Source organism: Prinia subflava, chromosome 10, assembly GCF_021018805.1.
Source record: "Prinia subflava isolate CZ2003 ecotype Zambia chromosome 10, Cam_Psub_1.2, whole genome shotgun sequence".
NCBI classification, from domain to species: domain Eukaryota; kingdom Metazoa; phylum Chordata; class Aves; order Passeriformes; family Cisticolidae; genus Prinia; species Prinia subflava.
In genome coordinates, this window is record NC_086256.1 from 10,995,012 (window position 1) to 11,128,149 (window position 133,138).

Sequence of the window (133,138 nt, forward strand, 5' to 3'; positions counted from 1 at the left end):
GATAAATTACAACGCTGGCATAGGACCAAAGCTTATTAACCAGCCATGCATGAAATTAAGTTGGAAATGAGAAGATGAGTCCTAACAATTAGATCAGTGAGTTCTGAAAACGCCTTCCGACCAGACGAGCCAAGTCCCGGCCACTTTTTAGGATGCAGATTGGCATGGCTGAGAAGGCGCTACAGGATGGAAACTCTGGAAACTGCAGGCGGTCAGAGTCTCTGGGTTCTGTCCAGTGTCTCCAGCTCTCCGCGTCCTTTCCCAGCCATGTCCCACCTTCCCCTCACACCGCCCACCTCCCACAGCCCGGCCGCAGCCCCGGCCCCTCAAGCCCCGCCGCGGTGGGCGTGGCCACAGAACGGGCGGGACGCGGCGGACGCTTCGATTGGTCCCGGCTCCTCTGAGGGCGGAGCTCTGCACTTTCTGCCAATCGGCAGCGACAAAGGGGCGGGGCTTCCCCCTTTAATGGCTGGGGGGGCCGTGGCGGCGATAGAACGGGGTGCGGCTGGCGGTGAGTGCGGGTGGCCGTGGGGTGGAGGGTGCGGGGCCCGTTCTTGCCTGGCAGGGGTGAGCTGGGGATGTCTGATTTGTCCCAGTTGTCCTTTGGGATATTTTTTTGGGGGGGGGGGGGGGCGGGGCGGGGGTTTGGGTGGAGGTGTCCGAGCTCAGCGGTGGGTCGAGGCTGGTCGTTGGGGTGTGCTGAGGGGGCTTCGGAAGCTGCAGAGGGTTGCGGAGCAGGAGAGTGCTGGAGTGGCCTTACCAGGGTTCAGCTACTTTGGGGGGGTTAAGCTTTGCTGCCAGGAATGGTGGGTCCTGCCCCGGGGAAGCCATGTGCTGGCTTGGCACCTGTTAACTAGCCTGCTGGAGGAGGCTCATGTATGTATATGTATGTCCATGTTCACCTGGGATGCTCATGGTCATGGGAGGAGGTGTGTGGTGTCTCCTCATCACAGGGGCGGAGGGGCGCGTCTGGGCAGGCCGTGGCCTGATGGGTGGGATGAGTGTTGTGACACTGTGACGTGCCCTTGGCGGGTGATCACGCTGGGTGCGGCTGTAGAGGCTGTCACCCCCCCCGGAAAGGGGGGCACCCGCAGTACCGTGTGGCAAGTCCGCCGGTGTGCAAACCTGCCCGTGTCAGACGGAGAAGCATAAGTGGAGTCCAAGTTGAGTTGCTGAAGTGCTTTTTGGTAGGGTGTTTTTCCCCTCAAAAGCAGCAGAGTCTTGACTGTGTGAGGAACTGCAATGCTTCTTGGTTCACAGACTGATGCCGCTGCTCTAGCGCACCCATGGTGCCAGGGAAGGGTGCAATTCCCTGCCCGCAGTCGGCTGCTCTCCTTGGGGCAGAGCCGGCCCCTCTGTGTGAGGCGGAGATGCTTTCCCGGCCGGCCGGGGGAAAGGACTGTCCTTCCACGCTGTGTGCCGTGGCACAAGCACCGGCCTCCGCCCCGGCAGGTCTGTGCCGGAGGCCGCGCTGGGTCCGGCCGTGAGGGAGCTGCCTCCCCAGTGCTGGCCGGTGGCCCGAGCCCAGGGTACGCCTGCTTCCCGGCTCAGGGACCGCTGGCTGTGCAGCCTCAGGAACGAGATCGGCATCGCCCCGTTGGCGTTTTGGCGGGACTGTCCTAGCTGCACAGGCAGCGGAGTAGCCCCGCGCGCTCGCTGAAAGGTGCCTGAACCCCCACACATCGTGGCGGCGGCGCGGGGCCTCTCTGGGCCCGCTGCGGCCCTTCCCAGCCGCGCAGGCCCCGCTGGGCCGCGGCCCCGCTTCCGGGCCCGATCGCGCCACACCCGAGCCGGGCCGGGAACCGCCCGGGCGCGGCGGGGGGAGGGACTCGGCGCTCCCTGCGGCGGGGCCGGGGCCTTTGCCAGAGGCACTCGCAGGGGTGGCAGCAAGGCTGAGCGGGCGCTGCCCGGCTCCTGCCGTGGGCACCGGGCTGAGAGCTGATGGTGCGCCGAGCAGCCAAGGGCTGTGGTCTCCTGGGGCTCCTCTGTAGCGGGGAGCGAGCAGCCCCCGGCGGCCGGCGAGCTTTCTTTTACCCAGCTCTCGGCATCAATGTAACCATTCAGAGGGCTCTTCCCTCCTCCTCCTCCGGACAGGGTGGCAGTACCAGGCCTCCCCCGCTGCTGCGACACAATGTCAGCTTTGAGTGGCGGCTCGTGTAGGTGCTTGGCCTCCTGCTGGCCCTCGCTCCGGAACGCGGTGGCAGGAGGAGGAGGTCACTGTCACCCCCCTGGTGGCAGCAGTTGCCTGGCCTCGGGCTCAGCTGGTACTGGTGTGGTCGTTCATAGGGGTCTGCGCTTCCTAGACCGCTGCAGGCTCCGTAACAACTGGCAGTAGAGGGCTTGGTCTGTAGATCTCTACGTGGGGCAGTTCCTCTGTTATAACGAAGGGAAAGCTACTTATTTTTTACGTTGTAACAGACTAAATGAGGCAGCATAAGTAGGCATTGCAACAAGAGGCAAAGCTTTGGGGGTGGCAGGCAGTGCCTGGGCTGCTGCCTGCAAAGGGGCTGTCAGGGTCTTTCCCTGTGACTGATCACGTTGGTTCTGAAGTGATAAAGGCAGGGAGGGAGAAGTGGAGTGAATACCCCTTCCTATGCTCAGTGGGCAGCATGGGATAACACTGTGTGCTTTACCTGCTAGTGCATTCCTCAGAGCATCTCTTCTCCTCTTGGAGATCAGGATTGCCTGTGCAGCAATGCATCCATCCTGCTATGCTGTCCCAAATTGACCACCTTCTCTTCTACCAGAATGCAGCCAGGGCAGATTCCTTGCTGGATGGAGCTGACCTTCCCACCAGACCTGCTGGGCAGCTTCTTAAGGATAGTTTAGAGTCAAACAGTTGGCTGAGCCCTTGGGGCTTGACTGAGACTGCTGTGCCTTATCTCTTTCCTAGGAAGCCCCTTAGCTTATGGGTGTGAGCTGCTGCTAACAGCCTGTTCCTATGAGAAACAGCAAGATGCCAGCTGTTGCAGCATCTACTTGCTGCATCTTGCTGCAGGGATGAAGCTGTGCCACCCACACAGCCTGGGCCTCTGTGCTCCTGCCTCGTATTGTATTCTTATTTTTGTTTCCTGAAGGTTTGTTGGTGGGGGGATTATATGGTCCTTCAGGGAAGAAGTGTAATATGAGAAAAAGTACTGCTAAAACTGAGACTTAGGAGTAAAAGCTCACTCTGACATAGAGGTCTCATACCATATGTTAGAGATAAAAATAAGGGAGGTTATTGAAGTTGCATAGTGTCTCCTTTCTCTCCTGATGGAGAAAAGCTTTGCATCCTGAGGACCCTCTGAACCTGGTGTCAGAAGCAGGTGCTTGGCTGGGCGCTGTCCTCAAATCTTACAGGTTAATGCTTTCTCCTTTTCTGCTGGGGGTTACAGCACAGTGAACACTCAGCCTGAGATGCTTACAAAAGACGCTGGGAGGGGTGCCTGTGATAGCCCAAGAGATGCTCTGTGCTTTTGTATTGGAGTTCTGGTAGTGTGTGCCCTAGTGGCTGTCAGATGGTGGGAGTGCTTGGGCTGGAAAGTCTGGTTCTTGCCAGTCAAACAGGTGAGGCAGCTTGGGCTCTCATAGGGAGGAGACGGTCCCCAGGAGCCAGGACTCTTCCCTGCAGGAGTTGTGGGGCTGCTGTTGCTCAGAGATGACAAGTTGCAGCTGCCACAGCCTATTCCCCACCACCAGGCTGTTGTCTGCATTTTGAGCCTTTAGTGGCTTGAGGATAGAGGAGGTGGTAACTGAGTCTGATGTTTCTTGATTTCCCTTAGTGTGTCATAGGGTTGATTCTCCCCTCTGGGATGGATCAGGGTGGTGAGCTGTCACTGGCAGCAAGTTCTCCAGCTTTGTTGCAAGAAGTGCTCTTACCCTGTGGATAAGACCAGCTAGCTTGCTCTCATGGTTTAAGATTTGCTTTGTACACACACAGATTTTATAACTCGTGCTGCTTCTACTTAACCCTAAGAGGCTTTCCCTGTCTGTACAGCAGTAGAAGCAAATGTGCTGACTTTGAGTGGTCAGTCTACACCTGTGTTGAGATAACCAGGCTTCATACTTCACTTTCTTTGTGCTTGACTGTGGTAACCATTAAGCCTCAGGCTTGTTGGGTTCTAGGTGCATATACTGTGCTACCTGGAGTATAACATCTTCATACTGTCAGAGAACATCATGCTCTCTTGTTAGAAGATGGTGTGACTGCACTGCTTTCCTGGTGTGCAGGGTACAGGACCCAAAGCTGATGTCATGGTAAGTTCCAGGCAGTGTCCCCTTGTCTCATTGAGAAGTGGCTCTGGGTTCACACCTGGGCTTCTCGAATAGTCCAAATAAAGCTGTTGGAAGGAATTTGAGTCTTCTCTTTCTGTGTTTTGCTTTGTAGATTTAAATGCCCATCTTATCTTGATGTGCCTGTCTAATTAATGCACAGGCCTGAATGAGGCAGAGCATAGTAATCATTACTGTGTCATGATTACAGCCAGGGCTGTGAGAACAGAGATGAAGCCTTGTATTGAGGCATTTGCATAGTGATTAAAACCAGAGATGAATGCTGTGGTACAGCCTGTCCCACCTCCAGATAGGGGTACTCTGTTTCTTTGCTAGGTGGCTTTACAAGGCTTGACCTGATTTTGGATGCAGATGATGGAAGCTGGCCTTGCTTAATGTAGCCCTGCCTGCCTTCCTGTCACCTGCCTAGTCCTGTCTGTCCTGAGTGTGCTCTGTGCACTCTGGGGGGCTGCTGGGTGCCTTCAGAGAGGGAGCTCAGTCATCTCTACCTTCCCCTTTCACCTGGTGCTGTATGAGAGAGTGACGCAGATCAGTATGGTTAGCTCAGAAAGGAAATACCTTATTTTCCACTTTTGTTTGTATCTCATTGTTTCTTTTCTTTCTTCACTTCTTTACTCCTTTGTTTCTTGCTATGTCAGATTTTCTGCCTAATGTTGCCTTTTCTGTTTTTTTCTCTGACTGCTGTCAGCTCTCTGAATATGCAGCCACCGACTTTGAGCGTGATAAAGAATAAACCTACTCTTAACAGCTTGGGGAGGTGCTGCCCCTGAAAAAATTAAGCTGTGCATATTAAACTTCTTACTGCAAGATATGCTGTTGTGGAATCTTGAAGTCTGATTATCTGCCTTGATTTTTGTACAATGTTACCAGTACCCTATTGCAATGTGTTCCTCCTTTCCCTGAAAGTTTGTGAGGTGCCACACTGGCTGTCAGTCAGAGCTTTCCTGCTAATCTGGGAGTCTCCTCTTGCTTTCCCGGATTCCAGGGAGTATGGGAAGGGGAGAGCTTAATCTGTTTCTAGGATGCTGTCCAAAGGCCTCAGGGTTTTACAGCCACTTCGTGAGAGAGTGGTAGGGTATTAACACACACTTGGTGAAGATGAGGAAACTGCTCAGCTTCAGGCAGGACACTTCCTGCCCGTTGGATCCAGTGTGCCAGGAGCAGCCTCCAGCTGGTGTGATTCCTGCACCGGTTGCAATGGTGGCTCTTGCAAGAGCTGTTACATATCACGACTTGGAGAGTTTGCATCCCTTATGTGAACATACACATCCTGTACTGACTTTGGGATGTGTTGATGTAGAACCTACGGTATCAGGTTGTTGGCCATGTCCTTTGACACTCAGCATGAAGTAGGTGAGCTAGAGGAAGTGACCAATGGATAGGATTCAAATAGGAAAATTTATCTGGTGGTGCTAGCACAAAGTTTCCATGCAGTCTTTGTAGTTATGTTGTGGGCTGAGTTCTGGGACTGGTTGTTCTCAAACTCCAATCAGAGTTTGCCCCAATCCTCAGAGCTGAGGTGCCAGGCTAGCAGAGCTGCTTTACTGCTCTGCTCTAATCTGTTGGTTTGGCTTTCCATACTGAAAACATAGAAGCTCTGTTTGTCCTGCCAGACTTGTCTTCTGTGGCTGGTGAGCTGGTGACAGGCATGTCTTTAGACTCACTTCTTTTGAGAAAAAATATGACTTTAGAAGCATATGAACAATGCTATCTTGAGTCTTCAGTGAATGGCTGAAGTTATTAGCAGGAATGCAAGTGTACTTGAATACAGTTCTCCTGGTGAGTGGCCTCTGCTGCATGTGTTTCAGCTGATGTTAGGAGATGCTGTGTGTGAAATAGGTGTCTTTTGCCTGGTTACAAGCCCCTCTCCCTTTCACTGGGCACAGAGCAGCAGACAGAGAGATCCAAATTCAGTTTTCACTGTACACCTCAGTCTTAGAGTGAGCCCACTGTGGAGTTGATAAAAAACAGGGCTTTGTAGTTTATGGCTGGCTGGGCTCCTTCTCCCTCTTGTCTTGCTCTGACTGCCTTGCTGCCTGTGTGTTGTTTGGGGCAGATAAAGTTTCATGTTCCTCATCTTGCTGGATTCACTTGTGCTTCATAAGCTCAGGAAAGGTTCTGCAGCTGTCTGTCAGCTCTCGGTGGTGAGGTTTTGCAGTGCCAGCCATGTGTGTGCACTACACACCCCTATCTGTGCCTGGCCTGGGGCTGCCAGAGCCTGGCTTGATCAGTTCCACTCTTCTGCAGGGAAACACAGTCCATGGGCACATGAGGCTGTGTGCAGGCCTTGCTGGACCCAACAGTGGCTTTCTGAACTACAGGCAACTGGGCTGGTGCTATGGTGGGGAGCTGGGGGAGGAAGATGCCTCTTCCTGAGTGGTGGTGGAGCTCACAGCAGCAACAAGCCTTGGTGTCAGCTTGTAGGTCAGGGATGCGAATCAGTTTCACATCTGGCCAGCTGATTGTCTCCTGAGGGCTGCTGCTCCCTGGGAAGCCCCACAGGGGCCAGGCCTGCTTTAGCCAGTTCAGCAAGGGCCCTGTGCCAACTCTTCCTGGAGTGTCAGCTCTGTGGCCACCTACCAGATGGTTTTGGTGCTGCTTTTAATTAAACTAGTGGGGAGATGAGGGTGTTTGCTTTTGCGCTTATTACAGGACTGATTTCTGACCTGAATGCTGAGGAGTAGGAATGTTCAATGTCCGGGGCAGTCTGTTGCTTGCAGAGAGTTGTTGTGTGGGGAGATGTGTGCCCTGCAGAGCTGTTAACAAAGCTAACTGGTCTCTCTCTGTGTCGTGGTTCTGACAGTGCTGTGGTCTGACTGGGGCTGGTCATAAAAGGCCTTGCTGTTGTTGCTGAAGTTGCACTGATTAGCTGTACAGCTTGCTGGAAATATGCAGTATACACATTGCTTGGTGTAAGCAAGTATTTAATCCTTGATGTTGGTTAGTGGAGCAGATTGTGGCCTGATACTCTAGTTTGCAAATAGTGGGAGCTTTTTCTCTGACATGGGGAAGTGACTCGCTGTTGCTGAGGGATAGAAGATGTGTTGCAAGGTTTTGCTGTATCATGCAGGGTGTGTTTGGGCCCCTAGGGTTCCTGCTCATTTGGGATGCTTGGACCTATTTGCTTGATTTCTCTTCAGCTGCTCAAGGCTCAGCTTTGGGTTCCTCATCTCCCAGCTCCTTTCCTAAGAAGGTCAGGATTTAGGAGGAGTCAGAGGAAAGCAAGTGTCTTCTATGTGCAGAGTGGACTGATCCAACCACTGTGCTGTGAGGACCTGCAGTGTGTGATATACAGTGCAGCATAGAGTCCAGTAAGAGCAGATGCCTGTCTGAATGGTGAACCCCTCTCAAAGTGCAGAGGAGTGTTGTGCAGAGGAGATGACAGAGGAGAGTTCAGGTTCCTGGACAGTTGGTACTCTGTGCTGGGAAACCCCTGCCTGCAGCAGAAGGGCTGGCATGGAGCAGTCATGGTTTAGGCAGGCCAGTGCGCTTCACACCCCCTGCCTAGTGAAGGTAACTCTTGGGCCTGCCCTGTGGCTCCTACTTTGCTGCTCAAGTGTCAACACCCCAAGGCCAGTGGCTGCCCCTCGAGGGATGGAGGAGGGCAAGACATAGCTGCATCTGCCCACTGAGCAAGGCATACTTTGGCCACTTTGATGCAGAGTGATGTTGCATTCCAGCATGGATGGATGACAGGTCTTGCCAAGACCTGAAGGCCTCAGGGGTTTCCCTGGAGACATGGTGGTTCTGTTAGCTTAATTTAGCAGGATGTTGTTCTGCCTAGAGAAACTGAGGAAAATTTAGAAGTCCTTTCCATAAGGGCCTGTAGCATAATTCTACTATTTCAATCCTGAGAGAAGTCTTGGTGCTTGCCTGGAGCCTGTGTTCAGGACAAGACCAATGCCTCCCAACTTCCTGTGGCATGTGTGGCTGTAGGAGAGTTGGAGGTGCTTCACAAAATAGCAAGAGGGTAAGAGGGACTTGTTGCTGTTCACTCTGATGGAGACTTCTGTGCTAGTCCTAGGCTGAAGTTGGCTTCTCTCACTGCTTGGGGGAATAGTTGTCATGGATCCAGAATTGTTTTGAGCTATGGTCCTAGTTGGCCAGTGGTACTGGGGGCTTTGGCCCAGGTCAGTGAAGTGATCTGTAGTGCCTGAGCAGAAGTGTTTTGCTGCAGTGTGAGATGTAGCTTTGAGCTCAAGGAGAGCTGACACTCTCTTCTCATCCTAGCCTGACTAAAACAGGCAAGTACTTGACAGGATTTTTGTCTCTGCCCTGGACCTGTAGTAAGGCTGACTCATTCACCTTGATAAGATAAACACAGACCTTGAATAGTCAGGTGCCTCTGCTGGGAACTGACTCTTGAGGGCTCCTCAATCTAGCAAATAAAGGTGTAGCTGGATATAGTGGTTGAAAGCTGAAACTAGACTGACAAGTTTGGAGCTCACTCTTAGCCATTAAGGCAACATAAAGCTCAGCAGCTTTCTAGGCTTGTACTTACTGTATTTCCCACAGCTGAGCCTTGAGTGTCTCTTAAGGGTGCAATAGTTTGTGCTATACTTTTAGCCAGCCTTTGCTGCGTGTGGAGAGTTGATTATCTTGGCAGTGCCCTTAAATACAAAGGCAGAACCTTAAATACTGCTTGCATCACGGTGAGTATTTCTTGCTATTAAACCTTTTGAACAACCTTGTGTTGGAAGAGTGAATGTCTGTTTTGCTGCTGAGGTGCCCCTGATGTGTGTGGGGGATCAGTCCCATGTGGGCTTTGCCCTGTTGCTGTATCTCCAAGATAGCACAAGGAACCACCCTCTGTTCTTTCTGAAGCACAGCAAAACTTGGGCTCTGCCCTTGGGCTGCATGGCTGCTCTGGAGCCTTGCTTGGTAGAATGGGTATTTTGGAGAATTGAGGTAAAGCAGGAGACCTCTTCCTGCCTGCTGCCCTTGCAGAGAGGTTAGGTGGCACTCCCCAGTCTGGAGGAATGCAGACGGTATGACTGGGAAGGCACAGAGCCAGCACTGCTGCTGCACCAAACTGATTTGCAGGGAATGATGAGCCAGAATAGCGTGTGCCAGGCTCCCCTGAAGATTACTGCCGGCAAAGCCTGCCATGGAGGTGCCTGGTAACTCTGCACAGGAAATGTCTGCTGCCCTCCTGCCTACAGCAAAGATGACATTGAGTTCTTCCTCTTACTGTGAAACTGAAGCAGTGCTAGTGTTGGCTGGTGAAGGCTTGAAGTGGTAGTGGCTGCTGAGTACTCAGGGACCTTACTGAGAAGAAGGGTGCTCTGGCTTCAGCCTCCTGGCTGCTGGTCTGGAAGAGGCCATGTGCTTCCTGGTGGTGGCAGCAATATACCTCCTGGGGAGACTGGCTGGGGACCCATTTCCCCAGGCCATGCGTGGGCAGTGACTCCTGTGCACCTTCTTGGAGAGAAGGAGTAGGTGGAGTGTCTGGTAGCAGCTGTGGGGAATGCCTCCCTCGCAGATGGATGAGTAAGGTGAGGCTGGGCCTATGCTCTGCCTCCCTTCCTGCTGCTCTGGTGTCCTGTGGGCTGGGGAGAGGTTGGGGAGCACAAGGGGATGGGTGAGAGTGTTTCAAACTTGCCTGCAGCAGTAAAAGCCTGGGTCCTTCCTGCTTTTCTGGAGAGCATTTGCCTGGATCACTTTCTGGTGTGTGTTCATACTGAGGCTGAGCAAGTGTGGGGAGTGGCAGTCCTTCTCTCTGCAGCCTTACATCGTATGGCTTTCTCTTGCCTGGAAGGGGAGTGGAAATGCCATTGCCAAGCAGGATGCACCTGGTCTCTGAGGTTCTAGGTTATGTGGTAGTAGTTTCTTGTCTGGATGGTTTTGTGCAAGGATGTGAAACCAGGAACTTTGACACCAGAAACTGATGTTTGCTTCTGAACCTATGGATTTCCTTCCTCATGTAATGGGCCTGCCAGTGATGGTGTGCCACTTCTGTGGTGGGAATCAGTTGGCAGGAGCCCAAAGCTGATCATAAAGGCACTACAGTGTGGGCCAGCCCTACATCTCCGCACCAGGGTCAGACAGAGCAGTGGGCTGAGTAGGTATGGCTGCCAATGCCAGTGGCCATGTCATGGTGCTTGTGGATGATAATGCCTGAGCTTGTACACCACGAGCAAGATTAAGGGGCTGGAGATAGAGTGCTCAGGTTGGAAGCTTTCCTAGCTAGTTTGAAACGTGGATTCTTGCCTAGGAAGGACTGCTGGCATTGGATAATGGTGTTCCCAGCAGAGCTGGGGAAACAGGACCAGGCTCTGTGAGACGTGAGGAGGCCTGTGGCTCAGCTGGAAAGTGGATGCTGGTGTGTGATCAGCTGAAAGCAACACTGGCCAGATACATGACTGTTTCTCTGAAACTGGGCTTGGAGTTTGCTGACCTGCAGGGCTATGCTGTGTAGGCTGCCCTCCCGGGAAAACATACTTGATCTTCCCTGCCTCTTTCCACAGAGATACTGCCACCACCATGGAGAGGATTGTGACCATGTATCAGGACTTCATGAAGAAAGCAGGTGAGTGTTTGGCTCTGCCCAGCTATCAGACAGGTAACACTATGTGCTGTACTGCCAGAGGCACTGGGGGGTAGTCTGTCATCCCTGAGTATAACTGCATCCTGTCTTTGCCCTTACACAGATACAGTCCTATGTGCTGTGTGTTATGAAGCTGTCTTGCCTCAGTGCCTGTGTAAATTGTTTTGGGGCACTTGTGCTCTCCTGGGCAGAAGATCTCCAGGCTGCCCTACAGCATGGCTTCAGGCTAAACTGTGCTGAGTCTGGCTGACTTCACCAGACTCTGCTCCCAGACTGCTTCCCTACTTGCACTCGTGTCCTAGAACAGGATTGCCGTGCCCTTGGCTCCGCTGTGGCAGTAGCCCTGCTGGCAGCAGGCTGGGGTGAGGATGCTAACTGCTCTGCACTGTGGCTCTTTCTGCAGACCCCCGCATCGCTGATTATCCACTGATGCAGTCCCCATTCCTTGTGATGGGCATCCTTCTGGGATATGTCTACTTTGTCCTATCCTTGGGTCCCCGACTAATGGCCAACAGGAAGCCTTTAAACCTGAAGAAGTTCATGGTGCTATACAACTTCTTTCTGGTGGGACTCTCCCTTTACATAGTCTATGAGGTGAGTTGTTGGCAGCTTGGTTGAGCATGTATAAAGCAGCGTGTGCAGGCTGTGTGGGTGATAGGGAGCCCTTTTCCTGGCTGTTCCCTGCCCTTCTGTGCAGAGCTTGAGGTGCAGTGGGTGTGTGTTAGGCCTCACCATGATGATGCTCTTGTTGCAGTTCCTGATGGCAGGGTGGCTTACTGGGTACACCTGGCGATGTGACCCTGTGGACTTCTCACAAGACCCCAAGGCCCTCAGGGTGAGTTCTCATCCCTTTCCTGACAAGTGGGGATGGCCTTTAGTACTTCCTTTTGGACAGCAGTGTCACAGCTCCTGCCTTTCCTCAGGCAGAGGATGTGCAGTCTCTGGGCCTTGGTTTCATGCCAGGGTAACTGTATGAAGCCCTTCACTCACTGGGCATGTTCAGGCTGAGGCAGATCTCAGTTGTTAACCTGTTAACCTGTTCTTTTACAGATGGTCAGTGTTGCTTGGCTCTTTGTTTTCTCCAAGTTCATTGAACTGACAGACACGGTGAGTGACTGAGAAGGGCTTGTTGCCACTTGCTGGGCAGGGAGTTGAGGCCCAGTGTATTTGGGGTGGCTGCTTTTGCAGCCCTTTCAGTCTGACCTGGTAGTGCTTCTGTCTGGCATCACTGCCACTGTAGAATATTAATGCTGAGGCCACTCTTCACATGCCTCAGCTCTGGAAGCTGTGGGGTGACCTAATGGGTGATGACAATGAGTGTGGAGGAAGGGAGGGGGATGTATCACTGAGATCAGACACTGAATTAGTGGCCTAGTCTGCTCTAGCTGCTCTCAGGGCTGCAGGTCCTTGATGTTGTTGGGCTTTCACTGCAGGTGATCTTTGTCCTGAGGAAGAAGAATGAACAGGTCACATTCCTGCACCTTTTCCACCACTCTGTTCTGCCATGGAGCTGGTGGTGGGGAGCAAAGTTTGGTCCAGGTAAGATGGCAACTGGGTGCATTGATTGGGTAGGGTTACCCCAGCGTGCTGAGAAGGGGCTTTTGGCCCTGCTGTGCTCTTAGCAGCTCTGTGTAGTGCTGATTGCTGTGGAGTATTGACTTGCACTAAGGAAAATCTGTCTTAACAGGGGGAATGGGCTCATTCCATGCCATGATCAATTCCATGGTGCATGTTGTCATGTATTTCTACTATGGGCTCTCAGCAGCAGGACCTGCCTTTCAGAAGTATCTGTGGTGGAAGAAGCACATCACAGCCATTCAGCTGGTGAGTCTGTGCAGTGAAGCAGAGAATGTACTTGATGTGAATGACAGACCAGCACTTGTACCTTTGGAAGGTGCAGCCAGCAGCAGTAGTAGTCTCCTCTGTGGCCTATTGCTCTGAGGTTTTTTAGTAGCTCTGCCCCACTGTGGGCCTCTGATAGCCCTACTAGCCTGGTTGGGGTGTGGGTGCTGTTCAGCTACGGGGCTGCAGCCATGTTGGGAGGGTGAGAGGCATGTGCTGCTCTGAGACTTGTGCCTGCCTCTTCCAGCTGCTGCTGACTGCCTCACTGTAAAGATCTCTGCATTAGACTGGGGGAGTCTAGGTGTTGCCTTTAAAAATAAGGTCTCTAGTAGGTTCCCTGACCCTGCTCCCAAGAATAACTTGTTCTTATTCTGCCTTGCTCCCAGGCACAGTTTGTGATTGTCTCCATCCACATCTCCCAGTATTACTTCATGCCTGACTGCCAATACCAGTTCCCCATCTTCATTCACCTTATCTGGATTTATGGGACCATCTTCTTCATCCTCTTCTCCAACTTTTGGTACCAGTCCTACACTAAGGGCAAACGGTTGCCCAGGGTGGCTCAACAAGCAGCCCAGCACAACGGTAGCAGCATCCATGAAAATGGCACTGTCACCAATGGCAAGGTCAAAGCCAACTAGAGGGTAAAGTGCTCCCAGAGCCAATGAGAGCCCCGGGGCAGAGGCAGCTGGGACCTGTCTCTCTGCTCCTGGGTGCCACTAGCCAAGTCAAGTGCCTACAGACTGTTGTACCCCTGTGCCCAGTCCTGCTGTCCCCTGTCTGCATGCTCAGCCCCTCTGCTCTGAGCAGCCATGGGCCACTTCTCCTCCTGGGAGGGCTTGTGCTGTTTCTCAGTATTGCTGAGCAGAGAGGCAGCTGCCTGCATCACAGCTGTGGGGCTGCAGTCCCATTCCAGTATTTCCAAAGGAACTTTCCCCAAAGTGCCTACATCTGGCTCTTCTGCCTAGGGGCCATTTCCTTCTGAGTAGGACCAAAAGAAGAGACCGCTTCCTGTCCTGGTGCCCTCTCCTCTTCCCTGTCTCACAAGAGCTTGTGTGGATGAGCAGATTCGTCCCTGGCTGCTTGTTACTGCCAGCTCATGTGTGAGTGCTCCTGCTCTACGATGCCTTGTGCCACTTTGTTCCATGCCACAGTGCTGCATGTCCCTTCTGGTCCCTGTGTGCCCAGCTTGGGAGTCCTGCCCTGGCATATCTGTGCCCAGGTGTCTGTGGAGAACATAGGGGCAGTATTTATGGGACTTAAGGGCCCAGACCTGCCCAGTACAGAACACATGCCCTGTGCCTAATACATAGCAGGGGCTGTGACAGCCTGAATGGCTTCCCCCACATGATAAGCCCAGGTTGCCTTGCCGTTCTTATGCCTGGGCTGGGTGCTCAGTGTGTGCTTAAGCCACACTTACATGATCCTCTATGGCAGCTGGTGGCTTGCTCCAGTGTGGGGTAGACCAAGCTCAGCCTTGTCTTGGACCACTTCCATTCCTGTAAATTCAAGACTTGAGCCATAAGTGCCCCTAAAATCAGCTCCTGGGCTCTCCTGCTTGGGACCAGCCCTGCTCTGGCCTAGCCTGAGCACAGTAAAGGGTGGTTTTAGTGTGCTCGGCTGTGGTGCAAGAGCGAGCACCTCTTGCCTCTTTGGATCTGACTGGGCCTGTGTGAAGATGTGCTCTGCCCTTCAGCAGGGTAGTGCAGCAGCTCTCCTGGCCTGGTGCCTGTCACCTGCTCTGGCTGTAACCAAAACATGCTGATGGCCTTGAGGATGAGGTGAAGGAGCCAGGCCCTGTCAGATTGGGCTGCTCTTCTATCACAAATAAACAAACAGAAGGAGAAATGGCTCTGTTCTCTTGTTTTCCTCTTGTTTACTTGGCTCAATGAGAGCAAAAGCTGTTGCAGGTGCTTAGTCCTACCCAGGGTGGTTGGAGGCAGGGCTGGGAGAAGCAGCTGGCATAGCAGGTTTGTGCTGGGGGGAGAGGGTGATAGTTGTGTGCTGATGAAGCAGATGGCAGATTGTTTCCGAGTGTTTTGGTAGAGCAGTGCTCAGGGCTGGATATGTGTCAAGGCTTCTGTTGGGAAAGTGACTCCACCCTGTCAAAAAATGGCTGGGGTGGAGTGTGGGTGTGGGCTGGGCCCTGGGCCACCTGCCCAGGAAGAACTGCTGCTTTTCAGAAATCATGGGGATTTGAGGTGTGGCAGAGCAGGGAATAGAGACTTTGGAAACTTGAGTGCTTGGGAAACAGCAGTTTATTGCTTACTGCATCTGCCAAAGCAAAAACTGCTGCCATCTGTAAATGCCCCTGTGGCATGGATCTGTGCAGAATGTAGCTCAGCTTGGCCAGAGAAAGGTTGATGTTGCTGCCTTGCTTTTGCTGCAGACGTGAATCTTGGCCTGGCTAGCTCTGTTACCTTTCCAACTGTCTCGTTCTGGTATCCCTTCAGTGCTGTTGGGGTGCAGGGCTGCCTTCCCCATCATCCCATGACTGGGGCCCTCTTATGCAGAGGCCAGCCTGGGTGCTGACTCAAGCCTGGGCAGCTTGTGGCTGGGAGGAATGTGTTAGAGCAGCACCCTCCAGATGCTGAGTTTCACTGTAGGTTTGGTTGTGGGGTGGGAGGGCTTTGCTGGATGTCCAGCCAAAGCCCTGGAGCAGAGCTTGGTGTGGGAGAGAGCTCTGCTGATTTGACCTGGGCTGTTGGACACCTCAAGGCCATGCTCTGAAATGCTTTGTCAGAAAGCACATTTAAGGGCCCTGAACTGGTGTGACTAACATGCCTAAATCACACACGGACAGCACCCTCTCCTACAGCACTCAATGTCCTTGTATGCAACAAGTCACAAAGTGGGAGCTGGCTGCTGCACTGTGCAGTGTTCTCCCCATTGTTGATGCCTCTTTGGGAGTCAAGACTTGGATGAGAATTGTTCTGATGTGTGCTGAAGAGGTGTGTAATGTTAGTTCAGTGCTCAGAAGTCATCACTTCAGGAGCTGTAGGTGATAGTCTAGCTGACATGGACCTTTTCCTGTCAAACCTCTTTCTCCCCTCCAGCCGGCTCTTGGTAAAGACATGACTGTCTTTGCTCTTGCCCAAAATAGTAACAATGCTTTAAACTACTTATGCTTGGTATTTTAGAATGGGCTGTTCCCTGCATGTGCTCTGCTTTCCCTTCCTCCAATTGTTCCTCTTAGCTGTGCTCTTCTATGGGCTGGCCATGGCACTTGGTAATTAATATGCTGTCATGCTGTGAACTGAATTCACACCTTATAGGGCTGTGTTTACTGGGTCTGCTGGATCAATGCCCACTTCCTTCCTCTGCTCCTCCTCACTCCAGGACTGTAAGGGACCAGTCTGGGGCCAAAGACCCTGCAATAGCATTACCCTCTAGTAATGCTCAGAGGACCTTCAAGGGCTGTGTAATGCACAGCATCTAGGGGTAGGGTATGTGCTAAGGAGAAAGAGCCTATCAGAGAAAGCTGAGCTGCTTTTACCTAGGAGTGAAAAAATTACAGCTTTCAGGCATATAAAGCCTTTGTTCCAGGTCAGGCACCAGACCTGAACCAGCTGTGGGCCTACAGGGCAAGTCTGTGCTAACACCAAAGAGCAGGGGTGTGGGGCAGGGCTCCTACAACAGCAGCACAGCTCTGGGAAAGAGCCTAACCTTGCATCTGGGTTCCTGCCTCCTTCCCCGTTGGAGACAGCTGCTGTCCTGGGATTTGTGTCTGAAGAGGGAGAGCTCCTTCCTTGGACCTCCAGTGATCTTTCCCAAGTGGCCAAATGGGGATGCACCAGCAGTGCTGCTGGGGAGGTGCTGGGCTCAGCTGCTGTTTTTTGAGACTGTGTCCCCCCATAGCAGCTGTGTGTGTAGAGGGGGTGCTCTGGTGGGTGTGGTTACACCCTCACTGGCTTTGGCAGAGCATGAGTTGGAACCTTTGAAGGCTCCAGCTGGTGTAAAGCTCAGGAAGCAGAGCTGGTGCTAGGTACAGTGTGGTACTGTGCTGAGGGGAAGGTGAAAACAGTTAATAATCCACCCTTAGCTAATCACTAAGGGTTGATGGGAGGCACAGGCTTGGGGGAGCTGCTTTTCACAGGCCAAGGTGCTTATCAGCTGTGCAGTGAGTGTCCCCAGCAGTCCCTGGCAATGCTGGTGCAGCTGAAGGACAGGCTTGATGGCTCTGGTGGTGCAGCCCCACAACCTCAGACACTGTGGCTCCACCATGAGCATGCATGGCTGAGCTGGCTGTTGCCCAGATAAGGGCTCAAATATATTTCCTGCAACTTGCTCCAGCACAATTTAGCCTGGAAAAAAGGCATTTTTCCAAGTGCAGGGAAGTCAAGCTCTAACAAATAATAGCTGAGCCCTAGTGCCTGCTCCCATGCCTAAAGCCTCAGCAAGGGACCAGGGCTTCCTGTCAGCAGGAGGGGAAGACAGATCAGAGTTGTTGGAAGAATATGTGACTGATGGCTGAGCACAAGGTTGGTGGTGCTTTGTGTGGCTCTTGCATGACATCCAGGCTGGCTGTGGTAGTGTAAACGAACCTTTTGTTTTGTATCGGGCTTTATGCCAGTGCCAACCCGGTTCTGGCCTTTGGGGTGATCACAGCTGTTGCTGTATGTTTCCCCCCTCCTTTTTTTTTTCCACTAGCAATTCAGTCTGTGAAAGTAGCTATTCTGCTCCACCACCATAAGCAGGCAGTGAAGAGTGCCTGTAGCTGACAAGACAAACTGAGCATTGCCTGCAGAGCCACAGTAAGGCCCCAATGGTTGTAAGACAGGACACAACAGAAACTGAGGCCCCACAGCCATGCTGTGCTTTCAGTTTGGCCTGTGGTGAAGCTGCTGTGCTTGTAGTCAGCATCTAGATGGGGCAGGTGATGGTGCCATATCTATCTTAGCCAGGACACAAACAGAAATACAGCCCTTGCACAGCATCCTTCTGCTAGGCTCAGCACCCTGAAGAACTAAGGCTCCAGCCCTTGCCCAGGTCCCCAGCCCCAGGGAGAAGGACTTGGGTCTGGGAGCCATGGCTTTTTCTTCCACCAGACTCTCTTAAGAAAAGGTAAAGTTAAGCAGTTTATTAACATTTAAAATACTGTACAGTGTGTAAACAAAATATCCCCTCCCCACAACAACCCAGTGCTCTCAGCGGATGCTCTGGTGAATGATACTGCTTTTGGCACTGTTTGCCTTCTCTCTCTCCTTCTTCTTTATGGGGTCCAACTCAAAACAGCGCCAGAGCCGCAGTGTTTCATCAGCAGCTGCTGAGGCCACTGTTGTACCATCAGGGCTCATGGTCAGGTTCAAGATTCTGGCCGTATGACCTGAGAAGGAGGAATGTGCAGTGATGCTCATTTATTTCTGTATGCTCCCATGAGCCCTGCCAGTTTGCATAGCTGTCCCCCATCACCACTGGCTGTGGTAGCACGATTTCAGACCTGCAGCATACACATGAGGCAATGGTATTTCTTCCACAGCCCATGGGCATACCTTACTCCTAGCAGCATGCCCCTGGATACCATCCTGTATCAGTGATACTGCAGGCCCAAACTAAGGGGTGCAGCTGCCTTCAACCTCTAACAGCTCTCCCTCGCCCAGGCCTTGTCCACCTACCTTGCAGCTCTGCAACCTTGGTCATTGTTGGATACTTCCATATGACCAGCTGATTCTGTGCAAAGCCATGGCCTGAAATGAACTCCTTGTAGTTTGTTGACCACAGGATCGAACAGACCTGAGAAGAGGCAGTAACACAGGTAAGACAAGCTGCTTGTGCTGATGCTCACCCCTCAGAGGTGGGCATGGTCCCCTCCTTTCCCATGCCTCTGGGCCTGAGGAGCCAGCAGCTCTGTGTAGGTGTGCTGCCAGAAGGTGTTTGTCTCCAAGCTGATGTTCATCTTACCTGGGAGTGGGCATCAACAGTACTGAGGCAGGTGCCAGAACACACATTCCAGATGCGGATATGTCTGTCACTAGTGCCACCTCCAGTGGCTAGAACATTCATCTGCCATGGGCACCATGCCACAGCCTGAGAGAGAAGAGTTCGTTTTAAGACATGCAAGAGGCAACCCGCTCTCAGCCAGTGCCGCACATCTGCCTTGCACACAGACATCGGCCCGTGGCAGCCCTGTGCTCACCTTGACAGCACCCTGGTGCTGAGTAAAGGTCTGTACAGGAGCAAAGTCTCCACCCCCACCTTGGGTGCACGGCCAGACGTTCACCAGGTTGTCATTGCCACCACTGGCCAGGTAGCGGCCATCTAGAGACCATTTGAGTCCACACACCTCCTGTGTGTGGCCAGCAAGGGTAGCCACGTGATGCTCAGCCACTCGGACATCATGGTGATGGATGTGGCCAGTCCGTGCCCCGCTGCAAAGAGAAGGGAAGGCTTTGCAGGGTCAGGCTGACACATTTTCACCCCAATCTATTTCTGCTGTTGCAAGATTGCTGTACCTGCCACTGGGTTTCAACCAGTGTTACCAGCAACACTGGTCTGTTGGTGTGAGTGAAACACCCATACAAGCTCTTTACAACTTCAGCACAAAGTGCAATACAGAAGAGAGGCCTTCTCCTCACAGTCCCAACAGATAAGGCTGAGTAAGAATCCCCAGCCAGGACAGACATTGTCTCTGCCATCCCTAACCCACATCACACGTAGATTGAGGGATAGGAATTTGCAACAACTGTAAAGTGCCCACAACTCACTGCTTTACCTGGAGAGGATGTAGCTGTTCCAGCTGAGGGTTCCCACACGGGCACAATGGCTGGTCATGTTTCGGAGACGTTTCTGCTGCTGAATGTCCCATAGCTACACAGACAAAGCAAAAAGCTCTCCAGAGGAAACCCAGTCCTGTTGCTATGCTCTAGAAACCTCACTGCACAGGCTCTGGCATTCAACCTTCTCAGTATGGGAACAGAGAAAATTTTTATCTCATGACTATAGCACAGAAGGTAACACTACTTATCAGAAAACCCCCAAACCAAACCCTGCCTTGCATGCTGCACTTGGCTGGGGCAATTCCACCCCACATAAGGGAAGACAAGCCAGGTGCATGGCATCCCTCTTCTGCCAGCCAAACTTTTGTCCCCAGGCCCCACAGTTCTGTCAATCCCTAGAAAACACCTCTAGTTTTACTCCTGCATTCACCTGGACTTCAGCGCTACTTGTGCCAACAGCAAGGTAGTTTCCTTCTTTAATCCATGACACAGAGGAAATGTAGACATCTGGATGCTCCATTTGCAGCAGCTGGATAATCTCCCCAGAAGTGTTATTCCACAGATAAACAGTGTTGTCCAGAGCCACTGCCAGGAAGTTCTGGGAGCTCCAGTCTATGAGATTCAGATCTACAATTTGAAAGAGCAATATAGGTTACACCATGCTTACCTAGAGAGCCCTGCCCTTCACCCGTGCTGATGCAGCAGGTATGTGTGTGCACATGTGCACGCACACACATACAAGTGAGGGACAGCCTTCTGGGTGTCCCTGTGCCCAGCTGGTGGGGTCAGGTACCCTGCTCCAAGTCACCTACACAGTGCCCTAGATCACTGTTCCTATAGGGCTACACAGGGACGCTCTAGAATTGGTCTGTGCTAGCTAGACCAGAAGTGGTCTGTGCATAAAATAATACAAACTGCCCAGTTACACTGTCCTAGGAACACCAGTCCAGTGCAGAATGTTCTGGATGCCCACCACCCAATCCTGCAGCCCACTTACAGTAGTCGTTGCGGATCTCTGGTGCATCCAAGATCCGGTCTGGCATCGAGGGAATGTATCTGCTATTTTTCCTGCTGGATCCAGGTGTCATTTTCTGACTGTAGAGCACTTTCAGGTTATTCTGATAGCCTGTGTGCAGAGGAACAGGTTTGTTAACCTGAGTTAGTTTCCTCCCAGCTGAGTGCTGCTCACCCAACTAGGAATCCTTTGGAGTGAATGTAAAGTCCTAAGAGATACACTCTGAGTTTATCTCTGCACAAGTGTGCAGAGTGCTAACATCACTGGCAGTATGAACTGCTGAACCAGGGTGAGCTACAACGTCCTCATTCATGGAAACAAATTTAACAAACACTTGGGGGTTTGTATCCCATTATGCTTAGTTACAGTTAAGCTACAAAGTGTACAGCAGGGAGTTTGATGCTCTCACAGACCTCATGAAGGTTTGCGACCTGCAGTACAGGTGAGCAACTGGCAGTCATAGCAACTTTCCTAAATAAATTCACTGTAATTGTTATGCCCTCCCTCAACCTCAGGAACCCTAAGAAAGGAGACTCCAATGTGTATAGCTCTCAGAAACCAGTTGATTTCTCCTGTGACCACACACAGAGCCTCTGTGTTGCTGTTCCCCTGACCAGCTCTCCCCTGCTCACACAGACCCTGTATCATACCTTCTGGAGCGTTCTGTGGTTTTCCACTGAGGCGGAGGATCTTGGCCTCTTCTACATCAAAACCATTCAGATTCACTGCCCAGGCCTTCTGTTGCTCCTATGGAGACAAATAACCTTCAGTGCAATGCATTTAAAACAACTCCCACACTGCAGTTAAAACAGACACCTAAGTCCCCTTCTCTTAGAATCAGGAGGTGTTCAACTGTGCTGCAAGGGTCAGCCACAGACACACAGGTCAAAGCAGTTTTTCCTCAGACTTTCACACCTTGTCCTGCTCACATTTTCATACAATGGCAAATTCAGTGTCATTGCCAGTAGGAAAAGCCACAGCCACAAGCGACCAAATGCTTCATAAACAGATTTCAGAACACAGTGTAAAACATTCCAGAAGTGTTCTCTGTGTAGACATTGTCCTAGAATAGCTACTACCAGAAGTTTCACTTTGCATAGGCTCACAGCTTTGTGTTTTTGTTGCCTGCTGTATTTTAAAGCCTTGTTAGTCAAAAGCTAAATTTTGCTATCAGAAGCAGCATAGGCTAGAGTGTGTGGCAGTCTCTACAGCTTCAATCTCATCCTAGGCTCCTGAAGCCTAGAGTTGCAAGTAGTGGTGGCTGGGGCTTGTCAGTCCCATGTGCCCACTTAACAGAACCTGTTGTTTGCTTCACTGTAAAGGGGCAGGAAGGTTAGGTGTTTGGTAGTGTTTGTTGAAGTAATTGTAACTTAGCAACATGCTCACCTTCTTGGTAGGAGATTCCTCAGCAGAATCATTCTCTTTGGTTAGGAGGAAATTTGCCATCTCCATCTGCATAGTGCTGCGGTTGGGAATGTAGCGATCCCCCCCAGCCTTTGTGGGGGTGCTCTGAATTTTGGATCCCGATTTACCTGCATTCACATATGAAAATATTGTCTGACAGCTATTTAACAGCCTGTATTAGAGCTCTCACTCTAAGAGAGCAAACCCAGCACTCTTCCACATCATACCCACCAGACAAGTTCTAGACAAGCAGGACTCTGAGATCTCATGCCACCCAGTTACAACTAACATATTTTTCCCTCTGCCGCCAAGCTCTGGTTAGGGACTGTCAGGAGACAACTCCTTGGGTCTAATGCAACAATTTCGGTGTCCACAGACGAGGGAAGGATACAAAAACACTGTTACAGGATGTAAAGCTGTCAGCTGACAGTCCCGCCCACTCTTGTCCAGATACAGCTGTGCCAGCAAGGCTCAGCTGGGGGATCAGCAGTTCGCCAGCCCTAGTGCTCAGAGCTCTGCCCCTCATGCTGGGAAGGAGGTGGGTGATTGCCAGCACAGCCCACCTCTTCCTGCCTGACCAGCAAGGCGGTGGGGCAGCGTGGCAGGGAGCCCAGAGCCTCATGGCTACAGACAAGCAGCCTGGGCGAGGCTCCTGCACTCAACCTCTGCCGCTGGTGGCCGGCGCTCACCGGGTGTCTTGGACGGCGTCTTGCTGGAGCTGTGGGAGCGATTGACCGGCTTCATGGGCGACACGCCCACGGGGCTGGGCCCGGGGCCGCTCTCCTTGGCCTTGCGCTGCCATCGCGCAGGCGGCGCGTTCGGGATCGGCGTGTCCAGCTTCAACAGCCCGTGCAGGTCCGCCTCGAACAGGAACTGCGCCATGGTCCTGCGGGCGGGCCGTGTCAGCCGGGCCCACCGGCCGGGCTGCAGCCCACCCCGACGAGCCCCGCCGGCCTCCCCACCACGGGAACTTCCCAGGCCTCCGGCCGCTCCGCGGGCTCCTCCCCATCACCGGACACCCCCCACTCTCCCCAACCGCTCCTCGGGACACTTTCCATCAGCCGACATGCCCTCCCTCCGCTCCTCGGGGCTCCGCTCTACCAGCCGACACCCCATCCAGCCGCTCTTCGGGGCTCTCTCCACTAAGGGTCACACTCCCTTCCCCTCGTCCGCTTCACCACGGCCTCCCCGTCCGAGACTGCGCCTTAAAGCTGCTTCTTCGGCAGCCCCGGCCCTGTCGCACGCTCACCTCCGCCGCGCCGCCGCCGCTCGCCCGCCCCGCCTGCGCCGCAGCATTTTAAACGGCGCGCGGACAGCGCCGCGGTTGGCCGCTTCAAACCCAACGGCTCGCGCTGCCCGGCGACGGCCGCGCGACGCAACGCGATTGGCTGGGCCGCGGGGCGGGGACCTCCGCGCGTGCGGTTAGGGGGCGGGGCAGGGGGCGGGCCGGTCCCGATGGGGCGGGGCGATCCGGACCGGGGGCGGGGCGGCGAATGAGGGACCAGGCGGGTGCTTGAGTGGGGACAAGCGTTTATGGCGGGGTGGGGGCGGTCGTGGCTGCCCGCGGCTCCCAGCCGCTCATGAGCAGGTAGGACTGGTTGGCGATGTCGGTGCTGGACAGGCGGCCCCCAGCGTGCTCCGGCGGCGGGCCCGCCTCACGCCGTGGGCCGGGCAGCACCTCCAGCAGACAGGGCACGACGGCCTCTTCTGGCGGCAGCTTGTCGAAGGCGCTGGCCTGGGGGGACACGGAGCGAATGCGGTAGGGGTTGCCCTTTGAGCTGCCTCCGGCGGGAGCTGAGCCGCCCTGCCGCAGCCCCTCACCTGGCCGTGCTTGCTGCTCTCCTGGAGGAAGCTGCCCAGAGCACGATGCAGGTCAGGAAGGGGCGGCCAGAGTTTCTGCTTCACGTTGCTGGGTACGGGGGAAGGAGCATCAAAGGTACCCTCAGACTTGGGGTGCCCTGATGCCCCGTGCAAGGTGCTCAGGCTTGGTGCTGGACCCCCCAGCCTGTCCTTGGCACAGCTCTTTACCTGTAGAGGGAGGGGAAGGTGCACCGCAGCCCCAGGAGCACTGCTGAGAAGAGCAGCGGTACCACCGTGACACTGGGGATGAGCCAGCCTGCATCGGAGGAGGAACGCTGGAACTGTAGCCCTTCCCAGACCCACCACCTGTAAACCCTTCTCAGCGCTGTCACCCTCTGCCCGGGGCTCCCCACCCCATTTCCCGCACTCTCCATCTCCTGCGGTCAGCCGTGAGGCTCCTCTGGTCGCAGCGTCCAGCCCTGCCTTGTCCCTTACCTGCATCAGCCATGGCATCAACCACAACAGGTTTGGACCAGGCGCTCCAGCTGCCCTGGTACCACGGCCCGCTGGGCTGGGCCCGCACCTGGGCATGGTAGCGGCTGCCTGGCCGCAGGTCCAGCACTTCTTTCCTAGCTGCTCGTGGAACCTGCAGGACCTGCGGGGCAGAGCCGAGCTGGAGGCATGGCTGCTGCGGGGCGGCCAAGGCAGCAAGGGGCGGGTCCCGCTCCGCCTGACCCCGTGCCTGCCGTGTGTCAGCAGCGGAGGTAGGCAGGGCTGCTCGGGGTATCCTGGTCAGGCCTTACCTTCCAGTCACGGCTGTTCTCCGTGGCATAGCGGACCTGGTAGTCCAGCTGCTCTGCCAGCAGCTCCAGGGGCGGCAGCCACTGCAGGCTCAGCCGGCCCTGCGACACTGTCGCCTGCACAAGCTGTGGGGCGTCTGTGAGCACTGTTGGTGTTGGGGACAGGCATGTGTCGCTCTTGTGAAACGGGACATGGGACACTGTGTCCCCTGTGAGCCAGGCAGGGGCAGTGGTGACACTGGGACTCACCAGCCTGGTGCAGCCAAAAGGGTTCCTTGAAGTAGCTGAGTGTGGGCATTGTGTGGGTCCGGGTGACATTCACCAGGACAGAGATGGCACTGCCAGCCTTGGGCTGGAAGGTGCAGGCATGGGTGCTCTGTGCCCCCCTGCTCACCTCCTCGCACTGTTGCCATGCATCTTCCCTGTGGTAGGAGTGGGCAGCCAGTCAGTCCCACCAAAGCATACCCACCCAGCATTCCTCCTGCACTTGCCCAGGAAAGCTACTGCTCCTTGTAGCTGGAGGTGCAATGTGGCCAGGAGAGGTGGTGAGGAGGTATGAGATTGGTGGTGGTAGAACAGGCACAGGCAAGGGGCCCAGTGTGGGATACTGGACACAGCAGGACCAGTGGTCCCTGGGATGTGTCTGCCTGCATGCCATATGCCTGCCATGCCCCTTACCCTGTTCCAGGCCTGCTTGGAGGTGGCCGGTAGAAGAGCTGGTGGGAGCTGTGGGGCTCTGCAGGGTCCCAGCTCCACTCGCAGCGCACGTGCCGCAGGTCAGGGGTACTGCAGCACAGCCCGATGTCTCCTGGGCGGGCGAGAGCCAGGGCAGGGAGGGGGCTGCTTCCCCTTGGCCCCCCAAAACTTAAATGTTGCACCTCACCTACAACAGGACCCCCACCCCCTGAAGCCCCAGGCGTGGGTGCCTCCCTGCTGTTCCTGCCAGCACCTCTGCAGAGGGGGTGGCTGCTCACCGGAGGAGTGGGGTGTCTCTGCAGCCACTGCCTGTGACCAGGGTCCCCAGACACCGTCCATGGAGGTACCATCAGGCTTGCTGCGCACCTGGATATGGTACCTCACCCCTGGCTGCAGGTCCTGGAGCACCACCCAGGTGTTGGCCTGGACCAGCCTCTGCAGGAGAGGGGCCAAGCTGAGGAGCAACTGCAGGCCCCAAACCCCCCTGCCCACCCCTGAGCCCTCTGTGTACCTGCCCCACTCCTGGGGATGCTGCCCCGGCCCTGGGTGTGTGGGTGCTGGCAGTTGACTGGAAGGAGGGGTCTCCAGGGTGCTGCCCACTGGGATTCGATGTGGTGCTGTAGGGCGTCCCTGGGGAGCTGGCAGGGCAGCACCACACCTCGTAGAGGAAGAAGTTCAGGAAATCGGTGAGTGGTGGCTGCCACGACACGCAGAGCTGCCCCACAGCCCCAGCCCAGCGGGCCGTGATGTTCACTGGGGGAGCAATGAGACCTGCAGAGAACATGCCAGGGTGTTTGCCCTCCTGCAGCTGCCCCGGTCTGGGCAGTACCTGGTCCTGCTGGGGGACACATGCAAGTCCTCCCCCAAGACTGCCTCTGTGCCCAGCATGGCACAGCGTGCCCTGAGCATGCAGGGCTCAGCGTGTTGCCAGCCCCAGTGGCAGGCTGAAGGTCAGGGGACCCAGACCTGGGGACTGTCCAGTTGTCACAGGTATTGCCCAGTCAGAGGACTCACCCACTGCATCCACGCTGAGCTCCCGCGAGTACTTCGTGTGGTTTGTGGCATTCAGGACGCGGAGGTGGAGCTCGGTGAAGAGCCGCACGTCCTGGCTGGGGAAGACGCAGACGTGTCGCTTCCCGCCAGCCCCATGGTGCCATGTGGAGACCATGCACTCTGTGGGCACATCGCTGAGGAATGGAGAGCAGGGTCTTGCAGCACCTTACACCTCCTGCTGGGCCAAGCTTGAGGAGAGGGAATGTGGGGCACAGCACCAAGACCTCGGTGTCACCAGCTCCTTTCCTGTGCCACCATCCACTGCAGGGCACCCTCCCCATGGGACTGAGGGACAGCCAAGGCCCTAGCCCTGATGCAGGGTGTGGAACTGTGCAGTGGCTGCTGTGTAGCTTCTGTGGACTCTCCATCTCTCCTTGCAGCTTGGAGCCACTGGGATGGCCCAATTGCTGTTACACCCTGACCCTGCTACTCTCTGTGCAGCAAGGAGGAGGCTGGGCTGTGTCCCCATCATCTCCTACCTGCTGTACCAGTAGTAGAAGTGGCACATCCCAGTTGTTGTCTCCTCCTCGTCCCAGAAGCAGGTGAGGTCCTCGAAGGAGCGGGAGAAACAGAGGATGGCCTTGGACACGCCTGCTAGCAGTGCAGCGTCTGGGAGGAGTGTGGGCATGAAGGAGCCCTTGGGCACAAACCCATCTCCATCTCACCTGCTTCACCTGCCCCGTGCCTGCTGGCACATGGGGCAGCCTGAGCATGGCTGTGACACAGGTGCTCTCCACCAGCTTGGCACACTGGGAGGGTCACAGCACCCATGCTGGCTGCTGGTTTACACTGGGGTCCTGGCTGGTGCAGGGCTCCCCCACCCTGGCCCCACCATGCCCCTCTCCTGAGTATGCGAGGTCCCTGAGGACAAACAAACATCCCAAAATAGCCCTGCGGTCAGAGGGGAGCTCAGGGCCCAGCGATCAGGGGGAAGCACCCCTGCCCTGCTCATGCAGGAAGGTGTGCGGAAGTGAGATAAGGAGGAGCAGCACCCCCGAGAAAGGGAAAAGGCCTGGGGGCTGGTGTGGGGGCATGTGGTCCTGGGCAGGGAGGGATGCCCAAACCCCTGCCCAGGGACTGCCCGGGGGGCATGTGGGTTTCTTTGTCCCCCTCAGTAAGCCATGCTCCCTGTCGCTACACAGACAAACTGGAGCATCACACCCTGCAGGATCTCCATCTGAAGCACCAGTAGCTCTGCTGACATATGGATGCCTGCCCCTGTTGTCGTGGAAGAGGGGACAGTCCCCACATGCAGATGTGTGATGCACAGGGGTGATCTTGCTGTACCAAGCATTGCTTCTGCAGTCCGTTCTCCCCCACTCCCTCTGTCCTGAGACCTGCTCCAGCCCTCTTCCTCCTCCTCTTCCTACTGGCATTTGCTGCCTTTCCCTGGGGTTGCCCCCACCTTTGGGACTCCACAAGCCCACTGCCAATGTCTGCTGCATTTGCTGAGTGTATCCATTCTCTGCTACACATCCACCGCACTGCCAGTTGAGCCCACCCTGGGCAAAGAATAAGTCACAGTTCTCAAATGTTCTCGCCACCTTCTTGGTGTCCTTCTGCTCACCCTTTCCCTTCTCTTGCCCTGACCGTGCCCAGCCCTGTTCCTCATTTCCCAGCCCTGTGTTGCCTTCTTCTCCATGCCCATTGTTCCATCTCCGCCGTAGCCCCCATACCTGTTCTTCTCTTTTTGCCCCAATTACCCCACCCCAGAGCTCCTGCTGGCTCCATGACCTCACCCAGCTCCCCGCACCAGGAGATGAAGTGGCCAGGTCCCAGCAGCTTGGTGGCACAGGGACCCATGGCATCAGTGGGGAGCCACCCTGGTCCTGTGGGCTATCAGAGCATCTTTGCTGAGCACAGCCCATTTCTTAGGAAGGGCTGCCCAGCTCTGCAATCCAAATCAGCCATGCTTGGGCAGTGCTGCCAAAGCCAGCGAAGGGCTCAAGGCACAACGATTTTGCAGAGGCTGTGGGTAGAGAGGATGAATCCAACCCTGACCCTTGTCCCACTGCCTCTATGGGGGTGACTCAGAATGTGCTCCCAAGTCTGTCCTGGCCAGAGACCTGGGGTGGGGCTGGAGAGACAAGCAGGTGATCAACAGGGTTTTATTTAGTTAATGCTTTTTATGGTGTTACAGAAAGTTCTGAAGGGGCTAAAGGGGCACTCAAAGAATGCCTCTGGAGAAGCCTGAAATGAGACAAAATTGAGGAGTGGCTCTGGCAGATGCAGTGAGCCAGACTGGGGCCAGCTCTCCACTAAGACGAGAGTGTCCAGTGGGACAGAAAAATCATGGCAAGGCTGGGGCAGGAGCACTAGGGTTAGCCTGGAAGTGCCACTGCATTGCCTGTGGTGCAGAGCTGTGCCATCACATGTTGACTTGAATCTTGCTCAAACCCTCATCATGTCATAACTCTGAGAACTTCTGATGAATGTAGAAGCCCCTCTGCTACCTAAGCAGGACTGGGAGCACCAGGCTGCCATACCCAGGGGCAACCCATGGGCAGCCAAACTCTGCTTGCAGAGAGCATGGATATTCCTTTACTCCAGGCATCTCAGGGTGTCCCACAGGTGAGAAGGGGCATTCCATTGCTCACCTTGAACACCCCCTGCACACCCTCCTGGAATGCCCCCTTCCCAATCCTGTAGATTTTGGCTGCTCTGAGGTGCCCGCTGCCCACACCTGGCATTCTAGCTTCCCTCTGGCCCATCCTTTGGGGGAGAAAATAGCCCCAAGGACCTACCTTGGGATGTCACTGGCTCAGGGGCTGACGGTGGGCTGCAGAGGCTGAGCAGGACGGCAGGGAGCAGTGAGAGCTGCCAGCCCTGGCATAGGCAGGCTGCCATCCTGCAACCTGCGTGCCGGAGCCACATGTGCTGCACTTGGCCCTTCCCAGTGTCCTGGGAGCTGCTGCAGCTCCTCTGGGCGATCCCTTTATCTGGGAAGTGGTGGCTGTGCGGCTCAGGAAGCCTGGCTGGGGGCTCCCCCCGCCCCATCACCAGCACTTCCCTGTGCCTGAAACCACAATGCCACAGTCCCTCTGCCGCCGGCCGCAGTGCCAAGAGAGACTGCTCCTATCAGATAGGCGGCATGTCCTGCCCGTGTGGCTACTGGCATGCTGGGAGGACGGGGTAGGAAGAAAACAACCCCCGAGAAACTAGGGAGGCCCTGTGTGGGGCAGGGCAGGCTGTTGGGGCTGCTGCCGCATGGGAGCAGGGGATATGGCACAGCTCATCTGCCTCCCTTGTGTCCTGTGTCACCCAGCACTGGTGTACTCCAGGTCTGCTCTGCCAGTGGCACCGTCTCCATGGCTGTGCCAGGAACAGAGCTGCAGGCACAGGGGCAGAGCCCACAGAGGTGTCAGCGGTGCAGGAGCAGGGCCACCACAGTGAGGTCACATGTGGTGAGCCACAGTCATGCCCAACCTTGTGCCAGTCCACTACTTCTGGTGGCTGCAGGGTTTCCCACCCTGCCAGAGCACAGCACCACTGCACAGCCCGGAGGGCACCAGACAGGGCACAGGGAGCCACTTGCACGTGTGTCCCCTGTGCACCAAGGCCAGGTTTGCTTCTTCAAGCCCAGCAGCTGAGGACAGCACCAGAGGCACTGAGGGGAGATAGGAGCAGCCAGCCCCAACTTGCCACAGACAAATCTTGTCTGGTGACACTGCCCCAGACACTGTTGCCAGCTGGGAGCAGAGGGGATGTAGAGGCAATGGCACATGTCAGGCCGTTTGTGAGGGCCAGTGTCCTTCACTGATTCACTGGGGACCTCAGGGATGGGGCAGAGAGGCTGCTCACTAACAGCTGCAGTTGATGCCAAAGAGCACTGGAAGCCAGAATGGAAAATCAGAATGGTATTGACAGGGTTCAGAGACCTTCTGGGGATAAGAGACTCTTGCTCAGGAGGACACTGCAAATGCCCCTGTCTCCAGCAGGGATACAGGCTCTGCAGGAGCCACTCTTGCTTCTCATGGGACCGCAGAAGATGGAGGGACAGACAGTTGGATGGCATGTCCAGGGCTGAGCAAGCTGAAGCCAGCAGAGGCGAAGCCCAACCACTCTCGGTAACAAACAGCAGTGAGGCACTGAAGCCTGGGACAGCAGCTCCTCCAGGAGGGTGCAGCACAGAGTCCAGGTGACCCTCGAGGGATGGGCATGTGAGGATCACCCCAGCAGCACATGTTTGAGCAGGCTGGTCAAACAGCGATCACTTTGCCAGATGTGGGAAGTTACCTGATGGCTCAGCACAGTGCTGGGAGGTGCCAGCTGGCCAGGGTGGGAAGGGTGTGGAGTTGCACAGCTCCACAGGAGCCAGCTGGAGGAGCAGGGCCATCCCTTTAAAGAGCAACCAGCTGAGGGGAAGCTGCAGGAGCAATTTTTAAGCACTTAAGAGGCAGTTGTGCAAAGGAAGGACATAGTCTGTTCTCCATATCCCTTTGGGAACAAGACCAAGCCTTAAATTGTGTGTGTGGGAAAAGATCCCAGTTGGATCCTAAGAAAACCCATCTCCATGGTGTGATGAGACCTGGGACTAGTCTGGGAATGCTGGGACATTGAGAACCTCAATGGGAGCAGGATTCTGAGGAGTGCCCACCACAGCAGCAGGTCACTGGAACCCCACATCTTGTTCCCCAGTGCTGTCAGCAGGGCAGAGCTGGGTCCCCAGCAACACTCCTCTGGACGTGGCTGTTGCATGACCTTTATTGTCCATAGGGTAGAGCTGACACCTCCGAAGGGCCACTGCAGAGCTGGAGGCTGTGCACAGCCAACACTGTCCCTTTGCACCTGCCAGGGTGGCCCCATCCCATGCCAGCAGTGCTGCTCACAACCCCTGGCACCACTTCAGGCCCAGAGCATGCTGAGAGCTGCAGGGCAGGCAGCTGCTGTGTTGCTGCTCCCTCCTCTCGCCCCAAAGCTTGAGCATTTGTGTCCGTGGGCTTAGGCAGTATCCTGGCTCCTGAGGGAGGCCCTCTCCTGCCTGCTCTGCTGCCAGCACCCTGCTGCAGCTTGTCCTTGGGGGCCATCCCAGCGTGTCCCCAGCAGTGTGGGGCTGTCAGTGGCTGGCGCCATGCCAGGGAGAGGATGGCACAGTCCTGCTGCAGGGAAGGTGCTCTTGGGAAGGGGCACTGCTGCTTGGCTGCGTGGCCCTGGAGCAGGACGAGCAGCCCTTGTCCCCACAGCACTGTTCCAGCAGGCTGGGGCCAGCGCTGCCCTCTGAGTGCCCTCACGCCTCCTCGGCGGTGGCGTCAATCCCCGCGTAGGTGAAGTTCTCGAACAGGGCCATGTTCACGTAGGCCTGTGGGGGAACCCCCGTTAGGAGCTGGTTGTGAGCATGTCCACATCTACCTCCGCCCCCACCAGCATGCCCGTGGGCTCTGCGCCCTGTTGTCTCCCCGCACCCAAAAAGTGATGGTGGGGTTAACCCCCCCACATGTTTCTGCTGCTAGCTGTCCGCTCCTCGAGCCCAAGGGATGCTCCAGCATGGGGAAAAGCCCCGTGCCCCCTGGGCATCCCTCCCACTGAGCCGCTGCCACTCACCTTCCTGGCCTCCAGCATGCGGATGAGCTGCATGGAGATCTGCGCGAAGGGAGGGCGCTCGTAGGGGCGGTCGCGCCAGCACTGCCGCATCAGCTCGTACCTGGGGGCGGAGAGTCGTGGGCGGCTCAGTGCGCACAGGAGGAGAGGGGACAGAAAAGTTCTTGTGGGAGACGGGGGGAGCAGGCAGGAGAATAAAGCCCAGGAAAGGTGTTTGGGTGTGGGACCCCAACCTATCCCATCCCTCAGCCACAATGCAGAGGCAACCAGGCAGAAGCTACTGCAAGTTGGTGCAAGCCGTGTGGGGCGGTGGGGTTACGTGGGTGCCACCATCAGCCAGGGCTCTGTCACTTACACCTCATCATCACAGTTGCGTGGCTTCTCCATGCGGTACCCCTGGGGCAGCTTCTCGTAGAGCTCGGCACACGTCATCCCGCAGTACGGTGTCCCCCCTACAGCCAGAGACACACAGGGGCTGAGGAGGTGACAGTGCCTAGGGTGTTCCCCCCAGAGATCCGGGATAACCAGACCTACAGGGACCTGCATGAAGGCAGGGGACAGTCAAGAGCCTTACCCAAGCTGACAATCTCCCAGAGCAGGACACCGAATGACCACCTGAAAGGGGAGGAGCCAAGGCTGTGACACAGTGCCCAGCTGTGCCCTGCTGGTGGGCCCAGGGTGGAACAGCAGCCAGGGCTTGGGCTGAGCCAGCAGCTCCTCAGGGAGGTGCACCAGCATCACCTCCTGCCCTTGCAGCATCCAGAGCATTAGCATTGCTTCCCTGACTGTGCCAGAGAGGGGTGGAGGCGGCCACAGCCATGCCCCAGCCTGGTGCCCCCCCTGCAGCACTTACACATCGCTCTTGGTGGTGTACACGCTGTAGTTGAGGGACTCAATGGCCATCCAGCGAACTGGCAAACGGCCCTGGGGAAGAGAGAGAGCCACCATCAGGGCCAGGGGGTGACCCCTGGGAAAATAGCTGTGATCCAGCCAGTCCTGGCATGGTGGGTTGGTCACACTGATGGTGGGTATCCTGACCACCGCACTGGTGCAGGCCCCATGGAGATGTTTCACTCCTGGCTCACCATTGTCTTCTTCACATAAACCTCTTCCCCTCTGGAAAGGCCAAAATCAGCAATTTTGGAGGCCAGGTTTTCTCCCACCAGAATGTTTCTTGCTGCCAGGTCCCTGTGAATGAACTGAAGGGCAGGAGCAGTTAGCAGGACCTACGTGCTCCCTCCTGAGATCCCCAAGGACATCATGCCTCGATGGGGAACCCCCAGGCCACAGGTAAAGGGTGATCTGAGGGGCTTCTGGGACATACCTGCTTCTCACTCAGGTACTGCATCCCCTTGGCCACGTCTGAAGCAAACTGGAGGAGCTGCTGGGATGTGAGGGTGGAGGCAGTGCCGTGCTCCTTGGCAAAGGCCGGGTCTGTCTCCAAGACTCGGCTTTTGCGGAGGAAGTCGAGGAGGTTTCCATATGGAGCATACTCAATGGCAATGTACAGGTAGCCTGGGAGACAGGAGGAGGTTGGGCTACTGGGGCTCTCCCCAGCAAAAAGGAATAGATAGCTGGGCAGAGGTTGTGGGGCAAGGGTAGAATGGGACAGCCCTCACCTTTGTTCTCACAGGCACCCAGCAAGTTGATAATGTTGGGGTGATGGCCCAGTTTGCACAGCACCTCCAGCTCCCCAGCAAAGTCCCGATGGTCATTCTCTGAAGCAAACTCTGGAGGCAAAGAAGGGATGAACGCCACAGGCCTACAACAGTGGCCTTTCCTCTGCTTCTCTGCAAATGACTCCTGATGCTCCCCAGCACAAGCATGGCCCAGGACACAGCTGCAGCACTCAGCCCACCCTGCCTGCCTCCCTCAGCACTCACCTTTCAGCATCTTGATGGCTGCATTCATTTTCAGGCCGTCCTTTTTGATCATGGCCCTGATTACCTGCCCGAAGTTGCCCTCCCCAATCATGTCCTCAAACTTGATGTCTTCCCACTCCAGGATGGGGTAGCTGAGGGGCTCAGGCTGCGGCTTGGGCCGGCGTGTCAGGGTCAGGGTCCCTGAGTTGAACTGTAGGATGGTCTCTTCCCCCTGGCAGATGGAAATGTGTGAGGTTAGAGGCACCAGGCACCTCTCTGCCCATGCGGCAGTCCCAGCAGGACAGGAGTCATGGGCAAGGGTGGGCTCCGCACCCTCTCCGTGTGGAAGTGAGGTCTGGCTGCATCCGGACTGGAGGCTATGGAACGTGACCTGGATCGGGCTGGGACGTGGGGAGCAGGGGACACGGTCCTGGCGGGGCAGGCGGCACTCACCGAGCCAGACTGGTACGTAAAGGTGCGGCGCCGGTGGAAAAAATTCTTCTTGATGAGGAAAAGTGCCAGGAGAGCAAAGAGGATGGTGAAGCAAGTGACGGACACAGAGCCAACAATGGCCAAGAGCAGCTGCTGGTCTGTTCCTGCCTGCTCAGTGCTCTGGCTGCCCAGGCTGGGCGGCACGCTCAGCGCTCCTGCCAAAAGGAGGGACGGACGGTTGTGGTCCACGGTTGAGCCTGCCTAGCCTGCACTAGTGGCCAACTACCATGAGAGCAGCCCTCTCCCAGCACCCAGGCCCCCAATGAAGATACCATAACCACATCCTGAGCTCCGGTGCCACAGTGGCACAGAGGGAAAAGTGCCACAGCCCAGCTCCTGACACTGAACCTCTTGTTTCTGGACCTCCAACCAGCTTTGGGTCAAGGCATGACCTTCTCCCATGCTGGCTCTGCTCTGCTCCCCTAGCCCCTTGATTCCCATCCTCCTCTGCCCCAGACAGGTGCCATACTGTCATCATGCCACTTCTACCCCTGTAGGATTAGGAGGAACAGGTTTTCTTAAGACACCGAGAGTTCTGGTCTTGGGCTGCTGCTTCAGAGCCACACTCAGAGGTTACACAAGCACCCCAATCATTTTTTCCTGATCCAGAATCTGAGCCCAAGCTGGAGCAGAGCTGTGAGGCCCCTGCCTGCTGGGACACCCCTCTCACCATCCCCAAGGGTCTTGGCTTTCACGGGCTGGCTCCATTCCCCTGGAACATGGGAGTTGGCACGGACACGAAACTGGTAGCTGGTGCTGGCATTGAGGCCCCCCACGACCTTGGTGGTCTCGGCGCCGCTGTCGGTGTCAATCCACTGGGGTTCACTGGTGCCCCCCACCTGCTGCAGCTCCACGATGTACTTGGTGATGCCCCCGTTGGGGTACTCGGGCTCCTGCCAGGACAGCCTGACAGCAGTGTCAGACACGGGCTCGGCCGAGAGCAGCTGTGGGGAGGAGGGCCCTGGGACCAAGAGAGGAGAGTGTCAGTCCCAGCCCAGCTCCTCGTGCTGCAGGGGCTCAGTGCTGCTGTTAGCACTGGACCCTGTGGATGGCAATGGCAACCAGAGCCAGGTCAGCTTTGAGGGACCTTCAGGGACCCCTGGCCCCTGCTCGGAGGAGGTGCTCTCCATGTACCACAGTGAAGCAGGACTGTACCCCCAAATGTTCCAGCCATACAGACCATCTGAGGTCTAGATGCCTGTGTATTGACTAGCTCTGGTGATATTTTATTTCTTCAGGCCTCTCTCATATACTGTGCTCCCACCATCTCCTCTGAGCTCTCTCCTGCCTGCACATATCCCTAACCCCAAATCACACAAAGCTCTTACAAGCAGAGAGCAGAGGAAACCTCTCATCCCTCAAGCCTGATGCCTACCAGTCCTCTCAATCTGTACTGTACAGTGCCAAGCTTCCCCAAAGGCCTCGTGCCTTTCCCCTTGGTTGCCAGAAAGCTTGGTCAGGCTGGTGTTCCACCTCCTCATGGTCTTTCACCTACTTCAGGGGCTGCATGTGTGTGTGTGCCCACAGGTGGGACTGCAAGGCTCCCCAGGCTCTAGTGATCATGCAGCAAAATTACCTGGCAGGAGGGTTAAAGCAAACCAAAGGGAAATATTTTTTTCATGCATAGTATAATTATATCAAAGGACTGGTTGCTACAGGGTATTGCAAAGGCTGCAAGAATAGACAAGACCATCAGGGTTTGGGCAAGGGTGCAGATAACAGATCTGTTTGTGAGCATCACTCATCATGGCCCAAATGTCACGTTCAGCTTAGGATGTTTCTCAGCTCCTTGGTGCTGGAGGCTGCAGGGTCTAGTGAGGAAAGGAGGGCCCATTTTCCCCAAACAGCTGTCCATATTCTGTCAGAGATGGGATAAGGAGCAGCCAGACCTGGGGATGGTTGCTGTTACAATTATAATTGATTTATCATTGTAATTCCCTGTTATAGTTCCCTGCATTCTGGTGGACCCACCTTTGCTGTTGATCATGACCTTATAGGGGTCAGAGGGCGGCCCCAGGCTGGTGCAGTGGTACACCAGCACCTCCAGCCTGTACTCCTTGTTAAACTCCAAGTCCCCGATGCGGGCAGAGAGCACAGAGATGGATGTGATGTTTTTCTCAGAGACCAGCCGCCTTGCAGAGTCAAAGAGGTGGACAATGAACCCCTGTGCTGGCTCATGGTTGCTTGGTAACTTCCAGTTGACATGAAGCATGTTCTTCTCTTCTATGGACCAGCCTTCGATCACAGGCTTGACTGTGGGCTCTGCAAACAGAAAGGCAGCAAAACCTCACAGCACATCAGCTGTGAGACTTTGCAGGCTCTGTGCAGGGTCAGGGAGATGGGGGCTCACCCAGGCAGTCAGTCACCATGATGGCTTCGGGACCCTTGCTGCCCTCGCCACCAGCCCCTGGCCGGCTCAGCTGTGCCTTGACAATGTAGGCGGTCACTGGCCGGAGGTTCATGAGGGTGATGTTCTCGCTGTTGTCGACTGTTGGCCAAAAGGACAGGTCAAAACCATTCCCACCATCCACACTGTGCCCTGCCACCAGCATCCTCCTCAGCATCACCATGGGGGCCTGGAACGGAGACATCTGCGCACCCCAGACCTCACCCTCCCACACAGGGCCTATCTGTGTCTCCCAGCCCTGCAGACACATACCCACAATGGATGACCATGCTGAATTGTCATCCTTGGGCTTGTAGAAGAGCTTGATGGAGGTGATGGGTCCATCACCAGAGAAGCTGTCCACAGGTGACACCACGAGCTGGCGACTCTGCTTGGCCAACAGCCGGGGGGCGCTCAAGGGCACTGGTGGCACTTGGGAAAAAGGGAATGACACTGGTGGGGCTGGGAGCAACAAGGAGGAGAGCAGGTGGATACATCTGCTACCTTTAGGCTCCTTCCAGCTCTGTCAGGAAAGTCTTTTAGATTCACTCAAACCTGTCTGCTGGCACTGCAGCCCATGATGGGAGATACCCAGCCTGGTGCAGGGATGGTATTGACACACCATGCTGGCAGCCTCCTCCAGCAGCCCTGGCTTGTCCTGCTCATGCCACCACACTTTCCTCACCTCGGATATTGACCTTGACTTTCCGGCTGTCCTGGCCGCCGGTCGTGGAGACCCGGCACTCCCAGAGCCCCGTGTCCGCCTTTGTCAGGTGCCGCGCCTCAAACTCACAAGTGATCTGCTTCGGCTCGATGATGGTTTTGATGACCTGCAGCACAGAGGGTGCTGTCAGCCCCTCCACTCAGCCCCTGCCTCAGTCCCCCATCAATCTGAAGCTGCCCAGCAGCCCCAGACACTCTTGAGGGAGCTGTCAACATGGGGATGGTGGTGGGGCAAGGGCACGGGGCAGTACCTTGAGCACAGTGCCGTCCGCCTTGCGCAGCTCCACGCTGTCCCTGGTGGGCAGTGGGTTGCCAATGGCCACGCAGCTGATGATGGGCTCTGAGCCCAGGTTGAACTCCAGCTCTGAGGCCAGTTGGATGATCTGGGGGAACCGGTCTGGTACACAGAAATCAACATTAGAGCTGGCCCTGCTCCTGCCCAGGCACAAGAAAGCCTGGCACCTTTTCTTGGACCCAGATGCGGCCACACTGTGGTGCCAAGGGAAAGGCGATGGATGCTGTGGTCCAGCCCTGATCCCCACACCACATGCTGGGCTCAGCAACACTCTCAGCACAGATAATGCTGGGATGGCAGACCAGATGCTGCCCTTGTAATGTCCTGGTTTCCACAGGAAACTTGAAGGCTATTTCTGCAGGCAAAGGGTCCTGCTGAACCAGCTGGCAAGACCAATAACCAGTGGCCCTCCCAGTCACTGGTGAGGAAGGAGCCAGTGCCTGCTTGAGGGTAGGGGATGGAAACCTGCCACAGCCCTGTGCCAGTCTCACCTGACTTCTCACAGTGCTGCCCATGCCAGCCTGCGGGGCAGACACAGCCACTGAAGCGGTTACAGCTGCCTCCGTTTTGGCAGGTGCACTCCAGGGCACAGTCAGGGCCGTAGAATCCTGAGGGACAGGCTGTGGGAAGAGGAGAGCTCACTGCTACCCCTGGCCATGTCACAGGACCGCAAAGACAGCAAGCAGCTGATGCAGGCAGCACACTGCTCAGCCTGTGCTGACCCTCAGATGCAGACAGGTTTGCAGAGGTGCTGCTGGAGAGCAGCCAGGCCCTGGAGGAAGCCCAGGCTGGGTGGGAGAGCTGATGGACACCCACGTCCCTGTACCTTGGTCGCAGCGGGAGCCACTCCAGCCCGAGGCGCAGGAGCAGCCGTAGGGGTCGAGCAGGCAGAAGCTCAGCCCCTGGCACCCCTGGGCTCTCTGGCACGTCTCCTGGCAGTTGCGGCCAAACTGGCCTTCCTGGCAGGCTGGAAAAAGAAGCACGGTTTGCCCTCACCCACCAGTCATCCATGCAGTTACTGCTTGTGCATGGCACAGAACTGGCTCGGTGCCCCAAGCCCTGTATCACCCACCACCTCAAGGAGACGTGGGACCCATGGAGATGGTCCAGCCCTGGCCCAGAAACAGAGGGCACTGAAGATGGGGTAGTGCTGGGGATGAACATGGCATTTCTAGACACAGTGGTCACCTCTAGGGGTGCAAGAGAGCCCCCACATATGCCCTGGGCACAGCACCCAGTGCTGGGCAGGTGGAACTCACCTCTCTCACAGCGGGTGCCCATGAAGCCTGGAGGGCAGATGCATTCACCGACGTGCTCGTGGCAGATGCCGCCGTTCAGACAGTCGGGACAGTCCTTCTCACAGGATGGTCCCCATTTCTTCGCAGGGCAGGCTGCAGAGAGAGCAGAGGCAGCCAGAGTGCCACCTGCCACAGGGCAGGGCAGGCTGTCCCCAGTGCCCAAGCGGCCAGGGCCCTGCTCACCTCTCACGATGAGGCGGTAGAAGGCACTCCACAGAGGGCTGTCCCCCATGAACGTGGCACTGTAGACACCGTTTTCGCTGACACTGACGTTGGGGAGTGTCAGGACGACGTGGTCATCCTGCACCTCCCCTCGGTCTGTGGTCTGGTAGTAGGTGCCTGCAAGGGGACAGAGGATTATCTGTGACCTCCTGTGCCCCCAGGGCCAGCACCAGGCACCAGCTGGGAGCAGCTCCAGCCCTGTGTCTGCTCTTGGAACCACTTGCCATTTCTTTTCCACATAACATCTGTCTGCTTCCTCTTGAGGATCCTGGCAGAGAAGGTGGCTGATTCAGCAACATTCACAGACTGCGTGGCCTTCACCGGGAAGAGGTGGGCTGCAGAGGAGGAGGAGGCACAGGTTGCAGTCACCTCAGAGAGCACTCACACCCGAGGGCAGTGCTGACACCCTCAGCCCTGTCATACCAGGACACACCCTGGCACAGCTCAGCACCCACCACATGCTTCTGCTGGAATGTCAATACACATCTCCCTGTTCTCTCCATGTTGGAGACCTCCCAAGTCTCTGCATGGACAGGGCTCCCTTCCTGGCCCCTTCAGGCAGACACCAAGGAATGGGATTTGGCACCCGGCCCTCTGACCAGCCCACCATCTGCACAGGGTGCTGGTGGCAGCAGTCTGGGGAGGTGACATCTGGAACAAGTGTGCCTGGTGCACCCTGCCTTCTGGTGAGGTGTGGAGTGCTGCAGGCAGGGAAAGCAAGGCAGGTGAGAGGAGTTAAGTGTGCGGGAGGCTGCACTCCAGCCCCCAGGACTGGCAGCCCATCATGGCTGTTTTCCTGATTCCCCAGGTGCTGGGGCATGCAGCAGCAATGAACTCCCAGAGTATCAATGTGAGTCAGCCAGACCCCAGCCTGAGCACAAACAGGGCTATAAATACCTTAAGGCCTGGGAAACCAAGCCCTGGGCGTGCCAGGACAGACACAAAGGAGGACACAGGCGGCTGCTGGCTTCTGGAGCCTGGCAGTACTCCAGGCTGCACACACTAAAAGGAGCCACGCCAGACTGGAGCTAAAACATATCCAGTGCTGTGTCCTGCGCCTCTGAGGCCAAGGACCAGGAGGAAGCAGCACATGCTGCAGACGCCCAGGGAAGGGCACCGCAGGTCACACTTTGCAGTAATTTCCCAGAATTGCCTCCCCACCTATCCCTCTAGTTGGGATCTTTCTTCCATGGACTTTGAAGCCCCCAGCGGTGGGCTCACAGACTCGGCCCTCACTCCCTGGAACGAAAGGCGACAGTTCCCTGGGGACCCCCAAACACAACGTGTTCATCTGCACACACAGATTTACCTGTCACTCCATCACCGCAGCCCTCCCCAACTGCACCTCTCCCCTGTCTGTCACTCCATGGTCCATCATCTCCCCAGGCAGTCTGGGGACAGCAGCCAGCATGGTTACCTGTTCAGCTCTTTGCACCCACAGTTGATGACACAGGTCCATGCAAAGACCTCGTGCCATGCCAGTGGGAACTCCCTCATATGACAAAGACAGCTCCTATTCCTACTTTCCCTTCTTTTAGTCAGTTATTTACCCATGCAAAGACCTCTCCTGACACCTCTGGTGCAAAGTTTCTCTCAAAGAACCTTTGAAAGAGAATTTTCTTTGTTTTCTCCAGGAATCTGAGCAGACAGTATCAATTTGGTCTTCCTCAGCATCCTCACTGCTGCTGCCCCAGAGACCCTACCACAGCAAACTCAGCTGCCTCTTTCTCAGGGTCCACATAACCACATATTCTGCTCTTTATTACAGTTTCTGCTAATTTGCCAGGTTCTGAGTTGAGTTTTCAGGCCTGTAACTCCCTACCCAGAAGTTTCCAGACTTGGAAAGTCTGGTTTCCCAAGGGCAGCAACACAGCCTTGCCCACTGCACGCCCAGCCTGGTGGTATTGTGCTGCTCTGTTCCGCTATTTATCGCCTGTCTCCTGCTATCAACAATGGCATTTTAGACAGGTGCCCCAGCATATTTTCCCAATTTTTCTGTTGTGCACACGGATACAAAGATTTAAAAAATGTTGGTTTTCTGTAGTTGTCTTCCTGCTCTGGAAAGTGTAAAAGATAGATTATCGACAGATTTAAACACTTCTGGAATGGCTTCTCAGGATCTCTTTGGTTTCCTTTACTTTGTTTTTTTAGCAATGGTTCCAAAATTTATCAAACTTCCTAAGTTCTTCTCCATGCATGACCTTTTGGGAGCTGCCAGTTTTCCTCTAACAGCATTCCCCACCCACTGTTTCATCTCTCTGGCCTGCTTTGGTGTGCTCTCAGGCTAAACAGGAGAGATGACACACAACAAGCCCCTTCAGTGGGTTCTATAATCAGCCCTCCTGCAAACATGTAAATATTTTGCTTATTAATTCCTTTCTTTTTTAAATTTCTCTTCTAAAGAGAGCAATAGCAATTTCTTTGAAACTTGTGAAAGAGACACCTTTTTGTAACTCCCACAGGGGCTTGAACCCAGGCACTAACCAGCTCCTCCAAAGCACTATTTTGGCCTGGCTAAGTGGACCCAGGAGTGGGGGCTGAGAATACCCCACCATGGGAAACACTGTCCCAAGGATGGAGCCCCAGAGCCATCACCTCCATCCATGATTTATAAACAAGGACATCTGAGGGTGCAGAAATCCCTCTGTGCTCCTCACCCCATGCTGCTGGTTATGTCTCCCACACTGTCTCCATTCACCTGTGCTCCATTCCTCAGTGCTGCTCTGCTTGCTCAGACCATCCAGCTCCATTCCCAACAGGACCACTACCATTTTTCAACTTGAGCCTCTTTACAAGGACAAAAGAGCCTTGTAAAGGCTCTTTTGAGCCCTGCTCCCTTGGGGATGCTTGGGCCCCACCAGCAGCCTCTGTGCCCCAGCTTGGAGATACTCAATCTCCTTGCTGAAGCTGTGTCTTAACAGAGGCAGGGAAACTTGTATCCCCTCCTCTTATTCTCAGCAAAAGCTCAACTGTTCTAGCTAGAATTTCTAAAAAAGAGCTAGAAAGCATCCTGAGGCAAACATCAAAGAAAATATCAGTCCTAATAATTTTGCAAAGTCTCAAGCACAGAGAGGGGAGGTCAGAGGGGCAGTGTGGGAGAGTGCTGCCCCGGGTGGTATCCCTGCTGTTGGTCAGCCCAGGGAGGCTCTTTCAATTCTTACGGCCCAAAACAGGAGTGGGAGATGAGCCTAGCACTGCTCTTCGCTACAGTGCAGTCTGGCTGTGCCTCTCAGCAAGCCCCACTGCCTGAGCAGCGACGTGCTGCCCTGGGATGGTGTTTGTCCAGCACCTGGGGAGGTTGCCAAAGATCTGCTCCAGCACTATCTCCTCCCCTTGAGCCTGTGGTGGGGGTATGGGCTGGCACATCTCTGAAGGGCTGACCCCTGCTCTGGTTAATGATTTCCAGACCCCACAACCTCCTCCAAGGGCACTCAGCTTCCTCTTGGACCTTGCCCTTCTCCCAGGCACCATTACAAATCCTGACGGCTCCTCCATGGGGCTCGGCCATGCTCCTCTAGCTGAACATCCCCTCCATCTCCCCTCCATCCCCACCCCACTGGTGGTGGTGGACCCCAAACCTAGCTTATGGGTCACCACTGCCCCCCCACAACGCTGGCTCCTGCTGGGATTGTGAAGCACAGGGCAGGCAGGTCCCCTGTGTACCTGACTGGCAGGCGGGGGCCTCCTGCCGCCCCAAAAGCCACTCACCGTTGTGGCTGTTGTGCACGTAGACCACCTGGGCCTGCTCGGTCGGGGTGCGCCCCAGGCAGTAGAGGATCCCCACCAGGTCAGCCTTGGAGAAGCCCCTGGCCTGGACTTGGTTGCTGTGGTTGCGGTAGTTTTGGAAGCCCATTTTGGGGTGCGTCATCACGATCTTGTTCTCCCGCTCGATCTGCAGGTAGCTCACGTCGTGCTCCCCCACGACACAGGAGAGGAAGAAGTCGGAGTGGGACAGGCTCTGCACGTTGGCAATCAGGGTGATGTCCAGGATGGCCCCTGGGGTGAGGGAGCACAACGGTGTGTGACAGCTGGGCAAGAGCATGGCCACACCATGCCTCAGGGCCAAATCCTGTCACCCAGATCTCTCCCCCTTTCCAGGATATTTTTGCCACCCCCAGCCCAGAAGGCACAGCTAGGGCAAAGCAAGGTGGGTTGCAGACACATTGGGATGACACAGTGCATTTCTGCTCTCCTTTTGGAGACCCCAGCTGGATCAGCTCCCTGACACGAGCCAAGCATGCATCAGAACGGGGGTCTTGGTGTGCCTCTCCTCCCATGTTGGAGAGAGGCAGCCAGGCACCTCTGAGGGCTCCAAATGGCTGAACACAAAGGAATATTTCCTCCCTCCCAACCCTGCTCAGATGGCGCCACTGAGCTTCCACAGCTGCCTCGTCCCACTATGCCACCCCGTGGCAGGGGCTGCTCACTTGGGGCAGGGGAAATGGGGCAATTTACCTGCGAGATGTGGGAAGAGAAGCAGAAGATAAATCTGGAGTCCCATGTCCTTGGAGCTTGTTCCGAATCTGGCAGAGGTCAGAAAATCCCCAGCATTTCCTGGCTAGGGGGGTCAGAGCTGGAGGCTGTGGCTGCCTAGGAGCTCCATGTGAGGGGCAGCTCAGGACCGCTGCTCCCTGCCCGTGCCTCCCATCTCTTCTCCATGCTGTTGCTTGACTTCCAGGGCAGCTGGGACCACCTCCTGTGGTGCATAGCCTGGGCACGGACAGAGAGATGCCCCCGTTTCTGCTGGCTCTGTGACCAGCCAGCTGCTCAAGAGCAGGGCTTGCTGGCCAAGGGGCCACTGGGGTCCTCTGCCTGGTGGCAGCTCTTCCAGGGAAAGGCACCCGCCCACCCCTCCAGGGCTAGGACTGCATGCTCAGGGTTCCCTGAGCCATGCTGAGCCCCTAGCCCAGGCAGGAGGTGTCCCAACCCTGCTTTTTCTCCAAGGTTCAGAGTGCCTCATGCCCCAGCCCGGCCGGGTGGCAGCATCCCCATCCCCTCGGTGCAGCCCCGTGGCTGATGGCTGTGGGAAGGGCTCTCTGGAGCAGGGAAAGGAAAGGGGCCAAGGGGCCGTGGCTGGCGGCGGCGGCGGAGTCAAATCCTGTTTCCCATGCGGCGTTTCCTGCTCTCCACCCATTGTTTGGAGACGGCCCTGACTCCAGGAGCCGTGGGGAGCAGCCCTGCTCAGGCTGTCCCCCGGGGAGCGGCGTGCGGCGAGGCCAAGGCTGCGCACTCCTCGCGACACCTCGGCCTCCCGCTGCCACGAGCCGGTGGTGGGCATGGCCCACCTGAGCTCCGTGCTGGCCACGGCCTGGCTCATCCCTCAGTGGCCCATCGTGGGGACACTGTCCAGGCTGAAAGGGGCTCAGTGGGAGCACAGGCACAGCGCCAATGAGCTGCCCAGCTCACATGGGAGGCGGCCACTGCCCAAGGAGAAAACCCTCTGTGTTGTGGTAAACATGTCTGGGGGGAAGTGGAAGCAGGAGAAAGCCTGGCTTTCCCTGAGCACTTTCCCATGCACAGTGCTGGCATAGGCACAGCATGGTGTGGCCTTGCTCCAACCCAGCCCCAGAGGGTCTCACACACAGCATTCCAGGGAGGCTGTGCCAGCCACCAGCAGGCTCCAGGCTCTCTGCCGGGCAAACAAAAAGCGTTTCCCAGGAAATCACCATAAGCTTCACGCACCAAACCTCACACTTCTTCACAAATCAAACTGTTCCCATGTGAAAGCCAGGGCTGCCAGGGAATGAGTCTCATGTTTTGATGTGTCCTGAGCCCATGCTGTATCCGGCCAAAAATCTAAAGCACACATGGAGAGGAAAGGGAAATCCATTCATCGCTTCCGACTATTTACAGAGTGCTCTGGGGCCGCGCGGTGCCCATGGCATGCTGAGGGAGGGATGGCAGTGAGCAGGGGCTCCCACAGTGCAGCTGCCTGGCCACTCCACAGCAGGAGGGGTGGAGAGGATCTGAAAAAGGTGGACACCAGGTGCAGCTGCCCTCATTTGCCTGGGAAATGAAGCTGGCTGTAGAGGCCACTCAGGCTCAGAACTGTGTGCTTACATGTGCAACTCATTCTGTGCTTCCCTGGCAGCTGTGGGGGAGCGCATCACACAGAGCCCAAGTTACAGTGCACTCTGAAATGTCCTCTTTCAGGAGGATCTGTTTGAGGATGGGATTATTTACACTGAATTTTTGCATAATGGGAAACATATGGGGTCATTCTCTGCCCCAGGTCATACCCAGGAGATCTCAGGGATCCATTGAGGAATCTGACCCAACGTGATTTGTTTGCTTGTGTTTTTTTCTAGGAGTACCTGGATAAGAGCTGTGCTGTCCATCTGTGCAGATTCCTTTGGCTGGAGGTAGAGTAGGAAACCTTTCTGGGGAGTTTTGTGGGGATGCCCAGCTAGGACCTTACAGCTCCAGTTATCTGTCTCCAGAGGAGGCACCAGAGAGACAGGCACAGCTGAGCACAGCCAAAGCAGCTATCCACACTTGCTCTCCTGTAACATGGAAAGCTCCAGTTGGCCAATCCTCAGTACACTCCAAGCACCTGAATATCTGTTGATTTCATGGACCTCAGCTTTTTTTGCTGAATCACAACAGATTAAAAAAAAAACCAACAAAAAAACAAAGACTGACAAAAATACCACTTTTTGTTATCATTTGCACATTCTAATGCACTGCACCATATGCCAGAAACCATAATGCACAGATACATTTCCTGATAGGAAGTGCAACCGCCCTACAGACCCTCCAATGGACTGGGCTGCCTCAGCAACACTTTCTAGCCCTGCTTCCCTGGATGCTTGTTTTGTTCCATGTGCTCAGCGGGTCCTGGGGAGGCAAAGCTGGGCTAAGGACTGCTCCCACCAGGCACAGAACATCCTGGAAGTGGGGTAGTTGAGCATCCCCAGCTCGCCTGGCAGCTGGGAAGCGGGCGCTGCCTGCTGGGTTGGCATCCAGCACATGCCCACAGGGTGAAGGACAGGCTGCAGGGAAGCGCTTTCCCTGAGGAAAGGGTGGGACGTGCGGCTGCGGAGGAGCCCTTTGGCAGCTGGGGGAAGAGCGGCCGCCCTGTCCCAGTTGCCGACAGCTCAAAGTGCTCTTGCTGGCAATCTGCTTCCTGTTGTTTGAGCAGGCGTGGGACCAGGGAATGGGGAACAGGGAAGAGAGCTTGGGGCTGCCTCTTGCTGCAGAGGCAAAGCCAGGAGCAGGTGTAGCCAGCACTTTCCCTGCCTGGCCTGTGGCTCTGTCAGCCTTGCCCCCTTCACCTGCCCCATTACCTCTGGGCACAGGAGCAGATCTGATTTGCCAGCAAACACCCATGAGATGCTGCTTTGACATGATTTCTCAGACTTTCACTGACCCCAGCAGGACTGGCAGGGAAAACTACTAATAAGTGGTAGGTCTGCAGGGTGCCAAAGGTGGTGGGGCACTCCCATCCTCTGGGACCCTCACGGACAGGTGCTGCTCACTGAGCTGCTGCTGCTGGGCCCAGAGACCTGCCAGTTTGCTGCATGCTTTAAACACCTTTTTGCTGGAATCCCAGCAAGACTAATTTCCCTGTAGGACACTTTCCTGCTGCCTCAGCCCCAGCTTCCCCGGCCGGGGCTGGCTGTGTGCCCCTGGTGGACCAACACGTGGACCAGGCTCATGCTGCTCTCCTCCAGCACAGTGTCTCAGGGCAGGTGCCACAGAGGTGCCCCTCGTCCCTCTGGAGGCCCCCCAGCACCTCCGGGTGTCCTGCTGCCACTCCGGCAGCCCCACGCCAGCCCATAGTGCAGCCCTGGTCACCGATCGCGGGCGGCACACGGGTGGGAGGTGATGGGCGCGGCTGTTAATGTGTAACTGGCACCGCCACCTTTCACCAGCCCGGGAGCAGCGGGGCCGGGGCTGCAGCCGGGCCGCGTCCCGGGCGCTGCTCGCTGCCGGCCGGCGTGTGGGGCTCGGTGGCGGCCCTGAGCCGTGCGGCCACACCTCGCCGGCACGGCCGGCTCTGCCGGCTTCCCGGCTTTCCCCGAGACTCGTTTTTCTGGCCGGAAGTTTCCTGGAGCCAAATGGCTCCTACCTGCCTGCTCTGCTGGGTGTGGAGCCTCCTGCTCTGCTCGGTGGTGACGGGACACCCCTGCAGCCTTGACCACCAGGTAGGGGGGCCGTGGGGCCGCGGCGGAGCTGGGGGCGGGCAGGGCCCCGCTCCTGGGCCTGGCACCGCAGCGGGGGCGCCACGGGGCGGCAGGGCCTGGCAGGCAGCTCCTGCTCTGCACGGCTCACGAGAAGGGCAGCGATGGAAACCCGGGGGAGCCAGCGGAGTTAGCTGGGAGATGTGCTGTGCCAGAGGCCACCAGCCACAGGGGTGGTTTGCTCACGCCCAAAGCCTGGCTGTCCTGCTCCCAGCCTTGCGCTGAACATGTCATGTTGCCCAGCCTGTTCAGCAGAGCGTGGCCTGGCAAAGCATTGTCTGATCCATGGCAGCTCTGACTGTGGAGGTCTCTTGGCTGCAGATGTAACGCAGCTGCCCGTAAGGGGTGCACGGCAAGCAGCCATGAGACACATCCCTGAGGAGGTCCCAAGCCCTCACTCCCTTTCCCGGTGCATAGTGATGCAGTGACTGGAGCCAGGGTGATGGCAGGCATGGGGCCAGGATCCCTGAGCACCCGGCAAGGTGCAGGAAACACAACAACCCACTGGGACAAGCACTGCAGCCAGCAGCTTGGCAGCATCAGGCAGGAGCTGAGAGAATGAAGGAAAGTGGCTGTCATGGGCCACTGACCTTTCCACTGAGCTCTCAGTTATTCCATGCAAAGGTTTGCACTGTTTTCCAAAGACTCCCTGAACCCAGCTGTGTTGGAGCTAGAAACAGGACCCATGTGGTGCCCCTATGGCTTGGCTCAGTTATAACCCAGCCCTCAGCACCCCAGTTTAAGGGCATATCTGTTCCTCTACCAAGCAGGAGCAGCAGGATCTAGTACGAGATTTAGGTGGACAGGAAGATGAAAAGAGAGGTGAAAGAAATGGAAAGCCCAGCTAGCTGGAATGTAGCCAGACGTGGAAACCCAGGACTATGGACTTAAAAGCACAGCATCTCTGCTTGCAAGGTCCAAACAGCACTTAGCGGGAGCTTGTGCCTGCCTAATCAAACTTAAATTGCTGACCTGCTCTCTGGCAGCTTCAGATTAGACATTTGACCCCCTCCCACTAAAAGTCCAGGCAAGAGTAACCCATGCTGGGGACTGCTCCCCAAAACTGTCTGAGCTGGGGCACCCTATTTTACTGGTAAAAAAAATTAAAATCCATCTGTGTGGGTTGACTAATCCTTCCATCCTGCTCTGCTGGTCTTTTGGGACAGTGAATGGTCCTTGGTCTGTTTTATTTCCTGATACTGACATAGCCAGCCAGCAGTAGGCCACAGCTACTCAGTGTATCTTTGAGAACATGGGAGAGATGGAAGCATTGGTGCATTGTCCTGCACAGGCCCCAGGGAGCTGCTCCTGGCATGGGTGACTGGTACAGGTGCCCACAGCTCTGCAGCCTGGTCAGCTTCCTGCCTGCCCTTGCAACAGGCAAGGCTTGCCTGCTTCCCTCTCCAGCTGGGAGGATGCCCCTGTGTCACACAAGAGCTCCCAGGGGGCTGGAGGTGGGGATCCAGGGGAGGAAAAGGAAGGCCCTCTGCAAACTGACCCTGTATGACAACTGCCCTTTACGGAAGGATGGAGGTGACAACCTGCTGTCTTTGAATTCATCCATTTGGGTTTTTCCCCCAGCCCTGCATGCTCCTCCTTTACTGTTTCAGTCAGCTGCTCTCAGTCCTGTGCTGTCCTGCTCACCTTTCTCCATTTATCCAGGCCCGCTCCAATCTGGCAGCTCATGTGTCTTTTAAACGTGTGTGTGTCTTCACTTTTCTAAACTCTGTGAGTGTAATTAAGACATTTGAACCCTTGGGGAGTCTCTGTAAAGACACTCCCCGTCATGGATAGTCCATCTCAGACAGTAGCTCTTTTCCCAGGGATGGGCTGACTGCAGTGGGAAGAGCCTTCAGCATGCTCCGAGTTCCCTTCCAAGAAACATCACCAGTTTGGATCTCTCCTTCAACTCCTTGGTCATGCCCCACCACAGGACTCTTTTGAAGCATTTCCCTTCCCTGCATTCTCTCAACCTCTCCAGCAATGCCAAGCTCACGCTGAGCCCAGCAGTCTTCTCCAACCTCGGGGCGCTGCGTCTGCTGGACCTGAGCAGCTGCGGCATCACCCACATCCACACGGACACTTTCAATGGCCTGGGAAACTTGCACACACTGCTTCTAAGAAACAACAGCTTGCGAGAGCTTGATGTCCCTTTCCTTTTGCCACTGAAGGCTCTTTTCCACCTGGACCTGCAGCACAATGCGCTGGTCTCTGTGGACCCTTGGAGCCTGCAGCTGATGGAGACAGTCCCATGGGTCCGTCTGGAAGGGAACCCCTGGGTCTGCGACTGCAGCGCGCACCCTCTGCAGCAGTGGCTGCAGCGCAGGCCAGGTGAGCACGGGGGATGGGTGGCAGGGGATGTGTCGGGCAGGCAGAACCCTGAGCACAGGAGTCTTGCTTGATCCATTTGCTTGACCCCTGGGCAAGGTCTGAGATGGCGCTCTGTCCTACCCTGCTGAGGAACAGCAAACCAAAAGGTGATGTGTTTGTTCCTTGCTTGCAGTTACGCAGGACACCATGGATTTCTAAGAGTGTCAGCAGGATGACATGACTACTCTTCTGGGAAGTGGGTTGCACATACACTTTGGCCTCTAAATCCATCTTTATGTGTCTTTGTGGAGTGACCACATTTTCATTGTTGAGGCCTTGGCAGCTTCCTCTCTGGAGCCAGGTCAGGCTCCAACCATCTGAGCTCAGCTCTGAGTAAGAGCAGTGGGTTTCTGTGGGTACCCATGAATTTGTCTGTATTCAGTTTAAAGGAGCTGCTAATCAGAGTCACAGAGTTCCTTTGTCAGGGGATTTTCCCTTTAGTTGTTCCCTACAAAATGCTGAGGGTCAGCGAGTCTGTAAGGCAGAGCCATGAGCACCTTGCAACACATCGCATCAACCCAGGAGCAAGCAGGAATCATCTTTACTAAACGGGAGAGGGGATGGGCGCAGACCCCCATCCCACCTCAGCCCATTTGTCTCCCAGCTGTGCAGGTGACCTGCGTGTCGCCCCCAGGCCTGAGGGGCCAGGACATCGCAGCTCTGGATTCTCAGGACCTGGGCTGCCAGGTTAAGCAGCGGTTTGCTCGTGCGCTCAACACAACACAGCAGATCACAGTGACTGAGAACAACAGTAAGTTGTGCAGATTTACAGGTGTCTGTAGGGTCTGGCACCTTCCTGTCCTCTGTCATACTGGATGGGGCTGCAGGTGGAGACCCCCTGCTCTGCCCCACAGTCCCAGAGGCTGGGGCTGCTCGGCCAGGCTGGTGCAGTGACTCGCTGGGAGGGTGACCAACACCTGGAGGTGTTTGCTGGCTTTGTGACTGGAAAGTTCACAGGTGCCACGAAGCCACATGGAGCACAGACCCGCAGTGATGGGCAGCAGTACCAGCCAGCTGTCAGGCAGTTTTGCCCCCAGTGTTCACACTCCCTTGGCAGCTGGGTCTTGGTGAAGAGCATCTGTATGGCTCCTAATGAACGCGATCTAGTGCTGGCTGCACACTGCAGGCAGTCACAGGGCTGGAGAATGGGGAGCGCTGGGTGTGCCTCAGGCTGACCATGTGCCTTTCCTGTGTCACAGCCACTGCACTGCCTGCCGGGAAGGGGGGAAGGAGCTGGCCATACCTGGTGGGATTCATTGTGTCAGCGATTGGCATCTCCATCCTGATCGCACTGGCTGCCAAGTGCAAGCTTGCCCACAAGAACTTTGCCAGCTACCGCCACCGGCCACTGCCCGAAATCAGCTCCATCGGAGGCAGCCCCATGGAGGACAGCAGCAGCTGGGACAGGGGCTCCTGTGGGAGCCATTCCATAGCTGATGCTGCCGATCTGCAAGCTGAGGATGATGATGGCTTCATTGAGGACAACTACATCCAGCCCAGTGAGCAGCTGCCAACAAAAGAGGAGCGGGAGTTGCATCGCTCCATCTGAGCTTACAGGCTTACAACTCAGCCTCCACTGCTGTGGCCTCTAGCTCTCTCCCTAGCTCCACTCCTTTCCCACCTGCCCTCGGCTTTGGGCCCCACATGTTTGGGGCAGGAGGAAAGGAGAGGAGGGGAGAGAGGGATGAGCTAGGAATGGTGATGGAGCTGCAGGCAGCCAGTCCCAGAGTGTCCCAGCATGACACCAGTAGGCTGCACTGTCACAGGGACACCAAACCAGCTGCTGCTTTGCAAGCCTTGCTCGGATGCTAGGGCTGAAGGAGGTGGTGCCTATCGTGCTCAGGAAGCTGGGTGCAGTGGGAAGAGGAGCCTGCCCTGGTGCTGCCATGGGGTCTTGGACACTGGCCCCACTGCCCAATGGTGCCAGACCCAGCCCTGCTCTGTCCCTGAATGCATTGTCACTCTGAGGTATGATTAAAACATGATTTGGCCCTGCCTCTGCCTGCAGTGGTTTGTTGGGATCTCCCAGTGGCAGTGCCAGGAGATCCCCAGCCCCACAGCTGGGGTGTGGCTTTTTTTTGCATGTTCTTTCAAGGACCATAAATACATTTCTCTAAGTGTGGCAATGAGAGACCACATCTGTGGCACAATGAATGCTCTTGTCCAAACAAATATTTCACCTGCAGGCAACCTTGGTGCATCATCACAGGGTTTTTGTGCATGTCTCTCTAGCCATGGCCCTTCTTTCTTTTCTCTCTTTCCTCTCCAGGAAGACAAGCTAAAAGACACCTTTCTCCTGTGAGCTCTGCAGAGCTGAGCAGACTCATCAGTGCTGCCAGTTTCAGTTCCAGGCACATGCGCTGGGGCAAGATGACCCTCTTCTCCAGTACCCATTACAGTTCCACATGTCTCTTTAACTGTGGAGTTGTACAAATGTGATAATTTTTACATTCCTGTCATCTCTGTGGTACAATGAACAGCACATGAGACACAGGTAACTGCAAGTTATTTCTGTTGGAGTCGGTCATGCCTTCGTGGGTTATGCTGGAGTTAAAAACAGGGAGAAGCAGTGACATTCACCTTTAGTAAGTGATTCATAAGGCTGGTATCAACCAGTTGGGAAGATTTCCCAGGGTACAGCCCAGTTATTACCATCCCTGATAGCTCAGGAGTCTCTCTGTCATGCTCCAGAGCATGAGGTATCAACACAGGACAGGATTTCTCAAAGGCTCTGCCACACAGCTAATTACCCCACCTTCTTCAAATCTGTTTCACTGCTAACTGCCATTCTATTTCTTCACTCATTAAAACATTTACAGTGTATAAAAAAATACACCTCAGAGAATGTAAACCAAAGGGGAAAAATGAGTCCAGCATTGGATGGATGATACAGGCTAGAGGGCAAATGTCCCACCTGAAGCCATGACCAGGAGGAAAACCTGCTGGCTTCTTTCAGTGGTCAGCCAGCTTTTGCTCTTAAATGCCATATTTCTGAAGTGAGCTTTACTTTTTCAGTTACTGTCTCATCATTTGCCTTCTGGGCTCATCAGCTACCCATGAAAATACATGATATACTGTATTTTTGGAAATTTCTAATATCTTTTGGGTAAGAGATATAAATCTGAGGGCTGGGAAAAAGCATTTCAGTTATCTTTAGAAGGATTTTTTCTGGGCTTTTCAACATGCTTTTCATTCACATGAATTCATGCTAGATGCAGTCTTTTCTTCTTAGTCTCGGTGATGTTTTAAAAGAAGTTGAGAATACAAGTGCCCAGGCTTATTTGTTCAGGATCTTACTCACCAGTCCCCCAGCACTTAGTGGTTGGATGACTTATCTACTTTGACCCTGCTGATAGGCCTACCCATTTATTTCTTAGCCAAGCAGACATGGCAGGTTTTCTTGTGTGTATGCATGTCTGTGTGTGTGTGTGCATTTTCTGTCCCCTCTCAGGCAGCTGCACTACAAGTGGGCAGGAACCTGGCAACTTATATTTGGGGGGGAAATAAATCTGGCATGCAGAGCTGGGACTGCAAGGGATCAGAGCATGAAAAGGAGGATCCTTCTGCAGGGGTCCACCCAGGAAGCTGCTGTGAGGGCTGGCTGAGGCTGGCCTGGAGCAGGAGCAGGTATGCAGGCAGACTGGTTCCAGGCTCGTGTCAGGCAGTGGCTGCTGCTGCGAGGCTCAGCCCTGCCACAGGGTAAAACAGCTTCTCTGTAAACAAACTAGCACTGACATATCCAGGAGGCTTTGTGTGCGCCGTGTGAGCATCTTTCAGCAGCATGGCCAGGTCTCAGGTTCACAGAGCAGTGGTAAGGGGATCTGGATATGTCTGGGTTATTAAGCAGAGGGGGATTAACATGCATCTGGAAGTTGGAGTTGTGTATTAGGAAAGAAGTACATGCATTTCTGGGGCTGTGGTGGCATTGCCACACTAGCTGGTGATCCAAAACCACAGCCACATGAGGGATCCTGGGCTTTTGTGATTACAGCCCTGGGCTGAGGCCAGCCCTGAAAAGCCCTGACACCTCCTGCTCTGCAGAGAGGCCTGTGCTCAAGTATCAGCCTTCAACATAATCAACTTCTCTAACACTTTATTATGTATGTCCACACACAACACAGGAACTAAGAAACAAACCAGCGCCTGTGTTGCAGAGGGGAGTCAGTGACTGGGCAGCACAGGCTGTCCCTCTGGGCAGCTGGACACCCAACCACCACCTTCAGGTACAGCCTGTTCTCAGCCATTGTCTCCTTGGGTTGCTGTCCTGACCCAGTCAATCACCCTGTTCTGGCACAATTCACAGGCACTTGGGGCACATTTTGAAGGGGCTGTGGAGGGGCCAGGATTCACATTGACGTGCAGGCAGCACGGAGCTGCGCGCTGGGCACAATCTCACCTCTGCACAGAAATGCCCAGATGTGCAAAACAGCTGGTGTGCAGGCAGCTGTGGCCTGCCAGCACGTGCGGGCTGGTGGAGCTGGCAGTCACTGCTGGAACACTGGTGCTGGCAGAGGCGGTGCAGCCTGGCACAACTGCACATGCACTGACACAGACATGCAGAGCAGCAGCAATGGTGATGGTGCAAAACCATTCAGCTCTGGCCTGTCCCCTCCTGTGTAGACACAGGGGTTCCTGGTGGACCTGAGGCCAAACAACCCAGAGGGGCAGAAAAGCTTGGCTTTGAAGAGATTTAGCACAGGAGGATCTGAGCTCACCACCACCTTCTGAGCTCTTGGGCAGATTAAGGGAGGAGATGCAGAGAGAAGAGGAAACAGCAGTTTAATAAAATCTACAGATGATGTGAAAGTGGCAGAGGAAAATATAGAAATAACAGAGAGAGAAAACCCCAAATGAGGTACCTGTACATTGGAGAAAATAATCCAAGGCTTCAGGCAAAGGAAAGTCAGCAGAAGCAGGGCAAGAGCAGGGGGATATAGATGTGGTCTCATGAGATCTCACTGAATTGGGGATGGTTGGTCTGGAGCTGTGAAGGGGTGAAGCCCTCACTGCCCAGGTGATGGTGAACTCTGGCACTGCCTTCTGACACTGACATGGACAGTTATTTATGCTGTTAGCAAGGGAATCAGTTACCATCCTCTTCCAAAGGAATTTGCTACCAGGTACCAAAAAACAATATCTCAGTCTCATTCCATTGCAGAGGAAACTTGGCAAATAATGAGCAAAACCATCATCTGGGGCAGAGCAACTCAGGTGAAAGAAAAGATGGGAGCAGACAAGAAGATGAAGAATCACAGAATAGTCTGAACTGGAAGGAGCCCAGAAGGATCATGGAGTCCAACTTGTAAGGGAATGGCCCACATGTAGATCAAACCTGTGACCTTGGTATTATTAGCACCATGCTCTGAACAACTGGCTAAGAGGAAGAGAAGGTCGTGCAGAAGCATCTTCAGCAGGAGCTTGGGATCTGTGTCTATGGAAAGGGCAGTTGAAAGGGTTAGTGGGTCTATGAGGGAAATGAGAATTTTGACAGGTAAATTAGACTTAAGTCACAGGAAAAGTTCCTGGAGTGAATTGTTAATTTGCCTCTGGGAGAGACACCTTGGTGATAAAACAAGACACCTTGTAGAGATAAAACACCAAAAGAGCTCCAGGGACAGCCCAAGTGACAGTAGAAGAACTTTTCTGCCCTGCAGCAGCTGCAGCACTTGGGAGACAGAAACAGCATGGGAACAAGCAGGGACTGGGATGAGCTGTGGGACTCCTGGCAGCAGAGGTGCCTGTTCCTGGGAAACTCCTGTGGGAGGGCACAGCACTCTCCCCTCACACAGCTTTTGCAGAGGGCAGCCCCAGGATTCTGGCATCCCATCACCATCTCTCAGCAACTGCACCTTGCTGTTTGTGGCTCATGTAGCTGGAGCACCCTGGCATGATAACAGAGCCCCAACACTCAGTCCAGCACAGATAATCCATCAGGGCCTTCACACTGACACCGTTTGATCATCCCTTTGACAAACCACAGGTGATGGTGGGCTGCAGAAATGTGACACTGGAACAGATCCTGGCATTGCAAACACAGACAGCATTTCATGTGAGGTCCAGCCATGCTGTGGCTCAGGCACACACAATCCTAAGCAGATCCAACACACTCCTACAGACACCGATAATTCCTTGGGAGCAGCCCCTGCAGCCATACCTCCCACCAGGCTCCCTCGTGCCTGCTGACACGCAAAATATCTCCTGCCATTCACCAGCTGCTAAAGGCTTTAATTCACTTGGGAGCTGGAGGCTCTGCACAGAGCACAGGCTGGTTCTACACCACCTGCAATCACAGCCTCTCCTGCCAGGACAGCATATGACAGTTCCAGGAACTGCAGGAACTGTGCTAGTACCAGGGTCCCCAGGGATACAGGACAGGCTCACCTTCACTCTGTAACATGGGCCACAGCCAGGCAGGCAGCAGCTGCCACAGGAGGCTTTGTGGAGATAAAATGCCAGCCAGGTCAGAGCCCGCCCAGGCACCCCGAGTCTGTGCTGTGCCACCAGTCTGGGGCAAAGCAAATGCCAGTCATCTCCAACAGAAACACAAGGCACACGGGTTGTGTCTGCTGAGGCTCACGCAGAAGTGTCCCGGCTCAGATCAGGTTGGCCATGCTGGAGGTGGGAGGAAGCCGCCTGTTTCCAGCGAGGCGGCCGGAGATGGTGAAGACGCGGATCTCGCCGGTGTCCAGGCTGCGAGGAGCCGCCCGGCGGCAGGAGGTGCACAGCAGGTAGAGCAGCAGGGAGAGGAGGATGGCGCTGCCAGCGGTCAGGAGGATGACCCCGCTGGTGAACATGCTGGCCAGCGGCCGTGCGGGGCTGAGCTGCATGCTGGTGGTGGAGAGGATGGTGAGCACCACCCCGCAGATCAGCAGCACCAGGGCGCTCAGCAGCAGCACCAGGCAGTCCGAGAAGCCTCCGCTCTTGAGGAGCTCGATCTGATCCCGGCTGCGGATGCAGTTCATGTCCTGGATCGCAGAGCTCAGCAGCTGCTTCAGCAGCACCAGCAGGGCCAGGAGGCAGAGCGTGGTGCCCACGGCGAGCCGCCACTCTCCAGACCGGCTGCTAGTGCTGTACAGCAGGATGATGCCCCCAATCCCGCAGGCCAGAATCAGCACCACGGCCATCCCATAGCACAGGATGGCCTTTTTGGGGTCCTGGAACCACCAGAGCTCCACATGCTCTTCCAAGATATTCCTCTGGATGTGGTCCGCATCCGCAGGGGTCCGGGGGCTGCTCAGCTCTGCCAGCTCTGGCATGGTGAGCAGCTGGGTAGAGAGGGCACAGAGGTGGCACAGATGAATTTGTACCCCTACAGTAAATGGAGGGTCAATGCAGCAGCAGCAGTGAAGGCAGCTGCATTTCTCCAGCAGTGATGTCTTGGTCTCATTCTTTGGATCCTGATGGAATTTCCTTTTGCAGTGGTGCCACCTGGAGCGCTATGGTCCGTGTGATGGGGTTGGGCCCACCACTGAGGCAAGGCTGTGAAACATGATGGAGTGTTCCCAGAGCAGCACCACAGGTGAGCAGCCAGGGCTGTCTCCTTCCTTTCCTTTGTCTTTCATCTGAAAAAGTCAAGAAGAGAAGATATCATTAAACAGAGACCCTGCTTCCCTGTACCAAATAACCCTGTGCCGAACCCTGGGCCTTGGTTGCTCCAGGCTGGCCTGCAGACCTTACTGCGTTTCCCTCACAGAAGCCCCGAGTGCTGGAGAATGGATCAGCCGCACGTCTTCCCGGGAGACCTCCATGTGCTGTGGGGGAACCCCGGCCTGCCCCCAGGGCGAGTCTCCTGCCTCCCCAGCGCCGTGTGCCCTGCTCAGAGGCTGCTGGCACATTGCTGCCCAAAGGACTCTGCCTGCAGCTGCTGCTGGCAGCAGGGCAGGGACGGAGCAGAGGCAGGTCCCTCCTGGGATAAAGCCCCATTCACAGCTCTGGCTTCACATGCTCCCTCATCAGCATCAGCCTCTTGTCACCAACTGGCTCTGCTGCCCAGAAGGGGACGTGGGGGTCAGGACCGGGGTTTAACTCTTCCACTCCAGTGGCTGGAACAGTGAGAGCTGCTGTAGTTGCATGTTCTCAGCCCTGTCCCCATCCCTGCACTGCCAGTGGTTTCTCCTCAGAAGTCCCCTACAGAAATATGGTAGCTACATCTCCAGTGATCTTAGCACTTCCCTGGAAAGAGCCCTTAGCTGTGGCCTGGCACCCTGAGATTTTGCCCTTCTTGCTGCTTGTCTGTGAAGCACTTTGCCACTGGAGGGGAGCAGAGGAAGGGCAGTAGTGGCTCTGAGGTGCTGTGCTTAGCTGGACTCCCCTGGGCACAGCACCTTGTCTCAGCCCACCACTCATGGTTCTCAGGCTTGTGCCCCTGCTGTCCTGGCCCCCCTCAATACTTCTTTGGGCACAGTTTTAGACCGAGAGTGGAAACCACTTGCATTTCTCTCATATAATGTTCCTCCCTGGCATGTGAGTGCTCCAGCTGGTCCCACAGCACCACAGGGACGCTCTGGAACAGCTAGTACCCAAACCATGCAGAGGTGCTGGAGAGTTCAGCCTGGGCACATGTCAGGAATAGCTGAGCCTGGGAGACCCTGGAGACCCAAGAACAGCCTCTCTGGTCACCTCCTAGACAGGATAATGCACCCTTGACCACCACAGGTACACACATGAACTGCTCTGAGTCCTGCAGGAGCCCATGGCAGGGACAGGAACTGACTCAAGCCCCTTGTGTCAGAGCTGTGTCACTTCTCCTGGGTGGGGGGACAGCCACTCTGCACTCAGGACTCCATCAGCCCATGTCAAACACACTCTGCTTGTACCCTGCTCGGCACTGGGGCTCATTACACACAGGCAGGGACAATTTATGACTTCCACACACGGCAGCCCTGCACACACCAGGGATCTCCTCCCATTGCTCTCCGTGCTTCTGTTCTGCACAGACTGCATCCCCTTATGGCAATGGCTCTGCTGCCAGCAAACACCTCTAAACCCCCTCCATCGGGCCCCAGCCAGCACGGAGCACAATTGTGTGGGGAGTGCCCGAACCAGACACCGCCTGACAGTGTCAGGCCAAGCTCCTCCTGAGTCACTCCCCGGCTGTGATGGAGCATGAGGTCACTTTGGACGTGGCTCAGGGCCTGCTGCCAGGGGCACACGTGTCCAGGAAGTCTGTGAGCACGGCGGGTTCGCAGGCCCTGAGCCACCAGCCCTGGGAGCTGCACAGGGCTGTTGTGCAGAGCTGCTGCTGCTGGCAGAGCCCGGGCAGTGATGGGCTGCGGCACAGAAACCCGGCTCCAGAGCAGGCACCCTTGCTGGGAGGCCTGTGGGAGACCTCCAGCTCCTGGTGGGGCCAGAACAATCAGAAAGCATCAATTAGAGAGAGAAAAGAGCTGTGGTTGAGTATGTTGGTTTGTGCCCCTGGGATGCACTTTGATTTTTCATGACAGCAGATACCTTGTGTAGTCGGCGTGTGCGAGTCCCCAGGAAGGTGAGGATGTCATGGGGCACTATTAAAGTACAGAGAGGCAAGGAGACATCGAGTCTGGAGTTGTTTCCTCAGCCTATGCTTGGTGCTAAACATTGCTCCCTCCTGCCTTTCCTTCTCCAAGCACAGAGGCACCTTATCTTCTTACCAGTGAATGGGTGAGTCCAGTAGATAGCGAGTTTGTAGATTAGATTGGACTAAGAGAACATAAAGCTTGGAGAAGTGCAAAGTCTGTGTCCTTCTGCTGCTTGACCCAAGTTATGTGAGTCAAACAGTAAACAAAAAACCCACAACAGCATAAACCACAATGTGGGAAAATGTGATCAAAAATCAAGCTACAGCACTGCATTTGCATGTTACTTTTTAACATTTAACCATTTTAGTTTTTTATTTGCTCAGAAGAAGGACAAGGGAGCAAAATAAAACCATAGGAGCATCTGGGCGAGGAACAAAACTAGGTATCACCTCTACAAGCACGTATTTCCCAGTGTTATATTAACCTCTATTAAACAAATTATTTGGAGAGTTTCCCAGTGTTACATTAACCTCTATTAAACAAATGATTTTGAGAGGCAAAGGCTTCCACTGAAGTATGCTTTCATGTTTCCTTATGTCTGTTTAAAAATGTTCTGGGAATATAGTATTTTGCTCTAAAACCATCCACATTTGCTTTTCTGGACTCTGAGAGTTTGTGTGCTAGTAACAGTATTTTTACTCCTAGAATTACAGAAAAATCAAGGTGGGACTTGTGAAGTCACCTGCTTAAAGCAGAGTTCAGCTAAAAGTCAGGCTGAGCAGGTCAGGGCCCCATTCATTTAGGTGCCAAGGGTGGAGGATCTATAGCCCCTCGGGGATCATTCCAGAGTTAAATCACCCTCACTGTGAAACATTCCTCCTTAAATCTAGCTACAGTTTCTCATTCCTCAGGCTGGGTGCCTTGCCTCCGACCCTCTTCAGAAAACTCTCTTTATATGTTAAACCAAAGCAGCCCTATCCTGGGCTGTCACCCAGCACTCCTTGAAGAAGGGATGAACCCAGATCTCACTTTGCTGCTCTGCTTTCTTGGCATTGTGCAGCACATCACTTTTCCAGATCAGACCGAGAGAAAGCAAGGAATACAGATGCCTGCTCTGCTGTGAGGGAGGGCAGCCATCCAAAGCTGTTACCCCTTCTTTTGGTGTTCTTTGGGCCACCTGGTCTCACTGGTCTGGGACAGACCATAACAAGCCAGTTGGCCCATCAGATCGGTGTATTTGATAGCGTGGCTCACAGGTCATTAATATCTGCATTTACTGACTACTGAAGCCAGCACCTTCTATGCTCCCATCTCTGTATGCAAGAGAAAAAGGAGGAGAGGACCAGCCCAGCCACACAATGCTTTAAATCCAAAGAGCACATTTCAGGAAAAAAGTGACATGCTGTCCTTCCCCACTGCTGGCTGGCAGCTGTGGAGGAAGAACAGGAAAGCACTGGGAATGCAGGAAAACAAAAATATTCATTTCCTTTTTCATTGTGTTGGTTGTTTTTTTCTTTCCCTCCTCTGACACCATTTAACTGGAAATTGAGGGTCATCATCGATGTACTCCTGGCCACTCCTGACTGCAGGAGTGGGAGATGCACACTGGCTGAACACCTCAGAATGATGCATGCATATATGTATTTACTTATAAACTTTTTGTGCTTAACAGACGGATATCTGATAGGCCATGGGACTGTATATTAACTAACACTTCAATTTCAGAGCCACATACAATTCAGCTCTTGAAATATTCCTCACTTCCCTCCTCTTCTTGAACCCAGGGTACCCCTTGAAACAGTGCTTACCCACAGGGTTCAGAAGGGGACGTCTGGGGATGAGACAGGTTCCTGCAGTATTTCCTTGTACTTCCAGCCTTGCAAGGGTTTTATGCAGCTTTTATGTGGACTTCGTGAACATCATGGAGACTGGGAGAGTCCAACAAGATTTGCTATAAAATAACAATACATAAAATTATTTACATGAGCAGTGTGGATGAGAGCCAACAGAACTTCACAATCTCAAACAATTCCGTTCTCATATGCTTCTTTGCCTGGTCTGTGCATAGCCTGTTTAGGAGGGACTTGCCACTACTCTGTGCCTCACAAAAATCTTTAGTCCAGAATAGGCATAAACATTTTCCTGTAATTTCATGTAATTTTTTCAATTTCCAGTGCTTTAGAAAGCATTTCTTTACCAGGAGAGTCAGCCCTGAATTGTTGTATGTCCAACTGAAACAGTACATTCTATTCTGTCTATTGTATTCCAGTTTGTCTGTTCTGGCCTATTGTATTGTCTATTCTATTGTATTTCAACAGAAAAGGACGTAAAATGATCATCTAGTCCAACTGCCTGACCGATTCAGGGCTGGCTAAATTCAAGCATGTTTTTAGGGCATTGCCTAGAAGCCTCTTCACCACTGACAGGCTTGGCGTATCAACCAATTCTCTAGGAAGTGTGTTCCATTTTTTGACCACCTTTCCAGTAAAGAAATGCTTCCTAAGCATATTTGACTGTGTTCTAACTCTCTATAGGCTCAAAGAGAATAAAGCTCAAAGTTTTATGACTGAATTACTGCCAATGCACAAAGCAGAGGCTCTGAGTGTCAAGGTGCTCAAGGCCTGCTTTGTGAGTATGTGGGAATGTTCCCTCTCTGAGAACTCAGGACTGGGGATAGAGGAACTTCAAGGAATGGGAGTAATGTGGCTTTTATGTGGCATCTATCTGTCTCGCCCAAAATCCTAGCAAGAGATCCACACTCCTTTGCCTGCCACACCAATTCCTGATGCTCCTCCCTTCCTGGGCTGCTCAAAATCCATGCAAACCTGTGCAGTTTGATCTGCACCTCTGGGGAGAGCCCACCCTTTCTCCCCTGACAGATGGATAATGCTTTCCCAGAAATGAGCATCTGTCCCACCAGTGCTCCTGCCATGTGACTCCATTTGGGAAGCCCTGGGTGATGGTGGACTGCCCCTTCCTTTCCCCAGGCCTAGGAGCTCTGGGCTTAAGGATGGTGGAGGGCTTGTTGTCACAGGGTCAGTGCACAGCTGCCTTTTGCACAGATTTAGACAGCTTTGGATGCTCCATTATAAAATGTCACGTTCCTCTCTGTATGCTCAACAGGCATCCATTGTCCTGACCCCACAGAGCCTCTCCTGATGCACCTCTGCCAAAGGTGGCCTGGGATAGCCAAGGGAACAAGAAACTCCCAAGCCTTACGTGCTGAGAGCAAACAATGGCACAAGGAAGAAATGAATTGGAGGCAAGAAGCAGGGTCTCTTAAGAGGTGAGTCTGAAGCAGCCTCAAAGCTGCCAGCAGCTACTGCTGAAGTTCCCACACAGCTCCCAGGGAGGAAGAGATCACTCACCTGCGGCAGACGCTGCCCACACGCGATAACCCAGCACACTTCCCTGCTCCAGCCTGGCAGCAATAGTTTTTCCTGGTTTTCTTTCCACTGGATCCAGCTAACGAGGGAGCCCACGGGGAAAATATCTCTTCCTTTTCTCTTGCAAGTGCGTGCCAAGAGCCAGGTGAGGCTCCCCTTCCTGGTGCCGCGGCAGCAGCGAGGTCCGGCTGCGGCCCTCACCTCCTGCCCGGGCAGGTGCATTCCCCAGCTGGGTGGCGTCTCAGCAAACCTGCTGCTGCTCTTGGAGACGCTCCAGAGCCGCGCCGCTGTGCAGGTGCTACCCCTCCCTCCCTGCTCGGGCAGCTCTGGCCTCTGGCCACACACCGATCCTGGAAGGTGCCTCATTTCCTCCCCGCTGGAGGTGAAGGGGTGCCAGAGCCAGCGAGCAGCTCCCAGGCAGCAAGGTGAGGAGAAGCCTGCAGCCAGGCTGGCAGTGCTAGGGGACATTTGACACATTCAGCAAGTATTTGGTATTAAATAAAGTAGCTCCTGCTCTACTGTATAGGTTAGGGCCATCCAGTCATAACAGGGCTGCCTCTTTCTGTGGCAGAAGTTCACTCAAGTTGGGCAAGATGCTGCTGTCACATCTTACCACCAAAAGGCAGCTGCAGAACCCCCTCTTTGGGAGACGGCAGCACCAGCAGAGTTTACCATGGTGCACAAGAGCTGATTGCCTGGTAATCCAGTGGGAAAAAAGGGTAACCATTTTGAGAGGAATCAGAGAAACAGAAAAGGATTAATTTAAGAGATGAAAAATTTTAAAAAAGGAGTAGCAGGAATGTTGAAGTCAGTAGGGTAATGGGATTCCCAGACTGATCTATGTCCCCTCCCTCCTGGCTGGGTTTCATGACAGCAGAAGGGATCATTACCGTTAGTCTGAGCAGCTGGAAAATCTCCAGGGAAAGGCAGGAAGAAGAGAATGGGACTGAACAACAGCTCTTGTCTGGCTGATGGAAAGGGGGGCTCAGCTATTAAGTCACATGCTACTTTTTTATCAGGCTGTGAGAAAGGAAGCTTAGGATATGCTAATCAAATAGCAACCTAGTAGTGTGACAGGTTCAGGAATTTGTCTGAGAAAAGTCTGATAGGTCTTTCAAGACTTGTGAAGTATCATCAGTCCAGAGGATGTTGTCCTACACATAAAAAAACCAAATGGTATGTGATAGGTTTTCTATACAAACACCTTTGAACAATGAGCTTGACCCTATCCAGAAAACCCTGGTTTTTTAGTTGGCCCAGTTAGCAAAGAAGTCATCTAAGGGGAAACCTTATTCAGATAGCCGAATAGTAATTTTAAAAAGTAGGCTGCAGCTTTATAAGAGCATGAAATGCTTACCAGCTCCTTTAGGGAGGTACCAAAAGGAGAAACAAAACAATGCAGGTCAAGAGAGGATGAAAGCAGAAAATGTTTTTGCACCCCAAGAGAATTCAGAAGACCATTAGCACACAAAACTATAATCCATTACAACTTAATTCTAAAACATTTATAGAGTGTATGTGAGGGAGTTTGACCTTGGTCTGCTTTTCCCAGTATAGAAGGGGCTTGTATATCTATTTTGCTTCCAGCAGGTCTGCTGAAGTTTAGTTGTAACACTCTGCTGATGTTTAATGCTCCCCTATATAAGCAATGTTTTAGCTGCCCCTTAGCCACTAAGATCAAGTTCAGAATCCTCTTCAGCCTAGTCTGGCAGCTGAAGCTAGCTAGGCTTCATCTGGCAGGCTGTGTATTGCCTTTAACATTTGCTAACAAGGGTGACATAAGGGTACATTTTTAACCATATCAGTCACCATTTAGAAACAATTCGCTATCTGTATAGGCATATTAGGAAAAGATTCTTCTTTTTCAGAAAAGTTGATTGCATTTCTCTAAACCACAACTATTAAAGCAGTGTGTTGTATGATTCTAGCACTCAATTTGTCCTGACAGAAAAAGGGGAAAATTATACCACACGAGAGCCTAGCAAATTAAGATGGGTGTGTCCTGAAAATTTTAGGGGGAACTAGTTTCTGAAATATTTACTAATTACATTAATTACATCCTCTTTCTGTACAGGAAGCCTCAAGATAATTATATGGGGAGGTGAGAAGGAAGAAAGGGTGTTAAGCTAGCCCATAAATAGACCATTAACATCTTCCTTTTGCTCCTCTGAAACCTATGCTCTATACAGGTTAAAGATGCAAAATGGAAAGAAAATAGACTGAAGAAATTTAATTCCACATTCATGGACAAAGCACTCAGCGGAAGCCTCCAAAATTATTGGAGCTCACAGAACCATTTATTTTGCCATAGTTTTGCCCTGGAAATGAGTCTAGTATTCCTGATGGTAATGCAGCTTACATGTTACCCAGCCATGGCACCACCTTCTTCTGTATAATATTATTAAGAGTATATAAAAGCACTCATCACTTTTGCACAACTCAGGATAGGAAATGAAACAGTAACATACTGGCTGTTGTAATACCATATAGTTCCATGCTTAACCAGTAGCTCAGTCTTCTAATAGATGTGAAATGCTCCTCAGTGGGACAGCGTGTCATGCACTGACAACAAAAGATGAAAAATTTAGGGTTTTTCCCCTCCTCGTTATTAAAGAAATTACTCCCTGCCTTTTGCTGTGTATGAGTACTTTGCAGAGTGACTTATTAGGAGAATTTCACTGAAAAACTGAACTAAAAGGATTGTGGATGTTGAAAAAAAGACAAACGAAAATCAGTTTATCAAAGTTACAGGAGTTATGATGTAAGATTTGGAGTTATTCCAGTTTTTGGGATTTGAAACTGGGCTGCCTTTTTTGTCCTGCTGAAATTATTGTAGGAGATGAGGCAACACATCTCTAGGCAGGAGGCAGAGGCTTTACCAAGGGCTGTAGCTCGGGTGTGCTTGAGGCAAAGGTTGCCCTCACAAGGTAATTGATTGTTAATCTGTGACTGGATACCTGCTTGGAATAACAATGACATGGTCTTAAGAGCAGCAGTTCTTTGTATGGACATAGGCAATTTAATACTGGAAAATAAAAAGCTGATGTTGAATTTTGCAGCACAATGACACCAAATAAGAATTTTAGCAGAAAAGGCTCACGGTTTGACCAGCTCTTCTAAAATAGGACACATTCGTTTTCAAGAGAGAGATGAGTACCCAGCATGAAGGCACAAAGATTAGTCTTACACTAACACAAATTTATTTTTTTTTCTTTTGGCTCCTAAGTCTCATGAGAAGGGCAGATTTCAGGAAAGTAGAAGTGTTCAGAGAACTGGTTGTTTCATAAATGCTTCTAGTGGAAGAGTATAGGATCATGTAAGTCTACTCTAGGCCATTGCATTTCTGACCTTGCCAGGAGGATATAATAACATAAGGCATCCTTGAACCATGTCAGTGTTGCTGTGTCTTGGGGCTTTTTCCCAGATTCAGTTCAGGAAGATTTCTGACCGAAAGAGGCTGAACCTGGACAGTTCAGGGCTTGCCCCTTCTCCTGGATTTGGCCTCGCAGATATTGAATTTCTAGCTGCTGCATTTCTATGATTTTTTCAGCTTCCATCTCTGCATTCAACCTCAGGACAGTTGGGCTGGACAGCAGTTCACTGGAGGGAGCTGGAAGATAAAATAGAGAGGACACAGTACAGTAACAAAGGGAAAGTATCTTTCAGGGCTGAAGGAATAGATCTAAATAGTAAGAATCTGCAGGATTTAGCAGCTTCTACAATTAACATTAAAATATAACAGGTACCACCAGGCAGACAAGCTAAAATGAAACACAGTAATAGAATTGTTCACCAAGGACAGAAATTGCTTCTGCCATGTGTACTAACAATATGGAAAATATACAAGAACTATTCACCTGTGTCTTGAACTGCCTTTCTCTTCTTGTATAATCTCAGTGCTGACTGGAGGTCGTGCACATGCATGTTGGCCACCCTCAGTTCTTGCCGCAAGTCATTGATTTCCTTAATCAGACTCACATTTTCCTGCAAAAACAACATGCTGTCTAAGGAAAAGCACAGGTGCTACCTGGCTGAGCAATACTTATCTTCATATCTTTGAGGAAGACACTGCAGAGTATAGAATCAAGCAGAAGGTGCTGGGCAATCAGGAGAGTACACAACATTTCAGGTAGGACCACAGTAGATGTGACACAGAACATGACCATATTCAAACCACGTTAGCTCAAAAAACTAATATTTGTTTTGCTTTTCTGACTGCAGCTGCACTCCAAGGTATCATCTTCCTCACCAGTCCAAAGGGAAGCTCAGGGCCTTCCTAAATTGATCCAGTTACTTCAGAATTAATGCAAAGAATTCCCATCTCTCCCTCCCGTGTGTATTATTTTGCTTTTCATTTGTCACTATGTATTTGTTCACTTAAATTATATCCTTGAAATTATTCAAAGCCCTCTTCATTAGTTCTGACAGATATCACTTTTCTACACTCCTTCCAAATTGTTAGGGACTATGTAAAACATGTGGAGACTTGAGATACCTACTGCTAACATGCTGTTATAAGGAAAAGTTAGCAATGTATTCATCTTCTGTGGGTTGTTTTTGTTTTTAGTTAGTTTTCAGCCTGTAAAGTTCAATCCTCTAATTTTTTAGTAGCCTACCATAAAGTGTGTTGCTGAAGGGGCTGTGAAAGTGCCAGTAAATGTAATTCAACCATTGTTGCAAAAGGTTCAAAGATTTCAGCAAAACCAGTATGGGTTAATACTAGTGAAGGATGATAACACTGCTGCTCGTGATTTAGAAACAGGAGCACTATTAACTAAATACTTCTTTTCTGTATTCAAGAGAGTGAAGTGCAATTGTATATTTGCCTCTCACAAGGACAATGAAATACCTTTTTACATCAATAACTACACCAAATGTTAAACAGCTGCCATCATACTTGAACCAAGAATAGCAACTATTTCAGCTACCTGTGGTGGTGTTTTTTAGAACTTTTGGAACCCAGTGGCAATATTTAAAAAAGATAGATGGCAAAAAGGCATGTTTAAGGTACCTCATAATAGCAGTCTCAAGCAGTAGGGAACCTACTAAAACAGCAGGAGGTAAGAACAAGGATGAATGAAATTTTTCCATGAAAATGGTGTCTTCAAATCTTGTTTTTTACTTTTGTTTTAATGATAATTTTGGTTGATAGAAATAATTATGTTACCACAAAAGACTGTGCAAAGCATATGACTCAGTTCCTTTGAGTGTAGTTATAGAAGTGTTGGCACCACACAGCTGCAGGCAGGTCAGTAGCGAAGCACAAAGCTCACTGCACCTCTCAGTGTGTGGCTGCACTCAAGGAGTTCCAGTTGGCAGCTCACAGCACATGTATGACAAGACTACCAAGACTTCACACTAAGGCAAGTACAGCAGCTGTGCTTTAGTTTCTCCTCAGCTGAAAATCACTGACTGGAGGAAGAGTGTGGGATTCATTAAGATCCAAACTTGTTGGGCAAGAAGCGTCGCTCTTGCAGTGGTTATTTTGGACTATAAATGCAGCAGGAGTTGGTGTGCTCAGGCAGCTCTGGAAGTGTAATGTTTTGTTGAGTCTGACTTGTCTAATTCAAACCTTTAAATAAAGATGAAATGTGACTCTGTGGATTTATTCCAGAGCTTAATCCTGAAAGAACACCTGAAGAGGGTAACTTCCAATAATCAGTCAAGGTAATTTTCTTTTGACCAGCTTTCGGGGTTGGGCCATAGCATTTCCCTTTATGTGTACTTCAGTCATGAGCACCTTCATATGGTCAGTGCAAGTAATTACCTGCTGCTGTGAAATGAAGATCTTCCTTTTGGTCTATTAGAGTATCTTGTATGAAGCAATCTGATCTATGTAGAAATGTCTTGTTTGGTTTTCTTGGTGCTAAAAAGCTGTTGGTTGACACTAATAATATTTTCCTGAAGAAAACATTCTCCGGAGAGATTAGCCTTTAATTCAATATTTGCATTCTGACAGAATGCTTGCACTGCAATGCAACATCAAGAATGGATTCAAATAAATGTTCATGGGAAAACTCATTGTCAAACGATGTTGTGACAAAGAAGCAATTGTTTCAGAAAAGGGACTGATCAAATGCACAGGTGATGCATCATCAGGTACAATGGCACGTCATATGGATGCAATCTACAGTCTAGGAAGTCCTTACAGTGCTGACTGTCAGAGACAGGTAGGACATATAGAAAATTTCATCCTATATGGGCTTCAGTTTAAGCAGCACTATTTCAATGTCTCTGTTTTTCAATTTCAAGATTATTCAGTGTCTCTGTTTTTATATATCCAAAGAAGCCATTACAAAGACAGAAGGCTGGAAGAAAAACTAATAGTTGAATAACAGGAAACTTGTCAACTGGTAAGAATAATTAAAATTATCTAGATGGTTCAATGATCTGTTGCAGCAGTCACTAGTGGAGTGTACCTATGAATAATCTCTCAAAGAGGAGGGCATAGCTCTGAAAATGTAAGCGCAACTGAGGAATAATAGAAATACAGAGCTAGAAGACTGTCAAGATGTCATTTGCTTTTTCAAAGCAAATCCTCACAGGAGTTTGTCTAAACTAGCCTTAAAAGCCCCTGTGAAAGACTGGAAGGCCACGATAATTCCTGCTGGCTGTAAAATCTCATTAATCTACTGGAGTTCAGAGAGCTGCCTTTTCTTTGAAGAAACCAGGCCAGTTAGAATCTTTGATATCTTCATCTTCCAGATGTTTTATTAATTTGGTTTTAATCATCATTTCTTATTAGACTTACTGATCCAAGACATCAAGTATTATCATTATGAACACCATCTGTCACCCTATTCCAGTAAGGAAATTCTGCAGGTTATTTTCTGCACCCATCTCCTTTTGTGCCAAAGGAAACATCTAACTCACAGAAAGAGTAAAAAAAAAAAAATAGTGGCAGGGAAGAAGATTGCTGCTGTCTAACCTTGAAGAAGCAAATGATGAATAAATAGTAAATAACAGATGACTTAGGAGGGGACTGAGATTTAATGGTCCTGAGGAAGCATAATAAAGTAACAATGCAGAAAGGGCTGCTGAGGGGAAAAGGAAATGCTGAGTGAGCAGAAGGAGATCATGTTAAGAGGAGACTAGAAAAGCTGTCCTCCTAGGATGTCTGGTGTGGGGCTCCAGGTCCTCCCACTCCAGATGAAAACAAATGGGATCTTTGACCCCAGCAGTCACGAGTTTACTTTGCTCTGTAAGAAACAAGGATTCTGAGCAAGAGATCTTAGTACAAACAGACATATTTCCATGTATTTCTGAACTTCCTTGAAAATTTTAGATGTGAAAAGCAGAAAGTTCTTCTGAATTCACACCAGCAGGCATGGGACTATGTGGGCAAAGAAGGGTTTTTTTTTCTTTTCTTCCTCCAAAATTACTTCCTAAACATTACTACATAGCAAATACAGCTTGACACCCAAACAAAGGCAAATTGACTTTGATGGCAATTATAAATACTGTTTGAAATAAAAAAATAAGTACATTATTTCCTTAAAAACATCCATGCAATAGAAGTTCCCTATCTCCCTTTTAGGCAGTGGGAGATAAACAAAACTATCCACAAAAGAGCAGCCATTTCTGACTTCAGACATCTTGCTCTTTTTGTTCACAAATGATAATGGAAGCACTTGAAAATGTAGGAATTTCTGGCAATAAAACCAACCAAAACTATTTCAAAGCCCTAAGAAACCATAACAGTAAGGTTACCAAAGACTCTTTAGTGCAGCTACTTCCTTTGTTCCCCCTCCATACCACAAGGAAAAGGCTTATTACCTTCATGATGAGCATGTAAGCACTGTGTTGCATCTCCTTATCCTTCATCGCCTTCTTCCTTAAAACTGCCACGTGCCTCTCGTTATACTCCTGCTGTTTCTTGATTTGCTGCCGCAAATCTGCATCTTCTGCTTGAGCCTCGGCCTGGGAGGGCACAGCAGGCTGCCTCAGTAACTACACTACACACAAAGTCATGGGCAAGGAGAAGGCAAAGGTCCTGACTCACCATGTCTGATGGATGCACATACTTGGTGTAGAGTTCACGGATACTCTCTTTCATTTTCCTAGAATCGCTAACGGAGCTCACACAATTATGAAGATCTGCCTTAAATCGTCTGATGAGGGTCTCCATATGTTGTTTCTGCAAGAATGATGTAGTCACATTCTTATTTGGCTCATCAGAACACTCCATCGTGCAATTTTCTAGAAAGTCTAGTGGAATGGGTGAAAACTCTCATATATTTTCTTCCATTTTATTTAAAAAAAATAATTAAAAATTCACTGGGAATGTGTGAACAGCAGTGATAGATTTTAGGAGTAATAATAAGCCAAGATACTTTTATTAGGTAATATCAGTGCCAGCCTCCAAAGATGACATCTGAAAAACAGTGGCTCATTGTGCTATTGCCCACTGTCCTTTCCCAAACACAGAATCACAGAATATGCTGAGTTGGAAGAGACACACCAGGATCATTGAGTCCAACTCAGCACTGCACAGGACATCTCCAGGAGCCACACCATGTGCCTGAGAGCATTGTCCAAATGCTGCCCTACCTTCTTATTTAGAAACAACACACCAACAGGTAAGAAGAAAAGGCAATGGACAAAACACATCAGACACATGCACAGCTTGCTGATTTCACATCAAGATTGCCTTTTCATTCTCTCTTGGCTTCTGCCAGGCCTCTCTATCTGCTTGCACTGCCTCTCTTGTCATGCACTGCCTGCTAAACTCCTCCACCTTCAGCTGAAGCCCCTGTTCCTCCCTCATGTCTGCTATGTTGTCAAAAAAGGGGTCCTTGACTCCTCCATTAATGAGACCTTTCTTTATTCATCCTACACATGCCTAGGTGGTATCCTACCTGCTGCTCCTGTTTAGGCCAAGTGTTCCCAGATTTCAGGCTTGGGCAGGAACATGCAGCTCAGCATTTGCCTCACTGTTCTGTTAAACTCAGGACAATATGTGTTCATGCATAAATAACAGGATATTTTAAAAATATGAACACACTAAGCTGGTTGCAGGCTTGGAAGTTTTGTGTCTCTGGCCCACTGAGAGTCTCTTGATCCCTGGACACAGCACCCTTGAAGTAACTGTTTGCTCAGATTAATGCTTCTCCAGTGTTCTGTGCCCAGCAGTGTGGTTCTGTGGAGCTGTGTGGTGGGGGTGCCCCATACCTGTTCCATCTCCCTGTGCACCTCGCGAGCAGTTGCCCTCTGTTTCTGTTGCAGATGTGTGATGTTCAGCTTCAGCTCTGTCCTCTCCTTGCGGAACTGTTCCAGCTCCTCCTCCATCTGAAAGAAAGCAGGAGGAGGAAATCAAGGCTAAAAGGAGACTTGAAAAACACACACAACAGGAAAACCAGAAACTGGAAATACAGACTCGAGGGAATAGGTCCCCCTTCAGGTTTACTGACAACATGAGAAAAGTCAATTTTGTAACAACACTGCCCTCTTTCAGAATACACAGAAACGACACAAATGAATGTGCAACTCCCTGGTGAGTCACATTAATTTAAATTATGTGATACCCCTTAAATTCCTTGAGCTGAATGGGAGCTCTACCGTTCCACCTGAATAAAAGTGGATGAGGTGGAAATGGACAGTCAATACTGGAAAGTGTAAGGGCAACAGTAACTAGAACCTGATTCTGAAAAGAAACAAATGGATTGAAAACTGTGGGTACATATGCAGAACACAAAGGAAAAAACAATTATGGCAAAGGAAAAAACAAAGATGGTGACCAGAAAAGACAACAGGGATTTCATCTTGCTAGTCTTAAGTACATACAAATTGTTCATTACTTTGCGTTTTATTTAAAAGACTATGTCACCATAGTCCTAGTTTGGCTTAGCTAAGGATACATCTATGCAGAGATCATAGTAAGTTTCTATCATAAATAAGTTCCCTCAATGAATTTGCTGCATGCTAAGTATGAATACGTTCAAATTTCCCATATATCAACTGATGAATATAATTTGTCCGTGTACCTAACCTCTAGCAGAGTTATGTTTGCATAAATCTGAAACATTTCTGAGAGAAGACATTTATTCTCTTTTGCCAGATCAGTAAAAGCAGTGTCTTGCAAATGCTATAGGGCAAATGGAGGGCAACCACGTAAGGATAAGATCTATTCTTAAGCAAAATCTAGAATTACATACAGGAACTTAAATGTTGATCACTGGTAGCATGTGACAGAAAATTAAATAGCTATTGTGTACAGATATTTTTATTAGCTGCACGGATATTGAATCAGTGCTGTGTACTCTTGAAAGGAGTCAAGGAACAACCAGGGTGGAATCTTTCATGGAGTTGTTGGGTATCTTTGTATTTAGACAATGGGCTTAAGTAGCAGAGGCCAAATGAGAGTGTTACTCACCTCACTGATCTGTTTCTTCATTGTCTCAATATCACTTTCACGTGACTCTATTTGCTTCTTAAACTCCTCTATTCTGGAACTCAGTACAAACCTGAAATTTTGCAGTTCTTGGTTTTTCATTTTTAGATCATATATATGCTTCTCCTGGAAGAAATGGGTACAGAGATCAGAATCAGACGCAGCACTCTCAAACAGATCCCCAGGACAAGGCACAAATATGGAAGAGGCAAAACCAGCAGTCACAGATCCTGTGGAAGATTGAACTCCAGTTGCCAATCTACAGGTTAGATGGGAGGGGGCAAATAATGCTGAGCCACCTGCAGATCCCAGAACAGGGGATGAGAAAGTCAACATCCTGAACTTGAGCTCCCCAAGAAAAGCTTAGAATGCCAACTAAAAACCAAAATCCCAAACTGGAGATCACGAATTCCTTACATTGAAACTGAGTTTCCAGTCATGTGATATCATCAAAACAAATACTATTAAAATAATTATCTCTATTTAATTAAGGGCAGTGATTTTGACCTCATCCAATTGTCCACTTTCTTACCTTCTCTAGGATAGTTTCAGTTCTGTCTTTAATATCTGTCTTTAGTGCCAAGATGTCCTTTTCCAGTGATTTAATGATGCCTTGCAGTTTCTGCTGTTCCACTCTCATTTCCTCAATATCCCTGTTTCGGTCCTTGAGCTCTTTCTGTAGGCTGTTCAACTAGAGCGGCAAACCAGTAAGAACATAACAGTCTCCAAAAGCTGTGCACAACATGGCCATCCTATTCTGTAGGATACCTTATAGACAGTGTGGGATAAAGGATATTAAATGAAGATATGATGAAGAAACTGCACATCACTTAAATGCCTCTAACTCAAAAGGGAGTTGAATATCCATTGTTGCTTTTTCTGAATATTCTGACAAGAATATTTACTGCACAGGAAGGAGGGAAGGGAAGGGAAGGGAAGGGAAGGGAAGGGAAGGGAAGGGAAGGGAAGGGAAGGGAAGGGAAGGGAAGGGAAGGGAAGGGAAGGGAAGGGAAGGGAAGGGAAGGGAAGGGAAGGGAAGGGAAGGGAAGGGAAGGGAAGGGAAGGGAAGGGAAGGGAAGGGAAGGGAAGGGAAGGGAAGGGAAGGGAAGGGAAGGGAAGGGAAGGGAAGGGAAGGGAAGGGAAGGGAAGGGAAGGGAAGGGAAGGGAAGAAGGAAAGGAAAGGAAGGTATGGATATTATGGATACCTAAGCATCATTCTTATAAGGTGAAGGCAATACATCTCTAAAGATGGAGGACTGGAGGGGTGCCCAGTTCATAGCTCTTGGGTACCCTCAAAATCCCTGCCTCAGTACTAAGATTTGCAAAGCCAAGAAAGCTGGAACCAATGAATGGTGCTGGACAAACTATAAGGACACATGAAGAAATCTCTGGGGTCTAAAAGACAAAGAAACTAAAGACAGTACCATGATAGTAGAGGGTATGAAAAGAACCTCTCTGTCTCCAGATAGATACTGGAGAAAATGAAAAAGAAAAAATGGCTAAGATTCTTAGGCAAATGTAATACTCAGACAATAAAAGAAGTAAAATATTTTATGCCTCCTTAAAAATTGCAGTAAAGCCAATAAAAAATGATGATGCAAACAAAACACAGGGATTATTACATTGAATGAAGCAGTTGAAGTAGTTTACTAATAAAGCAAAGTATTTGATGTTAGAAAAATTAGAAGTTCATTTCTTTCCTGTCATAGGATGAACAATATTATTTACAGTTTTAAACTATGTAGATCAGAGAAACTGTACTAATAAAAACATATCTCCTTTATCATCTATATCTAATCATATCAGGAATACAATCAGCAGAGAGCTTCTTCTTCTGCCCAAATATTCTAAACATTCAAACTAACCTAAGAATGGTCTACTGTTCTCATGTGAAATGCCACATATTTACAGACTAGATTAATGGACTAAATTGACATGCCATTAATGACATTCAATCCTCAGTTATAGGTCTTCTTGTGCAGGTCTGATACTAGCACAGAATAAAAGATACCCTTTTGTTCATGACTCCTATTTCTCCTTTCAGTTGTGTGTTGGACTCCTGTTCTTCCAAGAGCTGTCTCTCATACTTGTTTTTGAGTTCCAAGATTTCTTTGTCTCCCTCTTCATAAATTTGTTTCTCCATTTCTTCATGTACTTCAATCTGCTTCCTCATATTCTCCTTTGCCTGCATTAGAGAAGGCAAGAGTAAGAGACCAATAAAGGAGAGAAATAAAAGATTATTTGTAACTGTGTTTCTCCTGGGAGAATCTATATTCAATTGCAGCAAAATCATTTAAGATAACTTTTTAGTGGATTAAAGTAACTTTAGAAATGGATAACTTACAGATTGATGTTCTTATTTGTTTGTTTGTTTAAAATAATTTTTAAGACTTGAAAGCTTCAAGTTAGGAATCTGGCCCAAATACTAACATAAGCAAACTTGTTCTGGCTGCAGAAATCACAAACCAGTATCACTTAGGATCTTTTAAAGTTGCTGTTTCTGATGCATTAGGACCATTAAGCACTCAGGTTTGCCTCAGTCTCTGTATGCCTCTCTTTCTACATGCTTTTCAAATTGATATTGCAACACAGGGCTGCAAATAGTAATGGTGATCAGATTTTCTGACTCTAAATATGTAAATATTAGTTATATAGCTGCCTTTTGTCAAGCCAAGTCTTTGACCTCAGTGTGCAGGAGTTTTTTAAGTATTCAGGATATTTATTTTTGTTCCCCAAATTATGCAGGTAAGAACCTCAAGGACTCAGGAATGTAATTCACAATTTTCAAAATGTTATCTCTTCACTAGAACAACATGATTGAATCTTTCTTTCTTCAATTACCGTAAATGTATCACCTAAGTCACATTAGTAAACAGGAATTTCAGGATGTAGGAGAAATGGAGATGAAGCTGAGAAAGCTCAAGGATATTAATCCTAGCAAGTTACTCAGGGTATGAAATCCCAAAAAGTTGGTAACTCAGCTGGGTCTTCCTTATTACTGTCAAAATTACTTATTACTTCCTTATTCTAACTGTCAAAATATTTTCCCATAGTTACAGGCAGATTTGGATTTGTATGGAGGATACCAACCTCTCCTGTCCTAGGGAACATTTTATCACAGTTGAAGATAAACTTAGTCAACAAATCAAACTGCAAATCAAGCTTCCTACCTCCACCAGCAGAACAGATTTATGTTTAAGTTTTTTCTCATAATGTTCTTTTAGCTCTGCCACAGCCTTGGTTTTGCTTTCCTCCAAAATGTGTAATTGTTTCTCATATTCCTCCTCCATCTTCTGGGATTTCACCTGAAGCTCCTGGTATTTCTCATTTTCCATTGAGAGTTTCTTACAACTGTCAGATTCTGTTAACAGGAAACATATGGAATGGACAAAACTAATAGAAAAGAGGAGTGAATCCTATCCTTCTGCAGCTATCACTGCCTTATTATTTACTCTCTTGTTGGCAGCTGGTTGCAATAAATTACAAGAAGAAGTATTTCATCACTTTCTTCATCAGATGTACAGGAGCTTTAGACTCTGTAGCCTTGTAAAATTGACAATTAATCTAGGCATTTCCTTGGGATGACAACCATGGCAGAGCTGAATAAGCTCAACTGCTACAAAGTATGAGTAGGCAATGGACTCATTTATGGGGGGACTCCTTGGTAAATTTGCAGTATTTTTATCTTGATTGCAAATCTGGAGTCCAGGTATTTCCAGGCTGCACCTGTGCACCTCCTTGCTGAATGGAATGACTGCACTGTGCTTGCACAGTGAGCTGTGTATAAAATAAATGAAGAAATTACTAATCTCAAGAACCAAACCTCTAAGGTGCAGGGCCCATGTGCAGGTTCTCATTGTGGGCACGTGTCTGGTGCAGTTTACACAACCATTTGGTCTGCACCAAATACCTACATAACATACATCCATTTTTCTTTATCCCTCTACTCTAGTCATCCCTCTCTATCAATAAAGCATTTCCCCAGCTTCTAGTTACAAACACTTGTTCTAGTCTAACCTAGCCGTTGCACCTCCCTGGCCTGTTTATCCATCAGCTCAGACAGTTGAACCTGCTGTTGTAGCTCCCATTTTTCTTTCTCTTCTTCTAAAATCTGGGATAAAAAAAAAAAAAGAAAAATACATTTTAATTTGAAACTAGACAAAGCAATTGTTTCTGCTCTTGTGAAAGAATACATACACAACAGAAATACGTTTCGAATCTCTCACCAAAATTGAGATGCCATGTGTCACTACAACAAGTTTTCCCACATATTAGTTTGTTTTGACAAGTTAAGCTAAGGAAATCTAAGGAAAAGCAGCAATCAGGGTTCATATAATACAAGGAACAGATCCTAATCTAAAAAAGAAAAGTTTATGAGCTACAAAAGCCTCAACTCCTTTGTGTATGCCTGCTCAAGGAGCCTTTGCAGTTCCATAAATTATTGTCCAGATTTAAAGTTCAAGCTGCTTCCTGTCTCACTTGAAGCAACTTTGAGGTCTTAAAATGCTGGCATTTGCATAGTATGACATAAAACCTAAGCAAGAGTGAATTTTAAATGCCATTCACTTGGAATGTCAGCCTGCCACTACAAATTACTTAATCTTCTAAAAAAGCACAGAACTGGAGCAAGAAGACAGCTGAGAAATTTCCCAAAGATGCTAGGAATTGTACCATAGTTACAATATTTTCACTTTCTTCTCGCAACATCTGCATGGGTCTTGCATAAGCAGAAATATTCCATTTGTCTGATGTATACAACTAAAAAGGTTAGCCCCAAATCTAAAGTTGTCATTCAGTTTAATCTTAACATGTACTGATACTTGGACAGGAAGTACAACTTGCCTGCCTAGAGAACTTTTAATCACCTTCAAAGGCATTTGTTTGCAAGCCTATAATCGGGAAGTCTAAAGAATTTTCAGTGTAGCTGAAATTATTATAACTTTATAGCCAAGCACTACTTATGAAAAGACCTGAAGAACCGCAGAAGAAACCAGCAGAGATAAAACAGAGGTAGAGGAATCCACAAGAATTTAAATGGCTTTCTTGTACAAGGTTAGATTCTACAAAAGAGAGGAAAAATAGAAAGGTTAAAACTCAGGTTATTTAGACAAAAAGAACCACAATGAGACTGAAGGCCAAAGAATCTGAAAAATACTTGAAGAAAACATTAAAATGAATAATTAAACCTCCTCAAAAAATGTATATCAAAAACCTAGTAGAACAATTGTAGGGCCAAAAGACAAGAGAGGTATAAAAAGAGCACTTGAAAATTACAAACCTGTAAATTACTACAACTAATGAGTAACCTGGCAAGCTTTCATACTGAACTCCTGTGTGTGGAGTCAAACAGAAATATTGCTTGGAGGGACTATGCACAACTCAACAAAATAAGTAACAAATCACCAGTACAGGACAGTATTTACCCAAAAGCTGAAAAAGAACATGAGGTGGACAGGATTGAATTGTGATATATAACCCCTTACTTCAAGATGTTTTACTGCCAGAGAAATTACTACAGGATCTTTGCCTTCTACATCTAAAAGACATCCAGAAATATAACAAATTACAGGTCAGAAATCCAGTGTGTGCACCAGACTGATGGACAGAATAGCATTATTAGACACAGATAAATAAGACACCATGAAGAATTATCATAGCCTTTGCTTTTCAGGGGAGTCCTGCTTCATGACCACAAGGAAATCAATAAGCACACAAACAGAAGACATCTGGGATATATTTTACTTTTATTTTCAAAAAACATACAAGGAATCTCAGCAGATGTTCTTAAAAATCTAAGCAGACAGCAGATAAAAAAGGCAGCATTAAGGAGAATAATTGTTAGATCCTGCGGCAGCTGCAGCCTTATATGGAAAGGAGCTTTTAAGGCACAGTGCCATTTCTACTGCTGATCCTCAGTCTCAAGCAGTATTTACTGTGCTGGTTTTATGTGAAGATAGTTACAGGCTACCTAGGAGAACTCTTGCATCCCCTTGTATCTATAAGATGCTTGACTCAAGGGTAGTTTCATGCTTTATAAATACCAAGAACATTTTAAACTGGAAAGGAATTATTTCAGATGCTGTATGGCATACCTACATATGTAATGCAAGCTTGAATTCAACTCTTCAGTAAAAGATTTCTTAGTATTTGGTTCTGCAACATGAATCATACCTGGTGTTTAGTTTTAAGGGACTCTATTTCCTGAGTGAAATTCTCTTCCAATGCTTTTATTTTTCCTTCACAGTACATGTCCTTGAGATGTAGCTCGTAATCACTTTCTAACTGTAGATCTCTCACACAAACCTGAAGGTCTTGTATTGCCTGATTCTGTTAGGACATGGATGAGAAAACAGTTTTAAGAGAGAGAATATTCACCATTAGCAACAGCTTGTTAAGGATGTTTTAATTACATGCACATATTTATGAACAATAGCCTTTACAGAGAATCTTCAGACAGATGACCAAGAAGTTCTAGAAGTAAATTTCCCTTGCTGTCTTACAAGATGGTTTATAGAAATGCATCTTCTGACTTCTCTACTCCATTAAAAGAGTTTTCAAGGGATTGGGGAAACTATTAGCGAAAAATCCAAACCTTTCTCCACACTCTTGATTTGTACAATGCTGTTTGCACATTGACAAGCCACTGCAGCAACTTGCAGTGTTTGGTAAAGAGTGTAACCTCTTTACCATGCAAGCCATACAGGACTGGCTGGTAACAAGCATCATGCAAATGCAATTCACAGAAATCCTACGGTTTATAGGATTGTGAGCACAAGTTGCTCCTCCTACCTTCTCATCTATATCTGATCTCATGATCAACACTTCCTCAGCATGCTCAAGTTCCTGTTCTTTCACTTCCCCGCCTTCCTTATCATGCACTTTCCAGATAAATATACAGCCATCCTCTGAGGCAGTCAGTAGAAATTGGTCATCACTTGTTACTGTCATCTTAGAAGGAAGAGACAACAAAATAATAGATGAGACATGGAAGAATGGAGACACAGTTTTACTTTACACCACATCTTTCTCCCTACCCACATACTCTCTTCATTTCTACCCCAGAAAGTCAACAGTGGGAATAATAACACAGTCCCAACAGTTTGATTGTGTCTTCTACTCCTGTTCCACACCAGTTGAAACAACAAAGGAAAGGGAAAGAATATGTGTAGACACTGGATCTGCTTCTGGTCTCAAAGCCATAGGAAGATTTTTAAAAACCTGAAAGAGAAAAGACCTTCTAGACAATTATAGCACAGACAGGCAATTTATATGACAATTCCAAAGGTCCCCAGTGTTTTATTTTGAGAAGTTGACTGAGCGACAGATGGCTAAATATTTTCTTTTGAAACTACAAGCTCACCAAGAACTAAGTAGTAGTAACTGCTGTCACCTTCTCCAGACCTGCTGTGGCTGCCTCATCTGGCATAGAGTAGCTGGGAGCTGATACAGCTTGCAGCTGAGGTGAACGTACAGTTACAGTAACTCAAGTGCATATTCTAATGCTGGACTGTGCAAGGATAAGTCAAGGTGCTGTAGTTGACAGTGATACTTCAAATACCAAAATTATGACCAGTCTTAACAACACAGAACATGTGGCTTCCTGGAGAATGAGGGCCTACCAAGGCACACTGAGGGAGCTGGCAGAAGTGCCCATTGAGCCCTGTCAGTCATTTGGCAGCAGTACTGGCTCACTAGAGAAGTCTCAGCTGTCTGGAAATGGGCAAATGTGATGCCTCTCTACAAGTGAAAGTGGTGCAGTCACCATCCCTGGAGATGTTTAACAGATGTGTAGGTGTGGTGCTTGAGGTTTACTGTGGGCTTGGCAGTGCTGGGTTAACAGTTGCACTTGATGACCTAAAAGCTCTTTTCCAACCTAAACGATTCTATGACAAAATTACCTTCCTCTTTCCAGAAGGAGCTGTATCAAAGTTCTCCATTCAATATGCCATATTTTGTAATCTGGTGCAAGTCACTTTTTGCCAACAGCTTATTCCCTGACATATCTAGAGACAGGACTTCTATGAATGCTGCAATATTATTCCCCATGTGCAGACTCAGCCTTAATTTTAACACATTATGCTATGAATTGAAAAGGAGAATCATCCCTAAAGGAGCTATGTGCAGCTGGGACCACAGGGAAAAGAAAGAACTCTGTGCTACCTTTGTAACAGCACCTGCATGGGCCTGGTACTCGTTGAAATCCTTCTTCAGAGGTAATGGGTACCTCATAGCTCGAACTGTCCCCAGGGATGTACCAACGAATATCATGCGCCCCGAGCGAGAGACAGCGACAGTCGTGTAAACAACGTCGTGGGCAGGCACTTCATGCTGGATCTACAACATCACCCAACAGCACAGACCATCACACAAAACCCTCACGTTACATGAAGTATTTGATTACATATTGCATGAGCCTGCAGCACATAATGCAGTTAAAAGAATCTATATGCCTAGAGAAGTAACAGTAATTAGTATTAAGTTTTATACATTTTTTTAAAAATATATTTTAGATTTAAAAGAAATATTTAGATATAAAATCTCTATATTTGTTATAGCTGCCAGTACTGAAATTTCAAGCCAAATGGCTGATGTGTGATCTAAAAGATGTAATGCTTATCACATACAATTTACTAGCTTTCTGGAAAAAAATGCAGGTAGCTACAGTGGTAGATGTGATACACTTGTATTTCAGCAGAACAGTTGATACAATATTGCCTAGTTAGTTTGTTAGCTGGATTAGAAGATTTCTAGGTAAATCCAAGCAAAATTACAAAAATATAAAACTACAACAAAACCTCAGGTTTCATTGTAAAGCACATAAGAACACAAAAGTGTCAGTAAATATCACAGCTTACAAAACCAGACCGATTCCTATTTACCAAATGGATGCCAAGGAAAGCAAAGCACCTGTACCCTCCCCAGAGAACGTAGCAAAATCCTAGAGAGTTTGTTAGCTCACCGAAGACTTTGAAATTTCTTTGAGAGTTCGGTCAGATCCAACAGCAAATATAATTTTGGCATCATAAGTCAGGGAAATACTGCTGTAGATGCAGGTCTTGAGCACACACTCTGACTCCTTTTTACCTGTGAACAAATTCCACTCACACACAGCACCATGTGTGTCACAGGAGACAAATTTAGTGTCATCTGCACTCCATTTAACTGCATGTACCTGCCAAAAGCAAAACACACCAAGGAGTTTGATGTGTATATTATAGACATAGCATGGAGTCATTGTTCTGGTAAAGCCACAACAACTTCAGAATCATACTTCAAAGTCTTACTGAGAAACCTCTAGATTTTTCTCAACCAATTCTATTTTAGCATTAGAAAAAAACAAACCCAGTAAGAACTACCTTATGAACACACTATCAGGAAAAAGTTCATTTCAGTATGGAGTAGTAGAATTTATTTTAATAATATATTACTGGGATATTTTATTTTGTTCATCCAGCTGCCAATCATTCCCCTCCAAATTAAGGGCAGAGTCTTCAGATGTATCTAGTGCATGAACTTTTTGCCTTCTGACCAATGAAAACTGAGTTTTCTATTTCTGTTTTTACTTTTTGGGGCCATCTTAAGATACAAAATAGTACTTTACCTCTTCAAAATGCATCTTATCAACTAGTTAATACATTCATAATTTGTACTATATAAGATTTGTTTACTGACCTTCCCAGTGTGTCCTTTCAGATTAGTAACATTCTCAAAGGTGATGCTGGAATAAATTTGAATCACATTTCCATTAACTGCAGCAAAAAGATGGCCTCCATTACTGAATGAGCACTACAAAAAGAACATAACCACCCATTACTGTAGATGGAATGGATAAAAACATTCATGCATTGAATTTCAATTACATCCTTTAATATCAAATTGTAGCATGAAAAGAAAACTCCATGACATAATTAGACACTTATAGTTTTCTTAATCAATTGTTTCCCCTATAAAATTCAGTTCTGGAGTATTTCTGAGCAAATTATCCCTTCTGTTGCTTCCCAGGTCCACATTTACACAGCAGTCTCTGGGCCTTTCTTCAACAGTCAGAATCAATTTCTCTGAGCTTTGATACAGGACACCCTATATCCTACTAGGATGTTTGGAGAAGGTTTTATTTTCCGTTCTTCACCACTCTGCTCTCCATAACTCCCCAATTTCATTTTTGTGCCACTCCTTACCTCTCTACACTTTTTCACAGCAAGCTCCTTGAAAACACGCATGTCCTCATACAGCAGATTTATAAATCGTAGTTTGTCAGAAAACCCAACCAAACAGAAAAGGCCAGTGGGATGAAGTGATACTGTGTATGCTTCCTCCTGATACTCCTTACACAGCTCCAAAGTGCTGAAAGAGAAAACCATTGAGCAGTATGGAATAGGACAAACTCCCCATTGCACACTTGCCAGGGTATTATCTGGCCCAGCAAGGACACCTGCAGCTAAAATCTGACTCTGCCTTGTCCTCGAGGAACTGTGTTGTTATTCAGTTATGTAAGGATCACAGAGATGTTACAGGAAACAAAGGCAAATTTGATTTTCTGGTTCACAGAGAAGGTGTGGAAGGTGCAAGAGCAAATCCTTGTGTACTGTAATATAATGAAGGAGGTGAATTAATTGCTGATTGCAATCCTACACAAGCATCTCCTGAGATTGTTTTTCCCTCCAGGGAACCTCAAGAGCTGGAGTAATTTTCCTGAAGAACTATGCCTAAGAAGCAGGATATGGGAGAACAGTATCTTGAGACAAAAGTGAATGAAACTTTCCTAAAGAGTGTTTTCAAAAACACAAGAAGTCTAACACAAAAATAGCTGAATAGAAAAGGCTTTGTGTTCTTTTGGCATCAGTTTTAAAGGCACTGCACATTCACATTCCCCAAATCATGTCAGTAATACCATTTACATCCCACACCACAACAAGAATTTCACCAGAACAACACTCCCATTCATATGAGATTGCTGCTGCTGCCTCCTAAATACAATATACAAAAAAGCAAGAGGTAATAACAACTACAAACAACTCTTTACTTCCTTCTGTAATTCCAGATGCGGACAGATCTATCCAGGGAACACGTAGCAAGAATGGGTTTCCAAATACACATGTCCAGACCAGTGATTGAATTAGAATGCAATGGGAAATTCATATATGCAAAATAAGATATCTTCTCCTGAGAAGGAATAAGAACATAAAGATATCACAAATATTTTATTGCAAGCATTAAGTCAGATTAAAAAAAATTAGTCATAGTCTTTGCATCTTTTCACTGCACTGGCCTGAACATAACAGTGCTAAAAACCTAACAATGTTAGTTTTAAATTTATAAGTAATAATCAAAAAAATGATGCAGGGCAGAGCAGTGAGAGCAGAACATAACTGTAGGTATATTTCAAAAGGCAAGTTAGATAAATAAATAAAACTGGACCTGCAAGAATTCAGTTAATACCTTCTGGTCATGCAGATATTTAAAAAACCTCAAGTGCTGAGTGATAGAAAACATCACTAGAATGTCTAGCTACCACATGCTGGAAGTGAAACACCAATGAAATTTTAGGCTGCATGTGGAAACAGGACCCCTACCTGCAACCCCTCTTCCTGTACAGATCTTTCTGTATGCCTGTACACAGGTTAGGTATGCAATTCCATCTGTCTATTTCATGATAACACATTTTTCACTTGTCTTTTTTAATTCCTTCTATATTATTTAATTCCTTCAGAGTAGGGAAGGTTTTTCCTTTTGTTTGTATTTCCCAAAGAGGTTTCACTTCTAGCTAGGACTTCAACAACTATCATTTTAGAGATGAATGAGATTCCTTCCCATGGCTGTTCCAGCTCTATCACTGCAATAAAGTTTCTGCATATTACAGTGGAGCAGGGACCACACAGTTACATTGAGGTTATCTCAGTTAAAGCCTTAGTGAAGTGGTTCAGCAGTAAAAGGCACCGTTAAATGATCTTAAGTGTCCTCTATCATTCTGCTGAATAGCATCAGCTATTCACAGGGAGGGATGTTTGAGCAAGGGGGTATAGAATATACTGCCCTCAGAGAGGCACACTGAGCACTCCATATCTTGAGCTTAAGGGTCCATTTGAAGGATTTAATGAGAAATCATCACAGAAAACAACACTGACTAGCCTGTATCATTACAATACTGGACATGAAAGCTGTGGAAGGTGACTGAACCGCACTTACCCTTACAAGTTTGGTGGAGAACATGGTAAACATGTAGAGCTGGTTTTTATTTGTGCTAACGACCATCGTTTCCTCAGAGGGGCTGAAGCATATACAGGTAATGTCCTGTCTGCCTGACTTCTTTGGCTCAGTGCTGAACTGGTCCTGAGGAAGCTGCACGAGAAAGGCACCCCGTGGGTTGTGCCAGGTTTCCATGTTTTGGTAGTAGGCATGCACACACACAGACTTTTGTTGTAATGCTCCTCTAATAAGCACATACATAATATCAGCAAGACAACTTGGATATTTAATAGCACATAACTACTGCAAGGCAGGGAACAGACCACAAGAGGACAACCTAACGGTATCTGTAACATTACAGCTGAAATAAAGCCTCAGGGGACATTTCAGCAGTAATCTGAAGTACTGCACCAAACAAGAATTAAAATGGTAGTAGAAAAATATCAACAAAAAACCTAGCAAGTGTCAGAATGAGAACTGCCTAAAAACTGTGATTTCAGAAAAACAGTTCTTTTAATGTATCATTAAAATAGATAAGTCTTATTACAGGGTCTCATGCATAGGGAAGATCTGACCTTTTAGAATGAGAGTCTTGACCAACTCATTAGAGTTAAATGTTCTTACCCAGAGATTTCAATAGGTCAATGCACAGTTTGCTATAGAACAGTTAGAAGGATTATTTAAGAGTGCACAGGTCTCATGACAGCTCTAATAAATACCTGAGGGAAGAAAAGCTTCTCCTTGGAAAAAAACAAGCAGCCAGGTTCTTCAAAACTGATGTAAACTATCTCTCAGTCCCAAAAGTCTCCCCAGATAAAAGTTTCTTAAAGTTTTCCTGAAGTTTAGCAGCCTCAAAGCACATTTTATATGTGGAAAGGGAACATACAGAACTACCTTGCAAAAGGTCATCAGGCACTGACTGTCAGTGTGACCTTTGGCAACTCCTTTCAGCATCACCAGGACAGTTAGCTAATCTTTACAGTGCAATTTAGCAGTGTGCTAAAATTTGTTATTAATAACTGAATCAGAAACACTCACAGTTCTCTAAACAGGGCTTATAAAAGCTTTTTTCCTCCTTACCCAGACTTCTTGACTCTCCTTGTAGACCTCCTTTTCCTTGGTCTTCTCAAACAGAAGAACAACTCCTGGGCTAGGTGAACATGCAAAGCCTTTGGAATATGCTGCAACTGCAGATATTTGAGGCAAAGAATGCTGCTGTAAACCATTTTCTTCAAAGGCCAGTCCACTAAAAACACCAGAAATGCAATTAGGAAATGCATAAAGACTTAAAAATAAAGAAGCACAAATCAAAAATTGCTAAGCATCAACTGACTTCATAAACTGGACAAGGAGGAGGTAACTAATCTGCAGGCAAAAGCATGTAACTGTTACTAATAATATTTAACAGATTTACCTCTCATTTTCCTTTGTTGTTGTATCTTCTGCTAGTTCCCTGTGTGGTTTTCTGTACTCCAAACTGGTCTCCCAGTGCAGCTCTCCAGTTTCAAACAAGCTAAGTTTGCCTTTGTCAGTGCCACATAGAACTTCCTCCTTGGACAGCCAGGCATGGCACAAGTAGTTTTCTGGCTCTCCCCTTTGCAAATTCATCTGCTTTAAATATCCTTCACTGTACTTGAAAAGTTTAAAATAGCCATTTCCAGTTATACAAACCTGGGAATTGTCTTGAGGATTAAAGCTCACCTATGGGAAAAAAAAAAAAAAAGAGAGAGAGAGAGGAAGTATTTTTTTTTCAACTATGTTCATAAATAAGCAAATATACCTGTTCTGAAGACTTTTTATGCCAGATACAGGAAAACAGACAAGATGGTTCATAGAAACATACAAGAATACCAAAGAGAGTGCGAATTAGCCACCATAACTACCTGCTGCAGTTTTCCCCCATTCGAAAGTGTGCCTATCCAAATTAAATTACAAAAGTAAGGCAAAAATACCTCTGTACTGATTAAATTTTTTTTCCCAGTAGCAAGCTTCCTGAAAAGTGGAACCATTTGTTTTCAAAAGGCCAGGAATAAGTTCTGTATTCCTGTATTTCAGGCTATCAGTATGCACATGAATTCACATAATTAGGTGTTTATTTGTGGAAATGATGGATAGCCATCACAATACTCAACCTGAAGGACAGGAGGGGTAGTTTGCAGTCTTTTTTTTATGCTTAATGGGACTTCAGACAGCCAGTCTCTCCCCTCTCTTTAGGAATTGAGCTCATGAGTTCAGTAGTTCAGGCAGCCTCTGCTTGTCGCTGTACCCCAGAAAAAATAGCAGCTGGAGTCCAGCTGACACATGTACCAAAAGTATCTGACCTCCCTACATGAAGGAATCTAAAAAGGGGCACCCAAAGCTGGATGCAGAAATCGTTTGTGTGCCTTCAGCCTGTTCCTAGGCACTCTTCTCCTCTGATCTGAACACAGAAGAATGCAGGAGGGAAAAGGTGCCCTGAGAACTTCCAGGAAGTGTATTACAACTACGGAACATAGCCCATACATTTAGTGTGTGCTTTTGCAGGGACACAAGGGGCACATTGCACTCTCACTGGCCTGTTGAACTGGCCCTGTAACATAGATCTCATGGGCTACAAGAGAATCTCATGGGATACAACAGATACAGATATGAGAATGTCCATTATGGGTCAATGCAAAACTTTATTTAGCCTCGTGTCCTATCGCTGAGGGAAGCCAACAACAGAAGTCAAGAAAGGTCAGAGAAACAGTATGAAATCTAGTGTGGAGCCCCCTCCTCTTGTGGATAAAACCTATGTGGCCACGGGAAAATGCACTGTGCACATGTCCTGAAGGATGGACGTATGTCCAGCCTCGCACCTGCTACTTGTTGAACTAGTTTGATAGTTTTATCCACCTTTTTGAAAAGTGAAGTGTGCTCCCGAAGAAGCAGTCGACTGCGAACAGGAGTGTTAATAATGAGCGCAGAGCCGAGGCACAGCTCGGGTTTGAAGTGCTGGAAGCAGGCGGAGCCGCAGCCATTACCTGGCAGGGGCCGTCGCCCGCGGGCTGGACGCGGACGGTCGCCGCCAGCTGCTGCTTCTCCCAGAGCCAGCAGGCGAGGTGGCCCTCGGGGGGGCCCGTGGCGGCCGCCAGCAGCCGGCTGTCGGGGGAGAAGGCCAGGGACACGCTCTGCCGCACCGGCAGCTCCTCGGCGGCCAGCACCTTCCGCCGCCGCGCCCGCTCCGCCGACAGCTCATAGACCGCCAGCACCGGCTGCTCCCCCGCCGCCTCCGACACCGCCAGGAACCGCCGGTCGGGGCTGACGGCCAGCGCCCGCACGCCCCGGCTCTTCTCCGTGCCTGCGGGGAGCACAGCGGTCAGGGCGGGCCGCAGTCGGGACCGGCCCGGGGTTGGGGTCGGGACCGGGGTCGGTGCCACCTGGGATGAAGTTGTGCCACTTGTGCTGGAGGTGCAGCCGCAGGCAGCCCGCCCCCGCGGCGTGCAGCACCACCTGCTCCTCCAGGAAGCAGACACCGCCGGCCACCCGCGGCCGGCAGCCGAACACGGCCACGGGCAGCACGGCCGTCCCCGCCATGCCGCTGCCGCTGCCGCCGCCGCTGTCGCCGTGGTGACCGCGGCCCCGGCGGCCCCGGAAGCGGCGGCGCACGCGGCCGGAAGCGGCGCACGCGGCGGCAGCGATGGCGGCAGCGGTGGCGCGGCGCGGCTCCTTCTCGGACTCCGGCTCGGACTCGGAGGATTCCTCGCTCTCGGACTCGGAGGTGAGCCCGTGGCCGCGGTGGCGAGGCCGGTGGGGAATGCCCCCCGGTGCCGGCGGCGCGGATTGACCGAACTCTCCCACAGCTCCAGGAGGCCTTCGCGAGGGGCGCGCTGAAGCCGGGGCTCAACGTGGTGCTGGAGGAGCGGCCGAAGCGGCGCAATGACGCGGTGAGCGGAGTGCGGGGCCGGGGACAGCCCGGGCCAGGCCCGCGGCCCCAGCGCCGAGTGCGGGGCGCAGGAGGCTCGGCGGAGTCGGGGTCGGGGCGGGCGGGCTCCGGTGCCCTGCCCTGCGGGGAGGGTTCGGGTGTGTCACCCCCGCGGTGTGACGGGGACACTGAGCCGGGCCAGCCGTGCGGATCGGTCCGTGCGGAGCTGTGCTGAGCCGTGCTCCTTTCACAGGACGGCCTGAAGCAGTGCCTGGCCGAGTTCAGGCAGCAGCTCACGTGGGTGGAAAGGCTGGACGTGACCCTGGGCCCGGTCACGGACCCCGCTGCTCAGAGTGCTTCCACGTCTGAGGCCGTTGACCCTGAGAACGATTTCCAGAGAGAGATGAGCTTGTAAGTGTCAAAAAGAGATTTCATGTGAGTGTCCCCGTGTGTTGCTGTGTTTTTGGAGTGATGTTTCACTAGTGTGCTACAGTCTGCTACACTGGCTGTCACTGTGGTACTCATGGGCCGTGTTGTTTTACATTCGATGGCTCTGAATGTCTTCCAGAATAACTACAAAATAGTGCTAGTATATTTAACTGCTGTGGGGCTGAAAAGAAATAACTTCCCTCTTCATAGCAGATTTCATCCTTTGCTGAGAAGTTTATTTTAAAAGCTCCTTGATTGCAGGACTAACACTTTAACACAGGATGCGGATTTTTCTTTCTGAGTTTGTTTTGGTGCTCTTATGGTTCTCTGGTTTTGCTTTGCCTTTTATATTCCAACATTAAAAAAAACCTCTAACTGGAAATCAGAGAAATGCATATGAGCAAGATGTAAATGTTAGTACTATACTGGCACCTCAGCTGCTTTCTGTGCACTGGATGTATATCACAGAATGTTGATATAATTCCAGACCAATGCTTGCTAGATGCCAGTATCAGCGTGCTGGTGTGAGCAGTTTGTGTCAGCACTGTGAGGTGCCCGACATGCAGGGACAGGGCCGGTGCAGGGACAGTGGTGCAGGGACAGTGGTGCAGTGGCAGCGGTGCAGTGGCAGTGTTGCTGTGACAGCGGTGCAGTGACAGCGGTGCAGTGACAGTGGGGCAGTTACAGTGGTGCAGTGGCAGCAGTGCAGTGACAGCGGTGCAGTGACAGCGGTGCAGTGACAGCGGTGCAGTGACAGCGGTGCAGTGACAGCGGTGCAGTGACAGCGTTGCTGTGGCAGAGCTGGTGCTGTGGCAGTGGTGCTGTGGCAGAGCTGATGCAGTGACAGTGGTGCAGTGTCAGCGGTGCAGTGTCAGCGGTGCAGTGACAGCAGTACAGTGTCAGCGGTGCAGTGTCAGCAGTGCAGTGGCAGTGGTGCAGTGACAGCGGTGCAGCGACAGTGGTGCAGTGTCAGCGGTGCAGTGTCAGTGGTGCAGTGGCAGTGCCGGTGCAGTGTCAGCGGTGCGGTGTCAGCAGTGCAGTGACAGTGGTGCAGTGTCAGCGGTGCAGTGTCAGCGGTGCAGTGACAGTGCCGGTGCAGTGTCAGCGGTGCAGTGTCAGCGGTGCAGTGGCAGAGCCGGTGCAGTGTCAGCGGTGCAGTGTCAGCGGTGCAGTGGCAGAGCCGGTGCAGTGTCAGCGGTGCAGTGTCAGCGGTGCAGTGGCAGCGCCGGTGCAGTGTCAGCGGTGCGGTGTCAGCAGTGCAGTGGCAGTGGTGCAGTGACAGCGGTGCAGTGACGGCGGTGCTGTGCTCTCTCCCAGCTACCGGCAGGCGCAGGCCGCTGTCCTGGAAGCCCTCCCTCGGCTGCGGAAGCTGCAGGTTCCCACGAGGAGGCCGGATGATTACTTTGCAGAGATGGCCAAATCAGACCAACAGATGCAGAAGGTACATGCAATTAATGTCTTTCTTTCCTGTAATGTGTGCGTTTTAGTCTGTGGTAGAGATTAAATTTAAGGTGTGATGTGTGAGTGCTGATGGTCATCTCTTTTCTGATTCCTGTGACAATGATTGGGTTTGTTGCAGGAGGTTTCATTTTGTTTAGGTATTTCAATGCAATGTGGGGATTTTTATAATAGGTTGGATGATAAAGTAGAAAAGCATGATTTATACTTTTTCCTGAATGTATTTAATATTAAAAAGGGAGAATTTTTCTTAGTATGTGTAACAGTGGATGTAAAGCTGCCTGTGTTTTTGCTCTTTCTCATAAAACTTGCAGTTGACTGTGGCTTTAATGCAATCCTTTTTTTTCTATTTAAGTATCACCTTTTGTTTATTGCCAGTGTATTGTGGTTTTCTGTGATTTTAAACTGTAAATTACTGAATGAATCTGTTTTGGATAGAAAATTAGATTGGAAATAAGACTTTCACACATTTTCTTCCTGACTGTAGTCTTTGTTCAAAATGGAACTGTATTTTTGGTTTAGATTTGGAAAAATTGTATAAATTAAACAAACATGAGCTGGAGTGTAGTTTGAAGGTTCATGTGTCATTGGGTCACTGGTTTGCTTTGTGATGGAACCTTTCTAGATAAGATGAAGAACGATAATTAGCTCACACTAAGGCTTAAGTCAATCCTGCACGACTGTTCTCCTCTTTTGCTGACTTCCATTGAAAACCAGTTTTTATCTCCTACCGGAGTCACTAGACTGAATCATGAAGATCTGTGTTGAAATCTTTGTAATTCTTCATAAGGCACCATCCTTATAAAAATGTGGACACGGAGGGAACAGAAAAGATGTTCTCTACAGGACTGTTGACTTTTCTTCAGTGGTTTACTTTTAATAATGAGAAGAAATAAACTATCAAGTCTTCTTTATACACCCAAATAGACTCTCAGACTGACAAGATACACTCAATTCCATTAGAGCACATTATAGGGCTCTCTCTTGTGTGAGTTTTGTCTTTTTAGCCAGATTTTCACTATAGATCACTTCAGGAATTTCTGTACTAACTGTTCCTTGAGCTGAGAGGATGGTATGCCTTATAGTCATTATCTGATTGAGAGATATTTTCTTTTTTACACTCATAGATAGGTCACAAACGCTGACTTCAGGACCGCACAGAAATTTTAAGATTCTCTTTTTTTCGTTGGTGTTACTGATAAGTTTTTTTTTTTCTGTTCTCTAACTAGATTCGACAGAAACTTAAGAGTAAACAGGAAGCAATGGAAAGGTCTGAGAAAGCAAAACAACTCCGTGCAATGAGAAAATATGGCAAGAAGGTGAGGAGCTACAAAAGGGATATGTGGAAAAGGATCTGTGACAAGAATTTAGAGTGGGGAGCTGGAAAAGTGAGACCACAGGAGTCTGGCTAAAACACACAGAATCTGTCTAGTCTTCTGTCTAGCTGCTCTGAAGGAAAACAGAAAAAAAAGATAGGATTCCTTAAAAAAAAAAAGTATGGGACACTGCAAGGAACAGCGCTAACATTCTGCTTCTAATCTCAGGTGCAAGTTGAGGTTCTGCAGAGGAGACAAAAGGAGAAGAAAAATATGTTGAATGCAGTCAAGAAATACCAGAAAGGTAAAGTCAACTTGTCTTAGAAAGCAAATGTGTGAGGGCAGGAGCGGTGTGTGAGCAGCATAGGGCAGTGTGATGTGGTCACTGCGTCTGGGCCTTGAGGCTGGGAAGCTGCTGCTGTGCACAATTGTGTGCTGGTGGCAGTGAAAAGCTTCCCAAGCAGCTGTTCTTCAGGGAGGGTGACCTGTTGTTACTTGCTTAGACTGAAAATCTGTATTTTCTGAGGTGTAGCTGTGATATTTTTGCTCTTGCAGGTCTCTCTGACAAGCTGGACTTTCTAGAGGAAGAGCAGACGTCATCTCAAGGGAATAAAAAAGGCAACGCAAATCAACGGGCAAAGAAGGGGTGAGACCAGAAACGAAAGACAGTTAAACACAGAATGTCTGATTTCTTCAGTCTTTTTAGGGGATAGTTTTGGGGAACAAGAAAACTGTTCTGTTTAAAGTAAGTCCAAGGTGGCTTTCTGTCCCTAAAGAGAAGAACAGTATGGTTAAAATGGAACGGAGACTGAAATGTACTAATTTCTGCATCTTTGTTAAGAGGGGAAAGGTTTATGATGGTTGATGGGAGATAAGTGTATATATATGTGTGTCTTGAGAGCTTCCTGAAACAAGGAACGGAGGCAGTGATGCTGGTTGTTGTTTTTCAGACCAAATGCCAAAAGACGATACAAAAATCAGAAGTTCGGTTTTGGTGGGAAGAAGAAGGGCTCAAAGTGGAACACAAAGGAGAGCTTTAATGATGTATCCAGCTTCCAGGCAAAAGTGGCTCACAACAAAGGCCCAAGAAAAGGAGGAAAAGGAGGGAAAAAAGCCCTTAATGTAAGTAAAATGTTGCAAGAAAATGATCCTGGTTGGCTAGGAAGCCAGGCCATGTCTGGTAGGGAGAGAGAAGTGCATGATGGGTGCCTCCAGCATCTGGAAGTGATGCCTGTCTTTGGGAGCTAAGCATAATTGAGTTACTAACAGTGTTGGGGACAGTGGTTTGGTATCAGCAGGAAAATAAGAAGGGGAATTAAAAAGTGCTGTTTGCTACCTGTGTGGCAAAATCTCCCTCTCCAGATGTTCTGACAAATACCCTCTCCTTGGTATCTTTCCTAGGCTATTGAGCTAGAACAAAGAAGGAGATCATGAAACTAAAGATCTGAATCTGTCCTCTTTTTTTTTTTTGCAGAAGAGACCTGGAAAGAGAGCAAGACAGAAAATGAAGAACCGAGCCCGCTGAGAGAACTGTGCTCCCTAGTGGGGTTCCTGTGTTTCTTTGTGTTGCAAGATGTGTTTCTGCTGTCATCAAGCAGCTAACTGTGGAGCAAGCTGGATGCTTTGCAGTGGCAAAGAAAAAAAGTCAGTGGAAACCAGTGCCTTATCACTAATTTCTTCTTGCTGTCTGTTTTGTTGAAGGGTTGTTTTCTACTTAAACCTTTGGTGTGTGAACGCATTAAATGGTTTGCACAGAAGTATGTGTAACTCCTGTTTAGCTGTTCAGTGAATTGTGGCTGAAGCCTGCCCTTTGTTCTCTTCATTCTGACAGCTTTTTACACCACTAAGGTTAAGATGAAGTTGGTGACTTTGAGTTCCGGGTCATGTTGCCTATGTCAGAATAAGAAGTCTCAAGCTTTTTGAGATGTTGTAATGTTTTTTTAGACTATTTGTGTAGATGGATGTAGAAACAGCAGTGAGACGAATGCAGAGCCTTACAGATAGGTTTATTTGTGTCACAGGTTGCAAATCTGGACAGATGAAAGTTTTCTCTTCTCTATTGTCTCTCCCTAGAAATCTGCTGCACTTGCTAGATAACGAGCAGGGCCTAACACATTAGATGTCATTCAGATTCTATCTGTGGCTTTCCCCCTGTACTAGTCTTTAGTGGTGCAGGGTAGCCATGGATGGTGATCTCAGTTGTCTGGCGTGGGAAGTAGAATCTGATATCAGTGCGGTCAAAAGGAACCTGGGAAACAAAAATGACAAACAGTCGTGTACTTTTACTACAACTAGTAGTAGTAGTCCCTTCTGGGGACAGTGATGCATGGTGTTCCACTGCTGAGAAATGGCCAAATGACAGAAGAGCAGGGTACCACTGTACTGTTCACTGCTCTGTCATGGTCAAACTGCCAAAAAAGGAAAACTTAACAAATTAAACAGCATCATGAGTTCTGAGTCTAAAAGTTGAACTTGCTCCCCTACACACAAGTTTAATTGCTTCTGCTCTGTCAGACTAGGCCTACCAGCAGTTCCTTAATACCACAGAGCCCAGCTGGGATGTCTTTCTCTACCTTTGTCATGAGTAACTACCTTACTTGATGTATAATATGAAAAGTCAACAAAGACTGACTTACTTTCTTATTTATTTTAGTTTTCTTTATAACAGGCCAAAATTTGCCTTTCCCAAAACACTAATCCACAAAGCCAGTCATCATCACAGCTGTTTGTCAGATATGATTGATGTCTCAGCTTCTTAATCATATTTCTTTTCTTCCTGTTCACACTTCCCCAGATGAATCCTCACTGGTGTATCTGCTTTGGGTATAGTGACATGATTATTAATTCTATGGTTCTGCTTGCAATTGGTTTGAAAGATGCTGTGCAGCAGCACGTTTCTTTTCACAGTACTTCTGTACGTCACTTCACATTGCTCACTACACCATTTCTCATGGCTGAATGCTTTAATAAACAGCCCTGAGTACCCCTGTGGCATTTGGCAGTGTGCTGTCACTGTCACTAGATGCTTTGCAGTCAGGTTTCCCAGGGGAAGTGTACTGCTTCCCTGTTCACAAGTCTGTGCCACTGTGAAGAGTCTTCTTAGGTGTAAATTTTAAAAAAATGGTTTCCTGTGAACAGTTCTGCTCATTCCCTGTAATTCTTGTTTTCCTTGTTTATCACAAATTGTTCTCCTGCATGAATATTTTTCAGTGCGGCAGGGTTAACGTCTCTGTAAAGAGCTGAGTCTTTAAGCATCCTACTCACCAAAGGTGTTGTATGCCAGCCAATTTCTTGGCTTTCAGTTTGTGGCTCTGAGTATTTCTCTCTTGGCACCACTGCTGCACGGTGAAGAAGATTCAGGAATTCATCTGTGGTTTAAGGAGACACAAAAACAAATGAAAGTGTGTTTAAAAATCAGTCACCTGTGGACATGTGCTAGAATGGGACATCGTAACACTGTCCAAGCAACAACTAGAACACCAAAGGTAGAGGCAGCCTCTGTGCTTCTGTGAATAATATTGTCAGAATGCATGGTGATGTTTCTACTAGAATTGTTCCTGAGGAAGTTTCAAGATTTGCCTGACAGTACTAGCCTGTTAATTGTGGTATTTCCTGTCTACTCTGCTGCAGAATCTTACTTTTCCTACACATCTAGTACAAACCAGTGCTCCATGCCAGCTCTCAACTTTCTCAGTTGCCTGAGACCTGCAGCCTTTCCCTGGTTTGTTTTTCTACTGTCCCCAGTCCTTGAACAGAGCAGGCCAACCTCACCTGACCCATGAAGGTTTTTAGACAAAATCAGCATGCTAGAAATAAGGGAGCAGCTGCTATAAGGGCTCTTGTTAACAGTGCTCTAAAGTAAGACCAGGCAGTCATTTCAGCAGTTTAACTTTGTGGTGGTTAGGTAGAATCTGCAATGGCAGGCAACATGTACATGTAGAACATGTTTCTAGGTATTTTTGTTTTCCCCTGAGAGCTTGAGATTCTCAGCCAAAAAGTTATAGTACAAATATAAGGAATTTTATATATTTTATAGTTTTTATATATTTTAATTAAAAACAAAAATAAGAGTGTAGTTGCATGGATGCAAACTTGTGCTGAAAATGGAAAGTAGTGGGAAAGGGCCTTAAAGTGGAAAAGAACCTGCTTTACAAAAAAAAACCATAAATGAGTTTAACTTATGTGGTCACAGAGGTGTTTCCACATACATGATTACAGTTAGCAAATGTTATGTGTTAATAATTTTCTTATGTAGTTACCGCAAGCTTTTCAGAGACTTCTTACCATCTATGGGCTCCTGTACGTTCTCGTGCCAAGACATTGGCTTCCTAGTGACCCTGTGAACTGCAAAGAAATGAGACAGGTGAATGACTTTAATGTGAATTTGGAATCAAAGCCAGGTACAGAGAATGTATTCTTGAACTGCATGTGCATAGAAGAAAATTAGTTAGAAATCCTGATTAATGGCAACTTCTAGCAAGGGAAGGGCATTAAGTGTGCTAAAGGCCCTTCAAGAGGATGCTGCCTGTGCTTACCATATCAGAGTCCCACCCCACCCAAGGGGTGGCCTGCAGAGAGCCAAGTCTCAGGAAATTATTTTCCTTCGTTGTTTTATTGCAAAACCTAGACCTGAAAGAATCTACTCACATCACCTGCCTGTGCTAGCACAGACTGAATTGGTAGGTAGAAAGCAGATCAGGACCTGAAGGAACACGGTGTAGTGTTTGGGCCCTCTGCCTCATCTTTTCTCCGTGTAACACAGAGTTCTGTGTAACACAGAATTTTTAAGTTCCACATCCTAAATAGTTGTCTCACTGCTACGTAGTTACTCAAGGCACCACCTGGGCAAATGTGAGTGTGCAGCCCGGTTCCTCAGGCAAAAGGGAAGCCCAGCAGTTGCCCTTTCCAGCTTTCCCTTCTCACTGCCCACTGCTGCCGCGCTTGGCTGCAGCTGCTCGTCCCTGCCTCCGGCACCCCCCACTCCCCTCACGGCTTGTCTCGCCCGCGGGGCTTTACGGCAGTTCCCTGCGGCCGCGGGGCCTCACTGGGACGGAAGGGGTTCACGGTGTACTGCGTGAAGAGCAGCTGGAAGCGGTGCTCCCGCCTGGCGCGCTCGGCGTGCAGCCGGTTCTGCACCGCATCCGGCGCCTCCCTCCCGCTGCGGGCAGCCATGGCCACGCCGCTCCGGGGCAACGCCCGCGTGCCGCCGCCGGGGCCGCTCATTGGCCCGCCCGCCGCTCCGCCTCCCGCCCCGCCCTTCCCGCTCCCATTGGCCGCCGAGTTAAAGCCCCCGGCGCTGATTGGCGGCGGCGCACGCGGCGCGTTTGAACGGCCGGTGGGGCGATGGAGGCGGCGGAGCTGCGCTGCACGGCGGCCGTGGAGCAGCCGCTGCCGGGCGGGCTCGGCCCGCGCCGCCGCCTGATGCGGGACGCGACCGTGCTGCTGGGCCGCAACGAGCTGCGGCAGCCCGTGCTGCGGGTGGCCGGCGGCAGCGGCGCGGCGGCCGCGGTGCTGAGCTTCGTGCTGGCCGGAGACGCCGTGAGGCTCTTCACGCGGTTCGCGGGCGAGGGGCGGGCGGCGGTGCGGGTAGCCCCGGACGGCGCCCAGGTGCTGCTGTCTGACTGCCCCCCGGACGCGCTGCGCCGCTTCCTCCGCCTCCTGCGGCTCAAGGTGGCCGCCGGCTCGCAGGACGCGCCGCCCCGCCCCCGCCTGCTGGACCGGCCGCCGCCGTCCTTCTCCGTCATCAGCCCGGTGCAGGAGCGGGACCTGCCGTGCGGCCCCGGCCGCCGCCGCGCCGGCGAGGAGCGGGGTGAGCGCCCGGCCGAGGTGAGTCCCGGGGCGAGGGGGCGGCCCCGGGTAGCGGCGCCGCCCTCACAGCGCACCCCGGCCTGTCCCGCAGGTGCCCCGCGCGGAGAGGCGGCCCCCGGCGAGGCTCTCGGCGGAGCAGGAGGCGGTGCTGCGCGCCGTGCGGAGCGGAAAGAGCATCTTCTTCACCGGCTCTGCAGGTGAGGGGCCCCGGCGGCTCTCATCGACTCCCCGGGGGAAGTCCCGGCCCTTGTTGACTTGCTGCTTCTCCCTCGAAGGGACTGGGAAGTCGTTCCTGCTGAAGAGGATCGTGGGCTCCCTCCCTCCGAATGTCACCTACCCTACAGCCAGCACGGGAGTGGCAGCTTGTCACATCGGGGGCACTACTCTCCACGCCTTTGCAGGTGATGGCCTGCCCGACGGCCGGGCTGGGAGCTCTTACTCCCTTTCCAAAGAATCAGCAGCACCCTAAAGCATTGCTTTTTTGTGCTGTGACAGGGATCGGCTCTGGGAAGGCTCCACTGGAGCAGTGCATTCAGCTGGCAGAGAGGCCGGGAGTGCGCCAGCATTGGCTGGCCTGCCAGCACTTAATTATTGATGAGATCTCAATGGTGGATGGCAAATTCTTTGACAAGCTGGAGGCAGTGGCAAGGTGAGCAATTGTCAGGTCAAACTAGCAGAATTTAATTTCCATAAACTTCCAGTCTGCTTCCTTTCTTTAGTTTTGTGAAGGGATACAAGGCAGCTGCTGGTACAGGACTGTAAGGAAGCATGAAATCATAGCATCTGGGTCGATCCTTATCATGAGACAGGTTTAGGTCATGTCACTCCTCACTCACAGCTATGGCTGTTTTGATTGTTCTCTCCATCTCCTGAGCTAAGTGCTGTCATAGAACTGAGTCCAGAATATACAGCTGTGCCCAAAAGGTCTCTTGGCAGAGAGAAGTAGCTGTAGGATAACAGCCACTAAAGAACCAGACTGATAATGACCTCTAGGGTAGGTAAGCAAAGCAAATTTAATGTCTTGTATGAGCATTGCTTAATTATTTGAGTTCTTCTGAGGTGGCTGGGGATAAACATCTTTCACTGCAGGCTGTCTAGGTCTGAATATACTTATAGATTAAGAAGTAACTTCTGGGACCTGACTATGTCCAGATTCCAGAGGACACTGAAAACTTCTCTTCCATCCCTTCCAGGGCAGTCAGAAAACGGGATGAGCCTTTTGGAGGAATTCAGCTAATTATCTGTGGAGATTTCTTACAGCTACCCCCAGTCTGCAAGGCTAATGAAGAAACCAAGTTCTGCTTCCAGGTACAAAATGGTTCCTAAACTCATTCTCATACTTCAAGTCTGCCTCTTCCTTAACAAGAGAATGATTTTTCCAGGCAAAAAGCTGGAGGAAATGCATCCACATAAATATGGAGCTGACTGAAGTGCGGAGACAGACTGACAAGACCTTTGTCTCACTCCTCAGTGCAATTCGTTTAGGCAGGTGAGGAGATGATCATCTCTCTTTGTAATCCCTGCTCCCAAGTGATGGAGCAGAGGAAAGAGCAGTTTGTCACTCTTGTGGGTTCTGCCAGGAATGTGTAGCTGTGGGCAAAAGCTATAAGTGCCTTAACGTAGACAGGTTTCACATATGCTGCTCTGGTAATGGAAGACAATTCCTAGGGTCCCTCTGCAATGTCTGTGAATTAATTCAGAGGATCCCTAGCTGGCAGTGGCCCGGGCAGGGCTGGGGCACACACTGGCTCTGCTCTCTGACTTTATGCAGGTACCTTTCTCTGTCCTCTCTGGAGGCCTGTAGCTTGCCCAGATTGATCTAGCTGTGTGGAGGTTACTGCTGCTCAGCCTGTTCCTGATCACTTTAAAGAATTCCCTTTTCCTGGCTGTCAGGTGCACAGAGGAGGTGACCAGACAGCTGATGCAGACGGCTGCTCACAGGTCTGAGCGGGACGGGATCCTGGCTACGAGGCTCTGCACCCATAAAGACGATGTAGAAATAACCAATGAGAGACGCTTGCAACAGCTGCCAGGTGAACTTGGTGGAGGAAATGCTGGCTTTGGGGCTGAGCTCTGCGTGGATGCAATGGGGCTCTGGGGTGTCAGGTGGGACCAGTGTTCTGTCATGCACAGCAGCACCAGTCCAAGCTCTGTGTGTTGGAGTTGAGGTGACTGGGGAAAATCTTCACAATTTTGTTTTAAAATCCACAATGTTACTGTTTGGTTTGTAAGAGACAGCAAGCTCATTGCTTCCTGTGAGGTAGCTTGGGTAGTTTATTTCATCCACACCCCTGCTTTTTCTTTCTATAACATCTTAGAAAGGCCATGCTCTATCCAACCATGACTTGAATTAAAGGCTATTTAATTTTTTCCCTCCTTTGCTGGCCCTTGGATTTTTCCGTAGTCTGCTTTGGAGATCTGGTGTTGGTAGTGTGTGAAACTGCTCAAAATGCTGTCTGCTCAGTTCTTATTTACTGCTGACTTTTCATCCCTGTGCTTTTTCATGCTCTGGAAGTTATTTAGGGAAGAGAGGCAATAGTGAGCTCTCTGCTGTTAGATGTGACAAGATTTGCATGAGGATGTCCTAGCAGCAGACCAGAACACGTTAAAAGAGGATTTGCTGTTAGAAATAAATGCTGAACCTCTCCCTCCCAGAATGCTGGGTAGAATATGTTCAACAGTTATAAGTTCTGTCCTTCTTTCCTTAACAGGAGAAGTGCACGTGTTTGAGGCTTTGGACAGTGACCCAATGCTAGTGAAGTTAATTGATGCTCAGTGTCCTGTGGGTGGTAGAGTTGAGCTGAAGCTTGGAGCTCAGGTAAGTGTGTGTGCATACATGTGTGATAGACCAGATCAAATGGCATAAGAAAAATGGAGGAATATCAGAGAAATGTATAGAGTAGATTAATATATAGAATGCAAATTTAGTCTAGAATGGCTATGCCAGGCCAAGAGAAGACTCTATCCTTATCTTTATATCTTTTCTGCTTAGAATCTTATCCAGACAGAGGATGAGTTCAGGCCCATGTCTTGAGGGCAGTGGTGATTGCTATGACTTTGACAGACACGTCCAATCAAATTTAGGAGCTTTCCACTAGCAGAGAGCACAAGCAGTCCTTGCCTGCAGTGTCAGCTGCAGGTACAGCAGCCTTCCCCTCCTGTAAATGTATGGCACAGCTTGCTGTGTTTGCTGGACTGGGCACCTAGCTCTGACCTAGGGCTGTCAGGGTGGAAAGGATGTAGGATTGTACTTAGTAGTAGTAGCACTGTTTGCTTTGGAAACTTGTTCCTTAGCTGTTCCCAAAATCTGTATATGCATAGGCTGGTGATGTCTGGTGAAGGGGAAAATGCTCCCTCGATCTGAGCTCACAGGTGTGGACAGAAATAGCTCAAGTAAATTGTTCAGTGCTGTAAAATGATGTAGTTAGGAATCATAGGAAGCAAAGGCTGTGAAATAATTCCAATCAAATTGGAGATGGTGCTGCAATAGGCAGGATAAGATGATTTTGCCAAATCAGCCTGATGTGCTTGTACTTTCTGGCAAGAAGTTTAGCTGCAGGTAGCTGAAGAGGCTGTAGAAGCAGTGCATTAAAGATTTTTCATTTCCTCTGTAGGTGATGTTAGCAAAGAACCTGGACGTATCTCAAGGGCTGGTGAATGGGGCACGAGGTGTTGTTGTAGGGTTTGAAAGTGAACAGAAGGGTAAGTAAGTATTTTGATCTTTTGTTGAAGAAAGTGGGAAAATAACAAAACAGTTTGTCATTGGTGGCTGATGACTTCTTAATTTTGTTTACAGCTTGGTAATAATTTGAGGGAAAGCAGAGAGATCTCTGCAAGCTTGTGGCTCTCATGAGCTGTGATGTCATGTACTGCATCAGCTATAGCTATCTGTAGGCCTCTTGTGTTCTGTATTCTGTGTGTAAATGTGTATGCTCATTTGAATTTCCTGTTCTGTTGAACCAAGTTTTGATGGATTTTTGTTTTTCTCAAAGAATAATGTTCTGCTACCTGCAAAATGTATTTTTTTCTCTGCATCTCAACTGGTAAAATACCTGCTTTTAATTCTCCTGCTTAAGTAGGTGTGTTCCGCTACTAGGAAACATCATTTCAGTACATGCTATTAACTGTCTGTGGATTTAGGTTTGGTTTAGGTAGAAAAAAGGTATTCTTAAGCTGCTTGATATCCTGGCTGTTGAGTGTCAGGAATACATCTGTCCTTCTTTCCTGCTTCCATTCCTACAGGGCTGCCTAAGGTCAGGTTTCTCTGTGGGGTCACACAGCTCATAAAAATGGAGAAATGGATCATCAAAGGACCATCAGGAGTTCATCTGAGTCGTCAGCAATTACCTTTAAAATTGGCATGGGCCATTTCCATTCACAAGAGTCAGGTGGGTGTTCTTATACAGCTGTCTATAGACTTTTACACCATTATAAATCTTATTTCTTGGGTGAGCTTGCACTGCTGGTGAAACAGGAGGGAAAGCTAAAAGGCCCTTGTTGGGGAGGAACTCCAGGATGTGTCTAGCTGCAGAGAGATAGCATCTCTTTTGTTTGTGGGGCTGTCAGTGGTACTGGGGTTTCCTTTAGGGCACTGCCATCTGCAGAGTTGGCATTGGACTACAGAGCAGCATTATTTACAACTGTGGGCTGATGAGGATGGTGTTCCCCTGAAAGCACTGGGGACCCTGAGCTCTGCAGGGTCTGAGGAAGCTGCTGGAGACACAGCTGTGCTCTTTGGGCCTGACTTGCCCTTTGGTGATGTGCAGTGGGGATTTTTTCAATATAACAGTGTAATATTTTCAAAACTCTCTCCTTTCCAGAAGACTTTACGCTTGATAAGTACTGGTCTTGAAGGCCTGGGACCTGTGGGTTTGTTCCCAAGCCACAGTTTAAACTAGGCCATGCTGTAAATTCTGCTGCACCTGGGACAACCCATGAGACAGGGCTGGCCGGGCCTTACCCAAACCCAGTCTCTGGTCTGCCTGAGCACTGCTCGAGGACGGTGCCTGCTCCAGTTAACTTCTAAGAGTGAAACCAGCAGGATTTCTTTCCCTGCTGTGTTGATTAGATGGGATTTATGGAGTTTCATGCAATAAGAGCCTACCTGGAGTTAGTTAGTGGATCCTACTATCTACTACAAGTTTCCTGACAGTAGAAAAATGCCTTTGCTTTCTACTGATTCCCTTTTTTTAAAATCAAAACTTTTTACTGAAAATGATGTCTTGGACAGACTCACAGGGCAGGTTAGTGTTGATACATCACAATGTTCTGGTTTGTTTGCTCTGTAACAAAGTTCTCTGTGCCCTTGACAGGGCATGTCCCTAGACTGTGTGGAAATCTCCCTGTCTCGTGTCTTTGAAAGTGGGCAGGCTTACGTAGCCCTCTCCCGAGCCCGAAGCCTTGCAGGTCTCCGTGTTCTGGATTTTGACCCCAAGGTAGTGAGAGCTGACCCTGCTGTGCTGCAGTTCTACAGACACCTGAGACGTCATCAGCTTCTAAGCCAGGTAAAGAAAAACCTCACACTAGCAAAGCCTGCCTTGTGCAACCAGGATGAGAGATGTGGGCACCAAGATATTCCTTTTTCTTTCTAAGCAAGATCAACGCTTGTAGTGGCAGGAGAGATGAAACTGCAGATAGGGCATCTAGCAGGGCAGCTCTTGGTGACAAAATATCCACTGTAGTGTTGGGGCTGTGTAACACTACCTGGTCCTCTGGATAAAAGGATGGGTTGGGATTCGTTGATCCTCCTCTTGTACTAAGGAATGAAGGAGAAGTGGGCACAAGAGAAATTTCTGTTGTTTTTTTTTTTCTTTTTCTTTCTCCTCAAAGGATTTGCTGCACACCCATTCAGAGGCTGATGAAAAGGAGAATTGGAAATGCAACTGAGAATGTTCTTCTTGTTTCTGAGAGGTGTCAGCACAGACTGCTGAGATGCAGTGATCTTCTTGTTGTGTATATTTGATAATACAGACAAAGGCAAAGGTGATATTTAATTTGTTTTGTTCAGCTGACTCTGGATATGTAGAACTATCTCCATCGCACATCTCTGGAATTTGGAAGGCTTCTGCAGACCCCTTCTGAGCCCCCAGCCTTGAGCACTCCTGTGTCACACACACAACTCCAGCAAACAAAATGACTGAACAAGGATGTGCCTGAGGGACGTTTCTACAGTTTTATCCTGTCTGAGGCACCTTCCTACTGTTCTCTCCTGCCTGCTAATTGCATTTTATTTTCTGCACATATAGACTGAAACCTGTGTGCCTTTCTTCAAGCGTACCACTGTTGAGAGGTGGAAAGTGTGTGTCCTCTTTGCTTGGATGGATTGTTCACAGGAGATGCTGACACAAGGGAAAGCTGTGCTAAATGTCTGGAATACCTGATTTGCCTGTAAGAGAAGAGCTGTTCTTGCTGCTTGACACCAGGAGGCTTTGCATAACTTCTTCCACAAGCAGAACTGCACATTGCCTGTTTTGCTGATGCATAGCATTTTTATTAATCTGCTGCATACAATGAGGTGATTTTTTTTTAACCTTTTGAGACAGCTGGCACTATTTAAAAATAGGAGGAAGTCCTACAGCTTATATCCATAATTATGAAACTGTAAGAACTGTGAAAATTCATTACCCCATGAGCAAGAAGGGGGTGACAGGAGATGGGTGCTGGAGGGACCCCTTCTTGTTTAAGGCTCCCATTCAGATGGGAGTTTCTCCTGGAAAAAATATGTCTGACTAATAAGGTGGAACTTGAGTGTGCAATAGAGTAGTGGCTAAGGCCATGTGAAGGGAGCTGTAACTTCACTTGTTTCAGCAAAAGCAGAGATGAGCAGAACTAATGTACTGTCTTCTTAATAAAGGAGAAGCTTTGGTCTTTGTATTTTAGCAGTTGGCTTAAAGCTCAAATAACTTATATACTTTAAAACGTTTTACATATGGGAATAACATGAAATAACATCCAGCTGGAACTTGTCTCTTGCAGGGGAATTCTCTAAAAAAGCCTTTGCAGTGTAAGCAAGTTGAAGGCCATTTCTTGGCAGCTGCTCTCCTTAAAGCCAGGAAAGGATGTTGACCAGCCAGTGGTTAACATAACAGAAAACAGACTTTGATAGGATGTCAAAATGTATTTTAAAGTGTATTTTTAGTGGTTCTTTTGTTTTGGGTTTCTTTGTTTTGTTATTTTTTTCTGGCCTTGAGAAGTTAGAGTCTTAGAGGAAGCAATAGTATAAGACAGAAGTGTGACTATTATTCAGAGAGGATCTTAATGTATCAGCACATTGTTTCTTCAAAGAATTTGGTGGGGAGTGGATAGAATTACCTGGAGGTGGAGCTGGCGCCCGTAGAAGGCAAATCCCAAACCCTGTGCTGGGCCAGGGGGCTGGTCTCAGTTAGCACTCCTGTGGGTTTTTAAAGATGGGATGCTGCAGTATAATGAGGGCTTTGTGTTGCATTGGACTTTAAAGTGTGCGACCTGAGATGTCCAGAAAGTGAGTTTTACTGTTGGGGTAGAAAGCTACAAAAAATACAGTACAGAATAAAGAATACAAAGCCAGTTAAGTTCAGTCACTGACAATAATTGATGTAAGAGCGAGGAGATAATGCACATTCAAAACTTTTAATACTTCTTAAGAAGTTCCTGTACCTCTGTAATTGCAAGATAATTTAGAGTGTAAATTATGTACAATGCAAATAAACTTTTAATTATGATCTTTCATGGATTTACGGACTGAAGTCTTTCCAGTTGTATTGAGGGGGTCGGTTGGTGGCAATTTGAGATAAAATGTTAAACAGAACTTGAAAAGGTTAATCAATATTTCATTTAGTATTGAATCTATGTGCAATATTGTGGATGCATTCTCAGTGATGGAACTTGGAAGCAGAATCACTGTGGCTTTTGAAGGGCTGGCAGCTGTTCTGAGGCCAAAGGTGTCCATCTGTGCAAATTTTGGATGTTCTCACTTCCAGCTAAAGCAGATAGAGGGATGGGTGCTGAGTTTGAAGGCTGCTACTTAAATCCTCAAAGAAGCAGTCAGGACTGCTGTCCGAGCTGTCAGGCTCTGTCATGGCTCCCCTTTGGTCAGCATTATGACGAGGCCTTTTTTTAAAATGGAATCATGCTTCCCTATAAATGAGCTAAAAAGTCCTGTAATATGACTCTCCCTTCTTCAACATTCTCCCTAACATGTTAATTCTTACAGAGGTGCTATCTAGACCTAGAACTCAGTACATCACCATGGGAGTTTAAAAAAACAAACAAAAAAAAAATCACAACTTTTTATGGTGGTGATTGCACTGTAAGAACCGAGATTCTCCTCCTGTAATGAAGCAGAATCTGAAGCTCGAGCAGCTTTTTACAGGAGCTGCCCAGGCCAGCCCCAGCGTGTGTGCTGCTGCCCCTGCTTTCAGCGTGGGCTCGGCGCGCTGGGTTCCTGCAGGGATCATTCCCACGGCTCCTGACAGAGCGAGCACCGCTGCCATCCCCAGCCGAGAGCTTGTGCTGCTGCCCTGCCCTGCCCTGCCCTGCGTGGGGACCTCCTCCACAGGCTCCGCTCCCTCAGGGCTCAGTCTGCTCCGCCGCGGGCCCTCCGGGGCTGCTGAGGGCCCGGAGCGTCTCCTCCCCTGCCCCTGCGGCCGGGGCGCTCCCAGGGCTCCTTCCCCCGCCTTCTCCTCACACCCGCAGTTCCCCTCGCTCTGGAGCTGCCCAGGTCGGGGCAGCCGCGGCTCCTCAGGAGGTTCCCGAGCCCAGCCGGGCCGGGAGCGCGTCGGGGATGGCCTGGGGTGAGGAGAGGCTGCAGGCGCTCGGCACAGGGCACAGGGGACAGGCAGGAGCTGCCCCCCTGACAGGACAGGCTCCATGAGGGCACTCGGCTGGGTCCTGTCCCCCAGGAAGGAGAGGCTTCCCTGACTGTACTGCCGGAAATACGGGCAATGGATATTGTCTCTCTTCACAAACTGAAGAGAAACCACTTAAGCATTTAAACATCTGCCTTAACTGCGGTTATCATTAGGTGAGGTAAACTAAGAGTTTGATTCATAACTGGTATTTCTGTTACCACAAAGTACAGCCATTCTCATTTCAAATACATTAAACCATAATAAACTGCTTTATACCAACTAAAGCCCCGTAATACATTTATGTGGTATTGGAAGCATAATTCACGAACACTGTGTTATTAAAACCTTACCAGCTTCCAGTTTAAATCTTTGTATGGTGATTTTACACCCTTCTTGTTCTTTATGGGACATTTTCATTATAATTAAACATGAATGTGCCCTCACAGTCTGTGCCCACAAGTCCTGGGAGCACAGGAGAGGCAGCATAGTCCTGTTCATCTCAAATGCTGTAATAAGACTGTGTCCAGGAATTAGACCTTCATATCCAGAATTGCTCTGAATAGATTAAAAAAATGCTACTCTTAAGTAATGGAAATACAGTACATTATTGGTTGTGCTATGAATGTTAATAATGTCATTTTTCTTGTAGATATTACAAGTTTCTCATTTTATATCAGGCCACTCTGTGGCATGTAATTGTCCTCTACTGTTAAATCTAAGCAGTTCTATTATTAGCATGAGAAAAGACCTGATTTGCTAGAGATTGCATTTAGATGTGTAAAATTTCTATTTTGCTTTTTCCTATATGACTATTTTATGCTTGTTTCTATTACAAATGGTAAGATGTTGTATGGAATATTTTAACTAAGCTACTGACTAGTATATAATTTATGAAATCCAGTTGTAGAGGCAAAATAAGTTGATAATAAGTCTAAGAGTAGTTTTTCACTTATAATTATTGCTGCGCTATTTGATTTTTTTTCTTTTACATTTATTTTGGTGTTGATACAAGGGCCTGTCAGATGTGACAAAGAATGCATGAGAGCCTTCCTGGAGTGGCAGCTGTGTAGGCACGATCACCTTCCTAACTGGTACCAGGTGCAGGCAACTGGGTTCCAAGGGAACATGTTTTTATTAAATTGTTTATTACAATATTTCTGCAATGACAGCTATGATAAAAATGCCTCTGACAGAATTTTAAGATTTTTAATTAAGATTTTTTTCATTATATGGATTTTGTAGCGGGTTTTTTTCTGTCTTATTTCTCAAAATCTGTTTTTTGGTTTTTGTCAGCAGGTAGGTGGATGTGTGCAGGAACCACACCTTCCACCTACTGCTTCTTAAGCCACTGCACTATCTATCAGCTTTCTGTAGCACATATAATATATATTTTTTTTAATTACTATAAACACCCTGAGAATTACAGGGGGATTTGCAAAGACTTTCAGCTGGAGCTTAGGAGTTAGTCCAGATCGTTGGATTTTGGATTCTGTTTTGTTTGTTGAAAGATCTGTGATTCCCTCTAATCAAATATCAGGTTAGAGAGGGTATGATGCATTTGAAGACAATGCTAGATATTAAATTAAAAACATAAGAAAAACTTCTTATGATTATTCCAGTAGCTAATAATTCACAAAAATAAAGCATCACATATATTTTAGTATTTTCAGGTGAAGGCTGGACAAACTCACTGAATGTAATAAATCAAATATGAAAAACATTGATGAGAATTAATGGGAATAACTTGGATTAAAAAACAACTTGTAAAGGTTATGATTTATCTGGGAAGAGAGTGTGTAGTGACCTGCCTGTTTTTAAGCTGTTTCATTAAAAAAATCTAGCTAAGTTACCTTTGTGTTTGTGTTGGATTAATATGACACCTTGTAATAAAATATTTGACCATAATAACACCAGGTACTTTCAACTGACACTTGGAAATACAAAGTAAATTTTAAAATTTAAAAAAAATTTAAAGATTTTGAATCTTGAGCAATAAGACAGAAATTAATTGCCAGAATGTCAATTCATAATGCAGGGGGATGTTACCAGATCTAATTTAATAATAAAGAAGGAAACTTTGAAATTGTTTGGGTTTTACCTGCTTTCTCTCCAGATGAGAGAGACCTTGCAATAACCTTAACCCTTTTACTTGTGATGTTAGCAAGCTGTGGCTATTTTAACATAAAATCCCCACTGAAAACAGAACACATCAGATGATTCAGTCAGGTCAAAATGACAAACTTCCATCAAATGTTGTCCCTTTGTCTTCATTAGCCGTAATTATTGCTGTCAGTTAAACTTTGGAAATGTCTTCCTTTTGTTTTAAAAATAAAGGATAAAAATGGCTCTGTAGAAACAATTTTAAGTTCATGTTCGAGATGCAGTAATATTTTTGACAGATTGCTATGAAGTCTTGTGCACTCTCAGATCTTAAAAAGTACAAGGTCAAAAATATTGCTTGTGATGCCCTACATATTTTAACAGAAATATTGTCAAAACAAATTATAATCAGGTTTTGACACTTGTCCTGAAAGTGTCAAGGCCTCCATAAAATACAGTACCTCAGAAACTTCAGGCAAGAAGTCTAAAGTGTAATATTTATTCAATAACTCTGTAAGGTATAGATCATCTTGCAGTGCTCAGTTTTGGGATCAGGACACTCATGTGAGAAAGAGGTATCAATCAGCCCCTTAACAACCTTTGCTATGGATTTCATGAGATGTTCTTAAAATAAAAAAAAAGGAGAAAACCCTCTAACCAAACAGAAAAAGCCCACCCCCAAAAAACATATTCAGCACTGTACCAAACTCTAACAGCTCCAAGCAGGGCACAGGGAGTGGGGTGTCAAGGTGAGGTGAAAGTTTTGTGAAAAACTGAAGAGGGCACACAGCATCTGAAGAATTCTGTTTAGAGCCAGAGAAATGGAATCATTAGGAATATGTTCAGCTCAAGGCGTGAAGGTGAAGTAAATTTAGAATAGTTACCAAGTGTTTTTCCAGATTCAATAATGCCTATGGGTCTTTGGGATAGTTAAGAGATCCAGTATGGTCCAAACGTGTCTGGAAGAGCAGAGGGAGGCACAAGATCATCCCTTTGCAGTTTGTTGTCACTGTGGAACAGTGGGAAGTATAAAAACAGAGGTGATGATGCCGAGGAAGGAGGGATAGGAGCAGCACCCAGGCAAAGGCCATTCAGTAGGGCTTGCAGTGCTGTGCACAGAAGGGACATCAGTTCAAATTCAAAAGGAGCTGCTGGCTGTGCTCTCTGCTGCAGGAGAGTTTGTCAGTTTGCCTTGGGGCACAGATGGACAGCCTGCTCAGAAGCCATTAGGAAGCATCCTGGTGAAGTGTGCTGGGGGCAGACAAATGACTACAGCCCTTGTCAGGTGCATCCCAGCCCAATGAGGAGATGGTAAGGGACTCTGAAAACTTGTGGCTAGGGGCAGCTGCACTGCACATGTAGACAAGTTTTTGGAACAAGAAAACCTAGCAGCGTGTTTCAGTATATCTTTTTTAACTCACGTGAAGAATGTTTTGCTATGGTGGGCTCCTTGAAGAGGGGGAGGTGGCTGGAGAAGGCATTTCTGGGACATTTTAGAGATGACAAAAACAATATGTGCTACATATGTATATGAAACACATGATATGATGAAATGTCCACTGGCTGGTTATATACAAATAGATTTTATCCCAAACAAGTGGAAAAAGACACAAACCCCCTGTGAACTTACCAAAGGGAAGATATTTTATTTCCAGATCTCAGTTAGTGAAGCATATTTTGTCTTTACCTCTCAGTTCATAAAGACCTCATCTTACTTTCATTAAAAATATTTGCTAGAAATCACAGGTGAATTCTCTGCTTAGCATGCTGACAGGGGAGAAAACTGCTTTATATCTCCTTTTATTTCCCTTCATCTACCGTTTGCCTGGAGATTCCTTATTTCAAAGGGAATTTACTTATGCTAAACCCCTAAATACGCTTTCTATGGTGAAATGAAAAACACACTTTTTCTAGTATTTGTTTTGCATACTTTCCAGTAACTGAGGGGAAAAATGCTACCTAGCACATACTCATATAGAAAATGCTGCTCAGGAAATAGACTAAACCCCAGCTCTTTATTTGAAGGGAAAAGAAGTTGGTCAGATGTTACTAAACACTCCAAAGTAAACAGCTCCTGTTCAGTTCACTTTTTTAGAAGTGTGGGATTGTTTTCTACCTCTAAAATATGCAGTTTCATTAAAGAGAAGATAATTGACAATAAAAGCAGGGGAAGAGTGTGCATTCTGATCTTAAATGCTATGTAAGTGATATAACATGAGAAGAAACCTGCATTGCCTACTTAGCAGGCTGGAAACTGCTCTTATTTTCTATCAAACAAGATTTTCAAAATCACTTTCCATCTTATAAGCAGTATGCAGGCTTAATGTTTCCTTATGCTCCATTCTGCAAATACACTAAACAATAACAATCAATTAGCTATTGGTGTGCCAGACTGTTTCTTAATGTGGAATGCCTGCTGTGTCTTAATTTTTGCCTTGAACAGGCATTTTCACAGAGCTAATTCATAATATCTTATGGTCTCAGTATAATTCCAACTAAACATTTTGATACTTTGTCCCATGACTGCCTCTTGCAGTTCCTGTGCCAAGGGGTTCCTCCATAACCTGTCAGGGAACATGACATGCACCTGGACATGTGCAGATGCCAGTGTGAGACAAGTCCTGTGGAATGCCTGAAGGATGTAATAAATATTACATACAATGCAAATTCTGTTGACAGAGATATCCGAGGGAGGGTGAAATTCTTATCTGGCAGTTCAGAGGACTTTGTATGGAAATGAACCACTGGTAGTGCTCTAGGAATTGCCATATTCCATCAGAATATCAAGTTTGATTTCTTGCCCTCAGCAATGCCTACTGTTTTATAATCTGGTTGTTCAAAGAATGAAGGAGTACCCTTCTACAAATATGCCAATCTAAGTCACTCAGAAAGCAGCTATACTTGTTCAGGGATGAGGGGTAGACTCCTTGTTGATTTTTTTCTTTTGCAAGCCCTGACCTTCTTCCCTGAAAGATGAGAGTACAGTATCCTCAAATCATGTACCTATTGACATGGCTACAACAGGTCTAATTACTGCACTTCAAAACAAGCAAAAAAAAAAATCTGCAAATATTTTGTGTCCAGTTTCTTTTAACTGCAATTGGTAGAAATTTTTACCTGATCCATCTTATCTGGTATTTTCCCTGTACACCAACTGAGGAAAAGCAGAAATTTCTCACACTTCTTTTTCAAGTGCATCAGTTAAAACCCTTTCCTTAAGTTTCTTTTTCAAGTGCATCAGTTAAAACCCTTTCCTTAAATTGCTTAATGTGACTGGTGTTTAGCAAGGCATAGATTTTCTCGAGTCTGGCTGGTCTTCAGCTTCAGCTGCAGTCCAAGCTACTGGGCAAGGTGGATCAGGCTTATAGGGACTGCAGCTGGGAGCCTGCATGCACAGAGTAAACTGTGTTATCTTCATTCTGGTCAGACATAACCAGTATTTAGACATTGACTTTGGATATTTCAAGCTAAGCAAGTGTAGTCTCAGTGTATTTTATCCATTTGCTGATTAGTCCTCTGCAAAGTGTGACTTATGACTCAATGACATTAAACATCCCCTGTAGGCTTCAATGGGAGCTTTGCACAAGGGTTTGCATGCAGTTTATGATCTACCATAAACATGAACCACATGCAAACTTTAATGGCACCATTATGTTCTCCTTTATCCAAGAGAAACCTGTTAATTCTAAGTATCTTGGTTATTTTTTAATTATTCCTCTGCCTTCAATTTCTTACAAGGAACATTGAGAACATGTAGGACCTAAAGTCCATTTTATCCAAATTTATGTCAAAGCATATGAGAAGCTATATACAGATTTGTGTATATATATTTAAGAGAGTATCAGAATATAGTTTTTTTGCTTGCAGTTTTCACTAACAGCTGTTTGAAAACAGTTATAGCCAGAGAAAATATGGAAAATAGGTGAAACTTAGGGCACACTAAATGCAATGCTGATTAAATTTATAGCAAGATCATTTCCTGTTCTGCAAAGCTTGCTCAGCCAGCCAAGAAAGAACAAGAAGACAGATACCCAACCTGCCTTTATTTTCAGTGCTCAAACCCTGTGCATTTCATCCTCAAGGTTCAACAGTGTGTTTACACTAAAGCTTTAGTTGGATCTGTATAATTGAAAGCCTGTCCTGGAGAGAAGCTCACATCACATTACCACAGAAATCACCCCTGGCAGTGGAAACCTAAATGCTGCTTAATTGCATAAATATAGGCAAAACTCAAAGCATCTACAGGCTGCAGCAGGGGTGGCTTAAAATAACATATTCACAAATTGCTCAGCTCTGGTAACAACTGATAACAAGCATTAATGCATAACACAGCAAAGAAATTATAGACATTTATATCCATCTCCTCTCTACAAAGAGCCATAAATGTTGTTCTTTCAAAATGTGTTACTGCAATATGTGAGACTTGACTTGACACTGGTGTGAAGAGATAAACTATTTAATTGGGGTTTTACTATACTGGGAATGTACTTATCACAGTATTGGGCATCCAGTGACTAGGGAGCCATGAAAGATTATCTTTCCTAAGGAAGTGGAAATGGCACCTCCTTTCCACTTGCTGTCCTCTAAGCCTCTTCTGAATATCCTATTTACCTTTTGGAATCACCTTGTTTTCCTCTGTGTCCAGTTTCCAAGGGGAAGCTTATCTTGGAGTTGTTCCCCCAGGTTAAATACATTATCTCCATCTATTTCTCTGGCCATATGAAAGCCTCTACTTATCTAAAGGCATTTGAGGCTGTATTAACTTGTGCTTTTTCTCCCTCTGCAGTACATTGCAGTTGCCTTCTGAACGCAGATAATCAGGGTGGCTTTGGGAGTTTACTGCTTAAAAGATTTATGGTGTGGATCACACTGAAAGAAAATAAAATAAAATAAAAGAGAAGAGAAAAGCTTCACGTGGACGTACAGTGATTCTCACAGATCTAGGAGCATCCTACCTTCCAGATGTGTATATTTCAACTGTTATTAAGTGATAGGACAGGTGGAGACATTTTTATCTTAAAAATATTGGATGAGCTACAAAGTAGGTGTCTCTCCCAGTTTTATGTTTTACATCCAACAGAATGAGCTTTTCTTTTACTGCTATATTCTAGTGTGGTCCAGTTTATTCAGGCTCTCTCTGCATTTCCAGAGGCAGAAAAAATTAATCACAGTAGAGAAACTGCAGCAGGGCACAGGTGAAGGCACTATCTACTATTACATAGTCTTGAGGATGAGGAAGGGTAAAGGAAACATTAAAAAGAAGGTCAGCATTGAATCTCTCCAGCCTGAAAAAACAGTCTGAAATACCGTGCTCCATTTTCACATCTATGGACATCATTTATCCAATCCAGAGCCTGCAGTTTGACACAAATGGGAATGGGCTAATTTACAAACTCAAAGCACTTGTAACATGTTGCTGGTGTTTAATATACACGTGCTCAATTCCTCCTCTGTGGTTACCAAAACCACAGTTTTAGTTACATTTCCTTTTTGGTTGGAAAGGGGAAAGAGTAGAGTGTGACATAGTTTTAGTATGTAACTATATAATGAATATCACTAGGATCATCTTAATAGAGCTGCAGCTGTCAGTGAGTGAGGCAATTACTAAATGAGGGCATAGAAATACCCTTGAATCAAGATTCTGCAATAAACTGCCATATTTATGGGTACTAGAGAGAATAGATTTTGTAGTAAAATATGATTTATTATATTTATGCAGATTTGGAAACTGCTGAACAGATGGGCAGACAAGTTACAGGGCTGTGTATGTGGGTATCTGCTTGTGTTTTATCTTCTGCAGAAACACAAGAATTCCTACACCAACCATTTGTAGAGATGGGTTCTACCAGCTGGAGAACATAATAGCCTTCCTTTAGGTACACCCATCAAGCATCTGTCCAGCAGTCACCTTAAAAATCCAGCTACTGCCACACTTGCCACTTTTTTCCTCTCCACAGATGTTTCTTACCCCTAGATTCTTAGAGTGCTGAGTTTTATGCCTTCCTGAGGAGTAAGACACAGGTCAGATTATTTTGTTGGCTTCCCAAAATGCTTGACTCTTACTCAGTCTTGGATACTTTCATCCCATGGGCAGGCTTTCTGTGCCTCTAAATCAAAGAGCCTGGTCTTCTGATGTGCTGATCTCCTCCCATTCCACTTGGCTGCAGCTGGCATTGTGACCACTTAGCACTACTGTAAATCAGTCTCTACGTGTGTGACTGGTAGCATGTGTTCTTTGTAGGCACTGGCTCACCTGGGCTCAGCTGCTGCTTTAGTAGCTTTGAACTTTCTTAAGTCAGTGAAGCACAGTTCATTTCCTATTGGAGTTTATGACTGTATGGGAACATCTTCATCTTGTGAGAGACAAAGGGAAAGCATGTACTGGGTTTGTGTTTTAAACTCTGTTTGCATGATGTCATGCACTGCTCACTAGTATCTGTACAGGTTTATTGAATTTTAATTCACAGGGCTAGCTGGCCTTGTAATCTTCTTCATTCTATGTTTTCCTAATATAATTTTCCTAACACATCCTGCTAGGCAGATCACCACCTCATATGACCTGCAACTTAAGGCTGACAAAGACACTCTCTAAATAATATTGGCTTAAATGTGTAACTGCTTATATGAACAAAAATCAATGACTTTCTGCAGTGGACAAACCACACACATCAAGACTGTTTCTGCAGTTCTGTGGGCACACAGTTTTCAACTTGTTTAACCTCACTATCTCTAGAGCTGAGCTTCCTGAGTCAGATATGCAAGATTCCCAGGAAAGCTCCCAGCTTGCTTTGAGAAATCTCTTCTTTGCTATTTAAGACACTGAACTTTTGCCTCTGCTCAGGCTGGTAACTGGTGGTAGTCACGAGTGCTGGCTGCAGCTACGAGTGCTTGTTCCTAGAACACAGTGAGGCTTCACCAGCCTGCAAAGGCTGCCCATGAGCTGTGCCAGCTCAGCCCATTTGTCTCACCTATATTCCATTGTAATCCAGCTCCATTGTTTCTGCAGGAGCCAGTTGTTTTGGCATGCTACATAACTGCAGTATTTCAATCAAATAGCACAGATTAATGGGATTTCACATTCCTTCACTAAGGTGTTACTGAAACTGGATGGCCACAGCAAAATGGCTGTGGGGCAACTGTTTGTAGCTATATAAAAGAGATGCTGGGATGCACAATAGCTGCAATGATTGCCTGCTTAACATACACCAACATAATTCATCCTGACAACAACCTTGTCCCATGGCCAAAGCAGGTTAAATGATGTTGCAAACACTGCTCAGAGAGAGAGATGGCACTGTAGTCCTCTAGCTGGGACTGCCAGTAAGGACGAACCCTGTGTAGAAGAAAAGCAATGTTTAACTGCCTACATCCTTTGTATTTAGCTATTTCACCTGGGAGCAATGCCTTCTAATGGAACACAGATATTTTCAGAACAGAATAAAACCAGCATGGACATGAATAGGTAAAAGGTGGGTTGAGGTTCCAGTACCATAGAAACATATTAGAGGGGGCTGAAATTGAGACTTATTTTCTTAGTCCCCCCACACATCCTTTACTTGCCCTAGAAGACCTTTCTGCTACAGTATTGTGTGGTCTGTGATTATCTGTTGAAAGAAAAAGCTACAGAACACCTAAGTCATAACCTAAAATCAATTACCAAGTACAGTGGTCATGCTATTTCTTGTTCTCCATTGATGTTTATGGTAGTAAATGAGAAAAAAACTTGGCACATCCAAAGAATTTTAACATCATTAATGTGTTATAAAAACAATTAATTAAGCTTCCTCAGGAAAAACATCTGTGCATTTTGCCTCCCACATCTTTCCTGTTTGCAGTCAAGTTTCCAACTGCAGATCTGGGAAACCATATGAAAGAATTTGGGAGAGATTCTCTGACATAGCAGATACAACTGGCAGGAAGGGCAAAAAAAGATCTTGTTGATTTTTCCATTTACATTTTGGTTATTCAATTGATCAAGATAAGGGAAGTTGGGGACTACTTGGTTGTACGACTGATTCCACAGTGATTTACTATGGGTGGCTTTGTGGTTAAGAACAGCATCCATCACTGCAAGTGCAGCTCCTGAAGTGCCAGCCCTGAGCAGTACCTGACCCTTTCTCTCTGCACGAGGAACTGAGGAATTCTGCATAATCAGTCCTAAACAACTTTATAGAGGTAATTTTCCTCCTATGTGGTTGAAGTATTTTTCCAGAGAGACATATGAGGGAGGAAGGGAGGTGGTGGCCTTGCCAAGCACAGAAAAATTGTTTTTACTAAACTTGGACAGTTTATGAACTGGAAGAGTTTCTCATGGTCTCTGTAAGTAAGTGGTCAGCTGACGGCAATATCGGCATAGTTTGATTACCTAAATTAGATCCCAATTGTCCACTTTGGTTTTAGAGCGTCTACTTTAAAAATAAATTAAATGTGAAATGAGATACCAAGCAGAGTCCCAGCAGTAAGATACAAGTGGGGATCAATCTGAACTATGTAATCTAACATGAAGGAAAGAAGAAGCCAGTGCATACCGAGAGAGACAGAGAAAGGAAGTGAAAAGAACCTGACTGGAGAAAGGCACACAAATGAGTTGTTTGTGCCAAATAATCAGATTAACTCTAAGGAGCTGGGAGATGATAGCTGGCACAGAATTAAGGCCTAGAGCTGCAGAGAGTTAATGGTCTGACTTTGGTTGTAGTAAACGAGTTATATGCCTAAAAACCTTTGAAAGCCTGGTCCCTAAAGTGCTTAAATGTATACAGCTGTTACAGAATTTGTACACCTCCCACGGTTACTAAAGAAGTGAGCAGGTAGGACAAGACAAATACATTTGCTTTGCAAAACAGCTGCAGAGCAGAAGCTCTGATTGTGACAGTCACAGGTGCCCAAGGATTACCCAGGAAAGGCTGGGGTGGGTTATTTGCTGCTAAATGCTTCCCAAGCAGGCTGATCTCCATGGCTGATGTAGCTATAGAAATAATATATAAACTATATAATATATAATCCAGGGGAGGGAGCTGCTTTCTACTCTGATGGCTTTGCACTCAGGAGACCAAGTTGAGCATTATGCTGGGTAAGTGTGGAAGGAGTAGGATGTGCTGATAAAAGCTGGTTTGCAAATGAAGCTGGGTTGATGAGGTGTTATTAGGAATGTTTTTTTCTTGAGACATTACGTATGCAGTGCTGGCTTTCTACTACTAACACATTTCAGAATATCTTCACTTGTGTGGGCTATGCTGTCTCTCAAGCAGGCCTGGAGTTTCATGTGCATGTTCAGGATAATGAATGTATGTTGTACTCATTTCCCTTTTTTGGTATTATTTTTTCTTTGTATTAGCAATCCTTTAACTTTGTTTTAAATCCTTTAACTAATGTAGATCTTGAAGTGTCATGAGGATTAGCTCAAATATTTTTACTGTGCTTGCTTTGAAGATGTAGAATACTATTCAAGTGCTAAAATTTAAATATGGGCTGTGAAGAAAGTGCTGCTGATTGAATTTTTAGAGGCACTGTGTTAGATAATGCTGAGTTTGTTATTTAAAGGTAAAATGAAAGCCATGGAGAACTGCAAAGTATGAATAGTAGAGAAAACTTCTTAATGACTTTGTAGGAAACAATATATATCTCTTTCACGGTTGCTTAAAAACCTTTGGGATTTGATATGGATCAGAATACTTAAGGGATTTTATTGGGAATTGCAGTCAAAGCCCATCTTTTGGCCTGAGACTACCTTGTGTTGTTGTGGATGACAGATATAATTGATGCTTTATAGTTTTTTGTTGTTTCAAATTTTGAGCCATATATGCAAACCCAATAGAATAGAGAGAGACACAAGAGCCTTCCTATGTGCACTACACCCCCAGAGGACAAGGAAATACAGATGAACAGGCCTTAGATGGAAGGGTTATAATTTTTCCTCTAAATCAAAAACCATTCTGTGGAACAATATGGCACAGATATGGATGGGTTAAAGTATTCTGCTAAATATGCTGTAAAGGCTCCAGGAGAAAAAAAAAATCACAGTTTAATTCCAGTTTTCTTCAGGGAGTACAAGCATATGGATTGTGGTGCATTCTATGCAGATATAAAACTCATGTGGCAAATTTTCTTTCATTAATAAAAAATCTGAATGGAAACTTAATAATATATGTGCATATGGATTGATGTGTTTCTCATCTTTTTCTTTAAGCAGAGAACATTTTAAAGTCTGCCAGAAAAACAGTATTAATGACTCTTTTGCAGAATATGCAATAAACATTTAAAGTGTTTCCTCTGTTGGCATCTTCTGCAGCCACATTTCAGAAGGTTAAAAGCTTCAAGTATGAAATGCTGCCTTCTGTTTTGAGCAGGGTTTTTTTTGTTTTCTCCCCCAAGAACCAAGAATATTTTTGACTAACTGGAAATGAGTTTTTGTGTTCCCCAAGCAACCTGCAATATCAGTTATTTGCATAGCCTCAGTTTTGCTGTGTATCATTTGCTATTCCACTGTTCTCAAGAAGACAGTACTTCTTGGATGTGCTGGCACATTTCCAAACAGCCTAAGTGGTAGCTTATATCAGTTTGATTCTGTGATTTACAAAATCAGCATAAGGATGGAAGCAAATCTATTTTCTATTTGTTTCAGCAAGCAGCTTTGTTTCACATAACAGTATTTTACCACACTTCATCTGACACAGAATAATCCTTGTAACACATTCTGAGTAGGATGCTGGAAGGATGTTCTAAAAGAAAGGGAAAAATATGTTCTCAAAGGGACCAGCACTTCTGAAGAGAATGAAAGGCCAATGAATAGTTGTTTAGTATTTCTGCTGCCTTTTCCTTCACCTTTCTCCAGAGATTTTGCAAATATATTTTGACAGAATACAGCTGTCAGCACTGTAAAACATAGAATGCTTGTATCTTGCCAAAAATGTGATGTCATAGTGCAGAAACTATCAATAATAAGATGTATTTTCTATTTTAGAGGGCTCCCTAAATCATGAAATACAGTGAAAATCCAAATTCTTGATTTCCTGCAGGGCTGGGCAGAATTTAAGCACCATTTTTGCTGATTAGCTAAAGAAACTGATGCATTATGTGAGAGTGTGCTGGGTTTGGAGAACTTGTAACTGAGGTAAGAGGGCTGCAGCATGAAAACATCCAGGGATGGCAACAGTGAGTACAGAACGTTGTATTAGCCAGGAAATCCAGGTAGCAAAATCAGGAGAACTATATACAGCATGTATTTATTGTGTACTTGGTAAGCCGGCCTAGGGTCTCTATGATGTTTTGGACATTTTTCCTACAGACAAGCGGCTCAGACTCTCCTTTGGTTCACTGCAAGGTTTCAGTTTGAAGTTAGGAGTCAATATTGATGATCTAACTTGGTGTGCTTGACATCTGGTCGGTAGGTGCACCCTTTATGAGATTCTGGCAAAGGAAAACTTCAGGAAGAGGTGGTCAGTGTTGGAAGTCCCTTTTATGTACTGCCAAAAAGCTTATCCAGATGCTGCAGCAGTGACAGGAGGGTACCACCATGGCAGATGGGCAGCAGTGAAACTGTGTTGAGGCTTTTTTTTCCAGGGTCTTGCCTGGCATCAATTCCCTCAGTATTTGGGTGCTTCCCAGGCATTAAGTGACTTGTATGCAACATCCAGTGCTTTGCCAGCAGCAGCAACAATTTTATTCCTATTGGAATAAAATTTCTCCTTCCTCCTGTTGGAAGCAGCTGGAGGAGGAGGTGAACACTGCTCAAACTTCACTGATGCATCTACACCCATCCTAGTTCAGCTTTCCAGGGTAAAGCAGGTAAGCTTCAGACTTGCCTGATGATTCAAAAGCCCTCCCTGCAGATGGGTACCTTCACTGGTGTCCACTGGTAACCCTGCCATGGGCAAGCTGAGCGTGTGAGCTGGAGATGCCCCCATGGAAGAACACCCCAGGGTTGTTATGCTCTCTTTGAAGGTTTGCAGAGGTCTCTTTTTCCATAGCAAATGTTCTGCAGCTGGCTGTTACACAGGAAGGAAGCAGCAATAACTCTTTCCCTTGTTTTTAATGAAACAGATTTTTACCAAAAGAGTTGTAAGGATCTACCCTTGGCAGTGTGTGACCACAGAAAGTGCTTGTAGGCGCTCTTCAAAGACATGGCTTATGAAAGTTTTGTAGCAAGCTAAAGGCATCATTTTAGCTAAGGATGGGGGGAGTCATTGGATAAGTACGATGGAAGCACAATAATTTGTGCAATAATCACTGTCCCCATCCACCTTCATTCTGGAGACTAATATGAGTCAATTCAAGGTTGCTTAATGCCTTAAAATAACATGAAAACAAGTAATTAATACAAAATTCAGTAGTAGTAGAAGAAAAAGTGTTAGGGTTGTGTCTGGGGCTCTGCTTTCAGGTAACAGTCACTTGATTACTGAGAAGAGTAAGAGCTATAATAGGTGAAGGCTGTAATCTTTCTAAAGAAATAAATTCTGTCAAAAGCTTCCCTATGAGGTTCTGGATGTTAAGCCTGGGGAAAGAAAATCTGGAATTAACTCAGTTATATAAGCATATGTGACTATTCTTTTCCTACAGGGAGTATGCTATAAGTGGAGTCAATCCAGAATGGCTCAAAGGCTTTTTGGTTTGTTTTGCATTTATCAGCTTGTAAGGGCCACTTGTGAACTCATAGCTTCAGAGAACAATCACATGGAGGGTCTCTGGCAAAGAATGGGAACACAAAAATCACAAATCTGAAAATGCTCATCAATGACAGTCTATTTCTCATCTGTTCCTTAGAAGGACTGGAATTTTGAACAGATTTGAAATTTCACTTATCAGGCTGTGTGAGGATCAGCTATGGGGCAAACAAAGAGACAGTATTTATTTCAAAAAACCTTCCCAGGGAGGATCACAAAAAGATAATTAATTCCTAAGGACAACAATTCCAGTGAGATAATTCACTTTTCTCATATGTATGTTATGAACTGCAGCCACAGCAGGACTGAGTGATATAAAGGCCAAATGACACAATAGATTAATTTAGGGGAATTTTGAAAAATGAAATGGAAAACATATGGAGGCAATATGAATGTGTCCTTAGTGTGAGGATCCAGACTAGATCATTAAAAATGTGTGGCACCTCCTTCCTGTAATCTTGCATCATGTTTGGCTAGTCAGAGACAGGAATATTGCCAGGATTTGTATCCCCCAGCTCTGCAGAAAAGGCAGTCATTCTTCAGGAACTGAAAGATCCAATTGGAATCACAACTCGGACTTTATTGAAAGCTTATTTATTTTAATCACATGCATTTTTCTGTGGTTTATCTCCTAATAACTGTGAATACTGTAGCGGAAAACATCAGTTGCTTCCAACAGTTAATTGAAGTGGGAAATTCAGGTAGACAAGCCCATTCTATTATTTAATTCCAACAAGAAATGGTAGATTGGCTCTTGGTCATATTCAGCATGCTACTGGTATTTGCTCTAGGATGCCCAATGTCTATTATTCCTTTATTCCTCTTCCTCTTGAGACTGATTTCAAAGTAAGGCAGAACAGCCCCAGGTGATCCTGGTCACCTCAGTGTGTCTCTGGAAGTTTTTGCTTTATAATCTAATTGATGATGTTGTCCATACCATTGAATGTCAATATTTAAAAAAATTGTTTTTATGTCTGGATTTTTTAAAAATAAAAATAATTTGGTTGGGCCACAAGTAACATAGGAATATGAATACAACATCGATTCAATATCTAGACTGGTGGAGCTATTTGAAAATGTAAAAATACATAATGTCTGGCTAAATCAGGCTGAGTTCAGCTATTCTGTGTTATCAGAATGCTGCACTTGAGACTACTGAAAAGGAGAGGAGAGCAGCAAGGTTAGAGAGGGCAAGTTAGAAAGCTTTGACTCAGAAAAGTAATTCAATCTTCTCACCTGCAGAGTCACTGTTAAGTACAAGCCATGAATTGCACTGTTGTAGTTCTGAATGGCATTTAGGAACTGCAGTGAGCTGTTGTAGCCAACCAAACACCATGAAGGGGAATGGAGGTCAGTGTATGTGCTTGGGTGCCTCTTGAATTTGTCACTTTAAAGTGTACATTCTCTGAATGCTGCTGCATGCGTGCTCCCAAGCAAAAGCATTCAGTGAGAACTGGAGGGCTCAATGCTAACACGTTTATTCTCCTATGTTATGTTTCATTGCCCTCCATTGAAATCTTGACCAAAATGTATGAACTTTTCTCCCATGGCTGTGATTTGCCTTTGAACCCCCAGGAGGAAGGCCATGGCTGTAGAAATTTGAGCACTCTGTTTAATAGCACAGTATAACCCCATCACAAATAATCTGTCTTGGAGGTTGCTAGTGCCAGGCTCTCCCGTTGTTTTTGGGTTCTATTATTGCTGGAGTACTATTTGACTACAAATGCTGTTTATTATCCTTTTGGGAAGGTTTCTTCTCTCTTACTTTCCAAAACAAACCCAAGCATTCGCTATTTAAATTCTTACTTCATTAGGTAACTAAGCCATTAAAATCTGTGAAACAAATACAATGAAACAATTTTGAGGGCTAGTGTGAAGAAACTGAAATGTGTTGATAGCCACAGACCAGAAGCTAATTATATGAGGACTTTATATACATACGCCCACAGACATACATGTGTGCACAAAGCCAGACGTATATATGTACCCACACTGGTGGCTAATTATGTTGTAGACATAAACTCAACTCTCTTGGATCCTCCTCTTCTTCTGGGTTGCAGTTCCATATAGGAATACCATGTGAGATTTGCTAATCCAAGGTGAAGACAGAAACCCTTCTAGTTTGTCATGACATGCACCTAGGAGTATTTCTGTTATATGATTCTCATCAGTATTTCAAATACCAAGTTATTTTTAATTAAAAAGAAAAAAAAGGTTTATAGCATCTTTTCTCTCACAGTGCTCTTACGGCCTGCAGAATGACACTGGTTGCAGTGCAGAATACCCTTGTTTTTCTTTAAAATTAACAGTTCTATTTATAACTGATTATTGGTAGTACTATATGTGAGAAAAAGGATGCAAGGATCCTGTTATGTGTGGGTATCATAGATAATCCCAAAGAATAATACTGCATGAAAACTAGAGTACACTTGAGACTAAAGCAGAATAATCTCCTAAAGGGGTATTTGCTGCTCAAGACAAGTGGCTCTCCTGATGATAATATAATTAAGAGCTTTTTTTAATAACCAACCCTGCCAACTATACACTTAGTGAGACTACTGGCCCTTACACAAAAGGTACTTTAATGTCTGTGTAAGTAGTTGCCACCATTCCTTGAATTGCTTTATGGTGCTGTGCAGGTAACCAGTTTGCAGCTCAGTCAGTGCTACTTTTCAGCCATGTCTTGGACACAGCCACAAGTAACAGGCAGCAGCACAGATTGGGCGTAGAAGATGTTTAAATAACTTTTTCTTAGGAAAGAATTCTATTCCAGCAGAGCAAACTGTTAGGTTTATTTGCATTTACGTCACTAAAAATGCATGTACTTACTGTGAAAGGGGTGGGTGACCACATGACCACCTAGTGGGGCTTGTTTTTTCAATGTGTAAATAATTTGCTTTTGGAATAAGATGTTCCAGTACTGACACTTCGGCCTGAAGTGAGAACTGAAAAAGCCAATATAAACCTGGGCTCAAAGAGATGTGGGTTGTTTTGGGTTTTTTGTGATTTCATCACATGCAGTATAATCAGCCACTATAGTTAGTGTCCTAAATTCCTAAACTGTTTAAGAGCAGTGACTGACTTCTGTGAATTACGTTATAGCACATTTAGGAACTTCCTAAGCAGTTCTTGGAGTTTTCTTTCTTGGTGGGCTAACTCATAGCATTGTTTGATTGCATTTCAGCCACAATAAGGAAACTTTCTGACTAATCTTGGAATAGGTGAATTTAGACAGTTCCTTAAATAGATTGATGTTTTGTTGGAGACTATTTTCCAGTGATTTTCACACATCATTGAAAATTCTTTTGTAGTTTTAGAAAGAAACTGCAAATGTGTGCTAAATACATAAGCAAATGCCTCCTTGAAACAGTAATTAAATTAACATAGAAAATAAATTAAAATATTTAAAACTTTAAGTTTCCATCTCTATCATGGTGAGGCTCGTGTGTTAACGCCTCGTGTTGTCTCGTGGTCTTCTCTCTCCCAGGTTCTTCTGTGCAGACTTGTAGAGTCCTGACCTAGTTTCATTTTGCCTCATGAAAGTTTAGTTGTTATTTTTGTCAACAGCAGCAAGCACACAGTTAAACAGAAATGCTGGCTTTTTGTAGATTGTTGCTTGGTCCCCAGCTGATATTATTTCCTCTAACAACCCATCTCCCCCTGTTGTATCAACTTATTTTTTTCCAGCATTTACCTGGCTATATGAATATGGTGCTATATGGGCGATCTCCAATACTATTCTACTCTGGCTGTGGTCAGCATCCTTGCTACTGCTTTTTTGGAGACAGGGAAGTAAGGATGAAGGAGAGCAGGAGGGGGTGGGTGGAAGGTTGAGGAGAATCCCACATATTTCTGCAGTTATTCTCAAGGAGAGACAGGATACCATGATAAAACTCCAAAAGATTCCTTCAAAGTAAAGCAGAGCTCCTGTTCGAAATATATTCAAAGCTAAATTCTTCTGCCCCTCCAGTGAGCTTACTTTGTGTAGCAGTGTGTGTTTTGACAGTGTGAAAGAAAAGCTTCAAGTGATGCAAATAATGGTCTTCTGAAACCTGGATAGAAATAAACTGGGCACGCTCTAGAAATGTAAATGTCAGTAAAATCTCAAGCGGGTTTAAGAAACTGCTTTGAAAATTCACAGATTTGCTCTCACTTAGCCAGGCCTTCTGTTGGGGAAGCTATGTTAAAGGAAGAGATTTTCACTTTAGCTAAACAGTCTCCATTTCTGTTTGGGAAAACAGAATTAAATACAAATCTGTCAGCTCTTTACCCAGCCCTGATGCTGGTCTGTTGAACTATGCCAGTCAGTGGCCTGGTGCCTTCACCCTTCTAGTACAGAGCTCCTGTCATCTGGGAGGAATTCCTGATGCTTCACTTTGTGAGAGGTAAAAATAGTAACCAGGGGAAGGAAGGAAATGCTCTTGAAGTTGCAATAGGGCAATTTTCTGATTGTCATTTTTCTTCATCACCCCACCATATATTAATTATTCCAACACCTTTAGCAAACTATAGCAACAGCAGCAAACTGCATGGTCCACAGAAGGAGAGTGTGATGGCAAAGCCTGATGTCCTGGATGTTTCCAAAAGGGGAACTCTTTACTGGTCACTATTATATCAGACTAAGATTTTTACAGGCCCACAGCAATGTGCAGTTCTCTTTGTTCTTATCAGGAAAAGATACAGAAATGTTAAACTGCAAAGCAAATCGTCCAAGAATACAAAGAGTATGTCTAAGCTATGAGCTGAAAAAGCTGTCCCTCCTTCCTCCCACTTAACTTCTGACCCAGTTGCCTCTCGGTTGTTTATGACTTCACCTAACAGTCAGGTTTATTTCTTCCTTCTAATGAAAACTCTCCAAAGATTTTGGTTTATACCTAGAAGGACATAAATATTATCGTGGATCTGGCCATTTCTCCTGTGGCACCTGCTTCTGGAACGATAGTTCATTAAGGGAATTGAAGGAGAGGATTAGTTCAATGTAATAAAATCTCCCTCTATCCAAACTCCAAAGCTATGCAAATCTGCTTCAGGGGCCTTTAACTGTGAAAGGCAACTTAATTTCAGATTTATAAAATGGAGGAACTTTGGGTTTGTAGATAAGTGTTGTACTTAGTTCACACAAAAAATATCTAGGCAGTCCTTATACTCTGACACTTTCTAGTGCTAGCAGCCATCCTGTTCGCATCTGAACCCCTGAATTTAAATTAAACCTGTTCTTAAAATCCTTCATGGACCTTGTCCTGCCAGCTTGTTTCCATGACTATTATACAAAATGCCAAAACAGGTGTAAAGAAAATCTTAGCTACTAATGTGTTTTTTTTTTTTTTTCAGTCAATGAAATCTGGTATTGCAGTTTCTCTGAAAGCTGTTGTAAATTTTATTAAAATGCTAAGCCAGACACAGTAAATTTATCTCCACCTATAAAGTATTTTCTTTATCATATACTGCAGCATCATAGAAAGACAACTGAGCTAAGGGAAGATTTCTGTCACATCTTGGTAAGGAAAATCCTAGAAGGTCTTGAAAACAATAAAAATGTTATAAAACTGTTTTATGCAGTGCATAATAAATTACAAGGTATTTTTAAATTTAATGCTTTCTGGATTAACAGAAATACCACAGTGTTATTGAGATTAACACTAATTCTAGTAATATGTCTCCAGGGGAAAATGAAATGAGGAGTGTTACCAACCTGAGGATGATCAAAATGATTTTCTTTCCAAAATGTTTTCTATTTAAAATATGTCTCTCTACGCTTATTTTTTTGTCTTGGATGTTGACATGCAACATTACTTGAACTTTTGGTGCAAAAGAAATAGGTTATGTGGCCTGCTATGATAGAGTTACCAGTAATGGCAGGAGATGGAATTTGTGCCTCTGAATTCTGGGATACAAAAATAGTATTAAATAGGAAACCTAAGCATTCAAAATTTCAAATTCCAATGGGATTACTGCTGCAGTCCTAATTATTTTAAATTATTTATTACTTGATATTTTAATTATTGGTCTAATTATAATTCAAACATAGCTTTAATTTATATGATTAATATGTTTTTTTCTAGTACTTCTGACTTGTTTATGTTCATGGGCTGGCCATATGCAGGTGGAGAGCAGCTCTTTAAAATTCTGCTTGCACTACCATGTCCCAGTGTGGCTCTGTGCCACACGTTACTTCATGACACTGAGAGCACTTCCTGAAGATAGGTTGCCTAATTTCCTAATGGACACTCTTATGCCATTCACTGTAATATGACACCTTGACATTTAAAATTATTACTGCTTTATAGGAAAGAAAGTGTGAGTCACAGGGAAAAGAATTAATGTGTCTTTTTATGCTGCTGTCTAATATCGGGTGCCTAAAGTTTTTTCTTTGTTCATAGCACTCAGCATTGTATATCAATTAATATGATCCAAATGTAACTCCTGTTACCTTAATTGCAGCTGCAAGTACCCAGTGCATTGGTAAATAAGGCCTTATGGTTTCAAATTCTGAGTCCAGAAAATGAGGGAAAATAATACCAGTGCCTACTATTAAATCAGAGACCATTGCAGTGGATTTTTGTTAAGAGACAAGTTCAAAATCCACCTCTTTACAGCTGCTTTTAATGATTTAAATCATCAGACTTCTGCAGCTTTTCTTTAAAACAATTTCTCATGCACTGTATCATTTTTTCCAGTAAATGAAGCAGTGATTCTGTAGGAAACAGCATATTCATGTAATGCTGATTCACACGCATCCTTTGCAAGTTTCATATTTGAACTAGAAAAGGATGGACAAATGGAAAAAACCCCCAAACCTCACTCCATCTAAAAAACCCCCAAACAAACCTAAAACCAAAAAACAACCCACAACCCCAAAACTTCCTTTGGGGAAAGAGTGATGTGATCATGTAATTAAATAATTCTGAGATCTGTATACTCAGGCTGAATTCCTGTATTTCTTTGGTCTTGTGTTCAGTGCTGCAACTTTGATTTCAAGGTTGCTCTTTGGTCCAACAAGGCAATATTCAAAGTTCTTTACTTTATTAAACACCATAAGATCTCCTAATAAATGCATCTTTTTATCTTCTAGGTCACTATTACACAACAGTGTAGACAATTGTCAAAGGCAAGACTGTTGTCAGGTATAAACTTGTAAAATTGTTAATTAAAACAATTGTATGGGATAGATTTTGTTAAAAATTTGTATGAGAGCTGTCAGATATTTCAAAAGATGTAAAGAGTATATATGTTAATAGTTTGAGATGGACTCTTCAAAGTATGGCAGTGCTTTGCTACTGGCAACATTTATGGGTGAAAATAACTTCAACAACAAATTTTCTTCACTTTATATCCAGTGGAGCAAAGTCTGTTGGCTTTAGGGCAGAGCTGGTTAGAGCCTCTGAAGCCTCCAAGGAGAGTGTGGATTTAACAGGGCAGTAGGGTAGTAGTTTATTTGGATTCAGAGGAGTAAAGCTCATGATTCCAGATCTATAAACAGCTTTTGCTGTTGCTCATGCTGTGGCTAGGTAAGACATTAAATTTGCCAAGAATAGAATTTCATGGAGAGAATCTTAATGGAAAGAGTAGAGTTGGATTTCAGTATAGTTCAATTGGTTTCATAACTCAGGAATCATGTACAGAATGAGATTTAAAACCAGAAATGGGTGTTTCTTGTGATTTTCTGACCATCTTCTGTATAACTCCCCATATGACACCTCTGCTACCAAGAAAATGTTGTTTTCTTTTGTGGTTGAACAAATCAAATTCTTTTCTGCATGTCTAAACAATGTGGCCATAACTGAACAAAATATATCCAAGATAGAAAAAAAATCTATGAAAACCTTTTATTATTCCTAAAATTATGGTAATCAGGTTAAAGATTGATTTATATCATGGTAAACAATGCTAATTCATATAATTTCCTGAAACAAGACCACCAGTTACACTTAGGCTAGTTTATATCTTGTTTTGTGATGGTGTGAGCAGGATCTTGCTGAACCAGGTGGCTCACATCTGACACTGCTGGGGTTGAGACCCTCTAGATGTTACTTGAGAGTGGTGTAAAAATCCACCCTTCTCACCCCTGCCTTGTCCCAAAATTAATTCACTCCTGAAATAAACGTTTGTCTTTTCTGCTGCACTTTTAAGGTTTTGCTTTCAAGTACAAAGAAACATTAGATAAAGCCTAATTTTATCTAAGAGAAGGGAGAGGTTTGGTAGTTGTTTTGTTTTTTTAACAACCAACCGTTTAGATAATGACAGAGCTTAGCCCACAAAAACAGGCTGGATCTTTGCAGGAAGGAGACAGGGTGTCTCTGTTTGTTTAGTTCAGGAGAAGGCATTCCCCTAAGCGGAAACGCTGCTTTTAAATTTTGTTCCAATTTAAGGCCTTCCCTGCCATGATGGAAGTTGTCACTGGTTCCTTTTCCTAAGCTCCTTTTATGTGCACAGCTGTATTCTCCAGCATAAAATCTCCTTAGAGGATAAACTGACATGGCCATATCTCGGTGTGAAACAGTACCAGTATTTTTGTGATGTTGTGATTCATAAGAATAGTGGGAGTGTAAAGCATTGATAATAGAGCAAAGAATGTAAAAACTCCCCAATGGAGAAACCAAATACATCCTTTACTGAAGAACATACAAGAAATACCTACTGACCAACCATATCCTCTATTCTGCAGTTACCTACAAATGACTGTGCATTTTCAAACACATCATTTAGCTTTTGAACGCCCTTCAGAATATTACTGGGGGGTTTTCTTCTCCTGGAGACTGCAGCAAGTTATACATTTGTTTATAATACTGTCTTCACACAGGCAAAACAGCTGGTGGCACAAGCAGACACAGCACTCTTCTGAGTTGCTCAGTCTGTTTTAATTAGAGGAAAGCTGTCTGGGACAGACACTGCTCTTCTCTAAGCATGTGGAGCTTTTGGGTTTTGTTTTGGGTTCTTTGTCCCCTGCATTAAAAAAAATCCATTGTTTCTGTTAAAACACATTTAATAAAGAAAATAAATTACAAATAACAGATGACATACACTTTTTAATTTACATTTAAAAAGCCCAACAATCTGTAGTTCAGTGTAAAATGATCACTGGTTAATAACTATCTTTGAAAACAGAAACTGAAGCTCTCAGATGAGCATGCATTGAAAATAAAACAGTCAACAGTCTGAAAAGATTACTGGTTTGTAGGGTTTGCTTTTTTTCTGCTTTCTGGAACTTTTACAGACCTTTGTGTTTTAATCTCTGAATATTCATGCATTGTTAGGTGTGGCCAACATTTGATTTTTTTGTTTGTTTGTCTTTAAGACTGTTTAGTTGAAAGAAAGTTGGGAGGCCTTGATTTGAGTGTTTGTGGGTTGCATTAGAATGGGGCTGGGGGAACACCAGAACATGCAAGGTCTGCAATGCTGTGTGGCTGTGCTAAATTGTTACCATGACACTGAATAATAGTGAGGTGATGAGCTGAATTTCGAATAGCAGGAACGGTGCTGAGCAGTCCTTGTCTCCTGCCAGTGAGGCATGCAGAAGTATTCCATGACTAAACTTTTTTTTTCTTTTTAGTGATTCTGGGTTGTCCTACAGCTGAATAAGGTTCAGATGAATTGTGCTGAGAAGGGAGCTGGGCAGGGCAATATACATTGGCTCTTTCAGTAACATGCACATGGCAAGTTTGCTTTAAGATGTAAGGATATTCTGAAAAGTAACAGCAGAATTTAGGCTGTAACAAACCCCACCTGTTCTCCTCAGCTTCTGCACTCCAGAATGTAGCAGAGATTCACCTCTAAAATTAAGTACTAAGGCTTGATCAAGCCTTTTTTCTTACCTGGAAAATCAGCATCATTAAGAGTTTTAAATTAAAATTCCATGTAGCACTTGGATAGACTGGTAAGATTTCCTGTTCAAATCATGGCCTGCTGGTTTTTTTCATCATCTCATCCTCTGCCTCTGCCATGGCATTGGGCTGCTGGGTACCTTAAATTTCTTACTTATAGTGGTGAGTTACATGAGGTAAGGAGAACTTGATACAGAAGGTTGGGAGGATGAGACCTCTGGGTAACAGCAGAGCAGAGCTGCCACTCTGCCACTGACTCAGGTTGCACCTGAGGGGTGAAAAATGCCACCTTGTGTCATCCTTGTGTGATAAAACTCCGTCATGGCAGTAAGTGTAAGAGCAGGTTTTTCCTTTTTGGCACATTTTCACTACATGAACCAGTGCTTGATTTCAGTGGTCAGTGAGTTGATAGCTTTCAGACTTTCTCTAAGCCTGCACTTTCAGAATACAGATGTGGCACTAAAAAAAAAAATAACTTACTGTTTAAATCTGTGAGGTTTTGGCTTTTAAGTTCTTACCATAGGTGAAAGTGCAGCTTCATCAGTGCCACAGTGTCCAGCCACCAAACAAACCAACTGTTCATGGCACAGCCTGGCCAACAGAACTGCCCACATGGGCACTACAAACTCCTGCTTGGATGCTGGGACTGCATAGCTGTGTTCATCTCTGCAAATTAAGGCTTAAGCAGTCTTCTCCACAAGGTCCACAAGGGATTGACTTCTTATGACAGAACTAGTTTTTAAGAATTAGAACTGAAAAGGGCTGCTGCTCACACAACCATATTTCCCCCAAGGTTACTTTGCCATAGGAATGTATCGCAAGGGTTTGGACTAGATGGAAAACACGAAAGGTCTTTGTGCTCAGAACTAAAGGTCTTTGTCCTCAGAACAGAAGTAGTGACTTTGTGTGGCCTGTCACAATGACTCAGACTTGAAAGGCAGATTCACACTGTCCCTACCAGGCAACAACAACCCTGTTAATTTTGGATGGAAATTTATGTGAGCTATGTTTGGCCTAAAGCTGATTTCAAGAGTATCATGAGTTCAGGTAAAGCACCTCATGAGACTCATGGAATGATGTGCTTACAATGGCTCTTTGCTTTTATAATTTGGTGAATGCCTTTCCTTGTGTAGCTCCTCTGAGGTGAAAAGCTCAGCCTAAGGCTGGACTTCCTGTTGCTCTTTGTGGTGATCTCAGCTCAAGTCACACCTTCAGTTTTGTCCCATGGAGAAAATAAAGTGAAATCTCATATCATTCCTGAAAGAAAGAGGGAAAGATGCCTGTTGCTGATATCTAGTAATGATGAAGTATTTTTAAGATAAATATCCATTTACAAAAAGTCTAAAAGTTAAAGTTCACCATATTTTGTCTGATGTGTTTAGAATCAAAGCATGTCAGAGATGCTTAAAACAAGACAACTAGCCATGCCTCTGCCTTTCCTTAAGGAATATAATTCACTGGAAATCCCTCAATGCTTTGGACATGTTGAAAGGGTTGACTTCCCAGGACAGTTTCTCTCCAGTCTCATTCCTTTTATTCTTCACAGAGCTGGTACAGTGGACGGTGGGAAGAGGGTGGAACATTTTTCGTTTGCCTTAGATGAAAACTTCTTCCATGCCTATCACACAGGTGAGAGAAACAGTTTCACTCCCAGGAAAACTGGATTCTTGACTGTTGGAGAGAAAAATAGACAATTATTTTTTATTCAGGAAGGAATGAATCATTTGTTTATCTTTATCTTCACTAATAAACAGAGCTTTGTAATAGAACTCCTTATGAATAACTAGTACTTAAAGACACATAAAATGCTGTCCAGAACGCTCTAACACTGGTTGGTGGTAGCCTCTAATAAGAAAAGGT

At 47.9% G+C, this 133,138-nt stretch overlaps 10 protein-coding genes across 17 annotated transcripts; 4 read left to right on the forward strand and 6 right to left on the reverse strand.

Moving 5' to 3' along the window:
- The first annotated feature begins 420 nt into the window (after nucleotides 1-420).
- ELOVL1 (ELOVL fatty acid elongase 1) lies at nucleotides 421-14,512 on the forward strand. 2 transcript variants are annotated; one of them, XM_063407288.1, is made up of 8 exons: nucleotides 421-511; nucleotides 10,743-10,804; nucleotides 11,226-11,416; nucleotides 11,577-11,657; nucleotides 11,873-11,929; nucleotides 12,256-12,361; nucleotides 12,510-12,646; nucleotides 13,051-14,512. In XM_063407288.1, the coding sequence occupies exons 2-8, from the start codon at nucleotides 10,759-10,761 to the stop codon at nucleotides 13,303-13,305; spliced, it is 873 nt and encodes a 290-aa protein (XP_063263358.1). In that variant the 5' UTR covers nucleotides 421-511; nucleotides 10,743-10,758; the 3' UTR covers nucleotides 13,306-14,512. The 2 variants fall into 2 exon arrangements, with proteins under 2 accessions (XP_063263358.1, XP_063263359.1); XM_063407289.1 differs by lacking the exon at nucleotides 421-511 and adding an exon at nucleotides 1,639-1,663.
- A 146-nt stretch (nucleotides 14,513-14,658) lies between these two features.
- CDC20 (cell division cycle 20) lies at nucleotides 14,659-23,192 on the reverse strand. The gene is made up of 11 exons (XM_063407287.1): nucleotides 23,049-23,192; nucleotides 22,489-22,685; nucleotides 21,782-21,927; nucleotides 21,046-21,142; nucleotides 20,378-20,506; nucleotides 19,811-20,007; nucleotides 19,377-19,471; nucleotides 18,801-19,032; nucleotides 18,566-18,691; nucleotides 18,280-18,397; nucleotides 14,659-17,990 (listed from the first exon to the last, which is right to left on the reverse strand). Exons 1-11 carry the CDS (start codon nucleotides 23,093-23,095, stop codon nucleotides 17,812-17,814), a joined length of 1,563 nt encoding a protein of 520 aa, XP_063263357.1. The 5' UTR covers nucleotides 23,096-23,192; the 3' UTR covers nucleotides 14,659-17,811.
- Nucleotides 23,193-23,288: 96 nt separating this feature from the next.
- On the reverse strand, nucleotides 23,289-30,692 carry MPL (MPL proto-oncogene, thrombopoietin receptor). Of its 3 annotated transcripts, none has more exons than XM_063407293.1 (12): nucleotides 28,893-30,692; nucleotides 26,628-26,757; nucleotides 26,110-26,282; nucleotides 25,607-25,866; nucleotides 25,374-25,530; nucleotides 25,078-25,207; nucleotides 24,649-24,821; nucleotides 24,403-24,545; nucleotides 24,095-24,254; nucleotides 23,828-23,915; nucleotides 23,621-23,708; nucleotides 23,289-23,534 (listed from the first exon to the last, which is right to left on the reverse strand). In XM_063407293.1, exons 1-12 carry the CDS (start codon nucleotides 29,143-29,145, stop codon nucleotides 23,331-23,333), a joined length of 1,959 nt encoding a protein of 652 aa, XP_063263363.1. In that variant the 5' UTR covers nucleotides 29,146-30,692; the 3' UTR covers nucleotides 23,289-23,330. The 3 variants fall into 3 exon arrangements, 2 of the variants coding, with proteins under 2 accessions (XP_063263363.1, XP_063263364.1); XM_063407294.1 differs by having other exon boundaries at nucleotides 23,828-23,948; nucleotides 24,056-24,254; XR_010081453.1 differs by lacking the exon at nucleotides 23,828-23,915 and having other exon boundaries at nucleotides 23,477-23,534; nucleotides 23,621-23,827.
- Nucleotides 30,693-30,834: 142 nt separating this feature from the next.
- TIE1 (tyrosine kinase with immunoglobulin like and EGF like domains 1) lies at nucleotides 30,835-44,025 on the reverse strand. 2 transcript variants are annotated; one of them, XM_063407290.1, is made up of 23 exons: nucleotides 43,420-44,025; nucleotides 42,673-42,960; nucleotides 39,189-39,299; nucleotides 38,926-39,081; nucleotides 38,704-38,835; nucleotides 38,271-38,411; nucleotides 37,936-38,064; nucleotides 37,401-37,546; nucleotides 37,112-37,256; nucleotides 36,700-36,858; nucleotides 36,391-36,528; nucleotides 36,012-36,302; nucleotides 34,711-35,001; nucleotides 33,882-34,195; nucleotides 33,570-33,780; nucleotides 33,306-33,416; nucleotides 33,011-33,201; nucleotides 32,772-32,885; nucleotides 32,540-32,610; nucleotides 32,261-32,301; nucleotides 32,042-32,138; nucleotides 31,690-31,789; nucleotides 30,835-31,447 (listed from the first exon to the last, which is right to left on the reverse strand). In XM_063407290.1, the coding sequence occupies exons 1-23, from the start codon at nucleotides 43,463-43,465 to the stop codon at nucleotides 31,376-31,378; spliced, it is 3,495 nt and encodes a 1,164-aa protein (XP_063263360.1). In that variant the 5' UTR covers nucleotides 43,466-44,025; the 3' UTR covers nucleotides 30,835-31,375. The 2 variants fall into 2 exon arrangements, with proteins under 2 accessions (XP_063263360.1, XP_063263361.1); XM_063407291.1 differs by having other exon boundaries at nucleotides 34,002-34,195; nucleotides 43,420-44,023.
- Nucleotides 44,026-46,785: 2,760 nt separating this feature from the next.
- On the forward strand, nucleotides 46,786-51,514 carry C10H1orf210 (chromosome 10 C1orf210 homolog). 2 transcript variants are annotated; one of them, XM_063407296.1, is made up of 4 exons: nucleotides 46,786-47,111; nucleotides 49,319-49,478; nucleotides 50,122-50,268; nucleotides 50,717-51,514. In XM_063407296.1, the coding sequence occupies exons 1-4, from the start codon at nucleotides 47,025-47,027 to the stop codon at nucleotides 51,064-51,066; spliced, it is 744 nt and encodes a 247-aa protein (XP_063263366.1). In that variant the 5' UTR covers nucleotides 46,786-47,024; the 3' UTR covers nucleotides 51,067-51,514. The 2 variants fall into 2 exon arrangements, with proteins under 2 accessions (XP_063263366.1, XP_063263365.1); XM_063407295.1 differs by having other exon boundaries at nucleotides 46,792-47,111; nucleotides 48,971-49,478.
- A 2,079-nt stretch (nucleotides 51,515-53,593) lies between these two features.
- On the reverse strand, nucleotides 53,594-62,683 carry TMEM125 (transmembrane protein 125). 2 transcript variants are annotated; one of them, XM_063407298.1, is made up of 3 exons: nucleotides 62,383-62,683; nucleotides 60,827-60,965; nucleotides 53,594-57,079 (listed from the first exon to the last, which is right to left on the reverse strand). In XM_063407298.1, the coding sequence occupies exon 3, from the start codon at nucleotides 56,771-56,773 to the stop codon at nucleotides 56,111-56,113; it is 663 nt and encodes a 220-aa protein (XP_063263368.1). In that variant the 5' UTR covers nucleotides 56,774-57,079; nucleotides 60,827-60,965; nucleotides 62,383-62,683; the 3' UTR covers nucleotides 53,594-56,110. The 2 variants fall into 2 exon arrangements, with proteins under 2 accessions (XP_063263368.1, XP_063263367.1); XM_063407297.1 differs by having other exon boundaries at nucleotides 60,823-60,965.
- A 1,932-nt stretch (nucleotides 62,684-64,615) lies between these two features.
- CFAP57 (cilia and flagella associated protein 57) lies at nucleotides 64,616-88,531 on the reverse strand. Its single transcript, XM_063407299.1, is given in 23 exon segments — nucleotides 64,616-65,866; nucleotides 65,868-66,010; nucleotides 66,258-66,384; nucleotides 70,177-70,320; nucleotides 70,403-70,537; nucleotides 71,572-71,688; nucleotides 72,773-72,916; nucleotides 73,323-73,481; nucleotides 74,802-74,975; nucleotides 75,961-76,151; nucleotides 76,808-76,901; nucleotides 78,962-79,117; nucleotides 79,580-79,738; nucleotides 80,951-81,124; nucleotides 81,750-81,962; nucleotides 82,463-82,576; nucleotides 82,969-83,134; nucleotides 83,814-83,953; nucleotides 84,977-85,129; nucleotides 86,057-86,222; nucleotides 86,391-86,677; nucleotides 87,979-88,295; nucleotides 88,375-88,531. Coding segments are annotated over 23 exon segments (3,705 nt in total). The 3' UTR covers nucleotides 64,616-65,791.
- A 24-nt stretch (nucleotides 88,532-88,555) lies between these two features.
- On the forward strand, nucleotides 88,556-93,822 carry EBNA1BP2 (EBNA1 binding protein 2). Its single transcript, XM_063407302.1, has 9 exons — nucleotides 88,556-88,715; nucleotides 88,798-88,881; nucleotides 89,113-89,270; nucleotides 90,606-90,729; nucleotides 91,976-92,065; nucleotides 92,291-92,366; nucleotides 92,618-92,708; nucleotides 93,013-93,184; nucleotides 93,537-93,822. Exons 1-9 carry the CDS (start codon nucleotides 88,635-88,637, stop codon nucleotides 93,585-93,587), a joined length of 927 nt encoding a protein of 308 aa, XP_063263372.1. The 5' UTR covers nucleotides 88,556-88,634; the 3' UTR covers nucleotides 93,588-93,822.
- Nucleotides 93,823-93,996: 174 nt separating this feature from the next.
- CFAP144 (cilia and flagella associated protein 144) lies at nucleotides 93,997-97,276 on the reverse strand. Its single transcript, XM_063407303.1, has 4 exons — nucleotides 97,108-97,276; nucleotides 96,347-96,406; nucleotides 95,327-95,430; nucleotides 93,997-94,310 (listed from the first exon to the last, which is right to left on the reverse strand). The coding sequence occupies exons 1-4, from the start codon at nucleotides 97,232-97,234 to the stop codon at nucleotides 94,185-94,187; spliced, it is 417 nt and encodes a 138-aa protein (XP_063263373.1). The 5' UTR covers nucleotides 97,235-97,276; the 3' UTR covers nucleotides 93,997-94,184.
- A 15-nt stretch (nucleotides 97,277-97,291) lies between these two features.
- On the forward strand, nucleotides 97,292-105,569 carry PIF1 (PIF1 5'-to-3' DNA helicase). 2 transcript variants are annotated; one of them, XM_063407301.1, is made up of 12 exons: nucleotides 97,292-97,888; nucleotides 97,962-98,067; nucleotides 98,146-98,271; nucleotides 98,366-98,519; nucleotides 99,064-99,178; nucleotides 99,253-99,359; nucleotides 99,764-99,903; nucleotides 100,582-100,688; nucleotides 101,485-101,572; nucleotides 102,113-102,258; nucleotides 103,183-103,374; nucleotides 103,700-105,569. In XM_063407301.1, exons 1-12 carry the CDS (start codon nucleotides 97,406-97,408, stop codon nucleotides 103,754-103,756), a joined length of 1,821 nt encoding a protein of 606 aa, XP_063263371.1. In that variant the 5' UTR covers nucleotides 97,292-97,405; the 3' UTR covers nucleotides 103,757-105,569. The 2 variants fall into 2 exon arrangements, with proteins under 2 accessions (XP_063263371.1, XP_063263370.1); XM_063407300.1 differs by having other exon boundaries at nucleotides 97,962-98,271.
- The last annotated feature ends 27,569 nt before the right edge of the window (nucleotides 105,570-133,138 follow it).

What these genes read in the sequence shown, in the direction of transcription:
- CFAP144 (XM_063407303.1), bottom strand. Translation starts at nt 97,234, where the DNA reads ATGGCTGCCCGCAGCGGGAGGGAGGCGCCGGATGCGGTGCAGAACCGG. An exon ending in CGTGAACCCCTTCCGTCCCA is followed by an intron (nt 96,407 to 97,107) that starts GTGAGGCCCCGC and finishes ATTTCTTTGCAG; the next exon opens with TTCACAGGGTCACTAGGAAG. An exon ending in CGTACAGGAGCCCATAGATG is followed by an intron (nt 95,431 to 96,346) that starts GTAAGAAGTCTC and finishes CTTAAACCACAG; the next exon opens with ATGAATTCCTGAATCTTCTT.
- TMEM125 (XM_063407298.1), bottom strand. Translation starts at nt 56,773, where the DNA reads ATGCCAGAGCTGGCAGAGCTGAGCAGCCCCCGGACCCCTGCGGATGCG.
- TIE1 (XM_063407290.1), bottom strand. Translation starts at nt 43,465, where the DNA reads ATGGGACTCCAGATTTATCTTCTGCTTCTCTTCCCACATCTCGCAG. An exon ending in GGGTGCCTGTGAGAACAAAG is followed by an intron (nt 33,202 to 33,305) that starts GTGAGGGCTGTC and finishes CCTGTCTCCCAG; the next exon opens with GCTACCTGTACATTGCCATT. An exon ending in TTTATGTGAAGAAGACAATG is followed by an intron (nt 32,611 to 32,771) that starts GTGAGCCAGGAG and finishes TCTCTTCCCCAG; the next exon opens with GGCCGTTTGCCAGTTCGCTG.
- CDC20 (XM_063407287.1), bottom strand. Translation starts at nt 23,095, where the DNA reads ATGCTGCGGCGCAGGCGGGGCGGGCGAGCGGCGGCGGCGCGGCGGAG. An exon ending in ACCACAGAACGCTCCAGAAG is followed by an intron (nt 20,507 to 21,045) that starts GTATGATACAGG and finishes CTCTGCACACAG; the next exon opens with GCTATCAGAATAACCTGAAA. An exon ending in AGAGATCCGCAACGACTACT is followed by an intron (nt 20,008 to 20,377) that starts GTAAGTGGGCTG and finishes TTCAAATTGTAG; the next exon opens with ATCTGAATCTCATAGACTGG.
- MPL (XM_063407294.1), bottom strand. Translation starts at nt 29,145, where the DNA reads ATGGGGCGGGGGGAGCCCCCAGCCAGGCTTCCTGAGCCGCACAGCCAC. An exon ending in AGAGACACCCCACTCCTCCG is followed by an intron (nt 25,208 to 25,373) that starts GTGAGCAGCCAC and finishes TCGCCCGCCCAG; the next exon opens with GAGACATCGGGCTGTGCTGC. An exon ending in AGAGCAGCAAGCACGGCCAG is followed by an intron (nt 23,535 to 23,620) that starts GTGAGGGGCTGC and finishes GTGTCCCCCCAG; the next exon opens with GCCAGCGCCTTCGACAAGCT.
- ELOVL1 (XM_063407288.1), top strand. Translation starts at nt 10,759, where the DNA reads ATGGAGAGGATTGTGACCATGTATCAGGACTTCATGAAGAAAGCAG. An exon ending in CCCTTTACATAGTCTATGAG is followed by an intron (nt 11,417 to 11,576) that starts GTGAGTTGTTGG and finishes CTCTTGTTGCAG; the next exon opens with TTCCTGATGGCAGGGTGGCT. An exon ending in AAGACCCCAAGGCCCTCAGG is followed by an intron (nt 11,658 to 11,872) that starts GTGAGTTCTCAT and finishes GTTCTTTTACAG; the next exon opens with ATGGTCAGTGTTGCTTGGCT.
- C10H1orf210 (XM_063407295.1), top strand. Translation starts at nt 47,025, where the DNA reads ATGGCTCCTACCTGCCTGCTCTGCTGGGTGTGGAGCCTCCTGCTCTGC. An exon ending in CCTGCAGCCTTGACCACCAG is followed by an intron (nt 47,112 to 48,970) that starts GTAGGGGGGCCG and finishes CTCTTTTCCCAG; the next exon opens with GGATGGGCTGACTGCAGTGG. An exon ending in GTGGCTGCAGCGCAGGCCAG is followed by an intron (nt 49,479 to 50,121) that starts GTGAGCACGGGG and finishes TTTGTCTCCCAG; the next exon opens with CTGTGCAGGTGACCTGCGTG.
- EBNA1BP2 (XM_063407302.1), top strand. Translation starts at nt 88,635, where the DNA reads ATGGCGGCAGCGGTGGCGCGGCGCGGCTCCTTCTCGGACTCCGGCTCG. An exon ending in CCTCGCTCTCGGACTCGGAG is followed by an intron (nt 88,716 to 88,797) that starts GTGAGCCCGTGG and finishes ACTCTCCCACAG; the next exon opens with CTCCAGGAGGCCTTCGCGAG. An exon ending in TGAGAAAATATGGCAAGAAG is followed by an intron (nt 92,066 to 92,290) that starts GTGAGGAGCTAC and finishes TTCTAATCTCAG; the next exon opens with GTGCAAGTTGAGGTTCTGCA.
- PIF1 (XM_063407300.1), top strand. Translation starts at nt 97,406, where the DNA reads ATGGAGGCGGCGGAGCTGCGCTGCACGGCGGCCGTGGAGCAGCCGCTG. An exon ending in AGTGCAATTCGTTTAGGCAG is followed by an intron (nt 99,360 to 99,763) that starts GTGAGGAGATGA and finishes CCTGGCTGTCAG; the next exon opens with GTGCACAGAGGAGGTGACCA. An exon ending in GTTTGAAAGTGAACAGAAGG is followed by an intron (nt 101,573 to 102,112) that starts GTAAGTAAGTAT and finishes CCATTCCTACAG; the next exon opens with GGCTGCCTAAGGTCAGGTTT.